We start from the raw sequence: 144179 nt of genomic DNA, 5'->3' as shown, positions 1-144179 counted from the left end.
TCATCTATGTAGATGACCTGTTCATTATGGGGGACCATGATGCAGAGATCTTTGATGTAAAGATCTTGCTTAGACAGAAGTTTGAAATGAAGGATCTGGGGGAGCTCATATATTTCTTGGGCATTGAGGTGATTAGGTCACCACATGGTATTGGATTACTGCAGAGACAGTATGGCTTGGACATGTTGTCCAAGTATGGTATGACAGGCTGTAAGCCTATCGCAGTGCCATTGGATCAGAATGGCAAGTTGAGTACAGAATCAGGAGAGATTTTGGAGGATCCTACTATGTATAGACGCATAGTAGGAAGCTTGATCTACATGATGATCACCAGGCCAGATTTGAGCTATGCTGTTGGGTTGGTGAGTCAATTTATGCAGGTTCCTCAAAAGCCGCATTTGGATGCATTGAGACGCATATACTGAGGTATGTGAGGTCTCAAGAAATTTCTATTATGCATCTTTCCATGCATAGAAATTAAATCCAATGAAAATAACACTTTTATAATAAAAAGATTTCTATTATGCATCTTTCCAATGCATAGAAATTAAATCCAATGAAAATAACACTTTTATAATAAAATAATTTCTATTATGCATCTTTTCATGCAGCATAGAAATTAAATCCAATGAAAATAACACTTTTATAATAAAAAAATTTCTATTATGCATCTTTCCATGCATAGAAATTAAATCTAATGAAAATAACACTTTTATAATAAAAAAATTTCTATTATGCATCTTCCATGCATAGAAATTAAATCTAATGAAAATAACACTTATAATAAAAAAGTTTTCTATTATGCATCTTTCCATGCATAGAAATTAAATCCAATGAAAATAACACTTTTATAATAAAAAAATTTCTTTTAGAATGCACAAACGGTGGGGATTGCTCTTTTAGAATAACATAAAGATAAACTTTATTTCTACAAAATTTAAGAAAATTTTACCATAACCTCCTTTGTATGGCTGACCATTTCTCAATTTTTACATTCTAATATCACTTTAATCTTAACCCCAAGTTGAAGTAAAGCACTCTAATCTACTCATTTTTTACTTTCAAGTGAGTAAACAATAAGAAAAGTTTAAATCAATTTATTTGTTACTCATTTTAGGATAAGAAAGGCTGAATTCTTAATGAAGAGAAGGGGGTGGCCTTTCATCAAGGCATAACATCCATAGTCACGTTAAAAAAGCAAGAAATCAGAAAACCATAGATTAGAATTAAAAAAAAGTAGAATTTTTAACTTACATGGAGTTTTGTGAGCTGAGGAACACTCTAGCCACATCCACTGGAGTGTAGGTTTCTTTTACTGGAATTAGATGGGTAACTTTGGTTAGTCTATCAACTACCATGAAGATGGAGTTGTGACCTGATTGCACTACAGGTAGTCCAGTAATAAAATCCATACTGATACATTTCCACTTTATCTGGGGGTTATCTAATGGATGTAACTTCCCAGGCATTTTTACTCTCTCTGTTGCTTTGACTTTTTGACAAATTAGGCATTGACGTACATGGTTAAGTGCATCCTTTTTTAGTCCAGGCCAAAAGAAGCTTTTCTTTACAGACATCTTGATAAAACCTGGATGTCCTGCAATAAGGCTGTCATGGGCTTCATTCAGAATTTGACCTTTAGGTCCCTCATCATTGGGAATGTATAACCTGCTATTGTAATACATAATTCCATCATCCAGGCTGTACCCTTGAACTCGGTTCAACTCCTGAGGAGTTTTGCTTTCCTGCATAAGTAGGGTAGCAATAGGACCAAAGAATCTATCCTGCATGGTCTTCTCTCGCTTCATTAATCAATGGTCTTCTCTCGCTTCATTAATCAATGGATTTGACACCCCTGTGATTGCAAGCAAGGAGGATTTTCTGCTGAGGGCATCTACTACCACATTTTCTTTGCTTGGGCGGTACTTGATTTAAAAATCAAATTCCTACAGGGTCTGCATCCACCTTGTTTGGCGCATGTTGAGATCCTTTTGAGTGAAGATCCACTTTCAGCTCTGATGATCTGTCATTAAAGTGAATCTTTGACCCAGTAGGTAATGTCTCCACAACTTCAGGGCGTATACTACTGAAAGTAGCTCCAGGTCGTGGACAGCATAATTTCTTTCATGCGTTCTGAGTTTTCGGGATTCATAGGCCACTGAATGACCTCCCTGGCATGAGTGCGCCTCCTAGGGCAAAACCACTGGCATCAGTTACTACCTCAAAGAGTAGAGAGAAATCTAGCAATTTCAGAATGGGATTGGTTACCAAGGCAGTCTTCAGTTTATCAAAAGCGCTCTAACACTTGGCAGGCCATTAGAACGGGATATTCTCCTTGAGAAGATTAGTCAGGGGGGAAGCTATGAGAGCATACTTAGTTATAAAAATTATATACCAGCAGCCAGTTAATCTCAAGAATCCTCTGACTTCTTTCACTGACTTTGGCTCAGGCCAATCTATGACTGCTTGGACTTTTACGAAATTTGGAGAAATCCCATCTTTGGATACTAGAAAGCCCAAGTATTCAACATGGTCGATAGAGAAAGTGCATTTGCTCTTTTTAGCAAAGAGTTGGTGCCTCCTTAGAATCTCAAGAACTTTTCGGACGTGAGCTTCATGTTGGTCAGCTGCATTCTTTGAGTAAATCAGAATATCATCAAAGAGAACAAGAACAAAATCATCCAAGTATTCTCTAAGAATATCTTGTATTAGGCGATTGAATGTAGCTGGGGCATTTGTTAATCCAAACGGCATGACTGTAAATTCATAGTGCCCATATGGAGTATTGATGGCTATCTTGGGGATATCTTGCTCATTAATCCTGATCTGATAATACCGTGATTTTGAGATCTATCTTTGTGAAGATCTAGGCTTCACTTAACCTATCCAAAAGCTCATCAATTCTGGGGATAGGATACTTATTCTTAACTGTCAGCTGAATGAGACCTCTGTAGTCCACACAGAGTCTTAGCGTTCCATCTTTCTTTTTTTGAAAGAGAATTGGTGCTCCCAAGGTGAAACATTGGGTCTTACAAACCCTTGTTCTAACAGCTAGGTAAGCTATTCCTTGAGTTCAATGGATTCAAGGACTGGCATTCTGTACATGCGCTGGGCTACTAGCTGAGCTCTGGGGGTCAATTCCATCACATGATCTACTTCCCGAATCGAAGGCATCCAGGAGCTGTTAGCTTTGCTAGGAGTAAATCATCATATTCACTTAATCATTCTGGTTCTTTAGCTTTTAACTTTGTGTCTAATCGAATTCATTTTGACAATGTAAATGGGTTACTTCTTTCTAAATGCTTTTAGTAACTTAGAAGCTTTTACTAATTGCAGACTTGGGGATCCTGAAATTTCGGTTCCTTGAACTTTGTTTCCATGAAGGTCACGGAAGGAAATGGTTCCATTGTGACAGTGAATGTCGGCTTGATTTTTGTGGAGCCAATCCATTCCAAGGATCCCATCAAAAACTCCCAAAGGTAGGACTCTGAAAACTGACAGTCAGTTATATTCCCATCTAGATTAAACTGAATACGATCTGTCTCATGGTGAGTGAAAAGGATCTTCCCATTGGCCAATTCAACTTGCATAGGTTTCCCTGATTTTTGATCTAAGACTAGCTTACGTAAGCATCCAGGGGAAATAAATGAACGAGTACTGCTTGAATCAATCAAAAGTTTGAATGACTTACCCTTATACTCAGCTGGAGTATGGATGACTGAGAATTGACGATTTGGCCCTTGGTTTTCAATTGCGGCATAAATCTGGCCTCTTTCCTCTTTCACTTCTTCTGCTATTGTAACCGCTCTGGTTGCTGCAAACTGGGGTGGAACTCTTTCCCTTTGGTTACCCCAGTTCTGGGAGGGAGTTTTGAGATTACTCTGTATAGAGGCACATGGCTAAGCTAGATTCCTCCTAGAATTGCCTTGATTTTGACAAGACGGACCCTGATTTGACTGATAGGAAGGGGCTAGTCTCTGCATTCTAGGTCCTTGACTTCCCTGCCCTCTTGACATGGCAGGAGTCGGGCAGTCTTTAAGCTGGTGACCGAAACCCTGACATCCAAAACATTTGTTCTCACTTCTAAGTCCTTGAAAAAGGTGGGGCTCCTGAGAAAGTGTTCTGGAGGGAAGGGTCTTCCTTCACTTCTAAATCTACTAGCATCTTGATTCTAACTTGGGCCTTGCTACCTCTTTGGGGGTGGAAAGTTTGAAGCACTTCCCGGGGTTTGGAACCTTTTAAAGTTTGAGGGTGCAGGCTTTGGCGGGACCTTGACAACAAATACCTTGGCAAAGACCTTTGCCATTCTGACAGCCATTAGGGGAAGGTTGAGGTCTATAGGGGCCCTTTAAGATGCCATGTAATTAAAAGGTTATTAAGGAAAAGGGCCAATCATACATGATGCCATGTATACAAAAATGTTGGGTGATTAAAGGTGGTCAAAAGATGCTCTAGAAGATGCCTTTTTGTACTTTTCATTCCCAAAAAGTGGGGGAGGGGGAAGTTTTTGAAATTTCGGACATCCATAACTTCTACATATGAGCTCAAAATTTGTCGGAGATTAGAGATCCAGAATCTACTCGCTCGCTGAGCTCTTTCGATAGATATGTCACATGATATGGTTTTGCCCACTCAATTTTAAATTCAATTTTGGCGGGAAACTTTGAAATTCAAACTTCTAGCCATTTGAAGAACAAGAAGGTATCTAAAGTCAAAGAAGCTTAACATTTTAACAAAAAGTCATTAAAATCATAATATGGCAGCTTAAAGGGCCCCTATAGACCTCAACCTTCCCCTAATGTTCCGCCATTGAGAGTGGTTTGGCATTTTTCACTAAAGTGTCCAATGGCTCGTTCATTCCTCGAATGAATCTGGCCATCAGCTACTCTTCATCCAAAAGTGGAGAATATTTGAGGAGAAGGGCAAATGCCTGATGGTATTCTTTAATTGTCTAGCTATCTTGCTTCAATTCCAAGGACTCATTCATTTTGGTTTCTAGGAAGCCCGGAGGACAGAACCTCTTTGTGAGGTAAGCTTTAAGATCTGACCAGGTCTGGGTATTTCGATCGAGACGGTTTGTCTCGCAATGGTTCCTCCATGCAACCCTCGCCGTTTCCACAATTTTTAATCTGGCGAGAGCCATCTTGCTCCTCTCATTGTAACCGGTTACATCAAAGTACTCTTTCATTGCCTCAATCCATTTTTCCACTGCTTCACCTAACTGTTCTCCTTCTCCCTTGAATGGACTAGGTTGGGATTGGTGTAGGGCTTTAAGAACATCTGGATCTAACTCTTCATCATCATCGCTAAGAGGATCCAGTTGCCTAGCACGGGTCGCGCGCCTCATGATTCTGACAAAACAAGATTTTTGTCAACTTAACTTTGGCATCAGATTTATGATTATTTAATTTTTGAGATTTATTTCTTAAACAATAATTATTCCATCATAATTCTTGAAAACAAGATTCATTCTGATAATTTTATTAACCAATATTCACAACCACGAAAACAATTTGGAATCTTTTGTAAAACGTCATTTATTATCAAAAGTTTTTGATATATACATAGAGCATCTCGACTCTAAAAGTCACTGCCTCAATTGCGTACACATAAAAAGGCGATACTGCGATGGAGACATGCTATGATATACACGATCCATCAGTGATAAAGGTGCTATAATTCTACTTCTAGGAATAAAGCAACTCAGAAGTCTAAAAATCTGGCAAGAATTTCTAAAATTTCGGGGCGAATGATTAAAGAGTTGGACATAATGAACAACTCCTAGCCTTATCAAGATCATGGCTAAAGAGATATTCTGCCTGAGTCTTTGAAGTTGATTGGTATTGATGTTAATACATCGCCCTCCAGAGAACCACATGTGTTGACATCGCTCTACAGGATCAGGTAAGTATAGATCCTCAAAGTGACGAGCGAGCCTCACTCTGCTTTCTCGGGTTGTAGCAGAGTTGATGAGATGTTCGAAGGCAAAGGCGATCATATCTTGACTCTGGGAAAGTCCAAGAATGCTAGACAGATTTGGGGTATCTATCTAAAAATCTAATTCAGTTTATGAGTTTTCAATTTATGAATTAATTTCAACATAATCTTAGCAAGAGAAAATATTTTTTTCGCAGATTTACTTTAAAATTTTAGGCAATTTCTGTTGCTATTTCATAAGTTTACAACAGCGCTCTGATACCAGCTGTGAGATCCCACTACCCCCTCCATGCACCGGATTCCCGATTGCTAGCACAGCGGAAGTAACTTCCTCTGCGCAGGAAGGGTTTCCCACTCGGGGCCTTGCCCTCCAATGTTTGGACACGAGACTAATCTGGTGGTCATTCCGAAACCGAAACGGGAAAAATTTCCCTTGCTCGAAAAACGAGGACGATTCTACCCTTTTGATTTTCTTAACGAATTTTATAATGGGGTCAAGAGACTAAACTAACCTTCATCTGATTAAACCAGATAGAAGGAAAACTATTACAAACTTAACTTGAAGAAATCAATGCTTTTTTCCTAACTGAATCAGGCACAGCCGTTGATCTATTCATTTGAGAAGTCTTCAGGTTTTTATTTAACTACTCGAGTTCTAAGCGTATTCCTATTATTCAACTTCACTATTAAAACTCTACTGATTCCAGCCTAACCCCATCTGGCCCATGGGTTAGCCATCGCCCAACCACTAGAATTGGTAGAACCACACAATAACTCACCCACCCATAATTGAATGCCTTTCTTAACTTTTGCTTTCGTGAATACAGATATGCACACACTCCTCTTTAAACTTTAACTTAGAAAACAATCCATTAACAAACAATTATTGGTTACAGATGTCATAACTCAAAATTTCCATCCAATCCTTGTTTCTCAACAAAACAGTATCACTCTGGACTCTCCGTTGAGACCAGCTGGTCAACAACGAGATCCAATAACAGATTACAATAATCATTGGTCCATCATACAATATCTTCGACGACATACGCATGGGTGTCCTAGGCACCGCGAGCCCGTGCATTGCCTGGTTAGAACCCTCCAAGATCCTCCTTAGGTGTCCTAGCACTTCACTTAGGGACTTCACTTAGGGACTGCTTCGTCGGCCCTCGTCCATCGTACCGGAAGCATACCATTTTAACTGTACCAAGGTAAGTCAAGACCAGGGCAGGCTGTGCCGCGTGAGCTGTCCTTTGAACACTCCCCGGCCGCCAGCTGTTACAAATCGAACTTTCCTTAGAAAAACACATATACCAAATGCTCCCTCTAGCATTCTGGCGTAAGACAGTCCTTTAAGAAAATAGGTTTTCTATGCAAGTTTTCAGTTTTGATTTTCTTTGGAATACAATGGGTATATCTTAAATCCATATCCCCAAAACTTCATACACGTAATACTGAATTTCAAAACAGAATTCCTTGAATTCTGTAACCTTGATCCTCAGATCAATTCAAAAGGTCTCAACATAGTTTCAGATTTGGTGGGTGATTTGAGTGTATTTTCCTGAACTGGTCACATCATCTTTCCTTGAAACTGATGAAAGAGTTTGGTCTTGGTCATAATCTGATTTAGGACTCGAGTCTAATAAGGTTCTTCCTGAACTATCTTTCTCAAAAAGGGGTGATATTTCAGTTACTATTTTACTGAATTTCATTCATTGAATATTCACTTAACTGATTTCTAAATTAATCACGAATTTTGATGAGGAATAAATTAATCATTTATCTGAATATTTCTACTTCAATAGATTTTTTGAATTTTCTCTTTACAATATGAGTGAATATAAAACGATAGAAATTTCTCTCTTAGAGTATTTACTTATTCATTTATCAAATACTCGTAGAAATTAAACATAGAATTAAAGAGAAATCTAATTTTGATATAAAAATTCTTTATGCATCTATTTATGCATAAAGTCCAACTTTAATGGAAATAACACTTTTATATAAAAGAAAATCCTTTTATGCATCTATTTATGTATAAAATCAATTTTACAGGAATAACACTTTTAAAATAAAAAGAATTTCCATTATGCATCTTTCCATGCATAGAAATTGAATTCAATGAAAATAACACTTTCGTAATAAAAAAAATTCTATTAAAAAACGCTTTCAATGAAAATAACACTTTCATAATAAAAAATTTCTATTATGTATCTTTCCATGTATAGAAATTAAATTCAATGAGAATAACACTTTTATAATAAAAAAATTTCTATTATGCATCTTTCCATACATAGAAATTAAATCTAATGAAAATAAAACTTTATAATTAAAAAATTTCTATTATGCATCTTTCCATGCATAGAAATTAAATCCAATGAAAATAACACTTTTATAATAAAAAAATTTCTATTATACATCTTTCCATGCATAGAAATTAAATCCAATGAAAATAACACTTTTATAATAAAACAATGTCTATTATGCATCTTTCCATGCATAGAAATTAAATCCAATGAAAATAACACTTTTATAATAATAAAAGAATTTCTATTATGCATCTTTCCATGCATAGAAATTAAATCTAATGAAAATAACACTTTTACAATAAAAAATTTCTATAATGCATCTTTTCATGCATAGAAATTAAATCTAATGAAAATAATACTTTTATAATAAAAAAATTTCTATTATGCATCTTTTCATGCATAGAAATTAAATCTAATGAAAATAACACTTTTATAATAAAAACAATTTCTATTATGCATCTTTCCATGCATAGAAATTAAATCCAATGAAAATAACACTTTTATAATTAAAAAAATTTCTTTTAGAATGCACAAACGGTGGGGATTACTCTGTTAGAATAACATAAAGATAAACTTTATTTCCTCAAAAATTAAGAAAATTTTGCCATAACCTCCTTTCTATGGCTGACCATTTCTCAATTTTTACATTCTAATATCACTTTAAAATTAATCCCAAGTTAAAGTAAAGCACTCTAATCTACTCAATTTTCACTTTCAAGTGTGAGTAAACAATAAGAAAAGTTTAAATCAATTTATTTGTTACTCATTTTAGGATAAAGAAAGGCTGAATTCTTAATGAAGAGAAGGGGGATGGCCTTTCATCAAGGCATAACATCCATATTCACATTAAAAAAGCAAGAAATCAGAAAACCATAGATTAGAATTTAAAAAAAAAAGAATTTTTAACTTACATGGAGTTTTGTGAGCTTTCCTTTGGCTTAAGGGATTGAGGGTTGTACTCTTGTTTGGATCAAGAGTGGCCACCAATTCTTTGTAGAGGATTTAGTAAAAAATAATTGAATTATAAAGTGAATTTAATGTTTTTGGCTCTGGGGAGGAGTAGAGTAAGAGTGCATAAACACTATTAAGCCTTTACAAAGGGGGAGGCTTCTATTTATAGGAAAAAGTGAGCCTCAAACCAAGCAAACTAATTCTGGAATTTTCCAGATCAGTTTGGTCAATTTTTGACCATTTTTGGGTCAGTTCAGCTTACTTTTTGGAACTAGACTTGAATTAGGAGAGAGGAGAGATGAAATATCTCATTTTATTGATTTAAAATGGAAAGCAATGATGAGAAAAAAGGCACCTCCTTCATGAGGGGGAAATCCCCACTCTGAGGTGTAAAAAATTAGTTTTTTAACTATTTTCCTTGGTCCTTAGTTCACTCTTCATCTTATGTGAGTATTTACTCATTTTTGGGGGGTTTTTATTTATTCCTTCAATTTATCTCCTCCCTACATTTGGATTAATCTGATTGGCCCCTCGAACCTTAATCCAAAATTTTTAGAAAATCTGGACCCTTAAGCTAAGGTCTTTTGAGCAGATTATAATTTATTTCTAATGCACCTTAGGAAATTCTTTTTAAACTTTTGTTTCGAGGGAATTTATTTTAATAAGAAAGGATATTTTTTTCATCCAAAGATATCTAAAAACTGAGTTATCTCTCTCTAGAATATTTTCTCTCTCTAGGCCAAAACAGGTAGAAACAAGATCTTTTATTACTCTGAAAAGGGGATTGATTACAGGGGAAGATACTGGACATCTTGGGGGGGCTGGGGAGGAATCTTACACAAACTCTAGAGGTGGATCAAGCTCATTTCAAAAACATAATTGAGCTCTAAGCCAAAGAATTATCACATGCAAAGCAAGATAAAGTGCAGATGCAGCAGCAAATCCGGGATCTGCAACAAAAGTATACAAATGCTAAGCTACAAAGATAACATCTTTTAATCCAGCATATGTTTGTGATGCAACAACATGAGGCCCAAACAAAAGTAGATCGGGAAACTCTAAAAAAGCTCTAGAGAAGAGTTGACGCTCTCGACACGCAGATGATGATGCAGAGGTATATGAGCTATCGACAAGTGAAGTAGATACCTATGAAGCTCAAATCCGGGAGCTTATGGACATCATATATGCTGGGTACATTGAAGAATTTAAAAAGATCATTAAGATGACATGTCGCCTGATTGAGCTTTGACATCGACCAGATGATGATCAATCCAATCTAAGCAGTTCCATTGGAGGAGATGGACAAGTTGGACCTACTGGTCCTATTCAGCAGCCGGCCAAAGAGAGCACACAAAAGGATCAGGGACATACCTCTAATGATCCTAAAGGCAAGGTCGAGCAAGTGGGTCCATCTAAAGATCCAAGATTAACTCTACTACGAATGTAGTATATTTTGATTTAGGAGCAAGCTCGAGCATTTCATCACAATGCCGAGTAGTTTAAAAATAAAGTTAAAGCATTAAAATTGGCAAACCAGTAGCTGGAAGATGAGAAAGTACATGATTTGGCCACAATAAATAAGCTGTGGGAAAAGTCTGTTGCCTCTACACAGAACTCAAAGATATAATGAAGAAGTTGGAAGCATATGAAGAAGACCTTTAACGCTTGTGGAATGATCATAAAGAATGTCAATGAAAGTGAAGACAAGACAGGCCAACTCAGAAATTCAGAACAAATTCTAGAGAGGGAGATGGAGCGATATGCAGTTTGTATAATGGAAGTAGTGGAGACATTGTGCTCCCACAATTTGCCCCTCCCCTCCAACAACTGGTGCATAGTGCAGAATATCGTGGCATCCTTTAGCAGGGATGTACCACCACTGAACCAACAACCTTTGAAGGATCGTCAACAAGTTACTCCAAATCAACAATAAAGTACAAAGCACCCAATTAGATACAAAGAACCTACACACAAAGCTTAATCTTTCAGGGGTTCGTCGACTTGAGCACAGAGACGAGGTGCCGTTACCTGACTATACGGTTAGAGTAACCAGCCAAAGACCGTGGAGTAGACTGAAGATCATCTAGAACCGCCAATCCAAAAATTCATTCTCATTACTTTTCATATTTAGTCTTATAGGCAAGATCATCTATCCACCCATATTATAGATGTAGATTTTTGAAACCCATTAGATAGAATTGGATTGGGATTTTAGGAGAATTTCTTTCACGAAGTTACAAAGTCTGATTATTTTTATACTTATCCTTGTCATCAAGTGGGTTCATCTTTTGTCCACCATAGGGTGGTCTACCTACCAAGTGTGCTAGGTGTTAACCCCTAGTTACCCTTAGATATAGTTATCCACCGAATAGTTAAGTGTTTATCCTTAATTATTATTTAACCAGCATACTGGAAGTGTGTGTTGCTTTGTATCACAACTGTTAACATCTTATGGTGCAAGGCACAAGCATATGTATGACTCAGATAAGAAGAAGCAACATATGCTATTAACCCTCATTGGACACCTCTCTAGTGTTGATGCCATCCATTGGCGACCACTACTTCATTTGGCTGTTGATATTAAAAATGCTAACATTGTATATTTTACGTGTACGATCACTGATTAATCGTCTATGAAAGGCATCCCATGGGATTAATTATGGAGATTTCATTCTTAGATTAAGTGTTTGCATAAGCCTAGGTGGCCCTGGATAGCCATGGACCTATATTTTAAGTATGGCTGCCCAAGCTGTGAAGACTGGGGGCCAAGATAAGGGTCAATTTAAATTCTCACCATTCATTCTCTTAGGAAACTAATAGAGTGCTCTTCCTCTCTACTCTCTTGCGCTCTTGTGTGTCTTTCTTGCTTGCCTAATTCCATTAGAGCAACTATATGCTCATTGTGTATGTGTGAGTGTATGTGATAGAGGGAGATTGAGTGAGAGGAGGGTCAAGCTTCCATTGGAGTGCGGCGACGGCATTAGAGTGGAGCTTTGGAGTGTGGCTATGTGTGGCAACATCATCTCCTCCACGAGAATCTAAGCACAAGCATTCACGAGGTGAGTGACACACCTTACCCATGCGAGCTAGGTTATGAAAGATTAGCTTCTGGGTTTGAGCTGCTTTATGCTCTCGAGTGCAGTTGGGCAAAGTCCTATGACCTTGGTTAGTTCTTGCACTTTTTTTATGGTGCAAGGGCTTCCCATAAATGGCATCGGGAATAGCCCTACCGCATAGCCACAATGCATTTTAAATGGTATGTGCATATGATTGAATTCTGTTATAAATCTTTTTTTTTGTATTTTCAAGAAGGGTAGAAATGAATTGCTAAAAATGTGTCCATTTTGTGGCATTGTTATTGAAATCGGCAATTTTTGTAATTTTTGCATATTGTTCAATTTCCTCAATTTCTACATGTTTTTCATTTCCTGTGAGTTATGCAATTTGTGCATTTAGGTTAATTCTTATTTAACTTATCATTTACAAGTTCAATTTGTGATTTTTTGCATTTCTTGTTTTCTACATTTTTAAAATTTTTAAATTAAAAAAAATCAATTGAACATTAAATTTAAAGAATTGGGTTAAATAGACCACAAAATTAGTTTCCTTGCATAGTGTTTATCCCAATTTTGACTCCTTACGTGGGAAAATCAGAATAAAAACATAAATTAGGGGAGGATTTATAACACATAATTTTTTGTGTTTTTTGCACATTCTGCATTTTTGCATTAGTGTAATTGACATGAGTTAATTATACTTAATCCTCTCTATAATCTGGGACATTTTGATTGGCTTGACTGCATTTAATGCGTGCAGGCTTTTAGGCCACTAGTCTAAAAAGTCCAAAAGTCTGTTTTGAGTAGTTGGACGCATTTAATGCGTGTACATCCCAAGTCAAAGATTCTAGGAAAACCCCTTTTCGATAAAACTAAAAATTAAAACCGTAAACAGTAAACCAAAAACGTGAAAATAAAAAAGTAAAAAATGAAGAATAAAAAATAAAACGTGAAAAGAGAAAAGGAAAAGGTAAAGGTCCAATGGCAAAGAAAAATATATATTTTTTTCAAAAAGTGTACGCACAAAGTTGCCTAATATATGTTTTAGGCTATCACGATTGTGTTGACACAACTTATGTGACACTTGAAAAATTTGCATTTTTACATAGTTAAGGAGCTTAACTATGGGAGCCGACGCCTACAACGCTTGATTGACCCAAAAATAGTACACTATTTCTGGTTCTAGATAGGTTAAGAAACACAAAAGATGTGTTTTGTAAAAACTTTGGACAATCCAAAAATTTTTCGAAAAAAAAATAATTTCAAAAATTTCCAAACTTGTTTGGGACATCTATAGGACCTAACACCCCATATTCATATGTACCTACAATCTAACCGTGTATTAGAGGCCAATATAGATGAGAGTGCATCTATCGAGCTAGGTATGTACCACCCTACACTGGGCGTAGGACCTTTAGTCGGAACCCAATTTAGCATTGTATAAGGACTTGTACTAGGGGCCAGTGATAATTTGTTAGATTTTGAGTCAATGGAAGGATCCCCAGTCTCAAGAAGTGAGAACCCTAACTAAGTCTCACCAACCAAGCCAGCTACCAGTCTTTTTGACTGCGTAGCTAGCTATCGCAGAGGTTCGGCCTCAACCGCTACCTCTGAACCAAATCTTATGACTTACAGACCATATGATGAAGGAGTTGAGGTTAACTCTAGAGATACACCTTGTGTACTCTCATCATTGTAAGCAGGGTAGCCAAGGACTTAAATAAGACCGAGGAGACTAAACTTGTAGCTCGTCTCTCAAGGAGTATAGGGATTGCTTTGCATGGACATACCATGATATGAAGGGAGTTCCCACAGAGGTGGTACAACACACTATTGCCATGGTACCCGATGTAAACTAGTCCAACAACAACTCTATCCAGTGAATCCCAAATATGCAAGCATTGTTAAGGAAGAGATCTATAAACTCATTGAGTGTGGATTCATCTATGAGATTGAACAACACTCAGAATGGGTTTGACCCATTGGTCGTTGTGCCAAAGAAGAATGGAGAACTTAGAGTGTGTCTTAATCTCAAGAAAGTGAATGTTGCCATGCACAGGGATGACTACCCTTGCCATATTCAGAACATGTGCTTGAACAAGTTGTGGGCAAGGAGGCTTATAGCTTTTTGGATGGATACTTAGGCTATTATCAAATTTCGATCACACCTAAGGACCAAGCTAAAATGACCTTTATCACTGAGCATGGTGTATATGCCTACATAGTTATGCCATTTGATCTAATCAACGCACCAGCCACGTTCCAAAGACTTATGAATACTACTTTTAAGGACTTCTTAAGAAAGTTTCTAGAAGCTTTCTTGGATGATTTGTGCATTCATTTGTCTATGGAAAGAGAGCGTTCCTAAGAAGGGTGTTTGAAAGGTGTAGATTTTATTACATATCCTTAAATCCTTACAAATGCCAGTTTTAGGTGAAATACAGAGTTATTCTTGGGCATATACTGTCCAAAAATGGGATTTCCATAGATGTATGAGAGAAAAATCAAGGTTATCTTGGAAATACCCCCACCAACAAACTACAAGGGAGTCCAGAGATTCTACCATCGGTTTACCCCCCTTTGTAACAAGCCTATCTGGCTTTCATTTGTAACCTTCTGATAATTAAAATTTTAAGTTTCTCTTACAATGTCTTGGTGTCATCATGTTTGTTTAACATGGAGTGTCTATCATGTGCCAGTTTGTCACCCAAGGCATCAGAAATGCTCCTCGAGGACCGAGGAAGCTGTGCCAAAATAGTACGAATTTGGCCTCTGCAGCAATGGCGATGTAGGCTCAAAATTGGCACTGTTCTGGCACCTCTCCCCTAGCCACTCAGGATCATTTCTGATGCATTTATAATAAAGTTGAGCACACTAATTGTGAGAAATAGTAGTTTATAAGATAAAAACACCTTTAATCATGTGTAAAAATATAGTGTTTATCATCCAATGCATCAGAATTGCTCCTGGAGGACTGGGGAAGCTATGCCAAAATAGTGCGAATTTAGGCTCTGCCAGCGACAGTGTAGGCTCAAAATTTGCACTGTTCTAGCACTGCTCCCCAGCCACTCAGGATCATTTCTGATGCATTTATAAAATGAAGTTGAGTACACTAATTGTGAGAAACAATAGTTTATAAGATAAAAACAACTTTAATTATGTGTAAAATTACATTGTTTGTCATCCAATGCATTAGAATTGCTCCTGGAGGACTGGGGAAGCTATGCAAGAACAGTGTGAATTTAGGCTCTGCAGCGGCGGTGCAGGCTCCAAAATTTGCACTGTTCTGGCACTGCTCCCCCAGCCACTCAGGATCATTTCTGATGCATTTATAATGAAGTTGAGTACATTAATTATAAAAATAGTAATTTATAAAATAAAAATACCTTTAATTATGTGTAAAAATACATTATTTGTCATCCAATGCATCAAAATTGCTCTTGGAGGGCTGGGGAAGCTATGCCAGAACACTGCGAATTCGGGTTCTACAACAGCGGTGCAGGCTCAAAATTTGCACTGTTCTGGCACTGCTCCCCCAGCCACTCAGAATCATTTTTGATGCATTTGTAATCAAGTTGAGTACATTGATTATGAGAAACGGTAATTTACAAGATAAAAATACCTTTAATCATGTGTAAAAATATATTATTTGTCATCCAATGCATCAGAATTGCTCGTGAAGGGCTAGGGAAGCTGTGCCAAAATAGTGCGAATTTGGGCTCTACAGCAGCGGTGCAGGCTCAAAATTTGCACTGTTTTGGCACTGCTCCCCCCAGGCTCCCCGGGTCATTTCGGATGCATTCACAAAAACATTGATGGTACAAACTAGAAAAAACAATGATATACTTGATGAAAATAAGTTTGCAAAAATTGTATTGTAATAAGAAGCGATACATCATCTTTACAAAAGCTTTCTTACAATATTGAGCTTCCTTCTCTTGTTATTGGTGGGCAAAGTGTGCTCAAGGAGTGATTGGTCTATTTCTTGAGGATACTCTATGCCTATGCTTTTGGCTATACCTATACGAGCAAGAAGCTTACCTCTAAATCCACAACCAAAAACATCGAAGGTAAGGGATTTTTTAATCATCAGAACTATACATTTGATGCTCTGTGCCATAGAGGCTACACAGAGCACCTTAGAGAGGGCTTTCAAAATGAAGAGAGTGAAGGCAGATTGAGGGGTGTAGTCCCTATGGATAATGGCGATGCCATCCATAGGAAATCGACCAAGATAGTGTGCCAACGCAGCATCATGTCCATGGACCTTGGCCTGGTCTCTGCTCTGCTGCCACCTCTCCCAGCAAATGCGTCAATTTCAACCACCCTTTGCAATTAAAGGAAAAATCAAAATATTTTCCTATACATAATTACAAATGTTTCTAGGTTGTAAGAGGTCGATTATTACCTCTTGCTCAATGTCTTCTTTTGCCAAAGTGCTGGTGGGGGCGGAGAGGTCAATTGAGGACTTAGCCTCATTCTTTTTTGGTACTTTGGTCTCCTCCATCACTCCAGCAACAAGGGTATCATTTTTAGCGTCTAGCTTGTCTTGTAAGGTTATGAATTCCTCCTCTGAAACTAGGGCTTGCTCCGTGGTCTCAACCACAATTTCCTTGACCAAAGCAACTATCTCTGCGATAGATTCTCCAAGGGGTAATATAGCACTATCTAGGTGAGGATCGAGGTTGGACGTATCAAGGTCCACCTCACATCGCGTGCATATAATGCCCAAGCATTCATCCATTCTCAAGCCAATGTCATGAAGAAATAAGTATTCTTCACCTTCCACCACAACGGTGCTCAAGAGATTGATCTAAAGCTTTGGTAGCACCTTGCTCTCCTCGTGTGGGGAAGATGGCCCTGCATCTTCTACTACAGTGGGCTGTTCAGCTGCTGCAGATTGTGCACCCTCTAGAAAGTGCTCTGATGTAAGCTGCTCTTCTACACCAGCATTCATTCCTACTGCCTTAACTTCCGTGTCATCCCTCAAATACCCTGCCAAACTGCAATGTAAGCATCTTTACCTCCTCATCCAAATCCTCATCTCGCTGATGAGGAACGCAAAAGTGGCGAGCCACGAGAGGATCCTAGTTCCTAAATTGCCCTTTTCCAACCTCTTCACCTCCTGCTTATTGAAGGTACAGTAAGCTCCTACGAGGATGCAGATGTTGATGAAGCGTTCAAGGCGCTGGATGTAGGGGCGGGCATATTGTTGAATGTACTTAAGCAGCTCAATAGGCACCCATCGATCATTGGGGCAATGGGGAAAGGAGATGGAGTGGGGAGCCAAGTATTGCTCCATGTATGCAATCTGCGTCTCATAATGTTGGGACGCAAGGGTGAGCGACTTTTCAAAGTCGACTTCACGAGAGAACATAACAAAGAGCTCGCTCTTGCCCGCCCACGGGGTGGTGGAGAGGAACTCACAGAAGTTGTCAAAGTGGGTAGCCATGTGAATGCAAAGAGATAGTGTGAGCTCGTGCTTGGTTTCTATCGCATGAAAATGAGAAAGAAGGCACCTTTGGCTATTTATAGTTAAAATTTAAAGTTTGGCCTTTTCACACTAGACCATTAGACAAAAAAATTATAGTTTGCAAAAATATTAATATTTTAATTAAATAAAGATTGGTTTAAAAAGAGCCTGCTACAAAATTACAAGCATGTCATCTAATCTAAAATTGTTATAATGTCTTCATTTTTTGCCCCTCTTGTGACATTTACTTCATGTTGATCTCCATCTCCTTGTTGACTTGAAAGCTTGTCATTGCCTTCACCTCGATCTTGAAACTCTTGCCCCTCATGTGCATCAAAACAGAGGCTATTTTCCCATATACTCAGTTCATCTTCAAGCTCTTCCACATGCCTACTATGTGTTGGTAGGCCTATGCACCTTGCTCTGTTGAAAATTCAAGGTCCCCCATTTGCCATGATTCTGAGACCATGGTTGTCCCCTCCTTATGCTTCCCAATCTGTAAAAATATAGAAAGTGGCACAATAACCAGAAAGTGTAAGGGTTAATTCTAGACATGTAGTGGAATCAGATATACCTTTCTTCTCTCATCAACTTGAAACTTGACTCTTCCACATTGTCAAAGCCCATGATGCTAAAGTGTTGACGCAGGTATGCTAGGCTCCAATGCTTGCTTGCTGTCACTTGCTCAATCCATCCATTTTGCATCATCACAACTACCTCAATAGGCATAATATCTTCTTCTGAGGCTTAAAGTGGAATCCATGCCCCGTGCTTTTGCATCCATCTTTGGTAGTGCAGACGCATGTACAAAATATAGCATGCTTTAAAGAACCTGAAAGACACTGTAGAATCTACTACATTACACTTGTACACATCACCTTGATGTGACCCCTCATTAACCTCCCAACCCTCTCCTAGTAGTAATCCTTGAATGAGGTCAGACTGTACCTCCTTACAAATATGCATTGTTTTTGTTTGGTGCATTGGCATGGAATTGAACAGTTTGGTGCATTGGCATGGAATTGAACATGTGCACAAAAACATGTAAAGGACAAAACCAATTTAGCCCTACTGACCTAGATGCCTTTGAAAACATGAGTGATGTCTTGATATCACTTTACCATCTTAAACTTTAAGCATAAGATGGTCCAAGAATTAAGTTTGGGCCATTTGGGATTGTTAAGAGGGGGGTTGGGGATCTCTTCTAGCTTGCCACCTGGTTTTTTATCTACAAAATATGAGTGAGAAAAGAAAAAGATATTGTTCTGTACAAGATCACTTGGGCTTTGAGATACAAACATTGCCTCCCCAATGCATGCATAGCATAGAAAACTCCAGTGGGGCTTGGAGTGGTTGTTCCTCAACATAATTAGAGGGGAAAATATCTGCAGAGAGATATAAGAAAATGGAGAATCATAAGAAAATTTGAAACAAAAAATCCAATATTAGCATGTTGTTAAAGCTGTGTTTATGTTACACTGACAATTTGAAGGAAACCTTGGTCGTTGGCCTTGAATGTACAGGTCTCCAAGGGTATACACATGTTGCACTATGGAAACTAGTCCTTCCTTCTTAGTATGCCTGAAGCCTTGTGGCCGCCCCTTCCAATGATGTAGCATATTCCCTAGTTGACGTACTCGATGTGGTCCCTTAGAGCTTGGCTGCATGTAGACCCAAGCCCCAACCCTGAATCTTGTTGGAGCCCAAACTCCATTCTCATCTCTTGTGTTATGCACAACGCAAGCTCTTCCACCTTCTCCCTAGGTCTTCTCACATTACTGGAAGAGGCCATGGTGGTAAGAAAAGAGAAGAAGGAAAAAAGAAAAGCTTGTTTTACAACAGAGGAGTGGAGAGGAGAGAAAGTTCAGGGTTTTCAGTGCAGCAATAGAAAGCCTAAAAGAGGGTTAGAGTTTGAGAATAGGCTTCCTGAACCTAGAGTAGACTAAAGAGAGATAGAGTTTCTACAGCAATGGAGAGGGAGGGAGCTTGAGAGAGAGAGAGAGAGGGAGGGAGGGAGCTTGAGGAGGGAGAGCTTGAGAGGGATGGAGTTTCTGCAGCAATGGAGAGCTTAGAAAAGGAAGAAAGAGGTTGAGGGAGCTCAATGAGATTAAGGGAGCTTGACAAGGAGGTAGAGCTTGAGAGGTAAGGAGTTTCTGTAGCAATGGAGAGCTTAGAAGAGGAAGAAAGAGGTTCAAAATGAGCTTTCCAAACCTAGAGTATGTTGGGGGGAAGTTTGAGAGGGAAAATACACTTTTGGGAAAAAATTAAAAATTTTCAATTTTTAGGGTTTTTAATCTGCGCGATTCTAGGTGGGGAGACCTCTAAGTTTGGGCCCCAGAGGTAGGGGGACAAGAGTAGTAACTAGGCCCCATTAGCAAACCAAAGCCTAGGCCCCCGGATCAAAGAAGTAAAAAATGTGCACCGAGCCCTCTTCCTATTGGTCCATTCCTAATCAAAAGTTAATCCAAGAGGCCCTCTGTGGGTCCCAAAAATTCCTAATGAATTACCACTTAATTTCTTGTACCTAGACTCTACAAAACCCTTTCGGGAAGAATGCTGAATTTTAGACAACTTTTAAATAGCTTATTCATGATATTTTAAAACTCATCTATACGTAACGAACACTTAAAAAAAATTTTATCAATTAAGAAATTGTGATACTCAAGAGCTTCAAAATGGATTTTAATACTACTCTCATCAAGAGTCAAAATAGGGTTTTATAATTAAGATGATAACTGTATTAAGATAACACTTTTGTAATATATAATAATATAAATAGTTTTTTATAGTTGCACTCTGTAGCACATCCTCAATCATGCTAACATGGCAGATGACCCAAGGAGTCTAAGCTTCAAGTGTACACATAGAAGAAAAAAAATGTATTTGCAGATAGTGAAGAAGAGGATGCTTGGTCTACCTTCTCAGGGAAAGGCACATTAACTAGGGATGGTGTAGCAATGATTATGAGGAACCATAACTATGCCATAAGTTATGTGTTTAGAAAATAGCTTCTTTTTATAGTTGTATCATTTTTTTATGGATTAAAGATGGAAATAATAAATATTGTCTCTATTTTGGCATGTTTTTTGAAAACTTATTGTTAGATTTTCAATTATAATCTTAAAAAGTAAGCAAAACGAAGTCTTTTTTTTCATATCAATTTTTGTAAGAAATGTATAAAGTGCCCAAAATATTATCGTTTTTTGGTAGTGTTGTACACATGCGTAGACCACTTTTTAAAAAGAGGTAAAAAACTGAACTTTTTCGATGGAATCTTTGAAAGATGCCAAATGTTTCTCGTTTTCAAGAAATATTACCTATTTTGTCCACAGTGTTTGCACCAATCCTTCCTTCTTAGTATGCTTGAAGCCTTGTAGCCGCCCCTTCCCAATGATGTAGCATATTCCCTAGTTGACGCACTCGATGTGGTCCCTTAGAGCTTGGTTGCATATAGACCCAAGCCCCAACCCTGAATCTTGTTGGAGCCCAAACTCCATTCTCATCTCTTGTGTTATGCAGCACAAGCTCTTCCACCTTCTCCCTAGGTCCTCTCACATTACTGGAAGAGGCCATGGTGGTAAGAAAAGAGAAGAAGGGAAAAGAAAAGCTTGTTTTACAACAGAGGAGTGGAGAGGAGAGAAAGTTCAAGGTTTTCTCGGTGCAGCAATGGAAAGCTTAAAAGAGGGTTAGAGTTTGAGAATAGGCTTCCTGAACCTAGAGTAGACTAAAGAGGGATAGAGTTTCTACAGCAATGGAGAGGGAGGGAGATTGAGAGAGAGAGAGAGAGGGAGGGAGGGAGCTTGAGAAGGAGGGAGAGCTTGAGAGGGATGGAGTTTCTGCAGCAATGGAGAGCTTAGAAAAGGAAGAAAGAGGTTGAGGGAGCTTGAGATTGAGGGAGCTTGACAAGGAGGTAGAGCTTGAGAGGTAAGGAGTTTCTGCAGCAATGGAGAGCTTAGAAGAGGAAGAAAGAGGTTCAAAATGAGCTTTCCAAACCTAGAGTATGTTGGGGGAAGTTTGAGAGGGAAAACACACTTTTAGGAAAAAATAAATTTTCTTGATTTTTAGGGTTTTTAATCTGCGTGATTCTAGGTGGGGAGACCTCTAAGTTTGGGCCCAAGAGGTAGGGGGACAAGAGTAGTAATTAGGCCCCATTAGCAAACCAAAGCCTAGGTCCCCTAGGATCAAAGAAGTCAAAAATGTGCACCGAGCCCTCTTCCTATTAGTCCATTCCTAATCAAAAGTTAATCCAAGAGGCCCTCTTTGGTTCCCAAAAATTCCTAATGAATTACCACTTAATTTCTTGTACCCAGACTCTACAAAACCCTTTCGGGAAGAATGCTGAATTGCATGCTCTGTAGGTGCTCATTTTGTAGGTTCTTGTGCTTAGCCACTTTGCCCCCACAGAATGGGCTACAGGATCCCCACACGAATGGCACTGGTGCGTGGCTTGATTTTTGGAATGATGGCCTCCAAAAATCAGCTACTTCTCTCAACCTTCTGAGATACTCACATGTTAAATAGGTGTAGGCAGAGTCTATTGGGCTTTTTCTACAAGCCCACAACCCTAAGCTTGATGCCCTATGGTGGGCTACAAAGTCCCCAAAATAATGGATGCAATAGGAAATCACCCAAGAGTAATTAGGCCCTCCAATTTGCGCATGTTTTGCACACTGTTTCTGTCACTCAGAAAAAATAGTAAGTGGTACCTCCATTAATGTTGTTACTACCCATCAAGTTTAGTGTTGAGAAAGGCCTTTGGAATGCCGATGATGACTTGAAGTAGATCTTTGCGTCATCTTCAATGCTTTAATGCAATCAAACTCCCTTCACAATGCTCTCACCCCACCACTATTTTCTCTTCACACACAAAGTGTCTCTCACATAGAAATGCTCATTCACACCCACAATGGTGTAGCCCACTAATAATCCCTCCCTTAATCCCTTATTGTGCCACTTACTAAGAGGATGAGAGGAATAGATGAGATAATGATTTCAAGATAGGATCCACAAAGAGGTTATGCTCACATAAAGACCTACACACACATGCGAAAACTTTTTTAACTCCTTCCTCTTCACTCCAATGTGCCACTTAATGAAGTGATGAATCAGGCCTAAAATGCAACACTTTCTTCTTCATTCCAATGTGCCACACAATGAAGTGATGAATCAGCAAAAACAAATGCAACAAAGAGTCACTGACAAAGAATACCACTCAATGTTAATAGAGAATGCTACCCACAATCACAAAGATGTATCTATCAACTCATGAAAGATTACATTCCCATGGAAAGGAGCTCGGATACCATGTTAAAAGACATGGTGTGAGCTTAGTTATTGAATGAATCAAGCAATGCACAAGATCATCACATAAAAAATCTCACAACATTAAAGCAACACATGCCACCACTTAGATGTTAATGAAGTGTAACCAATGAGCAATGGAGTATACTCAAGGACACCACAAATGCATCACATAGAAAAATACCAATGAAGAGAGCAAAGAGATAGTATCTCCACAAAGGACCACATAATCAAGTACACAAAGTATGGGCACTATACTCTCCACTTAGCTATCTCTAGCTCTGTAATGTGTGAGTAGTAGTCCCTGAATTTATAGACTCATGAGAGGGAGGTGCCTAGGGCCCTTGATTCTCTCCATCTCCCTATGATTTCTCACATGACTCACCTAAAAGGTGATGCCCCAATCAAAGGAGGATAACAACTAGACCTACACCCAGTAATTTGAGCCTTCTAACCTTAGAACAAATCACTCTAAGGTATCACTAAGGAAACACACTAATGAGAGGGAGGTGCCTAGGGCCCTTGATTCTCTCCATCTCCCTATGATTTCTCACATGACTCACCTAAAAGGTGATGCCCCAATCAAAGGAAGATAACAACTAGACCTACACCCAGTAATTTGAGCCTTCTAACCTTAGAATAAATCACTCTAAGGTATCACTAAGGAAACACACTAAGAATGGATGCTAGATCACATATTTCTAACAGATGGACAGACATATCACTATGCAAGCCGTCAACTTGAGCTAAGAGTATAACTACTCCACCATAGATAGGAAAGGTTTTTGTATTATCTACCCTACATAAATTTTGTCATTACTGGGTCAACACCCATTTTATAGTAAATATTGATCAATAAGCCTCAAAGTATCTACTAAACAAGGCTCAAGCTACTAGTTGTATCTAGAGGTGGCTACTGTTGTTTCAGGAGTTTGAATTCGAGATTATGGTGCAACCAGGAAACCTTTCAAGAGCCACTAATGGTGAGCTAGTGAGCAGCATTTATGATAATCTTGCAAATAGCTTTTTATTTAGACCACTCCCACTTGGTATGAAGATATTGTGGTGCTACTGAGCACAACGTGCTTCCTTGAAGCAATGATCCCCAAGGAGAAATGAAAACTTCTCATCAACAAACCGGCCATACCAGATCATTTTGTATAAGATGGTGGTTGGGCAGGAATGAGGTACTTTAATGTTGAAGAATAAACCCTCGTGAGGTGAATTTAATCGTGGAAAATGCCCATGCAAGTCTAGGTGGTAGCCATCTCCCATGGCACATCACAATAAAAAAAGATCATGCAATAGTCTAGGTTGTGGTTGGCCATCCTTTTTACAAATTTCAAGAACCATTTGCACCAAGTGATGTGTGTGCCAAAGGCCAAGTCCCAAGCCTAAAAGTAGACAATTCTCTCCACCACCACCACTCCATGTCTCCACCTCGTGGGTGCACTTTCAGAGATGGGGCATAGACTTTGCGCGGCCTAACACTCCAAAGGCTCACCCTAATGGCTATGTATATATTCTTGTGGCCACCATTTATGCCACCAAAATGGGTTAAGGCAAAGGCCACTAAGGACAACATGGCAACCCACAATGGCAAAGCTCCTCTATGAAAACATCTTTATCAGATTCGGATGCCCTATAGAGATAGTCAGTGATAGAGGTCCCCATTTCATCAATGACATAGCCAGTTGTTGATAGAGGTCCCCATTTCATCAGATTTGGGTTCCCTATAGAGATAGTCAGTGACAGAGGTCCCCATTTAATCAATGACATAGTCAGTTTTTGACAGAGGTCCCCATTTCATCAATGACATAGTCAGTTGATAGAGGTCCCCATTTCATCAAATTTGGGTTCCCTATAGAGATAGTCAGTGACAAAGGTCCCCATTTCATCAATGAGATGATGGATAGCTTGCTTGCTAGGTATCAAGTCTTCCTCAAAAAGTCCTGCGCCTACTACCAATGGTTAGGTGGAGAGCATGAATAAGGTGTTATGCAAATTGATACTCAAGGTAGGAGGAGAGCACTCATAAAGTGGGATCAAGCCCTCTTATATATAAGACATGTATGAAATATGAAAAGGGACAATCCCATCTCATTTGAGCTTTGCCTCTTCACTCTTTTTCTCTTTGATTCGAGCTTGTGGATTTATGCTTGCTTGGATGCTTGATTGTTGGTGTGTGCTTGTATGGATGGTGATGCTCTAACCTCTCTCTTTCTCTCCCCTCTTTTGCTTTCTACCAAGTCCCTCATGCCATATGATTAGATTTAATTTCTATGCATGGAAAGATGCATAATAGAAATTTTTTTATTATAAAAGTGTTATTCTCATTGGATTTAATTTCTATGCATGGAAAGATGCATAATAGAAATTTTTTTATTATGAAAGTGTTATTTTCATTTGAATTTATGCATGGAAAGATGCATAATAGAAATTCTTTTTATTTTAAAAGTGTTATTTCTATTAAATTGATTTTATGCATAAATAGATGCATAAAAGGATTTTCTTTTATATAAAAGTTTTATTTCCATTGAAGTTAGATTTTATGCATAAATAGATGCATAAAAAATTTTTATATCAAAATTAGATTTCTCTTTAATTCTATGTTTAATTTCTACGAGTATTTGATAAATGAATAAGTAAATACTTAAGAGAGAAATTTCTATCGTTTTATATTCACTCGGATTGTAAAGAGAAAATTCAAGAAATCTATCGAAGTCGAAATATTCAGATAAATGATTAATTTATTCATCATCGAAATTTGTGATTAATTTAGAAATTAGTTAAGTGAATATTCAATGAATGAAATTCAGTAAAATAGTAACTGAAATATCACCCCTTTTTGAGAAAGATAGTTCAGGAAGAACCTTATCAGACTCGAACCCTGAATCAGATTATGACCAAGACCAAACTCTTTCATCAGTTTTAAGGAAAGACAATGTGACCAGTTCAAGAAAATACACTTAAATCACCCACCAAATCTGAAACTAAGTTGAGACCCTTTGAATTGATTTGAGGATCAAGGTTATAGAATTCAAGGAATTCTGTTTTGAAATTCAGTATTATGTTTATGAAGTTTTGGGGATACGGATTTAAGATATACTCATTGTATTCAAAAGAAAATCAAAACTGAAAACTTGCATAAAAACCCTATTTTCTTAAAGGAAATGGTATGCTTCTAGTACGATGGACGAGGGCCGACGAAGCGGTCCCTGAGTGAATTGCTAGGACACCTAAGGAGGATCCTTGAGGGTTCTGACCAGGCGATGCATGGGCTCGCGGTGCCTAGGACACCCATGCGTATGTCGTGGAAGATATTGTATAATGGACCAATGATTATTGTAATCTATTATTGGATCTCGTTTTGCTGACCCTCAAAACGGAGAGTCCAGAGTGATACTGTTTTGTTGAGAAACAAGGATTGGATGGAAATTTTGAGTTATGACATCTGTAACCAATAATTGTTTGTCAATGAATTGTTTTATAAGTTAAAGTTTAAAGAGGAGTGTGTGCATATCTGTATTCGAAAGCAAAAGTTAAGAAAGGAATTCAATTATGGGTGGGTGAGTAATTGTTTGGTTCTACCAATTCGAGTAGTTGGGCAGTGGCTAACCCATGGGCCGGATGGGGTTAGGCTGGAATCAGTAGAGTTTTAATAATGAAGTTGAATAATAGGAATACGCTTAGAACTCGAGTAGTTAAATAAAAACTTGAAGACTTCTCAAATGAATAGATCAACGGCTGTGCCTGATTCAGTTAGGAAAAAAGCGTTGATTTCTTCAAGTTAAGTCTGTAATAGTTTTCCTTCTATCTGGTTTAATCAGATGAAGGTTAGTTTAGTCTCTTGACCCCGTTAGAAAATTCGTTAAGAAAATCAAAAAGGTGGAATCGTCCCCATTTTTCGGGCAAGGGAAATTTTCCCGGTTTCGATTTCGGAATGACCACCAGATTAGTCTCGTGTCCGGACATTCGAGGGCAAGGCCCCGAGTGGGAAACCCTGCCCGCGCAAGAGGAAGTTACTTCCGCTGCTTCTAGTAACCAGGAATCCGATGCGCAGAGGGGGCAGTGGGATCTCACAGTTTGTTCCTTCTGTTGGACTACGGAGATGTTTTGCAAGTCTTCCTTGGCTTTTTGTAGCTCCTCTTTTAATGTTTGTATTCCTATCTAAAGGGCTATTGTCTTTTCAGCACATTGAGATATGTACCTGCATGCAGCTTGCAACATCATCGGATTGATTTCTTCCATAGTATCCAGAAAATAAATTGGGGCGGAGCTCCTATCTGAACCACAGCTGGATCTGGAAAGGTAGTTCCTTTGCCATATTCTTTCATGAGGTTCTCCTCTCGGGCTCCTTCTGCACAGCAGCAACAGCTATCGGGTGTCTTCTTGTACTTAATTCTTTTTATTCTTTTTGTCTTTATGCATAAATCCAAAGGCACCTACAATAGTTGTATGAGGACCTTCATGCTTTCCAAAACTTCTTGATGCATGAATTGAATGTATAGACCAATCTTGGTCTTTAAATTCAGCCCAATACTCTTGTGTTCTACCTTCAGTTGTGCTGATATAAAATTCTTACCCAAGCAATTGGTTTTCGTGCAGACTCATACAAATATAGGCCCATGGCCCTTCTTGACATGTATGTGACTTTGTGTGTTAAGATGATTACTTCAATTAAGAACCTTGGAGCTGAAGTAGAACTCCATATCTTCATCACTGGCTAGCAGGACTTCCACTACCTCTTCCAAAGGCAATTTGAATATCTGAGAGATATACTCTATAGTAAATGCTATGTTTCCCTCTATTGTTTTGATGAAATTGTTCTTTTGCATTTCCAACATCTGCTCCAAAACGTCTAGGCGGCCAAGCACCTACGGGTTCCATTGCACAGTGAAGCAAATTGTAGAAGACCCACCTTCTCGAGCTAAGCTCTATTTTTATTCAAATTGACATCAAGAATTACAGAGTTTGTCAAACTCAACCATGGCTACTACTAATGAACTCTGAGGGCGACGAAATCAATGAAAGCGATGAAAGAAATGAAAGCAGAGATACCCAAGAAAGCAAGTTCAATGAAACAAAAAATGGTAGAAGAGTGCAAACGAAAGATGAAAAGCAGGTAATGAGAACGTTAAATATGGTAATGATATTCCAAATGGCCAAAATATCTCCACACGATTTCATTATGATGACAATAATAAAGATGCACAACATTCAAAAGAGCAAGACAGCGACGTGAGTGAAGGGAAGTTAAAGAGAGGCCGCCCCATTTTATGGTAATAATAGCCCAATTTGGAAAATCACGGACCAATGCATAAGTGTAACGTGGACTAGGACACGTGGTTGATATGTGCATGACAAAAACAATGTACACTTGAACAGTCGATTATGGTAACCATCCAAAATCAGTCTTTAATCGGAAACCATTTACGAACCTTGACAGTTTCACACCATCCAATGTCACTAATTCAAATGTGTCGGTGTTGAGATTGGAAAATATCCAATATGGGCCCATCCACTGACAACTTAAGTTTACCCAGATGTGAACTAATCCTGGAGTTAAACAATAAAACCACATCATTAACATCAAAAAATTAAAATTTTGTATTTCGATCAATCCACAGCTTCCTCCAACACTAGATGACATCGGATGTCCAGATGCTCTACAACTGGACATCCGAGAGATTGGAAAATATCCAATATGAGCCCATCCATTGGCACCTTAAGTTTACCTAGATGTGAACTAATCCTGGAGTTAAACAATAAAACCACATCATTAACATCAAAAAATTAAAATTTTGTATTTTGATCAATCCACCGCTTCCTCCAACACTGGATGACATCGGATGTCCAGATGCTCTGCAACTACTTCTCCTCCAGAGCTAGTAACTGTTCCAACCTGTTTGCTTCAGACTCTTTGGAAGATAATTGAGCAGTGCTACCACTCTTAAACTGGCTGCCACAAATTCCATTGGAATGTGTGGAAGTTGTAGCTCATGCTTCTCATTTGTGTTATTGTAATATGTATATTAAATCAAGAGAATAACTTTCTTATTGCTTCCATCAGTACAGCTTGCTACTCATGTGATTGTACACACCAAAGAATTATTTGATCAATGCCCAGTTTATATAATTGGCCCAAAAATACCGAAAAAGTTTTACTACTACGGAGAGCTAAACGCTTCCAATGATCTCTGGTCATGTCTTAACCTGTTGATCGTTTCGGACCGCCCCTTGTGCTTCTTGTTGCAGCACTAACTTGGCAACCTGGTCCCAGACACACTTTTGTTCCACCTAATCCATGGGTTTTTCCTTTACCCTTGGCAAATCACATTTCTCTTTTATCTCATTAGCTCCTATAAACGTGACATTGCCACCATTGTTGAATTGTCTTCCACTAGAAGAAGCTCAATCTGGACCATATTAATTGACGAAGTCTAAGAAGTAGATCCATCCTCTTGATTTTGTTGTAATTCCCCCTGATGGCGCTTCTAGACTAGACATTCACACTTGTAGTGCTCTGGGGTTTTACAATAATAACAATGGAAATTACCTCCTCCGGATCTTCCGCACGCATAAGGACAATATAGTGGTGCGTGAGCATTTACCCGATAACGAGTGCCACTTGTTGTATGGAAACACTAGGTTGCACTGGACCTGCGACTTGTTGCAAACGATGAACACCACGATTGTATCGGCAAGCTTCTGTGCTACGTGTGTTGGTCTTGCAAATCGCACAATATGGGGTCATCTTGCACTTCTCCTTGTGGTATTGCCTTCATTAGAGCACTTGGCACACCAAAATCCAGGACGAAATCTGGATCCAGTCGCTCCTGCACTTCCTCCAGTGAACTTCACCAATACTGCCAAAACAGTCGTTGACATATCGACTTCCTTATCTTGCTTCTGGCTCCGCTTCTTCCGGTTCTAGTGCTTTTGAGTATGAATCCAAATCTAAGTTTGCATCTTAAGTGTCCGATGATTGCTCGTCATCATCCAAGGAATCCAAATTGTGCTTATGCTTTCCCTTCTTAGAAGTGTGACTTATCAATCTGCACTTGGCACGCCAAACGGCTTCCACTAATGCATTAAAGACCCCAACCGTAAGATCTACCAAAGTGACAACTAGCTTCAGCTTCTTGCGCAATCCACGAAAAAACCATTCCCCCGTCAAGGCTTCAATTGGCTGATCCGCAAGATCCACCCGACTCCAAAAGAGTACAGAAATGTGCTGCATCATCCTCCACTAGCAACCGCTTCTGTGCCAACCGATGGAGCTTATCTAGCACTTGGAAAGAGGTCTTGTCTTTCTAAAAACGGTGAAGAAAAGAATCCCTTAGGTCCTCAAAGGTATGAAAATGATTGAGCATGCCAATTGGTTGCCTCACCATCAAAAGTGCCACTGAAGGCATTCCGCCTGGTAACTGTGGGAACAATGGGTGGCATACCAATGGCATGCCAAATATTCTCAAAGTTGGTGACATGTGTATTCGGATCCTCTTTTTTCTTGCCATTGAACTTTGGATACTTTAAGGACACCCAATGAGCCATTCTAACAAGGAGCAACGCTGCAGTACCAAGGCCCAACGGAACCGAAGTTAGAGCAATGGTGCCAAGACCCGCGAAGGAGACCAGAAACTAACCAAGTTGCATGCACGCACAAGCCCATCCGGACTTTTGAAATCACTGCCAGATCCTTCGTTAGTGGAGTTCTCCTCCCATGGATCTCAGGGATCTGAATTATATTGACTAGCGTCGTCCCCAAAGGATTTTTGTCAGCCAACCTGCTGGTAAGTCACAAGCGCTCCTATCGAGTAGCGTAACGTTGCTCATAGTCAGTCATGCAATCCACGGCTTTTAAGAATCATACCCCTACTCATTCCAGAGAGTTTCTAGATCATCCGATTCCTACTTGGTATCTAGATCAAAGAACACAGGCATGCCACTCACAATAATGGAAAATATAGATGAAAATCATCAAACCACATGGAACGGGGAATGGTATGTAAGAATTGATGGCGATAATAACTTGACCCATGGAAAAAATGAATGGTTTTAAATTCAATGCAATCAACTATGCCGCCCCAATGACTGGCTAACTGAATAGCGATGAATTCAACAGGACAATAATCAATGTAAGAGAGTGCATAGGCGTTGACAACAACCATAATCCATACATAAACATGAATGGAACACAGTGACGCCACATTGCGATGGATTATTTCAACATTACGATCGTTAAAAGACCACAAATAATCACATGTTTAGCTGGGAGAGGTAATCCCTCAACTAGTGATAAATCCATTCATGGAAAAGAACATGCTAGCAAACAAACAAACCAAGAGAATCAAAAGGAAATTGAACACAGAAGGATCTCCAAAGTGTTAGTGGAAAGCCAACATGTACTGTTATTCATGTTAGCGTGTTATAAAAAAAGAACATAAAGGAATAACAACACAAATGGAAGTAAACAAAAGACAGGTAGTCGGAAAACCATCAGTATCAGCGTATATTGCTTCTTCTTCTCTAAGTCACCTCATGTTCCTTATTCCTCATCTAAAAACAAAGAAGAACTGGAACAGGTTTTCTTGGTAAAGACACTTCTATAATGGGCTCATATATAGAGTAGTACTTCTACTAGCACTGTGTGTGCTTGTTGTTGGATGTATTATGGAATACTTGTCCTTGGTGGTGGTAGAGAAAAAGAGACATGTCCAATTTGGTATAAACTATGGTTGTTGGGTTGTTTGATTGTCATGGTCTACTTGGGATAAAGAAATTGACACCAAATGTTTGAAACATTATGGAAATTTGACATGGTTTGACCGCTTCCTATGAGAGAGAACCTTAAGGTTCCAAGTCCTACTCCCACTCCTTCTCACTATAGCACCCAAAAATAGGGCAGTTGAAGGCCTTCTTCATAAAATTTAAGGTGATGTTTACAGAGTCAGTTAGTGAATCCAGAGTTCAGACAACCATGGGGTGGGTATTGTTTCCAAGTGTCCCACTATTCCTCCACTAATATCTGTGTTTTGTTGGCTCATTTCTTTCCAAAGTTCCTCGCTTGAGGTGGATCCAAAGGATTCTAGCCTTCTTAATCGGGAAGCACTCTATTGAGTGTTAGTCATTTAGCTAGAAACTGAAGACTTGGTTGGTTTGAGGAGGTGTGGTTTGATGCATTAAAATTCATTGTATTGTCATTTCTAACGACTATTCTAGATTGGGTTTGCTTCAAAGATATGGGGTACTTTTTCATGAGGTCTAATAATGGTTTTAGACCCCCCAAAAAAAGGATTTTTTAGATTTTTTTATGTTAGGCTTACATGTCCAAGTTCACGCCTCTAGACTCACATCACTAGACTCATGTATGCAAGCTCATGTATGCAGGCTCACGTATACAAGTTCACTTATTAAGGTTCACGTGTCCAAGTTCATGCCGCTAACTCACGTGTCCATGTTCATGCCTCTAGATTCATGTTTGTAATCATGTCTACAGGTTCACCTCTGCAAGTTTACGTGTATGGGCTCACATATGCATGTTCACATTTCTATGCCCGCATGTGTGCAGGTTCATGTCCCTAGGCTCACGTGTCCAAGTTCATGCCTCTAGAATCACATCCTTTGTTTGTTCCTGGTATGAAATAGGCCTACTTGGGACATGAAAATCTAGGAACTAGGCTTATGTGAGAGGGTTGATGTGCACCTATTGGATATTAATTATACTTCAATGCCCAAATAAATGAGGACAAGAATTTTCATTGAAATTTGTATCTGGTACACATTGTTTGATAAAAAATATTCCAAGGATATGCGTAGGCATGTCCGTGCATAGGTCTTTAACAATTGGTCCATATGATATTAGGTATAACTACCTCTCCAAGCTCATGTCTGCAAGTTCATGTATCTAAGCTCATCGCTCCCATGTCGAGATCCATGGCTCAGGCATCCAAACTTACGTCTCACGACTCCTAGCTCACGTCCATAGCTCACGTCCATAGGATTACATGTCCAATTTTAGGTCTTTTTGCACGGGACAGTGGGCTCACATCCCCTACCCTGCTGAGATCTAGTTTGGCCTGGATTTTGATGGTTTTTATGATTTTTTGAACTTCATGGGGTGTGATTAAAGATCCTAATCCTAACTAATGGTTTGTGATACAACTAATTAAGTACTTTTTTATTTTTTTTTTATGGTTTAGTATGCTTTTACTCTACCAATTCCACAATGCATGATTAAATTATGAAATGCATGAACAAAAATTAATAATTCAACCTAATGGTGCTCAATGCTCATGATTTGGAGTGGATTCCACTCTCCTAATCACAATTGCTAAGCTAATTCTTAGTTCAAAGTAATCAAATCTAAGCCTTAGGCTCTAATTTCATACAAATCATGATTGTCTTAATTTGTAGCTTCTCAATGTGGGTGAGCTAGCTCGTTACTCGCGTTCTCACTCCGTTATCACACCAAAATTCTCCTTGCCAAAGGGGTGAAGGGAGAGCTCTCATGCCTAGATGGAGGCAAGAAGAGATGGTCCTTCATGATGGTTCTCTCTCACAAAGGCAGGGAAAGAAGAAGAAGCTATTGCAAGAAGAAAACCTATAATCAAACCTTTCTAGCATACATCCATCAAGCAAGAAATATTCAAAAGCATACAAGCAATCAAGAAGAGGGAAGAGGGAGAGCTCACAAGTAAGCTATTAAAAGGGAACGATTGTGTATTGCTTATTATCCAAAAATGACTTATATAAAAATGACTAGTTTTCACACTAGGCTAGCCAAACTTATATACAAGTGACTAGCTTTTTCACAAAAGGCTAGCCAAACTTATATACAATTGTTTTCACACTAGGCTCGCCAAACTTAAAAATAGTACAGCCTCTATTATTAGTCTTAAGCAACCATGTACACTAAGTCTGTATATATATACTAAGTCTGTATATTTCCAAGCAAGGCAATCTTGGAATTCTGTGAGTAGGTTAATGAGGTCTTTTCCTTCTTTTGGAGTTAGGTCTTTTCCAATGTATATAGTTTTGGGATCCTTGTCGGGCCCTATTATATTAACCTCCTTAACTTCGGCCATTCTATTGTAAGATGTTCTTGGCTTCCCATCAAGGGTTCTCTTTGCCTTCTCAAAGTGTACAAATCGATTACCCACATTCTACGTTTTGAAATAATCAGGCATCTATCAAGGCCTTTAGCATAGGATGCGCTAAGCGTTAGTTTTTTATAAAAAGCTATATGTAGTCTTGCTTAGGTGGCACACTGGCAAGCTTAGCAAGCATTTTTTTTAATCTTTTTTAGAAAGCTAAAATTGGTTCGATGATTGAGAAAAAAATCAAGGACATTGACAAGGATAATAAAAAAAGCTTCTCTTTTCTTATCAAGTACGATTGAGAAGCATATCAACTTTTCTTATATGAAGCCACACTGAGGCAACTCTTCCCATCTCAAGAGATTTGAAGCCATCTCCACTCTTGGAGGCAGACCTTGAAATTCGGGACATCATATCTTTGGTAGTGTTTGCATGCAATTTGGTCGTTTGTATGTTTCTACCAAATTTGAGATCAAACAAATCAAGAGCAGAAGCATACCTAATTGTCTTCTTCCATGCGAATTTCTAGCTAGATTTCAAATTTTTCCATGTTCATCAAAATGTGTTTGTTAGGCATGTGAAGGTTTAGAGAACCAAGGTGTGAGGGAAATTCTTGGTTAGAGGCTCCAAGCTTCCATAGCTACACACAGAGGCATGGTGGAAGAGATGAACACGAATACCAAGAAGAGTTAAAACTAAATGTAGCTGCACACAGAGGTACGGTGAGCATAAATGCCAAGAAGAGGGTGTGTATTTTAAGATGAGATGTATATACAAGTGTTGTGTGTTACAAGTGTGAGAGGCTCATATAATATAGAGCTTGTAAGTGGTTACAAAATATTATAACTAAGTGAAGGATGGGAAACCATTAGTGGTGGTGTGCGTATAACTAGTCGAGGTGATACCCTCTTAATGCTTCCATGAACACGAATTAACGCATGTACACGGATCCTCATATGTATTACATTTTTTGTGCGGTGAGCGTGGAGGCCTCTCTTCAACATGTATTGCCGAGACTAGTATCAATTTTTGGTGATTTCTCCGTCTTTTTCCAATATAGATGGTGATGTTTTATCCCAATTCTCCTTTGTCCATGGAGGTGTTTCTTGCAAAAGTATATGTATTTGAGTATCAAAGATAAATGGAGTGTTTAAGAACGCATACAAAACTTTGAATTTTGGCTTGACGATGATGCTCGAGTTGGTTCTTTTCTTGCCCCAAGCCATTCGTCAAGATTGAGATGCGCTGGTACACGCTTTTTATATGAGGTTTGGGCCTGTTTAGAGCCCTATAGAGTTTGGGCCTGTATAGAGCCCTATAGAGTTTTGGGTGGAGATCCAAAATTCGTCAAGCTCCTATGAAATCTATGCACGATATCATAGCAAAGTTTAATAAAAAATATTCACATTTTGAGTGAGTATTAGCTTAAGGATAAGCAATGGTGGCCCAACCCGTTGCTCCTAGCCCTAAAGTTAGGAGAAGGAGACAAAGATGCAGTTGGCTTTGTGACCTCAACCATCTTCAAAACTGGTTTCTATATGCAAACAAGGTGAGTCCCGTCGTGGATCGTTTGGTTAATGAGTTTGCTAACCTTTGAGTTTAACTATGACAGCAACAATGACCTACAAATACCCGACCTAGAGAAGGGGGTAGCCCAGTAGTGTTTTCATTACTACAGATGTGGCCATGTGTGTCGCGATTGTCCAAGGCTCTCGGAGGCTAATCCGTCTTCTATAAATTTTGCACGTATCTATTGAGGAGATAGCTTCAAGAAGAAACACCGAGAACAAGTTGAGGCAACGGTTTCAAGTTAAGGTAGAGGTTCTTAAGGGTAAAAGAACTCGCGCTCGAGTGGAAGAAGAGCTCCAGATCGGAAGGTCAGATTGGAAAATTTTGAGCTTGGCTGTGGCATTAAGGCATATAACTTGATGGAGGTTCTACAAACACTCAAGGTGTACATGACTCTTCTGCAACTTTTGGCTATTAGTCCAAGCATGAGAAAACAATGGTCACAAGATATTAGCACCAAGCCATCCAAGCGATGATCCAACGAGTTCACACAACAAGGAGTTATGATCCATTTTTGCATGATGATTTGACACCGATTAATGTGATTATTCAAGACTTAACCATTCGTAGAGCCTACAATAATGGAGAAGCAATCATAAACATCATGAGTCAAGCTACCATAGAAAAGCTTGGGCTTTTATTGCCATGATGCTTCTTCCTTTCATATCAAGAAGCTTAACATTGAATATATGTAGCATGTAAGTGTCTTCGGATTTTCAAGTTATTCATTCTTACTAAGGCAGATCGAGCGACCTACCATCTTTTCTTGGGACAGCCCTGGATGCAACAAGTGAACATGACCCAAAATTGGAAGACATGATAGTTTCTTATGCAATATAGTGACCATCAATTAAGGTATTCGAAGTGGACAAGCAGAAGAGTTGGAGGATGTGGCAAAGACCTTCTATGATAGTGGAGAGTATGACATCGAGGCTACAAGTTATTCTTATGGTGATAAGAGAGAGTATTCACCACCTAACAAGATGTTTGTGGATATGTTTTGTTAACCACATTGGCTAACATTACTCCGAACACACGACAATAATTTCAAGCCATATTTTTGTACCATACAATAGAGGTCATGTAAAATGATTTTGAAAAATCTCCAAACTTACGACTTGTGTAATGTGAAAAGATAGTCAAATACCAAGCTTACGACCTGTGTAATGTGTCGGTAATGTACAATTAGACTAGAAAATTAGCATAGACTAAATTATAAGGTAATATAAAATTAGATTAGAAAATTATCAGAGTAAATTATCAGAGTAAATTATTGGATAATATACAATTAGACTAAGAAATTGGCCTAGAGTAACTTATTGGATCATTGAACATTATTCAGGCAGTCAGGTATTGTACAAATGAGTCTTGTATATAAGACATTTTAACTAATGAGAAAACACATAATCCCATACAATTGAGGTTAAGTCTTATTGCTCTTATGATTGAAGCTACTTGTATACTTTCTATTCTTCTTTGTTGCATACATGCTTAGGATTGTGTGAATGAATGATGGTGTTAATGTGCGTTCTCTTGTCCCTCTCTCCTTCTCTTATCTACTCTCTCATGCTCTAACTCACCATGGCATCGAAGTAGAGGTTGAGCTTTCCATAGCTCTCTCTCTCTCTCTCTCTCTCTCTCTCTCTCTCTCTCTCTACCCATTTCAAGGTTGAGGACCCTAACTCTCCACAAGAGAGGGTTACTCTACCAAGAGTGGCAAGAGGTGCAAGTTGGTAAGACCCTTGCATTAAGTTGCATGATTACAAGTAAGTGTTCTATTCAATTTTCTTTTATTTTCTTCTTGCATTCATAAATTTTTAAGTTTTTGTTTATTTTAACAATTAATCCCACCATTAATCCTTGTAGAAAAACCATTAGGTTGCATTGTGCCATCATTACATAGGTTAGGAAAAGATGAATCATGCTATCAAATCAAAAATCCAAAAACATACACCATTAAGGAGAAATTAGAGAGCAAAATTTATATTAGAAAGTTTCTCTATAGTTTGCCTGCCTACATACTCGACTGGGCCTGCGTATGCTAATATTCTTATTAAGAAAAGATCAGATAATATTCTTCCCATTAATGATCATAATGATAAAAACGGTTAAAATGGACCATCACATGGTCCCGATTTCCACCACTACATATGTTAGAATTATGTACGCACATGCCAAAATGAGAACATACGTTCTTACTTCTCAACGCATGTTCATAAGTCCATAGATACCTAGCGACGACGTTCACATCTCAAAACGTGCGTTCACAAATCTTACCTAGCCACATACGCACGTTCCTAATGTTGTGAACGTTCACAAATCTAACTGAGAGCTGGCCACACATTTTCAAACGAAATCTAATTTCAATTGCAAGTGCCATACCTGTCAGAATTACGTATGCACGTACCAAAGTGAGAACACATGTTCTCACTTCTGAATGCACATTTGCAAGTTTACAAACACTTAGCTACACACATCCACATCTCGAAATGTGCATGCATCACAAATCTTACCTATCCACGCACATTCCTACCTTACCTGGCCACATAGGTTCTCAGTTCTCGACACATGTTCCTAATGTTGTGAACGTTCACAAATCTAACTAAGACCTAGCAACGCACATTTCCAACTCATTTGGCCACGCACGTTCACAAATCTAACTGGGACCTAGCAACACACATTTCCAACTCATTTGGCCACGCACGTTCCTAACGCTCTGAACACACATTAGTAAATCTAAGACCTAACCATGCCACGCTCCTAACGTTGTGAATGCACGTTCGCAAATCTAATAAGGACCTGGCCACACATGTTTCCAAGTCACTTAGCCACACGTACCTAGAGGGAACGCAAGTTTCCAACTTGTAAATGCATGTTCACAAGTTTAACAGAGACTAAAAAACATAAAGAATCCAAAATATCTAGGACCACCACTTGTGTCAAGGAAGGTGTGCTCTAAGCTGATCACCCTTACATGTACACGAGGTCAACAAGGATTTTTGGACTCAATCCCACACTTGAGGAGAGTGCCTCGAATGAAGTTGAATCAAGAAAACCTTCTCAAGAAGAATCTCTACGTGCTTCACAATCCTTGAGACCTCACAGGAGCCAAGCAACCCCAGGGACTAAATATTACAACGATAACAAGAACACTCCCTTGAGTGAAGCCAATTACTGGAACTTGTATCTTAAGAGACACATATGGACCAAGAAGTTGGAGTGTCCGACTCCCCTACAACCACTTGAAGGAGTTTTGTGGACATCATTAAGGACATTATTATAGGAGGTCCAAGCGACGAGTGGGAATCAAAAACTCATCAAACTGTCCACTAAGCGAGAGACTGCCCACCACTAGAAAGGCCAAGCACGCAGGCTTCCATTCTCGATATGAACACTAACTAGTCAGTTTTGAAGCACCAATCCTGTAGAAGAAGGTATAATCCTTCCTAGAACCACAACTGCAATGGTCGCAGAGACAACAGCAGCTTTTGGCTCAGCTAGCTCTCAGAACATAAACCTTGGGAGTGTTCGAAACAGTGGAGACCCACCGTATCTTCTAGCTTCAGTGTCACACCTCAGTATAAGCGGTGCAGGGGGTTGTTAGGTGCCACGGTAACAACCCACGCTACTAGGGTTGAAGATTCAGTCTAAGTTGTTGGGGGTGCAGGTGCCACGATAACTATGGAAACCTTGTGGCATGGAGCAGGGAGCTCCAAACTAGACCCAACATTGGTAGGAGCATACACACCACAGTACGACCTAGCTTTACATGGCTACTCTCCACAATATCCCCCAATACCCAGCATATACCATGCCACCAACCTACCCAGTACGAGTAGTGCAAAGAGATTCAATATGACCACGGAGGCCACAACAACCACCTAGGATACTAGGGCTAAAGAGTCAATCTAAGCTACTGGGTCCATGACTATGAGAACCTTGTGGCACGAAGCAAGGACCTCCGGACTAGACCCAACACTGGTAGGAGCACACACACAAGAGGACCCAACCTCACACGGCTACCCTCCATAGTATCCCAAGGAACTTGCCTCAAGGGAAATACCCAACATATGCCATGCCACCAACCTACCCATTCCCATATTATCATTTACAGTCACTGCCTCAACCTCCATCTACACAGTACTTGCTACTCTAACCATTGAAGATATCATGAGGATAGTTGCCTAAATAGGAAGGAGAGTAGCAACAGGGCTAGTAGCACCACCAAATTAGTCGTCTAATGGCGAACTCGCGAAGTCAAAGCAGTTCACAATCAACCTTTCCAAAGGTACCAATGAATAAGCTAGGCCCCTACTTCAAGAGAGAGGATATGAATGCTGTCCTCCCTATAAAATACAAGGACAACCAAGGCTTAACCATCCTAGATGGAGCTGGGATCAACACCACCACCAAGCAGTGCTCGGAGAAGTGGGGACAACCATCACTTGACACTACCAACATAGTAGTCAAGCTCGCTTTGAGGAGGCCACGACAAAATCCATGAAACTATTGTGCAATATGAGAATCAAGACTTTTGGTCTAAGTTTCCGCCACTCTTTTATTGTGATGAATTTTTCACAATAGCCCAATTCCTATGACTACATCCTTGACAGACCCTTTATGAGAGCAACCTGAATGGTGCATGATTGAAACACAGACCACATCTACCTTTGGAAAAGGAATGAAACCCTCAAAGCAAGCTGACAAATATGAAAAACTCATCCTATAATAAGTCATGGCATTTGGCTAAAGACTCAATAACCACCAATAACACCATTGAGCTAAACATTTGTCAAACTTGTCATAAAACGTGTCATGAAACATTGAACGAGGAATGCTAAAAGCTCGAAGTTTGACTCACTTCCAAAGCCGAAAGAATCTAAAAGTTGGATACACATTCTTGTTGCGACTATGTACATCCTCCCGACAAGAACATGCATAAGATATGCCATAACAAATGGCAAGGAAATTGCTTCGATATATAAGTGTTGCAAAGCAATGCAACGTGCACCAAAATTTGAAGGCGATGCAATATTCCCGACCAAGAGGTGGTGGTAGCTTGGGGCCCAAAAAGATCAAAAAGGGATGATCTATATCTTTTCCAAGGAAGAAATGAAGACCATCAGCTTCGACACGTCAAGGCCATAGACTCCATGTAAGCTTTTGCCATCAATGGCAAAAAGAGCTCAATATTTCCAAAATTCCAATCAAGTTAATGGCCACGGAGAGACTAGCTAGGATGCAGCTTGAATAGGACAGAGAATAAAAATATGATTATTTAGTTGTGGGTTGCATGTGATGTCAGATTGGCAGCAGATTTTGACTGTTGATGATTGGGGTGTGAATGACTATCCACACGGACGAACCAAGGGCTAACTGCTAAATTCATGCTTGGGGGGGGGGGGGGGGGGGGGGGGGGGGGGGGGTGCTTCAAGAAGTTCCCAAAACCAAGCTTGTATCAACTAGATAGGATAAAGCGTGTCTTTTACTGAGCCAGCAAACTAATGTGACTCAAAAACTGGCCCAAAAACCCATATATGGGGAAGCTTGTGTGACTTTAAATAGGGTGAAGCTTCTTTGTTGAAAGCTCTGAACCCATTGCATGAAATAGGATTGAAACTCCTATCAGGAAAAATTTTGTATTGCCTTGGCTAATTTTTCGACCCTTGAAAACATGTCTGCCTCTGCCTTCAGCCTCAGAAGTGGAGAAATGTGGATAAATACATTCACTCCATTTCTGTGTCTTCCGCATCTTCGTCTTCTTCCAGATCATATAGTAGTGCCCGTCGCTGCCCAGCAAACACACATGCCAGGCCCCTTGATGCTGAAAGGAAAAAACCAGTTACTGTTGATGTTTATTATACATTTCAAACACAGAAAAAGGTAGCACCTTCATCACATTGACTTAAACTAATCAATGCCCTGGTAGCTTCAAAGAAAGCAGATATACCACTAACAGCAAGTGGTGGTACAGCGTCCGAATATGAAAGGGCACGAGCTCTTCCATCTTTCAGAACAATATCAACCACAGCACCCTGGAAGTGAACAAGCTCTTATCACGTGAAGACAGAAAATGCAACAGCCATCAAGTTGGAAAAGATGGGTTTGGGTTTATTTTCATGCAAGGCCATGGTTGAATTCTAGTAACATACATCAGCTTGCTTGTATAGGGATCAGCACCCCTGAAAAGACTCTTGATAATGAACGCATTAGTACAAAGCAACCGACTTACTGTAGACAAGCACAGATTCAAGAGGCCTGGCCTAGGTAAAGGAAGTGTTTCTGTAAGCTTCATGTATGGAAGGTCATCAATTTGCAGGATCATTAACCATGCCTGTCCAGGTGAGATTGTTTTACCCAAAAGAAGGACAAGCTGCTTTTCCTGACCATCATGTCAAAACATATTATTAACATCCCCTCTTTCCAACTAGTGAGCTATTCTTAGTAACTGATGACCTTTTCTTAGTTCCATCAAAGTAATACCTTGTACAAAGCTAAATCAATACAAGAAAGCCCAGCTCCCATGCGCAATGCGATGACTTCCCGACCCCCTGTTTTATTCGATATTAGAGAGGATCCGGAAGGGTCTCTCGAGCTGCCACGGATGATTCCAATAATTCCATAGTCACTTTCAGAAGTCTCATTCAGCATCTGAAAACAAATATAATGGGTTGAATCCCATGCCTTCCCTCCATCTAGAAGCTGCTTCGAAGAGAAGCTTCCTTTGTCCTGTGAGAAGTGTAAAAGAAAGATGTATCATGAGATATTTGTACGTTATTCACATTTCAAATACAATTGACAATTTACCTCATAGTATGCCAATGAGACCGGTATGTAGGAATCCGATAAAATTGGCTGTTGAAGTTCACAGAGGAGGAGCATGTCTTCACAGTACAACTTCTGTGACACAACCTTGGATGGCATGGAGAAAGCTTGTTGACAACTGCACAACATCAATCTCCATGCAAGCATTTATTTTAAATTTCAAGGAAAATTGACGAAAGAATTAGTTGTTTGATGCAAGAGCTTGAGGTCATACAACGGACTTTGGTGTACATATAGCCACCAGCTACTTAATGCCCATCCACATTATAGACTTGTAGCTCACATATCAAGCCATAGAAGATAAATATACCTGATTAGCCCCAAGCTAACTAATTGTCATCCCAACAAATGCATGAGACCATAAAATTGGGTGTCTTTTGCCACAAAAAAACCTCTCCAACCAATCAAAGTTCAGCCCCATGCCCTGTTAGTTCTCTATATACAACTCTGGCCTGCCTATGAGTAGCCACTTTCAACACAGAAGTGAGGCTAATGATTCATTACCTCATGTGCAGAAGAGAGATCTGTTTATTCAAACTATTTTGGAGAAATGTGGAGTCTACAAAGCCACCCATCAAAGCAAGCTCTTCCAACCTCTCAGATTCTTCCCTGAAAAAAAAAAACATGAGTAAATAGTCACATCAAAGAGGCCCATGATGACTCAACACAGCTAGTAAAGACATCACAGCGCCTGATCTAGCAGAAAGACCCTTTTATAATGGTATAAGTCCTGTACATGCCGAGTTACTTACGTGTCCATTTCTAGCTTAACAGCATCTGACACACAAGCCAGGTGAGGACCTAACAAATCCTTCTCAAACTGCGTTTTCAAAAATGCCGCAACAGCTTCACTGTTGACAAAATTTTATATTTAAAAAAAAAGAGGATAAGAGCAGTTAAATCTTTGGTGTCGCACTTACAAAGCTACAAGGTTTTAAAAAACACCAGAGGATCTTGCAACAACACCAAATGGGTGCAAACATGGATTCCTAAGAAGTTTTTAGCTGCACAAAGACCTTGAGATGGGGACAAAAACACTAATGGATCCTTGTTTCAGTCCATTATTAAGACTCCAGGGCTTGAAGCTCCAGCCAGGATCCTCACCTTCCTAGCACAACAGAGTAGCAGCCTCCTGAATGAGGCCACATAGTCGATTACCTGCCCTATTTCTGTTCAAGATTCTCCCATTGCTTCTGTGCCATTAGTCCACGACAGTAAATTCCTTCAAGACTCCTCGATAGCATTCGTCCCAGTTCTCCACCACATAGTGCTTTTGGTAAACTTCCCACCACCAAGAGCACAGTTCTTGTCAACCCTGTACACACATGTAGCTAAAAAGCATCAGAACCCCAACTGCTGCAACAAAAATGGTAACGTCTCCCCTTTATGGCGTGAGAGGTGAGTCATCCCTTTACCTTTGCCCTCACCCTTGCCCCTACCTGAGTCTCTTCCCCAGCCTCAGTCCCACCCTCAGCTTCGCCCCCGCTCTCGCCTACACCCCTGCCTGTCCTAGCCCTTCGCCCTCACACTTGCCCCACCCTCACCTTCTCTCCTGCTCTTGCCTACACCCCTACCTGGCCTAGCCCTTGTCTTTTCCATCCATTTTGCTTGATCCTTATAGGCTTGTGCTCTTTTCTTGGCAATTGATTGGCCAGTCCTGGCTTTTCCCTTTTCAAAAGGACTCCATAGCAGCCACTCATTCCACTCCTACCGAGGCCACCCAAAACTAACCCTTTTTGGAAGCAGACAGTGGACCTCCTGCTCCTCTCCAGCTCAATGGACGACCTTGTTCTCCAAGACCGTCAGCAACAAATCAGTCCCCGGTCAGATTCAATACCTCCTGCAAGCCACCCCCATTGATGAGCGGGGATGCATTGTCAACATTCTTACTCATCCGGATCAAGTTCCAATCAACCTCCCTTGAGGGAAGACCATGTCGTTGAGCCCCTTTGCAGTATGGGGTTCCCATGTGTACTTCACTAGGTGGAGACACGACTTCAAATCAGACTCTGACCCAATAGCTGGTGCAACTGGCTTCCCGGTCACGGTCTGCTTCAAGCGCCTACCCCAAGGAATGTTTCAAGCTTCTCTGTTCACCAGGTTCTTAAACTCCCCTAAATGGCAAAAAGGGCTGTCGACCAGGTGGCAAGACTTCCTACCCTTAAGTGCTCACTTCTTGTCTGGCAAACCTCCCCAACGCCTCAAAATCCCATTGCTGGCTGGTTCCCATTTGTTGCAGTGGATCGAGTTTTCAGAATTACCAGGGCAATGCTTCAATTGCAAGAGATGGGTCAATGGCCACCCCACCAAGCCCCCCTGCCAAAGCTGCACACCCCACTCCCTCACTGGCAGGAGGTGCCTCCCCTCAAAAGGCATGGCAGCAGGAGCACCAGCAAAATGACCCCCACCCAGGGGTGGCACCTCTGGCTGCCGCTTGCGATAGAGACGAGTTGGACAAAAGGGAGTGCAGCTCGCCATGTGTAGAGCCCGAGGCAACAGTTCCCACTCTGGATTGTTACTTGCTTTATCATCAGGATGTTGTGGGCCAAGTGGCCTCTCCCACTACCTCTGAGGAGTCTCATACGAGGGCCCACCACACTTTCTTCACCCCCTATGATGAGGTTCAGTAGACCGAGAAGCTTCCCTTGATTGGCTCATCGGTGAAGTTCCTCCCCAATTCCAGTAGCTTCAGAAAGAAAGAGCATCACAGTTTGTAGGCCCAAAGCACAACCTGCAGAAGGCTGGAAACAGTTGATTTTTGCAGAAAATGAGCACGAGGGAAGCCCGTAGGTGCTTACAAACATAAGAGACTGCTGCTACAGCCAATGACCTCCAGTAGATATGCAAGAATGAGATGAAAAGTGAGGGGAAGGGTGAGAACCCTTATATATCCCTCCAAAGAGTTGGTCGGCCAGCTCTAGCAGGCCGACAGCTGTCCAGTGGCATAAAATGCTATAAATGCCTTAAAAATGGTAGAAAAAACCCAAATAATATCTACTAAATATGCCAATGCAGGGTCTCATAAAATGACCAGTACAAGCATGAAAAAAGGTGATGTAGACCCTTTGGAGATCATATGTTCCAACACCTCCTCTTCAGCACCAGAGGGGCGGTCCAATACCAACACGCTAACATTTGCAAAGGAGCCCTTAGAAGTGGTTTGGTGACGAGATCAGCCACATTGTCCTTGGTTGAACAGTAGGCCAGCCGAAGAAGTCCCAACTCGATCCAGTCACGTACAAAATGATAATGCACCAAAGACCAAGTGTGATTCCTCTCAATAGAGGACATCTCTTCTTCCATGGCTTGCCGCCATTGCGGCTGTGAAAGAGCCACCTCTAGACTCTCAAGCTCATCGATCTCTTGGAGAGAACTCATGAGAGCATAATTCACTGCGTGATGAGATGTGGAAGATCGAGATGAACAACAAGGTCCAAGGGTGGTGGTAGAGATCTGGTTATGGAGCTGTGCATCAGTTAGACCAGAATCTCTAGAGAGTTGCTGAACCCACCAAGGTAGGCCAGCCTTCCTCTCAAATCATGAAGAAGAAGAAGATCTAGTTGCAGTAGAAGACTCATCCGATGCTGCTGGGAGAGGTGATGAAGTAAGCACTGGTGGGGGCAATCTCGGAGTCAAAGCAAGACTCATAGAGGGAGTGGGAACTACAGAAGCTAGTGCAACAGGAACTGGTGGCTGTAAAGTAGCAACTGGCACCAAAGTTGCAACAAGAGGAGGAGGAGAAGCTGGATGTGGAAGATCCTAGAGGTATAAGATCACTAACATCCGTCGGGAATGGATCATCCAAAAAATATGTAGATGCATCAAGTGGAGAGGAGTTGATATTAAACAAGCTCTCATAAAATCGAGCATCACGAGAAACGATGATGTCATCAACCTCCGGATCCCAGAAGAGGTATCCTTTGGATCTCAGACTGTAACCTGTGAAGATCGTCCTCTTTGACTTTGGTGCGAGAGTGGTCCTCTTCTGATATGAGACATGCACATAAGCAACACAACCGAAAACACGTAGATGAGAAACAAAAGGCTTGTGTCCTGTAAAAGCTCCTCCAAGGTCATCCCCTCAACCGCTTTTGTGAGAGAGCGGTTACTGAGATAAAAAACTGAGGTAGCCACCACAGCTTCACCCCAGAAAGCAGGAGGGAGACTTGCATGATACAACAAAGAACAAGCCATCTCTTTTACGGTCCGGTTCTTCCATTCCACAACTCCATTCTGCTGAGGAGTGTAAGGAACTGTGATCTGTCAGTGAATGCCCTTCGATGCAAGAAAGTTATCAAACGGTATAAACTCACCACCATTATCAGTCCGATGAAATGAAACTGTACCCCAGCCTGATTTTCCACCATCGCGATCCAAGTCCTGAAACTGGCAAAAGCATCCAACTTGCGAGCCAGAAAACATAACCAGACTTTGCGAGTGAAATCATCCACAAGAAGAATAAAATATCGAGCCCCTCCAAGAGACAACCTCCATGGGTCTAGCAAGATCTGTATGTATAAGCTCCAGTCTTCGGGTTGCTCGATGAGTGGCCTCCTCTGGAAATGCATCTCGATGATGCTTGCCCATCATGCAGGATGAGCAGATATGTGAAAGAGACTTGAGCTAAGGTAGTCCGCTGACAACATGCTAAGAATGGAACTTCTCTAAAGCAGTAATGGGTACATGACTGAAGCAGGAATGCCACAGAGAAGTATCTGCCTCAGAAACCAAAGCCATCAAGGAGGAGAAAAGCTGATGAATATGTGAGTTAGTGCGAGGGATCTAGGAAGAAAAGTTGGTGACCTTGTAAAGGCCCCCTTCATGGACTCCATTGGCAACAACCAAGAAAGTCATCTTGTCGATCACTTCAATGACCTCACCATCAAAATACACACCAAATCCCTTTTGAGAAGCTTTGTATAAAGAAAACAAATTTTTGGAAATCCGCGAAACATATAAAACATCATGTAAGGTGGCAGAGGAACCCAAGAAACATTACCAGTGCCGGTGACAGGAAGCGAAGAGTTGTCGTCGATGTGAACTGAAGAAGAGAGAGTCTGGTAGTCCTCCAAGATATGGGCCTGATTGGTCATGTGGACAGAAGCACCACTATCGCCAACCCATTCCACTGCTTCAGATGTGTCACTGACCTCTTCTAGACAAGTCATATCTGTAATCACGAGGAGTGAATCCTATGAAGAAGTGGATGAATCTGTGACTGCCATGTATGCAACTTTGATAGCTCCCTCCTTTGAAACTTTGTCCTTGACCTTGTCTTTGGTGTTGTTCTTGTCAGATGCTTTGGAAGCATCTTGGGCTTTATACTTGGCTTTGGCTACTCGAGAGTCATCACGACGAGCAAAGCAGCGAGCCTCAATATGTCCTATCCTACCAAAGTAATCACATTCATTGCTTTTGTCCTTGGACTCCTTTGAATCCTATTTACCCTTGCCTTTGCCTTTGTTTTTGTTGTTGTTGGAGGTCCCTTTTCCGCCTTTGCCTTTGCCCTTGACAGAGGCAACAAAAGCAGACTCCAACTTGCCTTTTCCGCGAAGCATGTACTTATCGTGAAGATAACTCACGACTTCAGGGGGAAGAGGATTACAGAAATAAATATTATCCTTCAAAGAATCAAAGGAAGCAGGCAATTTACCAAGAAGTTTATGTATGGGATTGTTGATGGCACTCCCGTACTCCTCAAGCTTCAGCTTGATACGGGTGAACTCTCCAATCTTCTCAATCAAGATATCTGACTCATTGATTGTAAGCTTCTCTAGATTTGACTCCAATTCGGTAATCATCACTATCGAAACTCTCCCATACCTCCTTTGGGTCTCTATTCACATCTAATGAGCATTACTCCGAGAAGAGACAAACTGTGCCTATATAGATGGAGTCATGCAATGGATGATGATAAGACGAGCCCAAGCATCCAATATGCTTCTCAAAGTAGGGTCCACCAAGTGAGGTGTGGAGATAGCCATCCACACACCAGCTCCTTACCGCAATAACTGAGTCATGTATGATAGTTGGTTGCTAAAAGCTTTATGGAGTCACTAACTTGGAGAGGATTGTAGGATGGGATATGGGTAGGGGTAGGGGTGGGAGCAAGACCTTGATGAGAGAAACTCAAAGAAGAAAGATTGGGAAGAGGAACCACCTGCGGAGCAAGAGCAAGGGATCCAATCAATGAAGGAGCTAGAGAAGCAACGCGAGAAGGAGTAGCAGTAGAGAAATCTCCTGAAGCCATGTCCTCAAACAAGAAACCTTCAAAGAAGAAAGAGGGCTATTAAAAAACAGCAAATAGCCTCCTCTGAAGCTGTGCACAGCAAGACGTAGGTGCTTACAAGCATAAGAGACTGTTGCTACAGCCAATGACCTCCAACAGATATGCAAGAATGAGATGAAAAGTGAGGGGAAGGGTGAGAACCCTTATATATCCCTCCAGAGAGCTGGTCGGCCAGCTATAGCAGGCCAACAACTGTCCAATAGCATAAAATGCTATAAAATGCCTACAAAATGGTAGAAAAAACTCAAATAATATCTGCTAAATATGCCAATGCAGGGTCTCATAAAATGACCAGTACAAGCATGAAGAAAGGTGATGTAGACCCTCTCGAGATGATATATTCCAACAGCTTCCTCGCCAGCAACTAACTCGGTTCTTCATACCATCCACCACCTGCGACTCTCCTAAACTAGCGAACCCTGTTAGACACCAATCAATTCAATCCTCCTCCAACCTCGTGGAGACCATCATTACCTCCTCCGGTATCAGTTCTCTCCCTGCAGACCCCAGGTGCCCCCCCTCAAATTATGGGGCACCCGTGGACTACGCCTTCTTCAAGTTGAGATGAGCTCCTATGTTGAAGTGGTACCCCCTCTTTGAGTCTACATGGTTATCCATCACTCCCACCACACTGAGCTTGATGATGTAGTTGCAATCTTCCCAATCCATTGGCGACCTACACCTCATGGATGCCATTAGAAGAACCTGGAAACACACTGGTAGCTGAAACTATGCATTGGAGCAGAGCATTTGATACGCCATTGGCAATGGCTGAGCCAAGAAAAGCTAATTTTTTAGCACAAAAAGGAATTTGCACAATGGGAGATGTCATATCGACTATAGGTAGACCATTATCGTTTCCACAAGCACGACGACAGTGGCAATTGGGAGCCCATTACCGCCATGTATGGAGACTTGTTGCTTAGCTAGCAGGACATGGGGATATGTGGGATATATCAGTTGGGCAACAACAAGATGATTGGCTCCTAAAGAACAGCCGACCAAGTTATATTACGGAGTTTCGTGTTTGTAGACTAACAACCGCAAGGACATATAGATTACTACTTCCACAGCCATGGATAAAGGGACATGCGGATCGGGTGTGGCATATGAACAAGTCCTTAGGCTGGTGGAAAGGTAATTTGGGAAAGATATGGCAAAGCAATTTGCCTTTAAAACAAAAGGTTTTTCTATGGAGATGCCTCACAGGAACGCTCCCGGTAGAGTCATCTATTTTTGGATATGGAACAAGATTCCCTAGGGTGACATTTGGGAAAATGTTTTGGATGTTTGAGTCGTCTATTTTTGGATATGGAACAAGATTCCCTAGGGTGACATTTGGGAAAATGTTTTGGATGTTTGGAAGATATCCTTCCAGGCTGCAGAAATATGCTCTTTTCTTTGCATGGGCAAGATATTGGGCCATATGGACAATATGGCTAGATCGTAATTATGAGATGTTTGCACAAACTCGGATCGACAAGTAACTTCCGTCCATCACTACGTCAGTCATTGCACGACAGTTTTGAGCTGCAGCAGATTGATCAACAAAACTATGAAGTGTTTTTCCAAGTTGATGGCATATGCTGCTGTCAATCACTGCCTGTTCCCTGCAGATCCTTGCCTTTAGGCCTTGCTCTTGATTGCTCAACTGCTGATGAAGAGGCTGACTGCTTCATGATTATGAGAGGGGCTGGGACCGCTTATTTATAGGCCCCCATGGAGCTGGTCCGCCTGTTTATTGGGGTTGGCCGACCAGGCCTACCCAACCTGCTGGCCATGCACGACCTGCTAGCCACGCATGATCTGCTCGGCCTCCCCATCTCATGCCCAGCCTAGTGATTTGGGCTTCGCTTGCCTGTGCATCCTGATCTGTCTGGCCTGGCCGTCCGTCTGATCCTGCCCGGCACCCATGTGATGCTGGCCAGCATGTGTGGTGCGTCACAGCCTATGATGTGAAAGAGGACTCTTTGGAGATCTACATGCATGATCTGCTCATATATTTACAAATTGTGAAAGGTTGGGGAAATGAGATCAGAGGATTACATTTTAATTTTAGGAAGATACCATTGCCTTTTCTAAGAGGATTTTAGACCTCCACATTACATTCAATATCCAGATCAAAGATGTTTGGGTCTTTTTCTTCTTGAGATGAGACGGCACAAGGATCACTTGATGAGTACTAAAGGGATCAATGGACCAGTCACAGGCTCCTGACCTCTTTCAACCATACCACAGATAACTGCAGGAATAGGTCTTGATAGACGCATCACTTCCAAAATCTCTGATGACACTGTGTGCGCGCACTTTGGAAACCTTCATTGTATATACTTGAGGCTCAAGAACCTCTGTAGGCTAGAATCTTGTCTATTATAATTTACTTAATATCACAAATTGCAATTAGCATGAACCAAATAGCATTGAAGTCTGGCCTTGAACTTACTTTTCACTAACAATGAAGAATAACTGGAGTACCTATTTACTGCCGGAAGTTGGTCTGCTGAAGGAGATTGCTCATTATTCAGCTGACGGAGTGACTTTGTAAGCCATACAAAGAACATCCGAAACTAGAAAAAAATTAAAAAAATTTTAAAAAAAATAAAAACACAAGTTCTCAAACATGAATGATGCCCATAAAATGCTGGAAAGCAATGTGCAATAAACACTTTATATATGCAACAATAATGACACTTATCACCAATTTCTATTGAGGTCTATAACCTTAGACAAATATATTAATGAAAATCTCACTACTTCTCAAACTTGACAAACCTGAAATGGCACTCTAAAATTCAAAAATAAATTACTTGCAAAGCTAAAAATTGCCATAGCTACAGAGTATCCCAACTAATGTCCTGGTTGCCTAAAAGTAGGTGCAAAATTGTGTATGAAAGATGGAGATGGCAACCTCAGTTTGAGTCTTTTCTTCTTTTCTTTTTTTGGGGGAGGAGGGGGAAAAGTGGGGGGAGGGCGCTTCTCTGGGGGGGGGGGGGGACAAAGTTTTCAATGACTTTCAAGTGAGATCGTTTTTGCATTTCAGATACAAAGTCTCATTCAAAGCCTCGTGCGTGCCACGGTGCATATGGTCTCGTCGGTCCATTGTTGTTGAGAACGTCAACCGACAAGCAAAATTTAAGCTGAACCCCCCAATTTCAGTGACTTTCAAGTGAGATTGTTTTTGCATTTCGGATACGACGTCTCATTCAAAGCCTCACGCATGCCGCAGTGCATATGGTCTCGTCAACCCATCGTTGTTGAGAACGTCAACAGACAAGCAAATTTTAAGCTGAACCCCCCAATCGCTCAAGACTTCGATCAACAAACAGATTGTCTTGCCGTAACCTGGACCACAAGGTGTTGAGACACCCACATGAGACGATTTATTTTTTTTTAAATTTTTTTTTTCGGCGGGGGGGGGGGGGGGGGGGGGGGGGGGGGGTAATTTACTAATTCTATACTCACACATGCGTGCACGGGTCCTCCTCTCATACCCTTACATCGTGCGTCTGACAGTGTAGCGGAGGCAGGGATTGAGCCCAAGGAACATATCATAATAGACTCATGTACTTCAAGCTTCCATATATTCGGATGGAAACATGGCTAGTTGGTGGCAACAATTTGAGCAAGAGCACACATCCCTTCTAGAGAATGTCTCTTGCACATATGTGGTAGTGACCGTGTGAACGGGGGCTTACCATAGGCACTTTTTTCCTCTACACATCATAGAGATTTTTTCCCCTTGTGGTGTGTCCGAATGCCTATACTTTTACATTTTAGGTTTGTACTTAGGGTACTTGTGGTTGTACACATCTTATCACTTCATTCTAATATATCCACACTTATGAGCTCTCTATTGCTCCCCACTCCGTATTCTTGCTGTTTTCTATGTATTTTTGCTAAAAAGTAGGGTTTGTCAAAATTCAACACTGGTCTCGAAGCTCTAGGTTGATTCTGCCTCAGGCATTAGCGCCCCATGCATTGGCCCAAAATTGTTTGCCGTATGTCACCATTTGGCCACTCCCTCTCTCTCTATAGGTAGGCGCCTCCTTCATGAGGCCTCGTGGGTTGTATTTTCAGCACTTTCTCCTTCCCAACTCCATATCCAAGCTAGCTAGGGTGTTTCCCAAAGCTTCCAAGAGTGTTTCCGAGTGCTATTCACTCTCCTGCACACTCCCAATGACTGAAATTCAACAAAACAACTTTGGCAATTGATTACTACAAGGCAGTTTGCAATGTGTTGCATTTCCCAGGGGGGAAGTTGACAAAAAGGATTTCAAAAATTGTGTCCATTGTTGCCCGTGCACTTGCAGTTAGAAATGGCACAAAATGCTTAAGATATATTTGGTGTATTGGCACAAGAAGACAAGCTTGACGGGAGCAATTACTCCTTGTGGAGCTTTATGATCAAAAACTTGCTTGTGGCGGCTGGCCAAGGGCCTATGGGGTGTACCTATCATACAAACATTGCGCCTGGCACGCCTCAAAGAGGTGATGGACGAGGTCGTCAGCACGCCCAAACCCAACCTACAACACCTTTTGTGCCCTCACAAGAGCAAAGAAGATGGAATGCGAGAGATACACAGGCCATGTCCTTAATTGCTTTGTCAATGAAGGTCGATTATACCTCATATCCAGTCTTGCAAGACGTCAAAGCATGCTTGGGATACTTTGGAGGCCATGTACCAAGCCAAGAATGAGGTCAGGGTTATGTATTTAAAAAGACAGCTTGATGGTATGCATATGCATGAAAGGGACACATGTCAGATCACTTGACGAAGATCCACGATCTTCACAAGCAATTGTTAAACATTAATGAAGTGATTCCGGACAGCCACCTAGTGTCTACAACACTTAACTCTTTGCATGAGTTATACTTGAGCTTCCACATGTCGGTCAACCTTTCTATTAGGGCAAACCGTAACCCACTTACAATCCATGAATTGGTGGAGTTTTTGTTGCAGGAAGAATATTTCTATGGGTATGTGTGGCCATGATCAAGCATTTGTGGCACATAACAAAGGCAAAGGCAAAACACGTGGCTATCAACCAAGGGCTAATTCCAGACAGCCATCAAACAAGGAGAAAGATGATGCACGCAAGTCCAAGAAAAAGGACTAAGTGTCATTACTACAAGAAGCCAAGGCATTATGTTATGACTCTTCTACTACTCCTGTAGGTAAAGATGCATCAGAAAATTATGTGCAAGATGACTCGGCTTTTCTTGTATGCAGTTTCAATGCTTCTCAACAGCATATGTGTAAGGTCCCTCCCAAGCCATGTATGTGTCTCTTTTAATATAGATTTCAAGAAGGAAAGAGAGTGCACTTAGAGAAGAGTGAGACAATAAGGCTAGAAACAGTAGGAAAGTGAGAGTCAAAATATTAGCTCCAAAAATCATAAAAGAAACAAACGAGTTTTTAAAGAGAGTGCATTTGCGACTATATACAGACGTTTATGCCTATTCCGCCCGCATTGGCTTGTAGACCAGATGCCTTCCGGTTCTTTTGAGTGGTTACATAACCATATTCTGAGTTTTTATCAGAGAGTTATAGCCGAAACAATTCGTTGGTTCTGTCAAGGTCTCTACACAGGGAAACTGTAAGAATGCATCTAGTAGCCACAAGGTAATTCTAGACCTTGAGATGCATATATCCCTTCATTCTTATCTAATCTCTTGGAAAAAAAAGCTAGCTTGCTATGACCTTTATGAGGAAGAGACTACTACTCCATAGCTTTTCTTTTAAAGAAAGAATAGTATATTGTAGTCTTGCAAGAGAAGGCTACTTTGCCATAGACCTTCGAAAGAGAGAAAAGTCAGAGTATGAGTAAGAGGAGATAAAGCTTGGGGATGATCGGATGATTTCAATCGTAAGAGAAGGTATTAGAAGACTCTCTATTCTCATATATCAAGTTCTGAAACTCTTATTAATGAGCAAAGACAACGATAAACGACAAATTTCTAAAAGGTATATATATATATTATTTTTCAATTATATATCATTCTTAGGGGTTGAGGTATGGCCCCAGCTTCTCTATTAATTGTTAATAGTCATCTATTTGATTGATTTACTAGTTAAAATTTTTATTCTTTTAAACAATAGCATATGCCTTAATAAAGAATGTCTTATCGCAATCTAAACTTAAAATGCTAAAATGTTTGTGAAAGGGTTGTTTTCTTAAGAAGGTAACGTGGATTCTAGTCCTATGGTTTAGTTAAGTAAATGGATTGTTATCTTGGTTAAATTAAGATACAAGTATAACTTCTCTCTGCCTTGACGCTGCCTTGTTCTTGTGCTTGTGTAGTTGGATGGCGGAGACATTAGTAAGGCCCGGAATCGACCCATGGTATCCCTCATACCATTGGGAGAATGAGGTTCGCCGATTGAGACGAGTAATTGTGATGCTGCCTAGTTCTGAGAGCCCGGGCTAGTGCGGTAAATAAGCCCACCCTAGCGCATAGACATCCCTCTGAGGCACAGGAGGATCGAGCGACGGAGCCTGAGGGAGCGACAGGCCGGCTTGAGTCCTCGCCAGCTACCAACGACGAGGTGTATGGTCCCGCAGGGTTTGCCTAGACTGTAGAGACTGGAAGGCCGAATTCTGGATCATCGGTAGTATAAAGGAAAAGAATAAGGGACCCGGTTTGTCTTGTATAGAATTGATTCTTGTATAAACTTTATATATATATATATATATATATCTTATCTTTAGTATTATTATACTGTGGAAAGTGGCTGTTTTAACGAACCTTGTGAAAGAGCCCTAATTAAGAAACATGTTTATTTATGTCAAACAGTGTGGTAAGATTAATTAGAAAACAAATTGACGCGTGAGTAGGGTAGAAAGTGGGTGGATGGAATGCCTCGACGGTACCATCCTACGGATGGGTGGACCCGATTAGTCGGGTAGCTTTCCAACAGATTAAGTGAAAGTCCTATGCTAGATAAATAGGTTCTCGAGCAACTCTATCCTAGAAGACTAGGCTAACGGCTATGCCTTGCATAGAAAGGAAAAAAGCGTTGTGAATCAAGATTAGTAGTTGCCCAAATTATGATCAATTACCCTATGGGTGATTTGATTTTTTAAAGACCACGTTCCCCCTGCGGAATAGGACTAGGTCTTACCTGCAAATCGTATCCTTGAATCTTTGCATGGTCAAGGTATCGACGAGTAGAAAATTTTCTCCAAGTTAAGACTTAGTAGACTATCTTAAGTGTTTCTTCTATTTTGGAAGGAGGGAACCTTACAATATGTCTCTCAATGTGGATGAGAAATAAGTTGTATGGTATTTTGCTAGCGGGGCCTCTAGACACATCACCTTTAGGAGTGATTTGTTCACAAAGCTAGGGATTGCCTCAGATGATAAGGTCTCGTGTGCAAAAAATCATTCTTATTCTGTGAAAGGCATTGGTGAGATTATACTCACAACAGTTAATGGTACAGATTTATGCTTGCTAGATGTACTTGAAGTGCTTGAGATTAAGAAGAATTTGTTGTCAGTGTCCACTTTTACTCAAAGAGGACTTGTTGTCAATTTCGAGGATGACATATGCATAGTGAGAGACCAGGAAAAGGACTATGTAATAGTTCTTCTAAAATGTTATGCCATGGACTCTACCATCTTGATAGTTTTGAAAAGAGAGCACACGATGCTTGTGTGGTTACTACATCTGCTTCTGCATTACAAGAAGCCGAGTTGTGGCGTGCCAAGTTTGGGCATGTGAATTATGACGGTGGAAAGAAAGAATAGGTCCTTGATGGAGACGGCCAATGTATGGTCAAGGACAAGGGCTTGCCTCATAAATTTTAGATGAAGGCAATCATGTGCGCTACATATGTTTTGAACAGATGCCCTACAAAAGTATTGAAAACCATCACTTCATATGAGGCTTGGTATGATAAAAAGCCTAAAGAAATTTGATTACTTCAAGGTTTTTGGTTGTCTTGCATATGCCCATGTGCCTCAATAGATGAGAAGCAAGCTTGATGACAAGGCAACAAATTGTATTTTTGTGGGGTACCAGCAGTGGTAGCAAAGGCTACCGTCTCTGTAATCCACTCAACCAAAGGATTTTTGAGAGTAGAGATGTGGTGTTTGCTGAAATGTAAATCAGCCTATGGCTGAATTTGGTAGACAGCTGTACGGGGCTCAACAAGACATGTTTAAAGGGCTACTTCCACTTGCAATTGATGGTACAGTAGTACAATCCGCCATGGAACATGTGTTGCAACAAAATAGGCATCATGTGGATACTGAAATTCAGCAAAAATGAACAACATGTTATGCATAATGATGTAGAAAGGTTGTGAGAGAAGAGCGGACAGCTCTATAGCAAGCCAGATCAATCGCTAGATGGCTGGTCCGAACTCTGCAAGAGAGCAAACTCTCTCCTCCTCTTAGACTTCAGTAGTAGCAGGACCTAAGGCTGGTTCTAGGAATGAACCACATCATGCAGATGTTGCTTGGTTGAGTAGCTTGTGTGATGATGAGCCAGACTCATTTGAAGAAGCTCAAGGAAGCTATGCAGGATGAGATGAATGCCATACATAAAAATGGCACTTGGGATTAGATGGATTTGCCTCTTGGCAAAAAGGCAATTGCCACTAAGTGGGCGTACAAAGTGAAGAGGAAAGCTGATGGTATTGTTGACAGGTACAAGGCAAAGCTTGCGGCCAAAGGACATGCATAGCAAAAGGACATAGACTATGATGAAACTTTTGCACCTACTTCCAGAATGACCACCATTGGTTGCATTGGTTGTCCATCATGGTTGGAAAGTACATCGGTTGGATATTAAGACGGCCTTTCTTAATGGGGATTTGCAAGAAGAAGTGTATGTAGCTTAGCCAATTGGATTTGAGGCAAAAGGTCACGAAAGAAAAGTATGTAGATTGAAAAAGGCATTGAACAAGCTCCCCGAGCTTGGCATGTGAAGATACATGCTTATTTGACCAACCAAGGCTATCAAAATAGTCCAACTGAAAGTGCCCTCTATGTCAAGGTGGAAGAAGAGGATTTGATTGTGGTCATCCTCTCTGTGGATGACATGATACTCCCTAGGACAAATGAGGATTAAAACCCAACATTCACGGTTGATTTGAAGGCCTCATTTGAGATGTCAAATCTCGGCCTATTGCACTTTTATTTGGGCATACAGTTTTTGCACACAGATGAGGGCATTGTGCTACTTGAGTTCAAGTACACAAAGGGGCTGTTGGAAAGGTTTAAATTTTAGGATTGCAAGCCTATTTCTACTCTTGTAGAACCCTAAGGCTGAACGTGTATGATGCAAGGAGAGCCTTTTGATAGCACATATTACAGACAAGCTGTGGGCTACCTCATATATTTGTGTAATACAAGGCCAAACATACAGTATGGGGTGTCTCAGTTGAGTAAGCTTATGCACAGCCCCCAAGGTCAAAGCATTGGCAAGCTATGAAGCAAGTGTTTCCGTACTTACAAGGCACCCAAGATCTTGGATTGTTTTATCCCGAGGGGATGATTGTCATTTACTTGCTTACAATGATTCAGATTGGGTTGGTGATTATGACACCAAAGTGTCCACAAGTGAGCAGATCAATTTCCAAATGAGAGTGAGCCTAAAGCTTTGAAGAAAGCTTCAAACTTTTCTTGAGTCGAAGACTTTGAAAACAAATTTGCAATGTTGTCATGTGTAGGACAATAGATCAAGCTGATCTTCCTTGCATGTACCCTTTCTTTGACATAGTGATAATGAATTTCTATATGCTTGGTGCGAGCATGGAAAACTGGATTCCTTGCCATAGCCATAGCACTCTGATTGTCACTGAGAATGGGAGTGGGTGTATGTTGACACCCATGACGATCAAACATCAATCTCCTCAACCATACACGCTCAATTGTAGCAGTGAAAGTTGCCATGTACTCAGCTTCACAAGATGATGTGGCGATAGTTGGTTGCTTTTTGCTCAACCAAGATATACATGAGCTGCCAAGGAAAAAGCAATTCCACCCTATACATGTTCACACTATCACTACAAGGGGGATTTGTAGGATTATATATATGTGGTAGTGACCGTGTGAATGGGGGCTTACAAGGGGCACTTTTTCCCTCTACGCATTATAGGGTTTTTTTCCCCTGGGCATTTGATGTGTCCGGACATCTATACTTTTACATTTCGGGTTTGTATTATCACTTCATTCTAGTATATCCACACTTCCAAGCTCTCTATTTCTCCCCACTGTGTTCTTTCTGTTTTCTGTGTATTTCTGCTGAACATTAGGATTTGTCAAAACCCAACACTTTGTAGAGCTCCACTAGGCACGTTTTCTATTGCCTTAGTACATAAAGCAGTTGAAGACAGACTTCAAGCGGATCTAGCAGGAGACCAGACCAATAGCGCAATTCCCCAAAAGAGGACAGCAGTTGGCGTACAATGATGTGAGTCAGATGAGAACCAGCTCCATCCTTTTGTTACTAGCACATCCAGTGCTATACAGAGCGGTTGGAGCCCACAACATTTGACAAGGAACTGGCTCTTGCACAGAAGTGAAATCCAATGGTAGCAGAGTATGTTAAAAAGGGAAAGCCAGTGCCCAGGACTTTCCACGAGTCTGGCAGCAATAAGAAGGAAGGGTCAGAGGAAGGTATACCATATTTGGGAGAACAATATGCTAATTCTCTTGAAACAGAACAATATAAGAGAGATTGCTCCAAGTTGCATGTCACCATCCAGATTCCACACCAGACATGCTTTGTACAAACTCCAGTGATTATCATGATGTGAGAGGGTTACTCAAGGGTGGTTCAGCATCCATCATCCAAACAAGTGACTCATCTCTAGATAGCCAAAGATCAAGTGGACCAGCTCAAGACGGATGCTCGGGCAACTTGAAGACTCGTGCTGTTTCAAAGCACTCATATTTTTAAGGCGGTATGATCTTCTTGACTTGCTCCCTGAAAATTGAATTGAATTTGTCTTGGAGTCCTTTTTCGGATGACTATTTAAGCTGTGTTTGTACCTGCTGAACTTAATTGAAGTCTTCTTTATGAAAAAAAAACATATCAAAATGTACAACCTTACAATATCACTTTGAATAGAGGATTTCAAGGGGGGGAGGGAAGGAAAAGAATAGACTGACTGAATAACTCTTAATCTTGATTTGAACTTCACAAATGTAGAGGGATACCTAGACACATACTTTCAATGTGATACAATTTTAGAAAATTTCCTTTTCAAAATATACATTAACTTATCCATGATGTGGAAATCAACTCACAATAGGAAAAATGTAACCCTGCACTGAAAGGCAATTATAGAAAAAATACATATGCAGCAGAACCTGGGCAGCTGTGTCGGAAACAGTACGTAGGAGACGTTCGACTTGTACAAGAACCATACCAGCATCCTCCATGGCTTGATCTACAAGTTTCTCATCAAGCCCAATGCTTTGCAATCTTGCCCGCCATCTAGAGATGCCCCTGAGCTCTCCAACTCTAAATGCCAAAATTTCTGCCACTGGCTGAAGAGAGAAGGGAAGAAGTTAAAGCATGAGGAAACATGGGTGCCAAAACTGTAAAAACTAGAACAGACAAGCATATGCTACATGAACACAACTTTGTAACCAACACTTGCCCTGGTTATAGGGCCTTACCTTTCAAGGCATATCTTGGACATAGGGATTTTTTCATATGCCCTAGTGACAAACCTACGGCTACAAAAAACTAAGATGTTTGTTAACATCAAACAAAAGGCTACACAAAACCTATTATGCATACAAAATGGTGTGCATCAAGCTTGTAATACTACTTATATACTGTGAGGACTTAATTTTTAAATAAGATTGTGTCCTAACTAGCGTGCAGATTGGAGTAGCTAGTGGGAACAAGGGCTTTTTGGTGTCTTCTCTCCTTGTTACAATAATCAATTCTCACAATGCTCCAAATAACACATACGGTAGTCAACCCGTCTGATACATACTTATTAACAACCCATGTGCATGGATGGTGATTTGCAGTTGCACCCAATACCAATGATGAGTCATCGATGTGAAACTGTCACACCAAATCTCCAATTAGCCCCATGCATGAAACAATTTCGACAACCATTAATGTAGAGCCCATATATACATATCTTTCCCATCATTACCAAAAAATAAACTCCTCTACCAGCACATTTAAATGGCTCCCAAAATGAGCAAGAACATCATGCCCTAGGGACATGCCTTATATTCAGGAACGTGCATGTGACATAGCCTCTAAATCCCTTAGGGTCCTAATTTTACTAGACATTAATGTTAACAAACTGAGAGCTTCATTAATGGCCTCCTCTACCAGCACATTTAAATGGCCCCCAAAATGAGCAAGATCATCATGCCCTAGGGACACGCATTATATTCAGGAACATGCATGTGACATAGCCTTTAAATCCCTTGGGATCCTAATTTTACTAGACATTAATGTTAACAAATTGTGAGATTGATTAATGTCCATAGACCATACGACAACAAGTAGTTGACAGCCTCAATAGGTGACTGGCCATGAGTGGCTGATGGTAGTGGGAGAGAAATGATGATAATGGCAATGGTTCACAAAAAGGGTTGCTCGGATTCTACCTCTCTCTGGGAATGAACCATGTGCGGCTTCTCTTCTTCAAGCATGAGGCCCCTTGCAAGGCTGCCTCGTCCTTCCTGCCACACATGGGCATTACAAGATGCTGCCCATTCTACTTCTCTGCCCTATTGTGCCGCCTCTGTGAGAGTTGGGTACGCCCCAGGCTTATACCTCCTGGTGCTCCCTATGTCCTTGCACTTAAAGCTTCTTGCACGGGCTTAGTAGCCCCCAGTTTTATGGGAAAACCATGGGGAGACTGCTGTTGCGCAAAACAGTTCCCTATGCCTTCCTAATATACACAAAGAAGGCTCTTCTTTACACGGTAAGCTTCTCACACTCCCCTGCTTAGCAGGGAAAAAAAAAGGCAGTGATAGAGACTCGTAGAAGATCACCAGCCGGTCATGTGTGTCCCCTGCCTTGGCCTTTAGCCACTGCTGAAATGCCAGCCGATTGCGCATTCCCTGGTGTCCCCTGCGCCACTAGTGACAGCTGCATTAGCCGCTCTAATGTCATCCTCCTTATTGCCCTTGGCTGAGACCTATGGGTTACAGAGCTTAGAAATTGGCCTTCCAAACAAAAGTCTTCCCATGGTACTGTTCAGGCAGCATGATCACGGAAGATAAGTGAGACCCAAATCTCCTTCTCCCTTACAGGGCTAAACGAGCAGCATTAAACTCACCCAAGGCTTGGGGTAGCTTGGAGCTAGGCGGGCTAATTGACGAGCTGGGCTAGGGATGGACTGACGGGCAGGCGCCCATGTGTGGATGCCTGGTGACCGGCGAAGAGCCTATAAAAGGGTGGCCAAGGTCAGTCAGTTGGTCAGAGTCTCGCGTGTCCATGCTAGAGCTCTGCGGTCAGGAGCCTGGATCTAGTGCAAACGTGCACCTGCTTCACGCAGCAGAGGCTGGCAACAGTCTCAAGGCCCGCGAGGGTAGCTCCGTGGCAATATGGGACGTCATGGGATAGAGATTGGTCCGTGTGTCTTGCTAGTTAGCTCAACTTGTGGCTCAGTGGAGAGGGCCAGGTCTTGTCGGTTTTGCCCACGACTGTCATGGTTGGGTGGTGAGTCAAGCCTGCATCCCCTTCGCAGTTTATGGCTTTGTTTTGCAGTGTGTCTTGCTAGTTAGCTCAACTTGTGGCTCGGTGGGGGGGGGGAGGTCTTGTGGGTTTTGCCCACGACTGTCATGGTTGGGTGGTGAGTCAAGCCTACATCCCCTTCACAGTTTATGGCTTTGTTTTACAGGTTTCGAGTCTTATTTCAGAATTGCTCTACGAGGAGACCCCTAGGGATTTGACAGTGGTATCAAAGCATGCCTCGAAGAGCGAGCAATTTAAAATTACTTTCGAGGCTTCTTTCTTCGTAGCAGGATTACCCGACTCATACCGTTTACAAGTCAAGAATAACAAGTGCAAAACTTTGGACAAGGCCATTCACTCTGCGCATATTTACGATGATACGATGATTCCTTCCAAAACCAAGACCGTAACCGAGCAGGGGAACAAGCACAAAAGGAAGTTTTCCACGCCGATGACTAGCACGACAGAAGGAAAGTCTTCCGACCAACCTTCAAAGAATTCTAACTCGACTCCAACGAAAAAAAACCGTCTCCTCAAGGCTTTGAAGATTAAGAAGGAGGGACGTTGCTTCATCTTCGAAGAGAAAGGACACATGCATAACGAGTGACCAAAGAAGAAGGGTGCTAAGACAAACGCAAGACCCAAGACGAAGACAGCCAACCAGTTGTCTTCAACAGGTACTTCAGTGAATGTGCTTTCTCGTCCTAGTTCATGTTCCAATTGTTTGTTTAACTCTAAGGTTTTTTGCTTGCACAATCTTCTTTGAGTTTATGGAGAAGTGAATGGCCATAGAATCCACATTCTTCTAGACCCTAGAAGCTCACACAACTTTGCCAATTACAAACTTGTGCAGAAATTCAGTCAGACATGATGCCTAGCGATCGTACCTACGAGGTACGCCAACCTACAGGTCAGCAAGTGTGGGATCGAAAGGTAAAGAGGCTACAAATCCAGATTCCTACAAAGATATTCTGGAGTACTATGTTACGTACCTAGACCATATAGACTTGCTATCAGGGATTGAGTGGTTTAAGACCCTTAAGATCCAGATAGATTGGTCTAGTCATTCGTTTTCTTTTGAACATAGGAACACCTACTTTTGCATTCAAGATCATTGTATACATTCCTCTCAGGGACCTCTTGTAAATACAGTTGATTTTGGAAATATAATGAATTCTTCTTTGTATACTACTTTCCATTTTATCTTGATTCCACTTTCTTCATTTCTCATACCTGCCATGGATGTTAATGAATTAAGTGTGTTTGAAAGCAAAGTTACTTGACTCATTTCAAGATATATTTCCTAAGGAGCTGCCATCGGGTTTACCACCCGAAAGGACAGTGGATCATCGCATTGATCTAGTCCCTGGTGCTCAACCTGTTAGCATTCCACCTTACAAGATGAGCCAAGCTGAGAAAGATGAGTTGGCCAAACAACTCGCAGATTATTTGAGGATGGGCCAAATCCGTCCAAGTAAATCACCTTGGGGTGCGCTTGTGTTACTTAGGAGAAAGAAGGATAACACCTGGCGAATGTGTGTAGATTACAAGAGACTGAACAAAGTGACAATCAAGAACCGCTATCCTCTCCCTAGATCAGATGGCCTGATTGAACTTAGTGGGGGCGCAATATTTCACATAGATAGGTTTACGTACTGGCTACCACCAGATACGTATTCATGAAAGACACGACGAAAGAACCGCCTTTCCGACTAGGTATGGCCATTACGAGTTTCCCATATTACCTTTTGGATTGACCAATGCTCCAGCCACTTTCCAGCAAATGATGAACGATCTTTTTCGTTTTGGCTTGGCCGATACCGCAGACGGTGAGAGACAACTTCGTTCTTTTCTCGGTTTTGTTGTTTTTCTTCGAAAATATATACAGGAGTACTCTCAGCTCACACTTCCAATGACCGTCTTGTTGAAAGGTCATGGGCGTAAGTCGAATCAACCTAATGATTTGGATACGGCCTTTAGACTTTTGAAAGATTAAGTCAAGGAAGCACCTACCTTAGCACTGTCCGATCCTAGTCGGCCTTACGTCCTTGAGACTGACGTGAGTGACTATGCAATCGAGGCTGCTCTATTCCAAGATGGTAGACCTACTGCTTTCGAGAGTCGAAAGCTAGACGACACTCAATCTCATTGGCCAACCCTTGAGAAGGAGCTTTACGCTGTCATTTACGCTCTCAAGGTTTAGAGGCATTATTTATATGGCTCCAAGTTTGTGATATTAACTGATCATCAGTCAATCAAGTATATATGTGATGCACATGATTTGAGAGAACGAAAAGCTAGATGGACAGAGTTAATGCAAGATTTTGATTTTGAACCACGCTATCGAATGAATAGTGTAGCAGATGCACTTAGTCGGATCAGAGAGTTGAATACTTTGTCGTTCACCGAGATTTCCACTGACTTATTTCAGTCATTGAGAGGGCTTTACAGGACTCATAGTTATTTTGGTCCATATTGGCAGAGGATCTAGGACGGGAGCTCATTGATTGACCAAGCCTCAGTGACTGAGCAGCCTACGATTCAAGCTACAGGAGGGATGATCCGGAATGGTTTACTATTCCATAATGACAAAATTTGTGTACCGCAAGTCCCAGACATTAGGTCTAAGATTCTTAAGGAGTGTCAACACCCCTTCTGCTGGACACTCCGGGATACACAAGACTTAAACTTTAGTAAGACACACTTTCTATTGGCTAAAGATAAAAGGGTATGGAGAAGATTATGTCCTCAAGTATCAAACTTGTCAAGCAAATAAAGCTGAACACTTTAGACAAGCTGGGATGTTGTATCCTTTGCAAATCCCAAGTAATAAGTGAAAAAGTATTTCCATGGATTTTATTACTAGATTGCCAAGAACACATCAAGGCCACGATTCTATTTGGGTTGTGGTAGACCACTTAACAAAGATGACTAGATTTTTACCTAGACGGAAGCCTGTTACAGCAACGCAATTAGCAAGGTAATTTATTGAGCAATTGTTTAGACTATACGATGGACATAGTCGGTGATAGGGATTCTAAGTTTACACGTGACTTTTGGAGACTTGTTTTTGAGAAGTTGGAAACAACTTTAAATCTAAGTTGCTTATATCATCCTCAATCTAATGGCTGGACTTAAAGGGTGAATCAAACTTTGGAGGACATACTTTGTGCATATGTCTCCAAAAGATAGGATTCATGGGAGGATTATCTTCCTATGTTAGAATTTGCATACAACAGTACTAAGCATACGAGTACCGATTTTAGTCCTTTTATGCTTATGTATGGATTTCAACCTAGATCATTTGTTACCATGGGATTTGTCAAGAATGATACCGCGGAAGCAAGGACAACAACATAGGAGAGAGACAAGATAGACGAGAGAGAGAGAGAGAGAGAGAGAGAGAGAGAGAGAGAGATGATGAACAGATCACTTTATCAGCAATCAATGAGTGAAATACAATGGTGGGCAAAGGGTTTAATATATACCCAGTCAAGGAACCTGCCCGACTCACAAAAGAGTGAAAAAGGCTTTAATAAAAAAAGGACTTGGGCTCTGTTCCCACACATGAGATACATAAATTCTAACACCCCCTCTATAGCTCATAGTGGGCATAGACGATCAAGACAAGTCGATGAAGATGCAACCATGGACACCCCAGCAGGACCACTACTGGGTACACCTTGAAAAATGCACCACTCCACTTGTCTCCACAAGAAAATGCCATCTTGAGCTTCAGCTGCCACATAGAACAATGAACTATAGACACCTCTACGACCATGATTCCCCATTCGTTGAACTGTGAACACATCACGTCCAAAAAATCTCCGAACATTGAACTGGGAACACATCCCGTCCAAAATCCTCTAACAATGAACTCGGAACACATCCCGTTCATGGTCTACTATCGATGAACTGCGAACAAATCACGTCCATAATGTTGTCAAGTCGTTCCGTGCCAAATGCATGTGCCTTGAACTCCAACACACAGATCCAATGCACATGTCGGGAGCTTCGGGTAGCCCCCCTCTCCTGCTCACCTGCCCCTCTCTGGCTGAAGCATGTGACGGGACTCCGTATAATTATGTTGCAATTAACACCTCCCGATCCCCCTCTGCTCCGCTAGCATGACGGGAACCGGAAGTGACATCACACCAGTATGACAGGAAACCTGATCCATATGGTCTGTCAAATGTCCACTACACAAAACTCATCCGTACCTCTGGAGACGACCAATTGAAACCCTGGTAAGTTGTCCTCTGTGAACTGCAACCTAGAAGTGTATCATAATCTTGATCCTCAAGAACGATCCTTGGGACCAAAAATCTATGACAACAATGATGAAGCCTCGTCCACTGGATCAACCAATCATACCAACTGATTACCCTTTTCCAAAAACTCCCAATCTTGCCGAAAGCCATCATCTCGAAGTCCCCAAAGGTCTTTGAAAAAATGTTCGAACGAACTTGAATTTCGAAGCGCGCAGGAACACATTCCAATAAACCCATAGAAAACAAAGCTTTTAAAAACTTCAGTTTCAAGAAATTAACGCTGCCAATGACTGAGATCCTCGCCATGCCTAGATACGATCACTTAGGGGGAAAGAGGGCAAGATTGGAGCTGAGAAGATTGGGCATGGGAACGGGAGCTTAACAAGGTTTTAACTAAGGATTTAAACCTGCCCTGTTCCCACACATGAGATACATAAATTCTAACAAGATTTTCACGACTTCAGCATGATGCAACGCGTACTTTTTGGCAAGCCATGCAAGAAATATTACAAGTTGCAAAGGAATCTATTAGAAGCGCTCAAGACAAAGACAAATTTTATTCTAATAGACATCGTTCACCGAGAGAGTTCTCTGAAGGAACGATGGTGTATTTGCAAGTTCCGAAAGATTTTGAGACTTTACGAACGGGCCGTTCTCCAAAATTATCCCCTAGATATTGTGGACCATTTCGGGATAACCGTCGGATTGGTTCAGTTGCATATGAATTGGAGTTGCCTTCTCATGTGTATTTCATGTCAGTAGACTTAAGTACTGGGTGGAACAAACCAGCTAGTTACTCCTCAAGAAATCATAGATGTCGAGGACATGACATTTGTGCCACACGAACCGGAAAAGATTCTTGGATTTCATGAAAGACGATTGCTGCACGTGCTACTCACAAAATACAAGATCAAATGGAAGAATCGTGTTGAGGAGGACGCTATATGGGAGACATTGTCTACCCTTCGGAGAGGGTACCGTAAGTTTTTACTCAGCTCAAGAGTGAGCTCTTAGAGGAAGGGAAGTATGTCATGTGCACAGAGAGTATCTACCATGTGCAGCACGCACACAAGACCTAGCTTCAAGGCTTGGGGTAGCTTGGAGCTAGGTAGGCCGATTGACGAGCTGGGCTAGGGATGGACTGACGGGCGGACGCCCATGTGTGGACGCCCGGTGACTGGCCAAGAGCCTATAAAAGGGTGGCCAAGGTCAGTCAATTGGTCAGAGTCTCACGAGTCCATGCGAAAACTCTGCAGTCAAGAGCCTGGATCTAGTGCGGACGTGCACCTGCTTCATGCACCCGAGGCCGGCAACAATCTTGAGGTCCGCGAGGGTAGCTCCGTGGCGGTATGGGACGTCATGAGGTAGAGATTGGTCAATGCGTCTTGCTAGTTAGCTCAGCTCGTGGCTCGGTGGGGACAGTCAGGTCTTGTGGGTTTTGCCCAGGGCTGTCATGGTTGGGTGGTGAGTCAGGCTTGCACCCCCTTCACAGTTTATGGCTTTGTTTTGCAAGTTTCCAGTCTTATTTCAGGATTGCTCTACGAGGAGACCCTTGGGGATTTGACACGGAATGTTGGATAAATTGATGTTACATACATATGGTTTTAAACTTGTAAAGTTAATCCCTTGCAGTAGAAGTAAAAGGATTAATGCATCCTAGCGTTTATCCTAGTGGTTGGAATCCCTAAATTAGAGCAATCAGAGCTAGAATAAGGTGGAGTCAATCTAGGAAAAGTAGAGTGAATTTAGGTGCAGTTTCTAGCATGAATCAAGGCACTGTAACTCGTGGAATTCAGCCTATATAAAGAGGCTAGATGGTGAATAAAAAAAGCGAGCACTTTGATCATTAATCAAGGTTGAAACTATGCCATTTTTATTAGCCATTTTTGCTTAACTGTATATCATTAATCATGTCTACATCATGTCCTTAATACATTTTGATCCTCCATGATTTACATCAGCAGAGACCTAATAAGCGAGTTGCAGAGACTACACAGCAACCGTTTAAAAACACACTGAGAAGGAAAATCATAGACAACTAAGAAGAGAACAACGGTATGAAGACTCAAATAAAGTAAATCTTCCATCAGATCTTGGCATCCATTTACCCATCAATCTCGACCTGAATGCTACAGGGCTATTAAATAGAGTCAACACCCATCATGTACAAAAGAAGGATCCCTCCTTGAACCTAGGAGCTTTTACTGCAGTGAGACCTCCACCCCACCTTTTATGCATGATTTAGCCATCACTCCTTTGTGCATGGGTTCCTCCCCACAATTCTTGAGTTGCCATGCCCCTAGTCTAAAACTTACCCTTGTGCACCACGTTATTACTATCTCTAGACCTTAAACTTATCAGCCTTAGTGCACATTATTACTAGCTCTAGACCTTATTAACCTTAGTGCACATGGGGTTGTTCCAATGCTATACTTCCACCCTTCATGTTCCTATGTCGACAGACTCCAATTTATCAGCTGTCAAGCCCAGCTAGCTCATGATAGCAGGTTGCACATTCCTTAAACCTAATCATAGCCATTTAGACTGTGTTTACCTAGTGCACATTTATTGCCTTCATTGTCTGGAAGCCTACCGACACTCTCACTCTCGTACCTTGGAATAATGAGCACGGTAAATTACAAAGCTTCTTTGCCCTACTTGTTTCACCCCAAAAAAAAAAAGTGAAACAATACCTTCCAAACATGTCATATAATTTGCACCAACTTCACCTTTTTTGGACCAAATGTACCGTTCATCAATAAGGACAACTCATGAAAGGACCACTACCTAAGACCTTGTATTTGTTCAGCAACCCCTTGTGTACTTGCTACCTCTTTCATGCCTGTAACTTTCCTCCTGAGACAATAGCACGATGATGAACAAAAACTCTTTACCTTTCTCTTCCCCTCCCCCTGAAAAAAGTGTGTCAAGTCCAACTCTCCTTTTGTTTAGCCTTCTTTCTATCATGAATATTAAGATTAAAAGGCTGTCAGATTTCTAGCTTAGAGCTTCCCTTGAGTTCCTACCAGGAGACCCCATTTGGAGAATTATCACATCATTAGAGACATGCATGGGGTTTTGGAACTATGGCAGAGGTCGGAAGGTTACACTTTTCTTTTGGTTGAAAGAACAAGGAGGATTGCATGTTACTCAGTGCAGATCAGTCACAGGTGCACCCCTTAATGCCGAGATGCAATACACTGCCAGAGACCCTTCAGTATAGAACTTGGGTGATGCATAGAGAATGCAGTGGATTGCATTTCTTATGTCAAACTTCAGGAGATGACCTTACTATATGGCCTCAGATTCTGAGGCATTTCTCATTGATTCAGGACCCTAGATGTTACAAATTACAATGAGAGCATCCCTTCATATGGTAATCTCTATGTCACCCATGGGATAGTACATACCACTATTCTGCCACACATTCCCTAGTTTCCATCTAGGAAATGTGCAGTGGACTCAGCGTGTGAGATTATTGGGCGCCATTACCAATACTCACACATTTTACGTGCAATCACTATCAAACACCTGGCTAGATATCAAATACACTCTTTCTGCTATCAAGAGCATGATTCAGAGTCCCTTCAGGTCAATAGAGGCAAGATGATCTGCTTTCATGAACCTTTGGGATGACAATCCTTTTGCTTCACTTCCTCCTACAAGGATTATTATATAGCATTATCTGCTGACTTCACCATCAATGATTTATCCTATCGCTTTGGATGAAATATATTCTTGTATATTCCATTATACTGAATAAAAGACTCCTTTATGCCATGGTCTCTCCTTTGATCTTTGTTCTAAATTTGGCCCTTCTCTGATGAGGAGAATGTGCTATACCTACACCGATCTTGTTCACACATTGAAGTAGATCTCATGCTGGACATATCCCTACAAGGGAGTATGCCGGTTCTTGTTTTCCCTAAGGTCACTCCCTTCATGCAGAATTCCTTGTAACTTCAGAACTGCAATAGCCCAACTCCCTCATTTAGGAAGTGTGCTCACTTAAGTAGAAGTATGCTGGTTCTTGTTGTCCCTGAGGTGTGCTCACTGAAGTAGAAGTATGCTGGTTCTTGTTGTAACTCGCGGCGGGTGCCCGGGGGACTAGGGCCTTTGACACACTTGTTGATACCATCAATGCATATTAAAGCATTTAAACATGGCCACAGCCTTAACACATATCCATCATCACTTTGCATAAAACATAAAGCTGAACAAAAAATCCACAAATGCTGAAAATGGAGCTTGCACGTGTGACACCGCATAGAGGCCGGAATGGGCCGACCCCCCCCCTTGGAGTATTTTATTACCCAAGGAGAATAATATCATGTACAAGCTTTGAGGGCCTTACTCTCCCCACAGGAGATGCCGGATTATCCATATACAAATGCCATAACACAGCCCCACACGAGGCAACCAAGCCGGAACATAGGCTGTAGAAATGCCGAGCCAACAATATAATCCATATAACTCCGTGTGGGTACTGATTCTTCCCCAAAAACCACGGGTCTTCATGCAATAGAAAGGGTACAGCAAGTACAACTCTCCATTCAGCCGGTACAACAGGTACAATGGCTGGTACAACAGGTACAGTGGCTGGTACAGCCGGTACGATGGCTTCAGTATTTCTTCGCGATGGAAACCTCCCAAAACAGTCCCATACAACCGGTATTCTTCATGGGCAGCCTTCAAGTGAGAGAGAAAGAGAGTAGCCATCATTAGAGAAGCCTTCAACGGTGGTAGAGGCTAGTGTGCAGCAAGAGAGCCTCTATTAATGAAGAGAAAGGGCTCCAATTTATAGATTTGGGCCTCCCATGAGCTAAAATGGCAAGAGAAGGCTACGATGACAAGTGGAGAGCCACACAATAGCTGAAGTGACAAGTGTGAGGCCACTTGTCTCACTTTGATCCTTTTTCTAACAAGTGTCAGGCCACTTGTCTCACTTTGGTCCACTTTCTTGCCACATGTCCCAATCTAAGAGATGGGTCCTTCCATAATCTTTACCTCTAAAAATATCCCAACTGGTAGACATTCTGTCATAGGCACTTTGCCAACTCTTGGTATCTGCTCAATTCCACATGTAACGACGCGAACAAAATTTCCATCGGAGCGGGCCAAAAGTAGCAACTCTCCTAAATTTTAGGAGTCTGGTCCTTTGTATTCTAGGATAATCCCCCATTCCCAAAGCTTGTACTTTCCAAATATTTAAACATCCTGGAGTCCACCAGACCCCTTTCAGACTGGGAAATGTCCAGGCTGGTGACACTTGTTGTCCCTGAGGTGTGGTCACTGAAATAGACGTATGCCGGTTCTTGTTGCCCCTGAGATTGCTTCAAATAAACCTTCCACTAGGCTCTTCATATAGAACTCCTTGTGATTTCAAAACTGCAATAGCTCAACTCCCACATTTAGGACGTGTTGCTCACTGCCACCATCATTCAAGCCCATTCTGATTTCAGAAATAGCTTGCTTAAGCACTGTGCCCTTCCAATACAACTCCTCGCATTTTTCAAGCTGTACTAAAACTTCCTCAAATGTGACCCTTGTTCAAGCTGAGCTTTGAAGTCCACCTGATGTACTGGTGAATGCATGCACTTCCCTACATTCCATTGAAGGCCAAAGGTACCTGACCAGTAAGTGAAGTGAAACTTCGGCCAAGACGGATCTTCCCACAGTTGCAGGGTCTTCTAGCCATCACGTGGTGCTGCTGGACGAGCAGGATGTCCAGTTGTCAACCAAAAAGATTTCATTGTAGCTCTACTCATCAAGAACATAGTGTCGTCCATTTTATAGAGCCCTACCTATGCCCTGGCCCCTAAATGTTAGCAGTAATAAGATGCAGGAATTGCAAGTTAAGGATACAGGCTATGCTTCCCCACTGAGGCACAGGTAATTTTTCCATCTGTACCAAGGTAAAGCAGAGGCAATCCTCCTACAGAGGGAACGCCCTGCATAGGCCACTTTCAGCTTGGCCTCCTCTGTTGAACTGACCTCATTTACCACATGCATATACAGGTGTTACTTTGTGTGTAAGCCTATTGGCTAGATGTAAGTGTTTCACACAGAACCAATAACAGCAGAAGACCAAAAACACAAACAAAAGCATACTAGTAGCCAGTCTCTATATTAATCTGTGAGCAACATTGTTTTCAATTATAACTGTAAACCCTAATAAAAGCTGACCAATGCAGAAAACGCTGAAGTTAATAAAAACGCTGATGCTCTCTCCAAATGCTGGTTGACTGCTATTTCCAACCTTGAACATACGCTTATGAGCTCCTGTAGACTGCTTAGCCATGACAAAGGAGAAAGGAAGATTGATAACAAAAAAGAAGGGGTGGGAGGGTGGTGTAGGTAGCAGTTATGGGCCATCAAGCCCCAGCTGGTCAGGCCTGCCCACCACCTGTTCGCCCAGCCACGGCCCAAAATAGAGCCTGACCTGAGATTCCTGTGGCAACCCCTCCCTGACTGAAGCTGTCTGGGCTCTGCTAATCCTGACACTACTATGCACGTGCGTCACACTGAGGGCCGGCCGCCAACTGACTGACCCGCCCACCACCTGTCCACACTCATACAGTGTCCAGGTGCAGCCCAAAACACAACCTCACCTGAGATTCCGGGGGTAGCCCATCCCTGATGGAGGCTGCCCAGGCTCTGACAATACTATGCAGGTAGGTCTGATGGAAGCGGAAGAACATGAGGTGTTACTCATAACACTGAGGGCCGTGGCAGGGGGTTTGACCTGCTAAAGTCACCAGTGTCCTAAATGCCATGAGACCTCCATCCTCTAATTAAATATGAAACCAGACCCAGCCTCAGGGAGTAACGACCTTGGGAAGGTCAAGAACTCTCTTACGAGGCAGAAAGGATATCGGCCCACAGTTTGGAGCACAAGAGTGCCCTGCTGTCTTGTCGATATAGACAAAATTGTCACTGTCCTAAATGCCCTGAGACCTCAATCCTCTAAATAAATACAAAACCACCCATGTGGCACACACCTGCAGGAACAGAACAGGCTGGGCAACCATGTGGGAAGGCCCACATGTAGAAATGCTGGGAAAATAGGCGGGACAGCAGTGCACAGGGCCTGGGCAGGCAGGACTGAGGCTGGACAGACGTGTACGGGAAGCAGTTGTTGGGAAGCCCTATGGGCAGGTCATAGAGCAGTCAGCATGGGCATTTACTTCAGCATCTCATATTCCAGGAGCTCTGCCATCTAAAGCACTAATCTACAATCAGCTGGAAAACGATCTGCAACTAGCGTTTTTTTGCCAAGAGACAGAGGTCTACGGTAGAACATGGGATAAGATATATATGAATCAACTTTTTGGTCAATTTTTGGGAACAGCTTACAGTAGTTGTTCAGACAATCAATGTAAATTCCATCATTGCATGAAACAGAAACCGAAATGGGAACAGCTGATGCCTATGCAACCGAAATGTTCTGAAACCAGGAAATGGAAACGGCTAGGAGACTGCAATTCCTTTACATTATATAGTATACATGAAAGGTGAAATTAAGTAGAAATGAGGGGAAAAAAGTAGAGGACAAGCGTGGGGAAATCAGAATTTGGAGGAAATGGCAAGGAATTTTGGGAAAATTCAAAACTTGGAAGCCAAAATTTACAAGAGGAAACCTTGAGACACGCATGCAGACACCATAGCTGGTTGGGGAAACCTTGTCACACACACACACCATAGCTGGTTGGGGAAATTGCACCATGTTAGATAGAAATAACTAATATAAACCAGCTGGCTAACTTGGACAAAGACCTGAAAAGAAATCTGCATGTGCACTAGTACAGCAGAACAATATACCATTGAATAGTTCAGGCTTTTTCCCAAACTTAAGAAAATCCTAAGTGCGACCTCGACTCCATGAGAGTCTACTCACAAAGTTTCGAAGCATCAGCTGAAAGAAGAACTTTTTATCTTGCCTGCAGGTGCTCTGAGATGACCACATGAAGCTCTCGCAGAGCAGTGTCGATTGTTTTGCTCAACCGTTTCAATCCCTGAATTGAACGATTGTCATATGTTAACCAATGCAAAGCAATGGTTTCATGAAAGACAAAAATAGCACTTTACATACCCCTTCTCCCAAAGAGCCTGCAAGGAATTGATGTACCCCCGTGCTAGCCAAACCACATGAAAGTAAGCTTAGTAACTCTTCCCGTGGGTTCCCATGAGAACCTGTCCCAAGAAAACAACCATAATATAGCTCCAGAGTCATTCAAAAATATCTGTAGCAGTTCCTAATCTTCATGACAATCTTTGTAAGGCATAATGATCATCTGAACAAAGGACCTCTGGCCCACAGATTTGTGAACAGATGACAGAACCTTGAAGGCTTCCTAAGAATGTGAGCTTTACCATGTTCACAAAGGAGTTGTGAGAGACCCTGGATCTTCTCAGAAAATGAGTCAATGGCATCAGACCACTGTTTTTGCATGACATTGATAGACGCCTGAAGAACATCCAAAAGCTCTTCAATGCTAGAGACTTGCAGGGCAACTTGATGAAGCTCCTTGCTCCTAGAGTGCATGAGAAAGAATAATGGTCAAGCTCCATCCACTGACCACTAACAGTCCAAGATCAGACATTATAAAGAGCTCTCATGCAAGTCCAGAAAATCCTACAAATTCTCACAACACATACAAAGTGAGTGCACAAAAGCGACATGCTAACCTGCGTCCAACAAGTGCACTATTTATCTGCATGCAAAATAATCCTGAAGCCTTCTCTTTGTTTACTCTCTCTTCTTGCAAACAGCTTGGAACAAGCTGCCCGCTACATAACACAGACATTTGCCGCAGGTCTTCTGAAAGAGAAACCTGCTCACAGTTTGTAATGATAAGATTTCCACAAACATAAGAGTCACGATATTGAGAGAGAAACAAGCTAAGACCTATGATCACCTTCAAAACAAAAGCATCAAGAAGTCTATAGATGCATTCAGTGGTGTTTTTTCCCTCAATTTTGAATGGTTTGATGTTTAGTTCACCAAGTTCCTGCAAAAAAAATGAATTTAAATCATGAGAAAATAATAGGTTAAAAACAGCATTCAGTAGTTTCTGAAGCCAAGATATTTACCACTCTCCCGATAAGAAAGACACCAAAAACATTTAAACAGATGATGCCATTTCTGTCACCACTGCAAAGTATGTTGATCCGCTGGTGAGAAGATTTCATAGTTGTTTTGGAATCTACTCCAGAGTGCTGATCATCCACTGAGCCAACAGCACCGGAGATGTCAAAAGCAGGTGCTGTTCCCGGCATCACAGGCAGTTTTGGAGGTGGTGGAAAGAACCGAGGAGTGCGATCCTCATAAAAAAACAAATCGTCAACACCACCCTACATCAAAACAAAACAATACTAACTCAATAGGTGCAACAAGGTTCATAAATTTAAAATTTTAGAGTTTTTTAAGCTTATATGTTGACAAAGTGCTCTGACTGAATCATAACAGAAATCAGGCAGTGCGTTACTAGCAAAGGGCTTGATAACAATGAAAGATATGTCATTAAACCAAACACAAACTTAACGTTCCAGAGAAACAAAAAGAGACTAGAGTGTAGACTCTACACTCTAAAATATAGGGTAGAGTGTAGACTGCGCGCAGGTCAGGGCTGGATGTGGAGCCGTTTCAGAACGCAACGTGGGCCCATTGACATGGGGCTGGTCGCTGGTTGTTATTGGGTTGACGTGGCTTTTACTAAGGCTTAGTAGCCTTAGTACGGCTACTAAGTGTTAGAATTGATGGTGCCAGGATGGAGCACATGCAAAAGAGAGATGGAGGTTCAACCCATGATAAGTTGGTGCACAAAGATATAGAGAAAGTAAGAGGGAGAGAGAGAGAGATAGAGATGTGATAGCAAACAAGAGAAAAGATTGCACAGCTCAAATGATGCTCAATGTTATTAAAACCACCCAAGTACATGCTTTTATATGCATCAAACCTTATCTTTTGACCAAAACCTGATAAACTAAGGCTATTAGGTATTTTCTACCAGGATATGAGCCGAGCCCTACCCGAGTTTTAAAAAAAAACATGAAACAGCCAGCACCATCGCCCACACTCACCCTCATTTGGCTGTTTCAAGCCCAGAAAGGTGCCATTTCTTCCGTTTCCTGCTTCTATGACTAGGGTACGAGAAAAACATAAATTAATATTAGAGACCCTACCATTATAGCCAGACTGTAATAATCCTCTCAATGTTCGAACTGAGGAAAATATAGAATGTACTTGCAAGCATTAGTAGCATGTCATGGTCAAGTGTAGAAATAGGTGCCGTATTGAGCTCTTTCCAGGACTAAGCTCAAGGTTGCAATACAAGTAACCGGAGAATTTAAACCCAGCATACCAGTACGCAAGATAGCTGCATGTCCCTTCACTGTGCAGCGTGCCCGAGCATAGACGGAAAGAGACAATGGAAGCTATAAAGAAAGGGGCCGTGTGTGCTGCTTCATTGACAAGGTGTGGGGTAAGACCTTAACAGAGGCCCCCCTACAGTTCCACCAAACCCATCTATGACTCCAGTAGAACTTTGGCTCACTTTGGGTCCACTGGCCACAAAGCTGTCTTCATCAGAATATTTGGCTCTAGGAACTATCATGTTTGGAAGCCTACGTATAACTTAAACTTGTCATATACTTAAGTTTGAACTAAAATAATGCTCCAACTACCACTAAACCAACAAACTACTTTCATCAAACATCTTACTTGCTAAAATTATCTCGAGAAATCGTGTGGTTTTTATTAGAATTTTTCTTAGACACGAAGAGAAGGAAAAATAAATAAATGAAGAAATCCTGTACCCGAGCACAATGCCTTTCCTCAACCCAGGTTAGGCACTCTACCGAGCACTGATGGGTTAATGTCTGCCGAAAAACATTACCATTCTGCAAAAAACCCAATAACATCAATACTTAAGAGCAGGAAGAGCTAAGGGAATGTATTCTGTAAAAGAACAATCACACATCATTCAAGATTGCAAAGAAAGTCAAAAATCTAAAGACAAAAAACTCAGCTAGGGAGATCATGCTTGGATTAGTTGAAAAGAATTTATCCCACCCTACTTGACAGCCTAGGAAACCGGACATCCAGGCACTATTAGGGAAGGGGTTATCAAATTAGGCTGGCAACAGAGATTCAAGAAAAGTAAAATGACCTCCACATCATGAAGAGAGATCGTTCCATCCTCATGTCCAACAGCCACAGCCTTTCCATCTGGGCGCCAACAAATAGATGTCACTCTTTTCTCTGCAGAAAACGGTGTATGAAGACATTAGGATCTTAAGAAGACCGTCCAGTTGATATCAAAAAACAATAAAAAAGAAGAGAAGTCCTAAACACCTAAAAACTTAACTTAAAAAACTGTAGCTCCCCTTTGTCGCCCTGCTTCACCCCCCCCCCGATCTGTGCACTCCAGCTTCAGCCTCTTCTGCCCACCTCCCCTTGCTGCACCTCCTCCCCCCTGCCCGCTTCTTCTTCTTGCTGCCCTACCCTGGCCAGCTGCCCGGCCTTGGTTTTTGGCCTTCCCCTTTCTTTTCCCGTTTAGCCTCCGCGTCAAAAAGTTTTTTATAGTGTTTAAGTCAGCCTTTTTTTAGCTCTGATTAGCATCGTGGCTAAGCTCTCTGTCCCCCTCCCCCGCAAACCATTATTTCTACAAAAGCCAAGCTTGTGACCCTCTTTGTGGAGGTTGAAAAAGACACCAAAACGACCCTCATTGCCAAAATCTTCAGGTCACATCCATCCCATCTCCAGACCCGTGATTGGGTACTTGCACCGTTGCCCTCCGACTTTGCACCTCGACTTCAAAGATGCTGGGGAAGGTTTCTTACAAGTGGACTTCAATGCTGAGGAAGGGCAGCATTCCCATTGGGCCCGAGGAAGATGTTCTTCCTACCATGCCTACTTGAGCTACAAAAGTGCTAACAGACAAAGAAGAAGAACGGAAGAGTTGCATAAGCACCATCATACATGAGTGATCAACCATAACTTATATTAACCCCCAGAACCCAAGCCTAAATATACAACAAATAAAAGTACAAATGGTTGTCTCGAAGTTACAAAAGATGTGCGTTCACATGAAAGCCCAAGTTGATGGAAATCATTGAGTTGTCTTGTTTGGCTCCAACTTCCAATGCACAGGTGAGGACTTGGCCACTCAATTGCTTGAATAGAACCCCACAAACTAATTGTTGTTGAATGAGAAAGCTCAGGGTCTAATTATATATATATATATATATATATACACACACACACCTAGATGAATCCAAGAACATGCCCAAATTCACCTTATAAGAAAGTGCAATTTATAACCTCATGGTAATCATCCACAAGAAAATAAAGCATCAACTCCATCATGCATAGTATAGACTAGATACTACGACATCCCCACTAATGTCATCAATGCCCAATAGTGGGTGTAGAACTTGGTTCTAATTATAGGCTAGACCCTCTATTAATAAGCTTATGCACAATCATGAGATGTTTGTTGGCTCAAATGCACTTAATTAAGCCTTAACATTGATGTTGTGATTTCCCACTTGGGCGCCCTTAGATCCGCTACCCAATTCAACCTTCTTGGCTTGCTTGGCTGGTCCAAGCTTTCCTATTTGGCATGTTCGCCAACGTTGCTACCTGCAATGCCATTGGCTTGGCTCCTGATGCCCAACCTATCCATACAATGCAAGTGGGTCGCAATGTCACTCCATCCATAAGAGACAATGGAGCAACCATACCACTGCCAACATGCCTTCAATCCCATCAACTCACTTTGGTTTCGGTTGACTTGAAAGTGTGCGCCTCAAAGACTCAGAGTTGATGAGATGCAAGCTGATAGCTTCTAATGCTGTTGCGGCTACCAATGCATAAGAGAACTTATGATACGCAACACACAAGCAATGTTGAAGGGAAGATTGCATCACTAGAAGTAATCGGTGCCTCTTACTTTAGCCTCAAAGCACACCATGCTTCAAAGGTCTAAGGTGCTTGGCCCACACAAAGGCTCCTTATCCCTCGTCTTTTTATAGATTTGGGGGAGCCACTTGTTTGAAGACAGAGAAACACGTGGCTCATAAATAGGAAGATGTGATAATGACTCACCCATGTGACAAGAATCTTTGGTAGCAACACCCGAAGGTGCTCCATCCACAGCAATGAAGAGTGAAGCCAAAGGACTACCAACTCGTGCATCTGATGTTGCACCGTCGGATGCATATACACAAGTGCTACTCTACCTTGCAAGGTATCACCACAATACTTGCAAGCGACACACTTGGTACTCAAAGTTACATGCCTATGGATGGAAATGGGTACCATCATTGTTATTTGTGGCAAGACACTGTAAGCTATTGCTTAATTATCTCGCAAAATTGCTTGAAATTTTGGCAATTGCTTAGGCCTAGAAGGCAAAAAGGAGAAGAAGAAGACGAGAAGGGAGAAGAAGAAGAAGAGAGAAAGATCCAAGACGAAGAGGAGGAAGGGGGTATGTTTCGTCCGCAAGTTAATCAAGGTTAGGTTAACCAAGGATCGAGAGATGTCACGTGAATCCCGCACTTCAATGCCACGTGGACATGTCTAAACAGAAGGTGTAGGACCTGGAGTGGAAACTAGTCCCATGTGAGCCTAGTCCGGGACGAGTCAACCAAGGTTCCACTCTAAGCGTCCAAGGTCACGTGTGCATTGTCTTGCACGTGAAGTAGTGCCAGACATAATGTGAGTCTCCCTCTGAAAGGATGTCAGATGTTTTGAGTGTTAGGTTTGCAACCAGACACCAGGCATGTGTAGGAAGCATGTAGTTTGCATGTAGGACGGGCCAGCCCTTCGGGCTACCCCAGAAAAGGGATGATATCGCTTGATTGGGCAAGGGGTAGGATTGTGCCACCCCAAGGGGCCTATGGAAGGCCCTAGGCTTTGCCCACCAGCTCAATGAAGGGCTGGGCAGGCTGTCGGCCAGTCCAAGGGGCTTGGCCAGGCAGCCAATGGGCCCTAGAGGCCAGCCCAGCCAGTCAGCCAGCGCCTAGGTGCTGCCCAGCAGCCACGCACAGCCTGGACACACAGTGCAAGAAGGCGGCCAGCATATCAGCTAGTGTGAAAACGCTGAAAAGAATTTATTTGCAGTACACCAGGTTGTGGGGATTTTCAGAACTGGCCGACCCCTGTAAGAGCCAGCCAACCAGCATATTCAAGACCTATAAATAGGCAAGGCATAGATCCAATCTAGTATCTCATTATTCACAAGGGGTTGCTGCAGTCCAAGGGCCAGGACAGCCAAGGGGAGTGCTACAGCCAAGGTGAAGAGTGCAGGTCAAGAACTAGATGTTATTTGCAGAATTTGAATCATTCTAATAAAGCAAATACACCATTCGTGGTGGGGGCCCTACAGAGGGTATTCCGGACCCAATATTGTGTCCACTTCTCTCTCTCTCTCTCTCTCTCTCTCTCTCTCTCTCTCTCTCTCTCTCTATATATATATATATATATATATATATATATATGAGCAAGTCCTTGGGTGCATACGATGCCCCGGGGGGCTATCTGATGTTATTGCTAGCACCATAGGTGTGAAGCAAGGATGCCCACTCTCTCCTACACTATTTGGGCTATACATCGATGAGGTGGCTGACTTCATTGGTCACGGTGGTGGGGACGGGGTAGACATCTCAGGTACCACAGTCTACATTATGCTATATGCAGATGATATTATTCTGGTCTGTGAGTCGCGGATGGGACTACAGCACCATCTCCATGCACTTGATGACTTCTGCACACAGAGGGGGCTTACAGTGAACCTTGGGAAAACCAAGGCTATGATTTCCCACACCTCAGGGCCGACGGGCCATCTTCACACTAGTAGCAGGAGGACAAGTAGAGGTGGTAGACTCATATGTGTACTTGGGGATTACATTTACGACTCTGCCAGGAAGATTTACTATGGCACAGGCAGCCAAGGATAGACTCACACGAGGGTAGACACCCGACTCCACTCCCGAGAAAGATGGACAGCTTCTATGCACGAAGCTCGGCTACAGGGAAGAGGACCCCCTCCCCTTCACCAAAGCATGGAGAGCCGGGAAAGACTCAACACGCAAGCGAGCACTCATCCTACAGTTTGCAGGAGAGACAGAGAGGGTCACCTTCATGAGGAAGAGGGTGATTCTACGAGGATTACAGGGAGGTCCCATCTATTTGGATGACGACCTTACAAGGATGCAGATAGAACACAGGAAAACATGCATGCCGAGAGTCCTACAAGCCCGGAAAGAGGGCAAGAGAGCATTCTATCGCCATGGCCGTGTCATCATCGATGGCAAGGCCACCGATTAGCGCCAGGCGGCCTATGGGACATCGGCTATGGAGGATCCAGATTCACAGATACACACAGCAATTTGGAACTGCAATGGAGCACTTTGGACACATCCTGGGAGGATGGAGGAGGTCATGGAGGGACGGGACATCATACTACTTACAGAGACGCACCAGAGCCCAGAGAGGGGGCTACCCAAAGTAGAGGGCTATCAGTGGGAGTTTACATATAGGGGGACCACAAGGCAAAGCACATCGAGAGGATCTTAAGGTATAGCGGTACTCTTCAAGCGAGAGCTACAAGAGCGCCTACAGGTGGTAGCACGTGACCAGGAGGCTAGATACATGTGGATTAGACTGCAACTCTCAATAGATAGGGTGTTATACATTGCTCTATGCTACTTCTCTCCTAGAGGATCGAGATATGCCATGACAGCAGAGAATGAGAGTAAAGGCGGGGAGGAGGACACAGGGCCATTGGAAGAGTCACCATATGCAGCCCTTTTAGATGAGATCATACACTACTCCAACCTGGGGGAAGTCCTCCTTATGGGGGACTTCAATGCACGGACACAGAGCCGACAGTGCGACATTTATGATTTCGAGCACCCCGAGGTGATGCACACACTAGAGGTGGAGGACACGGGAGCTTGCACGGTGTCAGAGGACATGGGGCCGGGTAACACCAGATATGGTCATCACTTACTTGAGCTGGGAGCGCGACACCATCTCGTTATTTATAACGGGATGAGCCAGTGGCAGGATTCAGGAGCACTAACATGCTTTCCACGATCTTGGGGGGGGGGGGGGGGTAGCACAATGAACTACATCATGGGGTCCATGGAGACCCCACAGGCAGTGACATCTTTCACCATCCCCCCCGTCCTATTGGTGCGGATCACACGTACCTCTTACTGTCACTGGCGAGCTCCACACCAGCACCCACACAGCCCACACAGCCATCGCATACAACTTTCTACTTCACCAATGACTTGGCAGACATATATGAGCATCATGTATATGACGGGCTATTCCAAATGGATCCCCTGTCACCTCTAGACACACTCACCACCCAGCTGTCTTCTCTACTACATACGGCCGCCACCCGCAGCTTCCCCCATCATACACACATTGCACACACAGATAGATCTGGGAGCATGCCCTAGAATCGGTGGTATGATGATGAGTGCAGAGAGCTATATGGACACCTCCGTGCAGAGAGCTATATGGACACCTCCGTGCCCAGAGAGCACTGGGGACCATTACACAGAGACAGGCGAGCTGACAAATGAGGATCCTCACACGCCGTAAGAGGCGTGCATATGAGGAGGCACAGTACTAGGATATATACCACCTACTCATGAGCAGAGATGCAGCCACTGCATGGCGCAGGATGAGAGCCTCGCCCTCGTACCCCGATTGAGGATCCACACACATGGCACACACATGCAAAGAGCCTCTACCATATCCCTCAACAGCCGCCCATACCACAGCCACAGGAATCCCGCCCTACCACCTCTACTTTCTTTACCGCCTCGATGGTAGAGAGAGCTATCCGCCGGTTACAGCATGGGAGATCAGCTGACCACACAGGTATACAGAGTGAGCATCTTATTTATGCAGCTGACACACTGGGACCCTTTGTTGCTCACCTCTTTAATAGGGCACTAGAGGAGGGCCTACCAGCTGAGTGGACTATGCACACCATCGTGCCTCTCCACAAAGCGGGAGACATGCTAGACCCCAGCAACTACAAGACTATCATGATTGGTCATACATTGGCCAAACTTTATGGCGCAGTGCTTGAGGCAGAGTTGAGCTCATATGCAGAGAAGGAGGGACTGTGAGCACCAGGGCAGGCTGGATTCCGACGAGCTTTCTCCACTATTGACCATATATTCACTCTGAGATGTCTGATTGACCAGGCTAGGGCGCGGGAGAAGAGATTATACTGCTGCTTTGTGGATTTCCGCAAAGCATTTGACACGATGCCACGAGAGAGACTCTTCCAGCGCCTACAGTCATTGGGGATCCCATCAGAGATGGTTTGGGGCATCTATGCTTTATATGAGCAGGTCTTCGGGCGCATACGATGCCCGGGGGGCTATCTGATGTTATTGCTAGCACCATAGGTGTGAAGCAAGGATGCCCACTCTCTCCTACACTATTTGGGCTATACATCAATGAGGTGGCTGACTTCATTGGTCACGATGGTGGGGACGGGGTAGACATCTCAGGTACCACAGTCCACATTATGCTATATGCAGATGATATTATTCTGGTCTCTAAGTCGCGGATGGGACTACAGCACCATCTCCATGCATTCGATGACTTCTGCACACAGAGGGGGCTTACAATGAACCTTGGGAAAACCAAGACCATGATTTTCCACACCTCAAGCCGGTTCGACGACAAGCCATCTTCACACTAGCAGGAGGACACGTAGAGGTGGTAGACTCATATGTGTACCTGGGGATTACATTTACGACTCCGCCAAGAAGATTTACTATGGCACAGGCAGCCAGGGATAGACTCACATGAGGGTATGCAGCTCTGGCCATGCTAGAGAGACAGTGTCACCAGGCACACTTCCAAGAGCCCCGCACGAAGGGGTGGTTGTTTGACACACTAGTCACCCCTGCTTTGATGTATGCTGCAGCAGTATGGGCACCTGGGCTCGCCACCTCCACATGGTCTCAGATAGAGAGGCCTCAGATTCTCATGCTCTCACGGATGATCCGCAGCAAACCCTCCGTCCCACATGACATTGTCCGGACGGAGTTTGCTTCACCTCCTATGCTAGTAGAGGCCCTCTTCCAGACGATCTGCTTCATACAGAGAATCAGAGATATACCATCAGATCGACTCTCACATAGAGCTTTTGAGGCGTCCAGGTAGCTCGCAGAGAGTGGAGATAGGAGATCAGGGTATTCACAGATGATACAGTGGCTCACTCAGCATGGTCTTGACATAGATCACCTGCCACCTTTCCAGTATGATATACATGCACCACACATCCAGCTCTCTCACAGTGAGAGGAACAGAGTCCTTCGGCAGGATTTATGGCAGCGATACACTCAAGAGACTTGGATTACACCCAATCAGCCTCTACCGCCGAAGATGCTATACTACAGAGATCAGTTTATGCGTATCTCAGCGGATGGATTCATACAGAGACTTGGATACATGGATGTGTACATGCCTCACAATGCCCGAGCCAGCCCTGACGGTTCAGTCTACAGCAGTTTCCAGCCCTGAAACAGTTGTTTGCATCAGTGTCCAGCCTTCTGTGCATCATCCACACATTCAGCAGTCATCTGGTGAAGGTAACACAGCATTCATATGTGTTTTCAGCATTCTAACAGTGTGTAGAACAGTCCACCTTCTTCTCCTTTGAGCCTCAGGTGTGAGTCACTCAACCATATGACACAGTCTGGACTTGAAGACAAGTAGACTAAAAGACCATCTTAGATAGTTTGTGTTAGATTTTTCCTTGGAGGAATCGCCCATGTCTTTCCAGCAAGAAATGTTTTTGGGTTTTGTCTTACGGAAGAGTCACCGGATAGTCTCTTGCTCGGATAGATGTAGACGAGGCCCCGAGTAGGATACTCTACCTTGTGTAGCATTCTAATAGATTGTAGTGGGTAGGGGTCTCACAGTTGGTATCAAAGCTTTGTTTAAAGCTAACAAAAAAGAAATTATTTTTATCAAAATTTTGTGAAGTAAAGTTTAGAAAGATGTATTCACATGATGAATTTCATTTATATTAAGGACTGGGTTCACCTGCGCAAAGCAACTGCACGAAATGTCATGGTTCACCTACGCGAAACGTCACCTGGCCCTCGGGAATTTTGTGCTCACTACTCATGTACCCGATTTCACTGTTCAGGTAGGTCTCTCTCTCTCTCTCTCTCTCTCTCTCTCTCTCTCTCTCTCTCTCTCTCTCTCTCTCTCTCTCTCACTATATTCACACCCTATAAGGGTTTCTGTTTACCTTCCAGTTCCAGTTTCATTTTCTAGGTGCCAGTAGTATCATCTTTATTTTTCATTTTCTGGATTTTTATCCAGACATTTTATCAGATCCACCATGATGTAACTTTTTGGTCTCATAGGTCATTATGGCCTTTTGAAGACGTTAATATAACATTTCATTTCTCTCTCTCTCGTGCGATTGAGCTTGGGTGGTCCAGACGCCCACGACCACGGAGGAGGGCATCCCAGCATAGACGGATGTTGCAGCGGCAGATTCGGATTATTCTTGCGAGGCATGCGAGACACCCAGTCAGGGTGCTGACCACACAGGATATTGAGGAGATCCGCCAGTGTCCGATGCGGCACATATTATGAGATGGAGGTACCTCCATAGTGTACCTTCCAGTTCCAGTTTCATTTTTTAGGTGCCAGTAGTATCATCTTTATTTTTTCATTTTCTGGGTTTTTTTATCCAGACATTGTATCAGATCCACCATGATGTAACTTTTGGTCTCATAGGTCATTATGGCCTTTTGAAGACGTTAATATAACATTTCATTTCATTTCATTTCTCTCTCTCTTATGGCACTGGATGGAGTTAGACATAGATTTGCATAGCATGCTTGTACTACCCCTTCAGCATATAGAGATGCATCTTGCCTTAGCACTCCATCCACATCCCCATCCCCCTTTATATTGTTTGTATATGGGCTCCACCAATCCATGATGATTCACAGTTGTATCCAAACACATGCACACTTTTTCTTTTCTTTCTTTTCCTAATGACCGGAAGAACACAGTTGTATTTTTTGTCTCATAGGCCGACTTTGGCCTCTCGTAGACGTTAATCTCTCTCTCTCTCTCTCTCTCTCTCTCTCTCTCTCTCTCTCTCTCTCTCTCTCTCTCTAGGTAGCGCCCTCCTCAGTCGGCTGCGCTTCTTCACCTGTATACCCTGCAGCGCCGCCTTAAGCCCTGCAACGTAGCCTTCAGCCCTACAGTACCACCTTCGGCCCTGCAGCACCACCTACAGTGCCGCCTTCAATCCTGTGCAGCCCTTGCTCTATCCAGCAGCACCGTCCCCCACTTTTTACTGTGTCGCCTCTGCCCAGCAACTGCGCCGTCTTCTTACCTACTGCCTGGCTGCGCCTCTTCACCTGTTGCTGTCCTGTGCAGAATTTCCACTTGCTGCTACAACAACACAGCATTGCCAGTTCTCAGTTCTGCTCTCTTTTCCCACCCACCCTTGCTCAGGTCCCCCAAGGCAGTAACTAGTAGGGGAAAACATGTCTCAACCCGTAGAGGGGGAACAAGATGGTGAGACAACCTTTCACACCCCCACGAAGGCACCAAATGCCTACCGCAGAAGACTAAGGGAAGGAATCATGTCCCCTGGCTCAGAAAGGATTACGAAGATGGCCCGACGAGATGAGGCCCTTTATGAGGAGCTACAGCTTCAAGGACAGAGATGAACACCATGTGACAAGAGCTTGAAAAGGAATGGACCGAGCAGATGCATGCCCAAAGGAAAGTGATATACGAAACGCTGAAGTAGAGATATATGTCCAATTGAAGGGAGAAATGCAAGCCCAAGTACAGGTTGAGATGGAATTAGCCCAAGCCTTGATGCACACGGAAATGAAAAAAGAGATGCAGAAATGGAAGGATGACATGCTCCAAGAGATTGGCACAACAGTTGCATCGTACGAAGGCACTTTGAAGACATGTATGGCTGACCGCGAAAAAGACATCACAAAAATGCAAAACACTTTGGAATCATGTAAGGCAAAAGTGGCTGCAAGTGAGAAGGAAATGCATTCATGGGCTGAAATTGCCAGTGCCACAAAGAAACAAATTGAGGAAGTCAACCCATGGATTGAAGTAGTAAAAAAACAAAAGGATACACCAGTCAATAAAGTAGAGGTGATGAATGCTACATTGGAAGAGGAAGCCAAGAGACGAGCGCGTGCCTTACATGTACGTGTAGTTGGGTGGGAAGATAAGGGAAATCCCCAAGAGGATGCAAAAGCTCTTGCAACAAAAATTGGAGCCACTGATGTATCCATTACCAGAGCATGGCGAGTAGGCAGAGATGAAACCAAGGCGAAGATATTGATCATCAGGTTTGGTGACTTGGAGAAGAAGAAGGCCTTCCTCTCCAAAAGGATGGCCCTTCAGGGGGAAAAGATTTATTTGGATGAGGACCTTAAACCGGCACAGATAGCACACCGGAAGGAACACATGCCGCGTGTGCTTGAGGCAAGGAAAGAGGGAAAATGGGCGGTATACAGAGATGGCCGAGTCATCATTACGGAGAGGAGGCCCGCTTGACAGTGCGCGGCCTATGAGACCTTGCGATTCACGGTGTGGAATTGCAACGGAGCCCTTAGAACAGATGCAAGATACTTTGAGGATACTTTTAGACACAGTGATATTGCTATGTATACGGAGACCCATCAGTGCACAAACAAGAGGCTTCCTGACGTCCGGGGTTATAGATGGGAATCAGTTTTCCGCCCTCAACCACGCACAGTGGGAGGAACCAGAGGATCTGGAGGAGTGGCGATACTTTATAGGGAGGAGCTTCGTGACAAAATACATGTGGTACATAGAGCTGCAGATAAGAGGTACATGTGGGTCCGAATATGCAGAGAGGGGCTCCGCGAGCTATATGTGGCGGTATGCTACTTTCCCCCAGCCCACCACTCCAGGTTTGCACCATCAGGAGAGTCGCCCTATATACCACTATATGATGATATCATGAGGTTTGCCAGCATGGGAGACATATTACTATTGGGAGACTTCAATGCACATACAGGCACAGAGCAGACAGAGTTGTATGATACTCAAGAGGCTATGTACCGGGAGATCACGGCAGAGGATGTAGGGTTGCACAGATCAGCACAGGATGAGGGGGAGATTACACATTATGGCAGGTATTTTCTCACACTCGGGAGTGCACATGGGTTGGTCATATACAATGGCTTATTGAGATGGCAAGGATTAGATGCTCTCACACTGTGGAACTCTAAAGGGGGAGCGAGCACAGTGGACTACTTGATGGGATCTCCTTCATTGATACCTGATGTGCGAGGTTTCACGATTTCCATTATGCCCATTGGCATAGCAGCCGATCATGCATACCTGAGTTTCACACTAATAGTAGATCCCCGAGAGATGGGCCAGCCACTCATCTACCTAGGTACACGAGATATCAGTTTACACATGAGACAGTTGGGGTTTATCGAGATGTAGTATCTGATGGCTTGTTCGCTTTAGACCCGCATAGCCCTCTGGACGAGATCACGAGAGGATTGGCAGGTGTACTACATGCATCAAACTCATATGCGTTTCCCTGCACTATTATCCCTTCCACCCACCCCCACAGAACAGTTGGTATGATGATGAGTGTCGTGAGACACGAGCACAGCTACAGCGTGAGATTGCCATTGGGTCTCACACGCATAGACATGCTAGGATGATCTTTCAACGCCTTGTGCGGAGGAAGAAACGAGCCTATCTGGCTAAAGTAGAGGAGGAGATCTACCAACTCTTCCTGGGGAAGGACAGCAAGAGGGCATGGAAGATGTTTCAGGAGAGAGAGCCTGGTACTCCGATTACTGCACCTGAGGCATGGCATACTTATGCTAGAGAGCTATATGATGCACCTAGACAGCCCCCCACCCCCCCTCCACTGGGAGCTAGACCGGCTAGCAGCACCTTTTTTACTATGCGGATGGTGCTAGATGCGATAGAAAGGTTACAGAATGGAAAGGCACAAGATCATGATGGGCTAGTTGGAGAGCACTTCCCATGTGCACGAGACACTTTGACTCCGCTCATCGTACATGTGTTTAATCGTGCCATTTGTGAGGGTTTCCCGACAAGCTGGACGGAGCATATCATTGTACCACTCTTTAAGAGTGGGGACCCCATGGTACCAGGCAACTACAAGACGATCATGATTGGTCATTACTTGGCCAAATTATATGGCTCTATATTGGAGTCGGAGCTGAGCCGATGGGCAAAGAGGCATGGTCATCGAGCACATGGACAGGGTGGCTTCAAGAGAAGATTTGGATCTCACCCGCTAAGAGCAAAACCGCGTGATCAGGATGGATATCATCAGAGTGGACACAGAGAGGACATGGACTAGCCCCCTTAAGCCCTTGGGCACGAAAATGGCTCATTACAAGAGCCATTTTCTACACCTCACCGGATGATTTTATCACCCGCCCGACGTACATGGATGTACGCCTATCACATGGGATACGTTGTGCCATTGGATAGATCTGGACCTCATCACACCAGCTGCGGATTGAGACAGGGCGATTTTTGCATCAGATCTTGGATGACCGCATTTGTCAGCTATGCTACCAGGAGGTAGAGACAGAGGAACACTACATTTGCCGATGTACAGTCTATTATGAGATCCGAGGGAGATATCACTGCCTCTTCCGAGAGGGGTTTGGGCCATTACGCAGGGTCATGGAGTTTGAGGATCAAAGATGCCTGGGATTGTTTCTACTTGAGCTCAAGAGACACAGAGAGACCCTCTTGGCAGACAGGAGGCCGAGCCATGATGTACCTAGACAAAGGACCCTGACAAATTTCTTCGGCACCAGCACCAACAACCCAGCCCACACACCTCCTAATACCTCCTCCATTGGGCCATTAGGGCGCTGACCACGCTCCCAGGGAGTCACCACTGATAGAGCAGTTATCTTATGTCGTGCTCGTCGGCCACGCCCACCAAGATCCTAACCACGGCATCCTCACCATCGCCAGATCAGAGCCATTATTGCTCGGCATCGGAGGCGCCTACCTTGCTTCTACGACCTCTCCATTCTAGACAGCCCCACGGTGAAGATACTTGATCTAAGGAGAGGGCAACACTTCAACTAATCAACATACATGGATCTACCTGATATACATTTTTCAGTATTTTCCAATATTTTCTACTCGGTATCATCTCGAAGTCTTACACTTCTGTTCCTATAACTATAGGACAATCAGTTTATTGTACTTTTTAGTCTCATTTAGTTGTTCTCTTTGATGAGACACCAACTTTAGATGTACTCTCAGTTTTGATCTCATAGGCCACTATCGCCTCTTAGAGACGTTAATATATCATTTCATTTCTCTCTCTCTCTCTCTCTCTCTCTCTCTCTCTCTCTCTCTCTCTTTGTGCACATCTCTCTCTATGTTGTGCGTTATCTTCGTCGCAAACGATTGCTGATTTTTTAACATTGAAGTTATTGATTCTTCCACCGAGCTTCCGCATGTTAGATTGGTATCAGAGCCTTCTTCAAGTGTGAAGATTAAGCCAGAAAACCAGAAAAAAAGAAATAATTTTTTTCTCACTCGTGTGGTTGGTTTCTAGACTCGGGAGGACCACCCCTGTCATGTGCATAAAATGCCATGGACATTCTCAGATGCTGGTCCACAAGAGGCAGCCAAAAAAAGAGTATAAGAACCAGAAGTTGGAGCACACGGTGTTGTTTTGGCAGTAGTGTGAACTTGGAGAAGGACTTGGATCCCTATCAGATGTACCATAGCAAAGCAAGAGCTGTCGGCTGAGACAAATAGGCTGTCGGCTGAACCAGAACCACGGCGGCTACAGGCGCATCACTTTTGATGGATATATGGTCCAGTCGGCCAGCTCTCCATGAAGTCCAAGAGACTATAAATAGCAAGTTTTGCTCCTCATTGTATTCATTCATTCCTTTATGGGATGGGTCATAGTTAGGGACTGTTTTGGTGATGCTCACCTTTTCAAGAAAACAGCCAAGGGCTGTAGATTTGTAGGTACCTTTTTGTACCATCAGAATATACTGAATTTCCAACATATCTCTCTCTCTACTCTCTCTTCATGTCTGCGTTGCTTCTGTTGGGTAGGAGGGAAGCTAGCCTACACACACACACACACACACACACACACAACCTCAAGCACATTGAAACGTGAGTGCTGGAAAAGATGTACTCAATAATGATATGAAATGAAAGTACAAGTGAGTACTAAAAGACCTAGGGCAAAGTGCCCAACACACGTAAGTGTATTCACACCGGGAAAAAACCTATGTCCAATAAAAGTGCTCGTGAGTAAGCTGGGTTCACACCTGAATTAGCCGGGAGTGGACATGACCAACAAACCCCCCTCAAGTGAATGGTGTGAACGAGTAGCAACAGGGTGATAAAGCTGTGAATGCTGCCCTGCACTATGCTCCACAGTAAGAGTGAACTGCAGTGCCAATGGAAAAAGCAAGCACTATATGATGGGGAAAAGGAGAATCCCTAATGTCATAGTGCTAATGCTAGAGCACAGTAGTACATAAAGGCATCACCAGAAATGCATGGCAAAGATTATGTGGACATCAACTGCATCAAATCAAGAGGCATCGCATAATACCCCCCTGAAGACAAGTACCAAATGCCAAGAACTGCATGTAATCCACATCAATGCTCTGTAAGTGCACCAGTGATAAGCATAAGAAGAGGTAGCAGATATACACGTGTAAAGGCAACAGGATCCAAAAGTCATGCCTGTGAGACATGCAGTGTAAGCTGCAGAAGTGATACTCATCAATGGACGATCCGATGAGGAAAAAATCAGCAATGGTAGGGCTGATAAAAGTAAAAATTCAGCAATGGGAAAAGCTGAAAATGGGGAGAAAAAGTGGGGGCTCGAGGCAGGCATCAACCAATGCTATGAGAGGATAGGTAAACTCTCAGCGATGCCATGATCAGTGGCATGTATGGCAAGTGTAAAGATACATAATCCCACAATGAATAATATACATGTGACATGTCAAAACCATGAGAGCAAGCCAACACTGGCCAAGTGTGTAAAAGGCACTCCCAGTAAACATCACATGTGAGAAAGTGACAATGTCAACACTGTAGAAACAATCCCGCTGCAAGGGAAAACAACATAAAAGGCATCTCGATTCTCCAGTAGACATCACATGAGAGAAAGCGTCTAGCATAGACCAGCATAAGGGTCAACAAGCATAAGTGACCATGAGGCATCACCAACTGCATGTGGGCAAATAGAATCCCCCCCTGAAATGCATCTGCCAAACAATGCATACCATGGAGTACAGACTATAAAGCATAGTCATCAAAAGTAATGGCATCAGAAGACATCTCTACAGGCAATGAAGATGTAAGTGTCAAGGCTGACACATGTGTAGCCAAATTGGCCTGATCTGCACCTATGGAAGAAGATGCCAGCTTCTTCTTTTTTTCACTCTCAATATGCTTCCTGCATTCCTCTATGGTGTGCCTTGTTTTACTGCAATAGTTACAACGCTTTTTCTTTTCAGGCTTGTCCTCTGTCTTGGGAGGATTCGATGGGCTAGGTTTAGGCCCAGATCTATTCCCACGAAAAGGAGCAGCCATTGCTGACTCAGCAGACATCATGTTGTTCCTGTTGGAACGAGATTGCTCTTCTCTGAGCAAGAGTGTCACAAGGTTGTCAAAAGTGACCGCATTAGGTGCATTGCCAGCCAACAACCGCAAAGTGGTGCCAATGTCTGATAAGAGTCAGGCAAGTTGCGCAAAACTGTCTAAACAAGATAGCTATCTGTCAAGACCTCATCAATGTTAATGAGCTGCTCTCGTAGGTCCTTCACATGCGTAAGGTACTGATCGATAGAGTCATCTTCAAGCATGCGGTCAATCTCAAGCTTGCCCCGAAGGTAAGCTACACGAGCCTCATTGCGACCTAAATACGCTGCCAAGGTATCCCAAGCACCCTTTGCAGTGGTGCAAGAACGAATGTGCGGAATGATATGCCTGCGCCACGAGAGAGCAATCAATGCATGGACCTGAGCATCCCTAGCATCCCAAGTACGCTGCTGCTGAGTAGGAGGAAGACGAGGAGGTGGACCTGCAGAAGGATGAGCGGAAATCACTTCACCTTTCGCTGGAGCAGGTGCAAGAGGACGCTCCTCAATGCCATCCACATACAACCATACATTTTTGGCAACCAAAACATGACGCATCATATAAGCCCACATAGGGTAGTTGTCCCCATTGAGCTTGTCCTCTTGAGATAGCATTCCAAAGAGGTCATTATTACTATTGGCCATGATAGGACAGCAAATCTGTCACAAGTCACCACGAGTATGCAATGTCCAGCAAAACCGTAAGAATGCAGGAGATAAATAGCAAGATAACCAATGGACTGAAAGGGAACTCCCTTCACCACGAGAAATACATATGCATGTTCCAAAACTGCAAGTGTTCTGCACGATGATGCAAATCTGTCAAAGTGTCCACAATGGCATACATATACTACAGCAAACCACAAATGTATACATGTGCCGTGAAAAACACAATCAGCTGACACCTGTAAGAGTTGCAAATGCTCAAATCCTAGCAGATCAAATGTAAATTGGTCGAATGCTCCAAAAATGGAGCTCAATGTAGAAAAGCCCTAATTTTTAGGCAACCAATTAGACCACATCTAAACTGGATCTGCACCTATAAATTTGCTAATGCGTTTGTCACCTGTACCAAGTGCTACAATGCCCAAAAATTGAGGGAAATGCCCCAATGCGAACCAAATGTGCCTGTAATACCCAAAAGTTTGGGGGAAATGCCCCAATGCCAACCAAATGTGCCTATAATACCCAAAAATTTGGGGGAAATGCACCAATGCCAACCAAATGTGCCTGTAATATCCAAAAATTTGGGACAAATGCCCCAATGCCAACCAAATGTGCCTGTAATACCCAAAATTACCTACAAATAGTGCCAATTTTTGCAAAATAGTACCAATTTTTGCAAAATCGAGTCAATTTTTGTAAAATCCCCAAATTTCTAGTGCAATTATGCACCAAACCTGCTGAAATCAATGCCAATGTGTGCCAATGTTGCAATTGCAGGCTCAATGGTGAAAAGCCCCAATTTTTAACAGGCAAAATGTGCAATTTCAAGTCAGAAAATCGCAAATCCCTCAAACCTTGCCAATTTTGGGTAGATCTCAAGGTGAATCTGAAGTTGCTTTGGGCAATGCAGAGCAAGTACACAAGTGCAATCGTACGATACAAGTGCAGGTACGATCGTACGACGGTACAGGGAGGCTGTACGGGGCACGGTACAAGGAGGAGACGGCGACGCAAGCAACAGCTGCCCGTGAGAGCGACGGCAAAGGCGACGACGCTCAAGGCGGTAGGCTCAAGCGGCGGGGATGGCGTCGAGGCAGGTACAGGCGTAGACAACGGCGGCGGCACACGACAACATCAAATCTGGACAGGGGGCGCCAGATCTGGGGCGGCACAGGCAGGGGCGACGGCACACAGGTAGACGACGCCAGATTTGGGGCGACGCGGGCAAGGGCAACGGTGCACAGGGGCGACAACAGCGTCAGATCTGGGACAAGGCGACGACGCAAGGTATAGGGCGGTGCTGGGCAGAGGCGGTACAGTCGGGCGATGGCGACGGTGACGCAGGTACAATCGACGACGACGGCGTAGTGCAACTGAGGGCGGCGGCAAGGTGGTACAGTATGGCATACGGACAGAGCGACGACGACGTGCAGAGGCGGCTAAGGGCGGCCGCAGGGTGGCTGCAAGGCGGCTGAAGGCTAAACTCTAACCCTAACCTTCATGCAACAAAACCCTAATGCCCTGATGTGTGCAATAGGCTCAAGCTCTAACGGGTAGCAGGGAGCAAACCCTAACCATGCTCTGATACCAATGTTGGGTAGGAGAGAAGCTAGCCTGCACACACACACACACACACACACACACACACACACACACACAACCTCAAACACAAAAAAACGTGAGTGCTGGAAAAGATGTACTCAATAATGATATGAAATGAAAGTACAAGTGAGTACTAAAAGGCCTAGGGCAAAGTGCCGAACACACATAAGTGTGTTAACACGGGAAAAAACCTGTGTCCAGTCACAGGGAAAAAGTGCCCGTGAGTAAGCTGGGTTCACAACTGAACTAGCCGGGAGTGGACATGACCAACAGCTTCCGCGCGTTACATTGGTATCAAAGCATCAGGCTCAACAAAACTAAACACTGATTCAGTCCCATATGATGGTGTACAAGTCCAAGGTACAGGAAAGTACACGGATACAAAGCCCAAGGCAAGGAACACAAAATCGGAAAGAGCTTCCAAGAGGTTTGTTGGTGGTGTTTCACAAAGCCAGAGGGGATGGCAGTCCTGTGAGCCAGATAGGTTCTTGGGCAACGGTCCCAAGGGAGGATTATCCTCCAAGGGGTGATGTGAGAGTGCCAGACTCATTTCTCAAGAATGCAGACCAAGACAGTGTTCAAAGTCAAGGCAGGAATGGATTGGGGACTGGAGGGAAAAGATGCATAGATATTATTCAAAGTCAAAGTGGTTTTGGAGACCGGGCCGAGTTTTCAGTGAAAAGGGTTGCCAGAGTTGGATGGATGACAGAGGAACTCCGGGAATAGAGTGGGATGATGACAGTCATCCAAGAACAGGTTGGAATCCTGTCATCAAGTTTAGCAGAGGGGGATGTCATGTGCATAAAATGCCATGGACATTCTCAGATGCTGGTCCAAAAGAGGCAGCTAGAAAAAGAGTATAAGAACCAGAAGTTGAAGCACACAGTGCTGTTTTGGTAGTAGTGTGGACTTAGAGAAGGACTTGGATTCCTGTCAACTGTACCAGAGTAGAGCAAGAGCTGTCGACTGAGACAAATAGGCTGTCGACTGAATCAAAACCACGGCAGCTACACGCGCATCACTTTTGATGGATATATGGTCCAGTCGGCCAGCTCTCCATGAAGTCCAAGAGACTATAAAAAGCAAGTTTTGCTCCTCATTGTATTCATTCATTCCTTTATGGGATGGGTCCTTAGGGTCCTTAGAGTAGGACTAGATTTTGGTGTTTATCACCTTTTGTATGAGGCAGCCTAGGGCTGTAGAAAAGTACCTTTTTGTACTATATGAAATATACTAAATTTCCAGCCATATCTCTCTCTACTCTCTCTTTTGTCTGCATTTTTGCATCGGCAAGTTTTCAGTGGTGTTTAGGGCTAAAAGAAGACCCCAGAGCTTCCGCGCGTTACAACCCCTTTCGGTGTGACTCTTATCCCTTGAAGGACGGTTGGTTTTCAGCCTCCGGAGAGCCTCCCACACACATAGTGGATGGTCAGATTGCATTCCTAAAAGGAAGTGTGTTTTCCCACTCTAGTGAGCTTCGACAAAGAGAGAGAACAAAGAACTTTGGAACAAAGCACACCAAACAATCCTTCAAGGGAAGCAAACATGAGTGTGCACGACATGTTCCAGACGATGATGCGAGACCAAATTGGAAGAGTAGAAGGTGCAAATCTTTGCCCTAAAAGAAAGAACCCGTTTTCCAACCCCTTTTTCCCTGTTTCCTCCTCTCTCTCCTTCTGTTTCCCACATCCCAATAGCAAATCCTCTATCGGATAACCTTTCTAAAGGGTTACGACCGCATCCGAGTTCAAGCCTTAAGTTGGAGATGCAAGCAATGGAGATTCGATTGATAGAAGACCGTGCGGCAACATCCCATGTTGCTGCACAAGAAGACGCCAGGCGACGCGTGGGGTATGAAAGATTTCTTGCGGCCTTAGATGCAAGAGCAACACCAACGGCTTCCTCAAGTCATCCTCCCAAGAGGATGAACTTTAGTAAGTATAATGGTAAACTCAACCCCACAACCCTTTATTCTTGGTTGCATTAATTTGAAGCTTATTTTGCTACAATTAGAAAGAATGATACTGATAGAGTGATCTTGCTAGTTGGTATTTGGAAGGTGAGGCCATTCCATGGTAGACCCAATGGGCTCATGCCCACACCAGATTAGGTATGGCAGCTTATGTCTAGGACGAGTTTGTCCTCGATCTTAAGCAGCGGTTTTGATCGCCCCATTATCTTGAGCGACTCAAAGACGAGTTCACGGGGGCGCGTCAAAACGTGCAACCAACCTTGCAGTTTGCTAATAAAATTTTGAACTTCTGTTTGCAATTGGGCATCTCTGACAAGGACAAGAAAGCAATTCCTTTATGGCCTTGACATGCAAATCCAGTGGAAAGTACATATGTTTCGGCCAGCCACCTTGGAGGATGCACTCTCGCTTGCGCAGAGTGCTAAAATGATGTACAATGGCGGAAACCCCAATACTTTCCAACCTTCCACTCCCAAGGCACCCGCCTCACGGAAAAAACGCCAGAACCAAACGGAGTCTTTCCCAAGACAGAGCATGGGAGCCTCTAGCTCCAGAAACTCGACCAATGTGCCCAAGCTTACTCCAAATCAAAAAGCTCAAGCAAGCAAGACAGGTAGGAAACTGAGTGTAGTAGAGACAGCTCAATATAATAAGGAAGATAGGTGTTTCTTTTGTCACACAAAAGGACACACTTCTAAGGATTGTCCAAAGAAGACTACCACTCCGCAGACGACCACCCCAGCCTCTGGCTTCCATGGTGAGCCCAGCGACTGTCCCTAGTTCTTCGGATCCCAGTTCTTCGGTTGGTGCAATCGTTAACCGAGAGCTCGAAGATAAGCAGAAGAGCACCCAAGACCACGAGTATGAACGCAACGAATTCCTCGAGACCTTTGGCTACATAGGTGGCCAATGAGTCGTCATCTTGTTTGACAGCGGCAACACAAAGGATGTAGTCACGGAACTGTCAGAATATGCAACGAAAATGATAACCAAACTTGGGTAGACAAGAGCAAGTAGAATGCAAAAAATAGACAGCACAAGAAACACAGAGAGATAGGTGTGTAAACTCTTCTCTATACACAAGATCCCGAGAAAACTGAATGAGGAAGTGGTGGGGGCAAGGGGCCTATTTATATGCCCCTATGAGAGCAGTCGGCCAGCACTGAAGGCCTCCACGACTGCATGTACAGTCGGCCAGCACAGAAAATGTCCACGACTGTGTGTATCCAGTCGGCCAGCAGTCCAGAAGCCCACGCATCATCTGTGTGCAGTCGGCCAGCCACAGGACTGCAGTTGGGACAGTTGGCCAGTCCTGAAGTGCTCCTGCCAACCTCTGGCATCCCTCCCCACCACTAGAAAAAACGGAAAAAAATAGGAAAAAATACGGGGAGTGAGGAAAAATGATAAAACACCTTATACAGGGCGGGCACACCCACAACAGAGGCCCTGGTGTATAAATATAGACAGGAGATGACTTCTAACACCCCCTCTCAGCTCCTGGCTGTGAAACCAACCCAAGGGAGCTGGAGTGCCGCCTGAGCGTAGCCTGAGGTAGAGACTTCGTGAAGAGGTCCGCCGTATTGTCCTCCATCGAACAATAAAGTAGCAAGATGTCACCAGCCAAGATCTTCTCACGTACAAAGTGATATTGTATCTCTATATGCTTGGTCCGGGCATGGAAAACCGGGTTCTGAGCAATAGCTATACAACTCTGGTTATCGCACTGGATAACTGTGGGCTCCCTCTGTGGAAACCCAATCTCGCCAAGCAGCCTCCGCAGCCATACAACCTCACAAGCAGCACCACAAGTAGCCCGGTACTCTGCCTCTGTCGAAGAAAGGGCAATAGTTGGCTGCCTCTTGCTTCTCCAAGAAACTGCTCCTGAGCCGAGGGTAAAACTGTATCCTGAAGTAGATCTCCTCGTGTCTGGATCTCCTCCCCAATCTGAGTCACTCCAACCTTGGAGCCTGACTCCATTCCCTCCTGTGTAAAAGAGACCTAGATCCTTCGTACTCTGCAGATACCGCAAGATCCGCAATCCTACGTCCCAATGAGACTTCAATGGCATCTGCATAAAAGAGCTCAACAGCCCCACGGAGAAGCTCAAGTCCAATCTGGTGTTCAGCAACCAGATCAATGAACCAACCAACTTCCGATACTGCGAGGCATCAACTGGCTCACAAGGATCAGTAACGGTTAACTTTGTGTTCGGGTCCATCGGCGAGGTAATAGGCTTGCAGTTCTCCATCCCAAAGGCCTCAAGCAACTCATGAACATACCACTGCTGAGAGACGAAAAACCCCCTCCGGGTCTGCCAGATCTCCAATCCCAAAAAGAAGTGGAGTAAGCCTAAATCGGTCATCTCAAACTCCTTTGACAAGGCAGCCTTCGTCACTCCAATGTGCTCCACATGACCGCCGGTGAGAATGAGATCATCCACATAAAGGATGATAAGCGTGACCATGCCGCGTTCCCGAAAGAGATACAGGTTCAGATCTGCAACCGATCTCTGAAATCCAGTCCGAATAAAGAAAGAATCAATCTTCTGATTCCAAGCCCTAGGAGCTTGCTTAAGACCATACAAGGCCTTACGTAACCTGTAAACCATCCCTTCAGATCGTGGAACAATAAAGCCTGGAGGCTGCTCAACGTATACCTCCTCCTGCAGGTCACCATTAAGGAACGCAGATTTTACATCCATTTGATATACGGGCCACCTCTGAGAAGAAGCAAGGGCAAGAACGGTCCGAATCGTGGTCATCCGTGCTGTCGGTGCAAAGGTATCCTCGTAGTCGATGCCTGGCCGCTGAGCATAACCTTTAGCCACAAGTCTGGCTTTGTGTTTGTCCACCGACCCATCAAACGCATATTTGGCCTTAAAGACCCATTTAACACCAATGACTGACTGCTTCAACGGCCTCGGTACCAACTCCCAAGTGTTGCTCTTCTCGATGGCATCAAGTTTCACCTACATGGCTTTCCTCCAAGTATCCTGTGAAAGGGCTTCCTTTACGGAAGTGGGCTCTTTGTCCCGCATGATACGAGACATCAAAGCATAATTCACCTGAAGAAGCTCCGCTGTGTTGCTTTTATCTCGGACTCTTTGTAATCTTCGAGGGCCGTCCTCTGTGGTCCACTCGGAGGGTGCCTCCGTGACACCTGACTCCCGAAGGGTGTCTAACAACCACCTAGGTACTCGAACAGATCGTGGAGCCTCCTATGGTCGCGGTGGCTCTACTCCAGCTGCGGGCTCTACCTCCTGTGATGACTGAGGTGGAGCAACTGGAATGATAGTATGGGAATCATCATCAGACTCCTCTGGATCTCCAAGAAGTGGCGGCTCCTCGATAGTGGATGCTGGAACATGCTCGTCAAAGACCACATCCCGGCTGACAACAATCTCGTTCCTGTCTGGATCATACAGCCTGTATCCCTTGGAAAGAGAGTTATTCCCCACAAATACAAGCTTGCGGGACTTGGAGTCAAGCTTCTCCCTCTGCTTCTTCGGAATATGTACATACGCGTCACTCCCAAAGACACGGAAGTGCGAGACATCAGGTTTCCTGCCAAAGTATGCCTCAAATGGAGTCATATGGGGTACTGAAGTCGTCGGAGATCGGTTGAGGGTATGGACAGCCGTTGCCACAGCCTCTCCCCAAAGTGGACGAGGAAGATCACGATGCTCCAGCATGGTCCTCGCCATCTCCACCACAGTCCTGTTCTTGCGTTCAACAACTCCATTCTCCGAAGGCGATCCAGTATTGGCCAGTTCCCTTTTGATGCCATGATCTGCACAAAATCTGAGAAATACAGTTGAGGAGAATTCACCTCCTTTATCAGCCCTAAGAGTCTTAACCTGAAATCCAGACTCTTTCTCCACCATCACGTGCCAATCCTTGAACCGTGCAAAAGCTTGGTCCTTCTGGGAAAGAAAGTAGACCCACGTGAATCTGGTACAATCATCAACAAGCAGCATAAAGTAGAGAGATCCTCCCAAAGATGGTATCTGCTGAGGTCCACACGAGTCAGTGTGAATCAACTCCAATGGTTTCGAAGCCCGCCTAGAAGCCTGCTTCGGAAAGGATTCCCTGTGCTGCTTACCACGTATGCAAGAACTGCAACGCCCTTGCCTACTACCAACATCTGGCAAGCCAACCACCATCTGGTCCCGGAAAGCTCGCCTCAAAGCATCCACATTTAAGTGGCCAAAACGAAAGTGCCACAAATCTCCGACCTGAGAACCTGTCAATGAGGAGAGTGCAGAGAGCTTGTAGATACCATTCTCCACACCGCCTTCCCAAACAACCTGGCCAGTCTCACAGTCCCTTAGAGCAACTGAATGTTCCTCAAATTCCACCCGAAAGCCAGTCTTGCATACCTCATGCACTGACAGAAGATGAAAACCCAAAGTATGGACATAAAGGACACGGGAAGCATGCTTGCCCCCCTTGCCGTCGGGAATAATCTCCATCCGGCCCTCACTATGTATCGGAATAGTGGAGTTATCGCCAATAAAGATGCGACCTGACTGCCGTTTCAGATCCAGAAAGAAGTCACGCGATGGAGTCATGTGCCTGGAAACACCACTGTCAAGAATCCATTCCCGGGTATCCTTCGCGGTGAAGCCAACTGCCTCCTCACTCGAAGATGATGAAACATCGGAGTCCACCATCTCTAAGTGCACAAATGCCGGAGTCTTTGCAACTGAGGCTGAGGAATCAGCACTCTTCCCTGTCCGCTTAGGGCACTTCCTCCAATAGTGGCCTTTCTCGCCACAATCATTACAAGATCTTTCGGCCTTCAGCTTCTCTCGTTTTGAATCAGGCTTCTTCTCATAAGACTTCTCCGGTGAAGCCTTCCCTTTGCCCTTATTGTTATTCCGGCCTTTCGACCGTTGGCCAGTTAAGGCCTCCGAACCTCCGCTGTGAGGAGGGTTCGTGAAACGTTCCTCTTGGTCCAAGACCATTGGCACAAGCTCCTCCCAGGTTATGGTGCTGAGCCTGCCACTCGTAATCAACGAGGAATAGAAAGCAGAATACTGAGCCGGCAAATGGAAAAGCAAAGTGATGGCCATATCTTCAGATGATATCTCTTTCCCAGCTTGTAGGACTTCCTGTTGAAGGGCCTGCAGCTTGTTGATGTGTCCCACATCGTCGAGGACTTTGCAGGGTTCATAACCCGCATCTGCACTTCCAAGGAGATCCGTTTCATGGGTGATACCCTGTTATACAAAGAAGCCAAGTGCTCCCAAATGCCTCTCGCCAGCGTCATGTGCTTCACATGATTGATCACTTGTGGTGTGCAGTTGAGGAAAATAAATGACCGGACCCTGGCGTTGACACGATCCCACATGTGCGCCTGTGCCTCGCGGTCCTTCCTCGTCGACAATAACTCCCCTTCCTCTGCTTCCGGCCATGGAACTCCAATGATGATAAAATCAGCAAGGTCATATGACTCCAGCACCGACTCCATCATGACCTTCTAGATGCCGTAATTGGACCCGTCCAATTGACGATCCACTGGGAACGTGGGGAGAGTCGGAATCTTCACGTGCTTCTCAGCCATCTCTAGTAAATCTGCCATCGCGGGGAGTAACCTGAAAGGGTGGGTGGGTGGGAAAAAAAAAATTTGAATACCTGCAAGTGGCTGTCCAGCACCTTAGCCCGCCTTCCTCTTGCACCTTCTCTTCCCAAACAGTCCAAAACAGTCCACCAATCAGCAGCCTAACGCTCCCCCTCTTGCTCAGAAAAACTCCCAAGATCTATCACGAGCCTAGGGCTCTGATGCCATGTCAGAATATGCAACAGAAATGATAACCAAACTTGGGTAGACAAGAGCAAGTAGAATGCAGAAAACAGACAGCACAAGAAACACAGAGAGATAGTTGTGTAAACTCTTCTCTATACACAAGATCCCGAGAAAACTGAATGAGGAAGTGGTAGGGGCAAGGGGCCTATTTATATGCCCTTATGAGAGCAGTCGACTAGCACTAAAGGCCTCCACGACTGCATGTACAGTCGGCCAACACAGAAAATGTCCATGACTGTGTGTATCCAGTCGGCCACCAGTCCAAAAGCCCACGCATCATCTGTGCAGTCGGCCAACCACAGGACTGCAGGTGGGACAGTCGGCCAGTCCTGAAGTGCTCCTGCCAACCTCTGGCATCCCTCCCCACCACTAGAAAAAATGGGAAAAATAGGAAAAAATACGCGGAGTGAGGAAAAATGATAAAACACCTTATACAGGGCGGGCACACCCACAACAGAGGCCCTGGTGTATAAATATAGACAGGAGATGACTTCTAACAGGAACAAACCACTTGGCGCGCCCGTTTCCTGCTAACTTCAGTAGACAAGAGGGTTGAGGGTTTTAGCATAGGAATGAAGATGAGCACCAAGTTTGAAGCTCAAGGACATGGAGTTTGTGCGAGTCTTTATGGTTGTCCCTCTTGTAAGAGTAGACATAATTTTGGATATTCAATGGTTTCACAAATTCCAGACAGACATTGATAGGGACAGGCACACTTTTCAGATTTCTCAGAATGTGTCCAAAGCCCCAATGACCATTAAATGTGAGCCAGGAATCCCAAACTTTCCTCTCATAAGCCACTTGTAAGCTAAACGAGAAATCAAAAAAGACGCACGATGTGCAATGATTTATATCCAGACTGCCCAGACGGTGGCCCATGCTTCAAAGAAGTACCAAGCTCTCCATGAAAAGTTCCAAAAGATTTTTCTTCTAGAATCTCCCTCCCCACCTCCCCTCATCTAGACAAGAGGACCACAAGATAGACCTCCTCCCCTAGGCTCGGAGCCCCCAAGCAAGTTTCCATACCACCTGTCCAAGGCAATGGAATCGGAGTTGGACCGCCAACTACAAGAACTGTTGCAATCTAGCTTGATACGCCCTAGTGTGTTGCCATTTGCAGTCTGATTCTATTCGTCAAGAAGAAAGATGGATCTTCCCGATTGTGTGTCGATTATCGTGCACTCAATAAGTTAATTATCAAGGATAGTTCCCGATGCCTCGAATAGATTACATTGTCGAGAGGCTGAATGGGACCAAGGTGTTCTCGAAACTGGATTTGAAGAGTGGATACCACTAGGTTAGGATTGTTGAGGGAGACATCCCCAAGACAGCCTTTCGTGCGGAACCGGCTCACTATGAATTTGTGGTCATGCTTTTTGGCTTGACAAACGCCCAAGCCATATTCAACCACATGATGATGCAGATCTTCAGGGAATTAATTGGAAAGTGTGTTTTCGTATTTTTGAACGACATACTAGTAATTTCAGCTATGGTTGAGCACCATGGCATTGATGTGGAGAAAGTCTTGAAGTTACTCAAAAGCAACGAACTCTATGTCAATGAGAAGTAGTCAGAATTTTATCTGTTCGAAGTTCACTACCTTGGATACATAATCAGTGCTGAGGGCATCCAACTTGATCTGGCTAAGATGGCCGAGATAATCAATTGAAAGATACCACAAACCACATACAACATCAAATCCTTTGTGGGCATATGCCAAGCATACTCCACCCACAGAGACAGATTCTCTGATCTCTCAATAGATCTCATCGATCTGCTTAAGGGTGTCAAGACCAAAAGGCAGCGGATCCGAATGACTCCACGAGCATTGGAGACATTCAAGAACCTCAAAGTGGCTTTGTCAAAAGCTCCTTGTCTAGCACTTGTCTCGTGGGACAAGTCGTTCCAAGTAATCATCGATGCAAGTAACATCGTGATTGGAACTGTGTTACAACAAAATGGTCATCCAATAGCTTACATGTCCCATAGGTTGCTTACATGTTCCATAAGTTACTTCCCACAAAAAAGAATAACTCGATCTACGATCGGAAACTCCTAGAGCCCTGAAACATTGGAAGCATTTTCTTTATGGCCGAGAATTTGAGGTTCGCACTGACCATCATGTATTACACTGGATTCAGACAATGCCAAGTGCACAATGGAGTCAATGTCAGCACCGTTGGAGTCAAATCTTCTAGCAATTTGGTGGTATGATCGAGTACCTTGCACTAGGAAAGGCAACCTAGTGGCCAATGCTTTGAGCAGAAAGAAAACAATGACCTTGATTCAGAACACTAGACTCGACCTTGTTGGTACAGAACTAGATGACATGAAGCACACGTACACAGATTCCGATGAATTCGATACACAGTGGGAGAAGGCATTGGATGCCACAGGACCATGCCACTTTTTGATACGAGATGACTGGCTTTCCTACAAAGGCTGACTTTGTGTCATGAAGTCATTCAGGGCAGCTCTTCTCCACAATCCCATCACTAGTGGTCAACGGGGCATGAATTCGACTCTGGAGAAGTTAGAAAGGCAATATTATTGGCCAAGAATGAGACGAGATGTGTTCACTGTGACATGTGAGGGATTGACTGTAGTAATCACAACCTTAGGCTAACTAAAACTTCACTTAATGATGCTTAAGAGATAAGACAAATAGTGTCAATGCAATGCAATGCAGCTATATTATATGCAATGGTAACAGATGAGATCTATGCTGAATATCCTTCTCAAAATGAGAGAGATATGCTGAATGCTAATGGAGAATGACTGTTCCTTGCTCCAATGCTGAGGTCCGCCCTTCGATGTCGGCTTCCCTCTATGTAGGAGGTAGGAGATGATGAACTAGGTGCTGAATATGCTGGCTTGCTCCAATGCTGAGGTCCACCCTTCGATGTCGGCTTCCCTCTATGTAGGAGGTAGGAGATGATGAACTAGGTGCTGAATATGCTGGCTGTATGCTGAATACTGAATGCGGGATGCTAAACTCCTCACTCTCTTAGGGTCTTGGACTGAAGACCACCAAGCGATGATGAGATGAGGGAGATGTTGCACTGCATCTGATGCGCTACTATTTATATGCTGAGATGATGCTGATCGGCCAGCCTTGCTGCTGTCGGCCAGATCCCTAACTGCTCACAACTACATAAATTGCTTTAAACAATGCCTAAAATGCTATCGGCTGATGAAGACTGCTGTCGGCTGATGAAGACTGCTGTCGGCTGGTCCAAACAGCCCCGACTTGATGAGATGTATGCTCTAGATGCTTGATAACTGCTGTTGGTGCTATACAAGCCCCAAACACTGATGCTCATGCTGTGAATATTTGGATTAATGCTTGAATGTCCTACTTAATGTTTATGGATGCTTAATGATGCCATGCCACCTGTACACCTGATGGGTGTGCACATGACATTCACTCATATGCAACGCTGTGACGTTTGTCAAAAAGCGAAAGCTCCGCGTGGCAAGAAGATAGGGTTGTTACAACCTTTACCCATTCTCGAAGGGCCTTTCCAAGATATATCGATGGACTTTGTCACAAATCTACCACCTAGTCCGAGTAAGTATAATAGTCAGTGCTTAACTATTGTTGATAGATTTAGCAAATTTGTTATGCTTATTCCATGCAGGCCCAATGTGACCACCGAAGATGTTGCCCATTTGTTCATTCAGCATTGGTACCCGATTGGCGAGATTCCTAGGACCATAGTGTCAAATCGAGATGCCAAGTTTACCAATCATTTTTGGAAGGCATTGTTTGATAATTTTGGTACTAAACTAAACTTTTCCAATGCGTTTCATCCACAGACTGATGACCAAACAAAAATCTACAACCAGTTGGCCTTTGATGTGCTGGAGTGTTATGTCCACGATCAGCAAGATACGAGTCATATTTGCCTTTCATTTAAAGATCAACAAGATAAGTGAGAATCATATTTGCCTTTCATTTAAGCCATTTTGAATGATTCATTTTCTTCGACTATTGGCACGAGTCAAAATGAAGCAGCATCTAGAAAACCATTCCAGTCGCTATTGACCAGAACCTCATCTTCAGTACCTGAAGCGAACTGACAGAGTCTTACCAAGAGATTCTGGAATCAGTTAAAGACAGGTTGGCTAAAGCGCAAGAGGCCTACACTCGACAGGCCAATAAAGACCGAAGGCATGTGAAGTTCTCAGAAGGAGATTGGATTTATCTTCGGATTATGAAGCAAAGGCTAAAACACGTGGGCAAGCGATGCCCAAAGATATCGTTCAGGAGCTTCGAACCTTTTCCTGTCCCAACTAGGTGTCAATGAAGTTGAAGCCACCTCTGAGCTGGACTATGCACGATGTGTTCCATGTCAGTTGGTTGAAACCATATCCAGGTCCAATCCCTTCAAAAGTTAAAGACGAAGCGGAACCAAACATAGTTGACGAAGCTGAAGTGATGGTTCTAGAGTAGATCCTTATGCACCGCTTCAAGCATGGCTCAAGCTGAAGACAAAGACAGTTAAGAAAATCTGGATTAAGGGAAAAGGGTTTTGTGGAACCAATCTCAAACTGAGAATTTTACTTGCATAGAACCTTTGTTTTCTTTAAAGGACTATTTTATGCCAAAATGCTGGAGAAAGCATTTGATATGTGTTTAACTAAGGAGAGACTCATTGCAACAGCTAGCAGAGAGTCGTCGAGGGACGTCGCTCGTGACAAAGCCTGCCGAGGTCTTGACCAGCCTTCTCGGTATGGTTAAAATGGTGCCCTTCCGATACGATGGGCAAGGACCGACGAAGCGATTCCTGAGTGAAGTGCTAGGATGCCTAAGTAGGATCCTACAGGGTTCTGACCAGGTGATGCACAGGCTCGCAGTTGCTAGGAAACCCATGCATACATCGAGGAAGATACAGATGACTTTTGTGAATGGAATTTTGATATTGGATCTCGTTGGTTGACTAGCTGGTTTTCAACGGAGAGTTCGGATGATATGTTTTGTAAAACAATGGACTCAATATTTTGGAGGATTATGATCAGTAATACTATGATTTCATTAAAATATTGTTTTAAAGACAGCCGAATCTGTTAAAATGGCAATTTCATATTGGGTGTGTAAGTGGTATGACTAACTTGAATTTTGCTTGAAACGTCGGCTAGGGGGCCTGGAAACTCTTTTCCTCGATACCCGAGCAAAACATAACCTAATTTTTATAAAGGAATCCCACCAATATAGTGGTTGGGCAATTGGCTAACCCCTCATCACAAAGTTTCAAGACCAAGGGACTCACGAAGCAATTTGGCTTGACAAAGACTTCTTCGAAGACTATCCGGCTTTATTGACAAACTGTTTGGAGACTATGCAGCTTCTCTCAAGTTAAGCAGAAGGGGATGTCACGTGCATCCCGCACTTGGATGCCACGTGGACATATCTAAATAGACAGTGCATGACCTGGAGTGGAAATTGATCCCATGTGAGCCTAGTCCGAGATGAGTCAGCTAGGGTTCCACTCTTAAGCATCCAAGGTCAGGTGTGCATTGTCCTGCACATGAAGCACTGCCAGTCCGTACTGGAACGATGTCAGATGTTCAGAGTGTTGGGTAAGCGTCCAAGGTCAGGTGTGCACATGAAGCAATGCCAGTCCGTATGGTGAGTCTCCCTCTGGAATGATGTCAGATGTCCTAAGTGTTGGGTTTGCAACCAGACACCAACAATCTGCAGGAAGCATGTAATTTGCATGTAGGATGGGGCCAGCCTTAGGGCTACCCCAAAAAAGGGATGATATCCCTTGATTGGGCAAGGGGTAGGATTGTGCCACCCCAAGGGACCTATGGAAGGCCCTAGGCTTTGCCCACCAGCCCAAGGAAGGGCTGGGCAAGCTGCCGCGGCCAGCCCACGGGGCTTGGCTAGGCAACCGACAGGCCCTAGAGGCCAGCCCAACCAGGGGGCCAGGGCCTAGGTGCTGCCCAGCAGCCAGGAGCAGCCTCGACAAACAACGCAAGGCAGCCAACATATTAGCTAGTGTCAAAACACTGAAAAGCATTTATTCTGAAAAGCATTTATTTGCAGTATACCAAGTCTTGGGGATTTTCAGAACTGGCCAACCCCTGTAAGAGCCAGCCGACCAACATATTCAAGGCCTATAAATAGGCAAGGCATAGACCCAGTCTAGTATCTCATTATTCACAAGGGGTGCTGCAGTCCACTGTCCAAGGGCCAGCCAAGGGGAGTGCCACAGCCAAGGTGAAGTTACCGATTCTTCCACCGAGCTTCCGCATGTTAGAAGAGATAACCCCACTGAGGTTGGGGCTTATAAGGGGAGGTTACACTTATAGTCAATAATAGGGTTACTAGCTATCACGTGCATCCCGCACTTGGATGCCACGTAGACATTTCTATACAGAAGGTGCAAGACCTAGGATGGTGAACTGGTCCCATGTGAGCCCAGTCCGGGACGAGTCAGCCACGGGACGAGTCAGCCAGGGATCCATCTCAGTCGTCCGATGTCAGGTGTGCATTGTCCTGCACATGAGTCCAAGGTCAGGTGTGCACTGTCCTGCACATGAAACAGTGCCAGTCCGCGCTGTGAGTCTCCCTCTAGAATAATGTCAGTGGTTCTGTGTATCTGGTATGGTACCGGATGCCAGATCACTGAGTAGATTATGTTCAGGACAAGGGGCCAACCCATAGGGCTGCTCCGGAGCTTAGTATGGGCATGGGAATGGTGTGAAACCATCCCCATTAATAGAGCTATCACTTCCAAGGAGGTACCTACCTGAGCTAGCAAATTTGTTACGCTTATTCCTTGCAGGGCCAATGTGACCGTCGAGGATGTTGCCCAATTATTCATTCGGCATTGGTATCCGATTGGCGGGATTCCTAGAACCATAGTGTCAGACCGAGATGCCAAGTTTACCAGTCATTTTTGGAGGGCATTGTTTGATAATTTTGGTACTAAGTTTTATTTTTCCAGTGCATGCCACCCATGGACAGATGGCCAGACAGAGATATACAACCAGTTGGCCTTTGATGTGCTGAAGTGTTATGTCCACAATCAACAAGGTAAGTGGGAATCGTTTTTGCCTTTAGTTCAAGCTATTTTGAATGACTCTTTTTCTTCAGCTATTGGCAGGACTCCATATGAGGCAGCGTTTGGAAGACCTTTCCAGTCGTTGTTAACTAGGACTTCGTCTTCAGTACCAGAGGCGAACAGAGTGACGGAGTCTTACCAGGAGATCCTAGAGTCAGTAAAAGACAGATTGGCTAAAGCGCAAGAGGCCTACACTCGACAGGCCAATAAAGACCGAAGGGATATGAAGTTTTCGGAAGGGGATTGGGTGTATCTTCAGATTATGAAGCAAAGATTGAAGCAGGTGGGCAACCGATGCCCAAAGTTGTCTTTCAAGAGCTTCGGACCATTTCCCATCCAGAAAAAGATTAATGAGGTGTCTATGCAGTTAAAGCTACCTCCGAGTTAGACTATGCACGATGTATTTCATGTCAGTTGGTTAAAGCCATATGCAGGTCCACCCCCTTCAGAGGTCAAAGACGAAGCGGAACCAGACATTATTGATGAAGTAGAAGTAATGGTTCCAGAATAAATCCTTCTGCACCGTTTCAAGCATGGCTCAGGCCGAAGACTACGACAGTTCCTCACGAAATTTCAAGACCGAGGAACCCATGAAGCGGTATGGCTCGACAAAGAGTTCTTCGAAGACTATCCGGCATTATTGACGGATTATTTAGAGGCTATGCAGCTTCCGTCAAGTTAAGCAGAAGGGGATGTCACATGCATCCCGCACTTGGATGCCACGTAGACATTTCTATACAGCAGGTGCAAGACTTAGGATGGTGAACTAGTCCCATGTGAGCCCAGTCCGGGACGAGTCAGCCAGGGATCCATCTCAATTGTCCAAGGTCAAGTGTGCATTGTCCTGCACATGAGTCCAAGGTCAGGTGTGCACTGTCCTGCACATGAAACAGTGCCAGTCCGCGCTGTGAGTCTCCCTCTAGAATGATGTCAGTGGTTCTGTGTATCTGGTATGGTACCGGATGCGAGATCACTGAGTAGATTATGTTTAGGACAAGGGGCCAGCCCATAGGGCTACTCCAGAGCTTAGTATGGGCATGGGAATGGTGTGAAACCATCCCCATGAGGGCCAAGAAGGCCCAGGCTGGACCCACCAGCCATGGAAGGGCTGTGGGACAGCCCTAGGGCAAAGATAATGCTATTTTCAGGAGCATACAGCCTTTAAACGGCTGTAGGGCATGTATGGGGCAGCCCATACAGGATGCCCAGCCTTGGGATTGTGGACAAAAGTTGTGTCCAGCCAATCAGAAGCAGGCGCATCACTTTCAACCTGTTAGGAAAAAAAGACAGTATTTTTTGGGATTTTATTCAGCATTTATTGCTGAATTTTCACCAGTCGTGGGACATAGCCTGTTTTTCAGCTGGCCGACTGCTCCTGAGGAGGAGTATAAATAGTGGAAGCCATAATCCCATCATTCATCTCAGCTTTCACCAAGAGCTCAAGCCAATCAAGGGCCAGACAAGCCAAGGAGATTGCTAAGCAAAGGGGTGGACTTCTAAAGGTCAAGGGCAGGGATTTCCCAACCAAGAAAAGGTCAAGATTTCTGTATTTGTTTTCAGATTTACATCATTCTAATAAAGCAAATACACCATCCGTGGTGGGGGCCCTACAGAGGGTAATTGGGACCCAATACTATGTCCTCTCCATCTCCCCCCTTCTCTCTCTATTTTCTGCACATCTCCTTTCAGTTTGTGCGTTAATTTCCGTCGCGAAAAGAGTGTTGATTTCTGAGTTTTGAAGTTACCGATCTTTCTCCGAAGCTTCCGCATATTACACTAGCTATTATTAGGCCCAGGATAAAGTTTTGGCCCGAGGTCTATATAAGCAAGCCCTAGGCTTAGTTGTGAGATACGATCGTCAAGTCAAACTCGTAGCGCATGGCCCACCGGGACTCCTCTACACAAGGACACCCTCGGGGTGTGGCTAGGTGGTATGGGATACAATCATCAAGTCAGACTCGTAGCAAATGGCCCATCGAGACTGCTCGGTGCGAGGACACCCTTAGGGTGTGGCTAGGTGGTATGGGATGCATAGTCTTACTCTGTCAAGAGCAAGGCCGAGGATGTAGCTATGGCCTCCAGCTCAGGGGTGAGTCTGGATGGACTCGATGACTGGGAGGAGGTGAACCTATGCCTTGATTCTTTGTGAATTCTATATTAGAAGGTCCTAGGGTTTGTGTATGTGAGACCTTACAGTGGTTTCGGAGTAGACCGGACAGGTTTAAGAACCCTATGGATTCTGGCGTTTTGAGGGTATGCGTGCCAAGAAAGTAAGTGGTACAGATAGTACACCAATGTGGTATGATGGAAGGTAAAGCCTTGAGTCTCTTCTGCTTGGATGAGTAGAGAGGCAAGGAAGAGGATTTCTTTGTGTGGATGTGCAAGGACCAAGGGATAGGAGAAAAAGAACAAGGTGTGCAGGCTGGACAGCAGGCCGTGGTGCTCCTGAAATTCTGTCTCTCCTACAAGCTTGAGGGCAAAGGTACAGCCCTTAGGCTGGCCATGTACAGTCCCATGGCAGCCCTGAAGCAACACGCCCACAAGCTCGTCCACACCTCTGCAGAAGTCGGCCGGAAGAGGGGCAGACAGTACGTGCTTCCGGCTCGCCAGAAGAGTAGGTGCACAAAAGGCAGGCACCAGCAGCTGGAAAAGCGGCCAGTTATAAGGTGAAAAAAGCATGCCAGGAGAGGCTGTGGGCGCAATGAAAAGCACTCCAGAAAAAGTGTGGAGCAGCTTGCATGTTCAGACCAGCAGGGGGGGCGCATGGATGTGTGACCCCACCTATAATAGAGGACCCGTGTTGATATCAGAGGGTTTTTTTTTGTTTGAAAAAGCGTGTTCGGGAGGGGGCTCAACCTTTTGGCAAGAAAGCTAAAAAAGAAGGGCGCCTTATGTAAAGTAAAGTATGGGGGCAGCTTTTTCGTAGTTATAAAAAGTGGATGCTTTTTTTTTAACTAAAACTCGGCCCTTTACTTTTTCTCCCCAGTGCCCTATTTAAAAAGGGGCTTAGCCTTCTCTACAAGACGAGTACTCAGGGCTGGTCAGCAATTCCTCCTCCACTGGCAATTTCAGCACACAAGATTTGCCTCGCCATACACTTCTCATTCACCCTACAAGCTTTTCTCTCAATGTCTTTACCCATGGAGCTGGAAAACAATATCCTACCAACACTCAACCTCAAAACCAAGCCTCCGCATCACCGCAAACTAATCCGAATCAAGCACTAGATCACAGAAGGTATGAACCATTTGAATACTGGTCTTGTTAACCTTGAGACATTGGTTCAGCAGGCCTTGGGTAGACAAGCTCATCCCCAAGTGCAACAGCAAGCAGTGGCTCCTCTAGCTTCCACTACCAAGGAATACCTTTTTTCGGGGAGAAAAAGGAATGCAAAGAGACATTTTTGGACAGCTGGTTGAACTGGTGGACCACATACTTTGATTGATCAACGAGCCAGATGGCCGCAGAATCTCCCACGTTCTGTTGTTTTTAAAGCAAAAAGCTTTTATCTGGTGGCAAGATCTACAACCAAAGCCAGTCATCTGGCAAGAATTTTTGGATGCTTTTCATTGACAACTTGTAGTGGTTGTAACATGCGGAAGCTCTGGGGGTCTTCTTTCAGCCCTAAACACTCCTGGAAACCATCTGATGCAAAACGCAGATATAGAGAGAGAGTAGAGAGAGAGAGAGAGAGAGAGAGATGTGCTAGAAATTCAGTATATTACTATAGTACAAAAAGGTACTTGTCTACAGCCATAGGCTGCCTTGAAGAAAAGGTGATAACACCCAAAATTATGTCCCCCTATGGGACTCCTAATGACCCAATCCCTAGAGGGTTGAATGAATCTTTCAAGGAGCCTCTTGTGCTATTTATAGTTCTTTTGACTTTATGGAGAACTGGCCGACTGCTGGTCGGCCAGTTGATTGGACAAATAAATCATGTTTTGATGCGCTTGTAGTCCCTTTGCCATATCCTGATGCGTTTCAGCCGCCATGCTCTCTGGTACAGCCGACAGAGCCTGTGTCCAGCCAACAGTACCCCCTTTCCAGGAAGCCGACAGCATCCTCTTCTTGTTTTCCCCAAGCCTTGCTCCACACTACCCAAAGCACCTGTGCTCCAATCTCTGATCCTATCTGGTTCATAGTCTTTATCTGGCTGCCTCTTCTAGATCAGCGTCTGAAGATTGTCCATGGCATTGATCATGCACATGATATCCCCCTCTGCTAAACTTGATGACGGGCTTCCAACCTGTCTTGGATGACTCTCATCATCCCATACTTTTTCCCGAAGTCCCTCTATCATCCATCCATCCCGGGCAACCCTTTTCTCTGAAAGCCCGGCCCGGTCTCCAAACTACTCTGTCACAGACTAAGATCTATGCATCTGGTTCCATCAAGTCCACAATCCATTCCTGCCCTGACTCTGAACACCGTCTTGGTCTTCATTCCTGAGAAATGAGTCTGGCACTCTCATATCACCCTTGGAGGATAAACCTCCCTTGGGACCGTTGCCCGAGAACCTATCTGGCTCACAGGACTGCCATCCCCTTTGGCTTTGTGGAACAAAACCAACAAACCTCCTGGGAGCTCTTCCCGATTCTGTGTTCCTTGCCTTGGGCTTCGTATCCGTGTACTTTCCTGTACCTTGGACTTGTACACCATCTTATGGGACTTATTCAATGTTTAGCTTTGCTGAGCCTGATGCTCTGATACCAATGTAACATGCGGAAGCTCTGGGGGTCTTCTTTCAGCCCTAAACACTCCTAGAAACCATATGATGCAAAACGCAGATATAGAGAGAGAGTAGAGAGAGAGAGAGAGAGAGATGTGCTGGAAATTCAATATATTACTATAGTACAAAAGGGTACTTGTCTACAGCCATAGGCTGCCTTGAAGAAAAGGTGATCAACACCCAAAATTCTGTCCCCCTATGGGACTCCTAATGACCCAATCCCTAGAGGGTTGAATGAATCTTTCAAGGAGCCTCCTGTGCTATTTATAGTTCTTTTCACTTTATGGAGAACTGGCTGACTGCTGGTCGGCCAGTTGATTGGACAAATAAATCATGTTTTGATGCGCTTGTAGTCCCTTTGCCATATCCTGATGCATTTCAGCTGCCATGCTCTCCGGTACAGCTGACACACAAGGGCAGGTATCAAGTGTTCTCCTCCTCTTTGTCATCAGAGCATGATACAGGCTTGAATTGGTTTTTCAATAGTCACTTAGAGCCACTTAAGATGAGAATTAAAAAAGACAGCCCACTATGTAAAAAGGCACGGTTAATGATGAGATGAGGCGAGGCGACACTTAGGGGCTAGTGGGTATATGCATTGGTCAAGATAGAATAGAGAACCAGCCTCTTCTAATGGGGCATGTAAAGCCTTCAAAGGCCTCCTAGGTTGCACCCTTGTTTTGGGTGAAAGGTCACAGTGGACACTGCCCATGAATGGCAATCCTGGTGCAGTCCCCCAATTGTCCCATATGCACAGAACTGACATAAACCAATCAGAGGCCCCTCCATACCTCAGGTATTGCCACTCTTTTGTGTACACCAATGGTTACAACTTCTTCCAATGCTCCGAAAATTGCTTGTCTCATATCAAGAGAGGACCTTGCGGAATCCAGACCCCTCCGCCAGACTGTGCCTTGTATGATGCTGCTTGTAGATCGGTCCCATTGACTCCACAGTTGGGAGGTCGCTTGAAGCTTGATAGCTTTAGCAGATTCGAAGCCACCCTGTGTTTCTCCACTTGCCACTACCTACAAGCCCACCTCAAATTGGCTTGAGAATGTTTGCCCAGCCGAATTAGTCAGACGACTGTATTTCCAACTTCACTCTCTTTAAAAATGTTAAGCGACAGCCCTTCGGATCAAATAAAGTAGCTGCCCTCTTGCATAGAAGCTTCACATCACTAATGATGAGAAAGTAGGAACAAGGAGCTTGAACTTGGTAAGATTTCTTATTAGCACTCAGCATTGAAAGTTCATATGTTTTAGAAAATGAGAGAAGCCTTGGGGCTAAATTATTTTTCCTTCAAAGAAACTTTTCCACAAATCCTTTTCTTTTATTTACCTACAAACGTTCTACTAAAATGGTTTCAAATTCTTAACAATTAATGGGCACCTGGAGAGACAGCCCAGAGTCGCTGCCAATTGAAGCGGTGCATGATGAGCTGCTGATCTTTGGTGACCATGGCCAGCAAATCTTTCTCGGGATTCCATACAGCCTTGTCAATCTGCCATGAGAGCAGGGAAGGGTTTTAATCTCTCTCTCACTGTGTGTGTGTGTGTGTGTGGAGGGGGGGGCGCTGCGTGTAAGCGTGCAAAGCCATTGATACTTACGGGACTTGATAGAGCTTTGTCCAGGTGGAGAGTGAAGTGCCTGCGGGCGATCTCTTCATCGTCGTCCTGCTCGAAGTGCCTGCGGGCGATCTCTGCATCGTCATCCTGCTCCATCTGCCAGTTAGAAGAGAGGGGGGGCAAAGCAAAGGTCTTTTGGAGGGAAATACATGCATTATGTGATACACCCAATTTTTTATTTTGGGGGGCGAGGACATTGATATATTATTACGAAAAGGAGATATTTCCAGTCACATCAGCAGAAAAGGGTACATAGCGGTAACAGCTCAGCATCCTTAGACTTAAAGGGGCATGTGAAGAGACTTGAAGCGGGCTAAGCGTCTTTAGACTTTAAGGGGCATGTGAAGAGACTTGAAGCGGGCTTGAGCAATGGGGGCCTGGGGCTCCCAATTTGTCTGCTTGCGCAGGGGTGATCCTTCGGAACACCAAACCATTATGAAGTTCCCAAACGATAGAGATAATTAAAGCTCTAATCCAATGCCACCTTGAGGTCATAGCAAGATTGATTCTCTTTGTGTCCCCCCACGAGGGAAAGGCATCTTGAGTGCCAAGTGGCCACTTCCCTCCATAACCTTCGAGGGCCAAGGGGCAGTGCCAGAAGAGGTGCAAGGTGGTTTCTTTTTCCATTGAACATATCGGGCATAAGGGGGGGACATTTTTCCATTTACATAGCCTATCCTGAGTAAGGAGCGTTTGGAACAGTGTCTCACAGTAACAGGTAACGTTGGTTGTATTCCAGACTTCCTTGGCTCTCCAAGTCTAGGCTTTGTGCGATACTATCAAGAACCTGGTCTCAGTCTCCAAGGGAATCCATATGTGGGAAGACCTCTGGGATAGCAGGAGATGGAATATCGGCCCAATAAATGTTCACCTATGTGCCTTATTCACTCTAACGTTCATATTAATTAAAGCGTGCAACTAAGATATGGCTTCTGCTTTTTTTTCTAGCATGAGATGGAATATTGACCCAATCAATGTTCACGTATGTGCCTTATTCACTCTAGAGTTCATATTAATTAAAACGTGCAACTAAGATATGGCTTCTACTTTTTTTAACGTTATGAATGGTCGATGTCTCTCTTTCTTAGCGTTTTTTTTACATTACGAATGGTCCTCTCTCTCTCTCTCTCTCTCTCTCTCTCTCTCTCTCTCTCTCTCTCTCTCTCTCTCTCTCTCTCTCTCTCTCTCTCTCACGACATCGAGACAGGGCAGGAGTCAGCTCTGACATTCACTCTCGCAGGATGCCAGGTGGAGGTGGTGACATCATACGTGTACCTAGGGGTTACCTTCTCTGCAGCAGCCACACGCTTCACCATGGGTTCAGCAGCCAGAGCTAGATTGACACGGGGATATGCGGCATTGGCTATGCTAGAGAGACAGTGCCACCAGGCGCATTTTCAGGAGCCCCGGACGAAGGGGTGGCTATTTGACACATTAGTCACACCGGCATTGATGTATGGAGCAGCAGTATGGGCGCCAGGCCTTGCTACCCATTGGTGGACACAGATAGAGAGACCACATGCCCTCATGATGGCATGCATGATACGCAGCAAACTGTCAGTACCTCATGACATTATCCGAGCAGAGTTTGCTGCGCCTCCTATGATGGTAGAGGCCATATTTCAGACTATATGCCTGCTAGACAGATTCAGAGAGATGCCACAGGACAGATTATCATACAGAGCTTTTGAGGCATCTAGACAGTTGGCTGAGGCAGGAGACAGAGGATCATGGTATGCACAGGTCACACATTGGTTCTCACAGCATGGCCTAGACATGGATCATCTACCACCATTCCAGTATGACGAGGATGCACCACATATCCGTCTCTCTCGTAGTGAGAGGAACAGAGTATTGAGACAGGATCTATGGCAGCTCTATACACGAGAGACATGGATATCGCCTACACAGCCTCTTCCACCAAAGATGCTATACTACAGAGATCACTTCATGAGTATCACTGATGATGGATTTATAGAGAGGCCTAGATACATGGAGGGCTTTTTACCACACGGCTCCCGAGTGGCTATTGGTCAGCTCAGAGTTTCATCACACCGATTGGAGATTGAGACTGGCAGAGCAGCACGGATCCCCCGAGAGGAGAGGGTATGCAAATTGTGCAGAGAGGAGGTGGAGAGTGAGGAGCATTATGTATGCAGATGTAGAGCATATACAGCCATCAGAGAGAGATATCCCATTTTATTCAGAGAGCCACATTCCCTACGCCAGATCTTTGAGGCAGCAGACCAACGCATACTACGGAGATACATTCTAGACATACAGCGCCACAGAGAGACATTATTACAGGCTCAGACAGCTCCAGAGGGGGGGGGGGGGGCGACAGACACAGATTACTACATTTTTTCAGAGATCCATCCCCCTCCCAGCCCCTACCGGCAGGGAATTACTCTCCAGAGAGCAGAGACACTTAGAGCCCGCAGGAGACAGAGGACACCTGGCTTTCGAACACCACGCCTATACCAGAGAGAGATGACAGAGATCAGAGCTCAGTTTCACAGAGAGGGTGCAGAGCGACTGGCTCGCTTCAGAGCACACCCAGGCATGTTCTTCAGGGAGCTGTGGACACCCCCTTCACTGATGTATACCATTTTATACCCCCAGTATGGTACAGGATGGAGCTAGCTAGGTTGCATATCATGATTGTATACTCCATGCATATAGCTTTGCATTCTCCTAGTAGTAGAGCTCCATCCCCTGCACACCCAGATTCAGCTTTTTTATTCAGTACTTTTTCATTTTGTTGGGATGACAGAGGATACCCCATACAGGTACTCTGATTTGTCTCATAGGTCGAGTTCGGTCTTTTGGAAGACGTTAATAAAATCTCTCTCTCTCTCTCTCTCTCTCTCTCTCTCTCTCTCTCTCTCTCTCTCTCTCTCTCTCTCTCTCTCTCTCTCTCTCTCTCTTCGTGTAACTATTGGCCAGGCTTGAAAATGTAGGGGGAGTAAGGCTTTTAAAGCTCTCCTCCAAAGCTTCTAGAACTACAAAACCTACATGAACCCAAAAAAAAAAAATAGTTTTGTGTCGTTCAAGAGGCTAGCAGAAGGGTGCATGAAGGTAAGAGTTCAGCATCTTTAGACTTGAGGGACATGTGAAGAGACTGAATTGGGGCCTCCCAATTTGTCCACTTGCACATAGTTGATCCTTCCGAACACTAAACGATTGCGAGTTTCTAGATGATAGAGATAACTAAAGCTCTAATCCAAGGCCACATTAGGATTGATTCTCTAAAAAGGGCATTCTTCCATTGAAATGTGTCTTAAGTGTTTGCTTGTCAAAGCCAGCAGCCACTTTCCTCCATAGTCTTCCAGGGCCAGGGGGCAATGTAAGAAGAGGTGCAAGGTGATTTCTTTTTCCATTGAACATATGGGGTAGAAGGGGGAGGCATGTTTCCATTTACAGAGTCTACTCTCCGAGTAGGGAGCTTTTGGATCAGTGTGTCTACCCCATAGTAACAAGTGGAGTGCAGGAACTTTGGTTGCCTTCCATACTTCCTTCGCTCTGTGGGTCCAGGCTTTGTACAATACTATCAAGAACATGGCCTTAGTCTCCAAGGGGACCCAACACACATGGGAAGACTTGTGGACCTCTAGGATAGCAAGAGATGGAATCTTGGCCCAATGTTGATGTATGCACCTTAAAACGTGCAACTAAGATATTAATCTAGAATATATCATTTTTCTAATGTTATGAACGGTCATCTCTCTCTCTCTCTCTCTCTCTCTCTCTCTCTCTCTCTCTCTCTCTCTCTCTCTCTCTCTCTCTCTCTCTCTCTCTCTCTCTCTCTCTCTCTCTCTCTCTCTCTCTCTGCGCCCGCATTTTTCCCACCCTCCCTCTCTCTCTTCGCTTTTCTCTCTGCACCCATTTCTCTCTATGTGTCGTCTCTCTCTTCGCTTCGCTTCTCTCTATGCCCGCCTACCCCTCCGCTCACACTGTGCGCCCGCTGTTCGCTACTGCCGTTTGCTACTGCCGCCCGTTGTTTGCTATTGCCGCCCGCTAGCCCCTCCGCTCGCACTGTGAGCCCGCTGCCCATCACCCCTTGTTTTGCCTCGCGTGTTGTGCCCAGCACACCCCGCCATCTCTCTCTTTTCGTCTCTCTGTTCGCGCCTGCTGTTCGCTACTACCGCTAGCCCCTCCGCCTTGCTGCCCTGCTGGCGCTATGCTGGCCCGTCTACTGACAGAGACACTCATACTTCTGACAGAGACACTCAGAGCCCAGAGAGAGGGCTACCTGGAGTAGAGGGATTCCAGTGGGAGCCAGCATATAGGAGGACCACACGTCAGGGTACCTCGAGAGGGTCAAGGGGAGTAGTAGTTCTATTCAGACGGGAGCTACAGGGGAGACTGAGAGTGGTAGCACAGGATCCAGAGGCCAGATACATGTGGATCAGCTTACAGCTCTCACAAGACAGGGTTATATACATAGCCTTATGTTACTTTCCCCATCATGATCCTCCCATGTCATTACAGAGGACATGCCACAGGAGGAGGAGACAGGAGCCTCGTCATACACTTGTCTGTCTCAGAGGAGATTATGCATTATTCCTACACTAGGGGAAGTATTTCTTACGGGTGACTTCAATGCCTACACACAGAACAGACAGTGTGAGGTGTATGACTATGATGACATGGAGATCCTCCACCCTGTGGATCCAGAGGAGATAGGGGCTAGTTGGGCATCAGAGGACACTAGACCAGACAGAGGACATTATGGGGACCACTTACTAGAGTTGGGAGCCAGGCATCGTCTCGTTATTTTTTATAACGGGATGCTACAGTGGCCGGGGTCAGGAGGGCTGACATGCTTCCCACATGGGGGTCATACACGGACCACCGGAGGCACGGTGGTAGACTACATTATGGGGTCTTTGGAGGCATCACAGCTTGTCACCTCATTCTCCATCCCACCTCGTCCTATTGGGGCAGATCATACATACTTGGCATTTTCACTAGCTGGATCACTAGTATCACCATCCCCCCACATACCCACGCCCCTCACTACCATCTACTTCACACATGACATGGCATACATATACACTGGCAGAGTAGAGGATGGGCTCCTACTCATGGATCCCCTAGCACCTATGGATACCATCACAGCCCAGCTGGCATCACTTCTACACACAGCTGCATTACAAAGCTTCCCACATCGTGTCCACTCAGGAGAGCCTGCAAGATCTGGGACTATGCCCCAGAACAGATGGTATGATGTGACGAGTGCAAAGCCCTACTCTCACGGCTCCGCATACAGAGAGCCTTGGGAGCCATCACAGAGCAGGAGTCGAGGAGAGAGATGAGGAGACTTACTCGCCGCAAAAGGCAGGCCTTTGCAGAGATACAGGAGTTAGAGATGAGGAGATACAGGAGCCGCAAAAGGCGGGCCTTCGCAGAGATACAGGAGCTAGAGATCTTCCATTTCTTCATGAGTAGAGATAGCCCTATCTCATGGTGGCACTTCAAAGAGCCCCGGACACCAACACCCATTGCGGACCCACAGACATGGCACACATATATAGAGGGCCTATACCACGCCCCACAGCAGCCACCTATACCTCACCCACAGGAGCCTCGACCTACCATATAGCTAGCTTCTTTACCCACTCGATGGTAAAGGACGCTATCCGCCGCCGCCTACAGCATGGATGGGCCGCCGACCATATGGGCCTATAGGGTGAGCATCTCATATATGTAGTAGATTCTTTGACTCCTTTTCTTCCACACCTGTTTAACAGGGCACTAGCAGAGGGTTTGCCTGCAAAGTGGGCGATGCACACCATTGTGCCGATCCACAAAACAGGGGATATGCTTGATCCGAGCAACTACAAGACGGTTATGGTTGGCCACGTGTTGGCCAAACTCTATGGTGCAGTCTTGGAGCAAGAGCTTAGCTTATATGCTGAGTGAGCAGGTTTACGCTCATCAGGGCAGGCAGGCTTTAGGAGAGCTTTCTCTACCACTGACCATGTATTCACTTTGAGATGTATGATTGATCAGGCCAGAGTGAGGAAGAGAAAGCTCTATTGCTGCTTTGTAGATTTCTGCAAGGCATTTGACACAGTACCACAAGAGAGGCTCTTTCAGTGCCTACAGTCTCTTGGCATACCAGCAGATATGACATGGGGCATCTATGCATTATATGAGCAGGTTTTTGGGCGAGTCAGATCTACTCAGTTGCATCCCATTTGTCTGGCCCTTTCTACATTACATTAATGCAAGAGCCTAGTATTTAGGTATATGTAGGTAACCCCTCTCCCTACAATAGTTTCACATCGCCTCTTGTAGCTAGAATGATAACACCGGTATGTGTAGATGGCCTTAGTGGTACTATGATAGAAGTGGCAGTGATGCTAAAGATAATGATATCATTAGCATTATCAAGTTAATGATAATGCTATCATGTGGACTTTCCAACTATGCCTTGTATAAGAGATTATATGTATACTTAGCTAAAGCTTATTGGTTGCTTAAAAAGGTAGGTTCAATCCTATGGCATCGTCGTACCTCGAGTGTGGAACTTGGTATTTGTGGGTAGTAGTGACATGGAAAGTTCTTAGAAAATTACACATGATAAAGCCAATATACGTGGATATGTGCCCTAAGGGATGTATTTTTTGCCAAAAGAGGAGATCGATATGGTCTCATGCCATGTAAGGATTATGTCTCTCATTAGTTGATGAAGGGTTTCAAGGTAATTAGAAAACCACCACCTTATGTTGTTTCCCCTCTACATTACCTATTGACTTCATAAAAGGTTGCCATTATCTAGATGTGGTCACTCCATCACATGGCATCTATAGTGCCATGCAAGGATTATGTCTCTCATTAGTTGATGAAGGGTTTCAAGGCAATTAGAAAACCACCACCTTAGGTTGTTTCCCCTCTACATTACCTATTGACTTCATAAAAGGTTGCCATTATCTAGATGTGGTCACTCCATCACATGGCATCTATAGTGCATCAACCTCCTTCTTATAACCACATGACATCTATTGTGCATCAACCTTGCAACATATATTCATGGAAAGACTTCACCCCTTTATTAAGTGTATCAATATGAACTACATCCCCAGGGGATTCACAAGCCATATCTTATGGTATCATGTGAGTGTAAGGGAGGGGGTTTTTTTGGAAGGGGGGGCTTAAGCTTTAGGGGGTGAGGGGGATTTATGGTACCCAGAGGGGGGGGGGGGGGATAAGGGAGCAGGGGAGAATGAAAGTAAGGGTATCGTTTCTTCTTGTTGTTTACAATATGTGATCTAGTGTTGTAGTTTCAAAACTTGATTAGTTTCCTACTCTTTTAAGCTAACCACACATGGAACAATTTTTGCAGAGTAGATGTAGATATCCATGCTACTTACATGGGTTGCAACCTGTAACATGTAAACATCAATATCTGCTATTTGTTTGTTAAACCTTAAATAGGGTGTACTTGAATTTCATAATTGGGACTCATATGCTTAGAAAGGGGTATAGCTTATTTTTTACAGAAACTTAAATAGGGGGTTTTCATGAGTTTCATGCACGCAGGTGATGTCCCCTTTCTATGGAAAGTGAATTCCCCGGGGCTGCATCGAACGATTACAAATAGCCCCCTTGTGCACTACAATTGAGAATATAAACTTGTTAGCTTAATATATTCATATATGATTGAATGAGGAAGAGGGGATGCTTACACATTGTGCATATTTATAAGCTCCTACATAGAAACTAGTGATCATATGTAATGAAGTGGCACTTCTTAAAATAGCAAAGATTGTTCACACCGATTTGAGAACACTTGAGCCTTGTAAGAAATGGAGGAGAGAAAGAATGCAAGGGTCTTATCGGTTTGCATATCTAGCCACTCTTACTAGAGTAACTCTCTCTTGTGGTGGAGAGCTAGGGTCTTCAACCTTGCCTCCTTTGTTGTCACTACAAACGAGCCTTGGAATTGGGTAGGGAGCAAATAGAGAGAGAGAGAGAGAGAGAGAGCTATGGAAAGCTTAACCTCTACTTCAATGCCATGGTGAGTGAAAGCATAAGCGAGAAGGGGAGATGGGGAAGAGAACATGCATCAACATCATTACTCACCCACGTAATCCCTAAGCATGTATGCAATAAAGAAGAAGAGAAAGTATACAAGCAACTTCAATCACAAGAGCAAGAGACTCAAACTTAATTGTGAGAATGGGATTATGTTTTTTTCTCATTAGTCAAATTGTCTTATGTACAAGATTCAAACGTATAATACTTGGCCATCTAAATAATGTTTGGGGTCCCAACAATAAGCTAGTCTAGGCTAATTCCCTAGTCTAAGTATATATTACCTACATTACACAAGCCGTAAGCTTGGTTTGGACTATCTTTTTGCATTACACATGTTGTAAAAAGCTTGGAGATTTTCCATAATCATTTTACTTGAAGTGCATTGCATGCGTAATACAAAAAATATAGCTCAAAGGTGTTGTCGTACGTTCAGAGTAATGTTATCTAATCTAGTTAACATACCCCCTCCCTAATCACAGTTCCATCCTTGGAATAAGTAGGGGAGGATAGTGGTAGAAACCTTTGAAGTTCCAATAAAAGTCGAAACAGGACTTCTTGTATTGGGTGGTTCAGTGGAAGTCTTTCTAGGATATTTTTTATTGTTGTGAGCATTTGCCAACTTTACATCCACTATACTCGCTTGTAGTAGCCGAGTATCTGGCAAAGAGTTGGGCCCTTGCTCTGATATCAAAGGACATGCCTTTGAGACCTTCATCAAATGCATTTCATTTTGGAAACTCCACCAAAATGAAAACGATGAGCCAATAAATATGTTTTTGGCAATCATCGACAAGGTTACATTTGATTTTTGTTAGTAGTAGGGACATTAAGAGGTGTTAATAATAGGCGAGAAGAGAGGGAAGAATCCGGAGGAACGTAGGCTTAATCATCTGAACGAGATGGTGATTCTCAGTTCATTGAAGCGACATTCATCATTTAAAGAATCATCTGAACGAGATGGTGATTCTCAGTTCCTCATTTGATTCATTAAAGCGACATTCATCATTTGAAGAATTTGGCCTTTGATGATGTCCCTTTGTGTGGAAGGATTCTTGTCAAATGTTGTTGAGAAGGACCTATTCCTGTCTTCTTCTGCCCATGTGCTTTTTATGTTTTTATGTATATTTAAGTTGCCTTATGAAGCAGATTTACATGAAGTATAAGAATTGAGTCATATAGACTTTTATTGAACTACTATGTGTTGAAGTAGCCACTTGTTGGTGAGGATTGAAAGAATTACGTCGACTTGCGAGGCTAATATAAATATATTCACTAAGGATTGAAGATCATTGATTTGTGAAGATGGTGGCGTCGTTTGGAGAGGTTTGTAATTTGAAGGAAATTTCTAGGCGATGGGTTGTACAATTGACTAGGCTTTCGCCCACCATGGCTCCCCCATCCAGGGATGTACCTGGAAGTTGTTGATGGTGAGGCTTTGGTGCAAATGTTCTCCAGTGCATGAGTATGGATATATACTAATGGAGCAGCTGCTACGTTAATTTAGCCAAAAGAATAGTAAGTAATAAGCTAACAGATATATAATGGCTATTGAAGATTATTGGAAAAGGTTAATGCGTGAGATGGCTTAATCCGTGATGAGGATTAAATTGTGAAAGTGTAGGTTCTTAAGTCGTGAGATGGAACTCTGTGAATTGTAATTTCGTGAGATGGAATTCTGTGAATTTGCATGTTTCGACCTCGTGAAGTTGTAAGTTTTGATCTCGATAGTTTTTTTTTGTCATCTAGGTCATGACTTGCAAGCAACCGCTTCTTATGCACTTATTTCTCACATCTAGAGGGGTGACAAGAGCATTGTTATTTTATCCTTGATGTGCTCATAAGTTTCCGTTTGTAGATGTGGGTATTGATTCTGGAATTTGTTGCTCAAATGTTATCGAGGCAGTAGGGAAGACTGCTGATTATTTGGTTGAACACACAAGCTCTTGTGTTGGTGTTGAATGCATGAGAGTTGTTGAGTGATTTGCTGGTCATTGCTTGGGCCTCCATTCTTATCAAACTTTAGGTGAAGTTGTTGGGGTTGAATTCGGTGGTGAGGTTTTCTTCACATTGTTCGATTTTGGCACCCATATGATGGAATTACCATCATAGTATCCTTGTTGTTGTACATGCACAGGCACCCATCTTTGATGAACACTGTAAATTGGTGGGGGCCGATGTGCTTGGTGTTGAGGCTTTCTTCTTTGTAAAAGCTAAGGGGAGTTTGTGATACGCTTGGGGACCCAAGCTTTGGTATTTATTTGGTAGTACCCTTGTGCATGCAGCAGTGTTTTTGGTACCCACACTTGTTGCATTGGTGGAGTTCTTTGAGGAACTCGCATAGGCTTTTATGGACTGTGTTGTGGAGTACTTTTCTTTTTCCTTGGCCTCAGAGTGCTGCGTTGGGAAAGAGGCTTTGACTGTCGAGGCACCCAAATTTGATTGGCACCTTCATAGTAGCCTTGAGCTACAAGTAGCTGCTTTTCTACCCACATTTTGATATTATTAAGATACCTTGATTGTGGTTGTCGTGGTGGAGTTTTCTTTTGGGTTGATGTGGAAGGTGTTGGGCCCTCCTTGACTTTGGTTGGCGCTGAGGCTGCAGGTTTGAGACTCATGGGCATTGTTGATGATGATGAGGCTAGAGTCTCTTGTGGAGTGGTTGTCGATGACGAGGCCTTTGAGTATGTGGTTGTCTCCTTTGGTGAGGTTTGTCGATGAAGATGCATAGGCTCCGGGGTCTTTCCTTTCAGTTCCTTGTTAGAGATAGATGATTTGGCTGTGGGAACTTCTTCAGGAATAGATGTTGATTGCAAGGTCTTGGCATCGGACATCATAGATGAGGGTGGGGTTGAAGGAGTAGATGCTTTATTGAAGTCAGTCGTTTGACGCAGATGGTAGGTTATTGTGTAGAGGGACTTTTGTGGAAGAGGCTTGTATCCTTTTGCGTTCAGCATCATAGATATCCATTAAAGTTGGATCCTCTTCCTTGCAGTATGGTATTGTCAACTTTTTGTTGGTTGACCATCATGATGACTCTATCGCTAGCAAAGCATAGTGGTGCTTGGGCAGCAACAGTCCATTTATGCCCCAAGATTAAATCTACTTCCAACACATACTCAACCACAAAAAACTTGCAAGTAAGGGGGTTTGTTTCAATATACATTGTATGTTCAAAGTACCCCAAACATGGCATGTTCAAGTCTTATGTAAAGGTAATCCTTGCAGGATGTGTCGTGAGTGTTGGTTGACCTAACAAATCCCATAGCTCGAGGGTCGTGTTCTCGTGTTGGACAAAGCTTTACTTGAGCTGTGGTGATTTTTTTGGTAATTTTCAATCCAACAAGAATCGTAGGGATCTTTTCAGTAAGATATGTTAGAAGTTCCCGCTCTTGCAAGGTCTTTCCTCCCATAAATAGCAATTTTGCATTAATTTGCAGGAGTGTTCAAGGTGACTGTTTGCATGGATTCATCTAGTAAATACAACGATTCACTTATCAAAGTTCCACCAAAGATGACATCATACTCAAGAGAGTCTAGGGTAACATGAAAATCTAAATTCCATATCACCATCGAGTAGTGTATCTAAAGTAACCTAGAACTTCAATGTTTTGTCCATTGGTTCCTTTTTGCAAGACTATTGCTTGTAGGGATGAGTTTAGGTTGTCCCAATGACACCCAAGTGTCTATTGTCACGATGTTATGACTAGCTTGAGGATTAATCAATGCGCGTTTGTGCTTAACGTCATTGCATGTAGGGAAATCCAACCATACCATGATAGAATCTTCCAAAGGAACAATGGGTGTTTTGGTTATTGTTACAGCTTCAGATCCTGTTTCTATTTCATATTCCCATTCACTTTCATTCTATGTTTGGGTCTCAACTTTTTCAAGAGTACCCAATCCGTATATTGGCACATGACCCTTTGACAATTCTTAATGAGGGCTGTTTGGAAACTTGCGAATCTTCATAGTCATGTTTTATGGAGTTCGTTATGTCCTTGTATAACTCAGGTTGAGCCCTTAAAGGTGCAATTACTGATGTGATGCTGGCTTTATAATTGAGAGAGATCATTCCTCCAAATGAGGTTTTGAGAGATTGTTTTAATCTTATAAGGGAATTATCGAATTTCTCACGTGCTTTCTCAAGCGTATAGTTCGTACAATGTGTTCCAAATGACTCTTATATGTAGAGAGTATGTCCTCCTCTTGAAAGGGGAAGCAGTACTCCTCTAGGCTTTGTATTTTGGTTGCTGTTTTAGGATTGGCATTATGAGGCTCACAACCGGTGACCCTGTAAGACATTCAACCAAGCTAAGCATGCTCTTCTAAGCTTGCTTTTTGCGTTCCACATATGTCATGTGATCATTATTATCCATTTGGGGTGGTTGGGTGGGTTCTAGTTTCTTGATTGGTCTATGTGGTGCACTAAGCGAAGAGTAAGAACTTGTTTCATCCTCACTTAGTGATGTACTAGAACTTGTTTCATTCTTTGACTTTCTTTGGTTTGTCAATTTTTCATTATGTTTACCCATGCGACGAGATCAAATTTTCTTTTGGGTTTTTGTATTCTGTGTTGCACATATGGGTGTCAAGGTTTGTGTGGTGGGCTTTGAGGTGGATGCTTCTACATCATGTATAGCTTTTGGCTCTTTCATGTTTATGTTACTTTTTGGGTTTATGTCCTCTACAGACTTCTTTTCCTTGTCTTTTAATTCGACCTTGGTTTCGATAGTTTGTTGTCCTTTGTTTTTCTTGGTTTTAGAAGTTTTTTCTCCTTCTTTTGGGTTCTGTTTTGAAGCATGTTCTTCTACCCATGTTGAGGTATTGTCTTTTGCATTCCTTTTGTCTGTTTCTCGTGCCTTGGCTTGTAAGCGTGTAAGCACATTCAAGGACACCATGGATAATTTTCCATTCAAGGTTTTTCTCCTTCTTTTGGGTTGTGTTTTGAAGCATGTTCTTCTACCCATGTTGAGGTATTGTCTTTTGTGTTCCTTTTGTCTGTTTCTCGTGCCTTGGCTTGTAAGCACATTCAAGGGCACCGTGGACAATTTCCCATTCAAGGTTTTTCTCCTTCTTTTGGGTTCTGTTTTGAAGCATGTTCTTCTACCCATGTTGAGGTATTGTCTTTTGCGTTCCTTTTGTCTGTTTGTCGTGCCTTGGCTTGTAAGCACATTCAAGGGCACCGTGGACAATTTCCCATTTTGTACACTTAAGATGTTAAGAGTTGTATTTTGTGAGCCAAGTTGCATTGAAGCAACTTATCTTGGGTAATCTTGGAACATGTGATCAATGCCACATCATTCATACATTGATCGTAAGGTTTTAGTGACTATGGGCATGGAAGTATTCCAAACTGTGTAGTCTGCCACCTTGTGAGGTCCACGACAATAGAAATACTGAAGTGTCCGATTAATTCCTTCCTGAGTAGTTTCTACCCTTTGGATTGTTTCTCTTTGGTGCATAGGAGATGGAGGTTTTGAGTACATTGTGGATGAAGCGGGACATTTTTTAGTATTATGGTCAAAGGTTTTACAATATATGCACTATAGAAGAATAGGTGCCTTGTATGTATAATGAGAATTGGGATGGTCGTAGTGATTGCATTCAACACAAGGCATTTCGTTCCTCACTTTTAAAGGCATTAAGGATGTTTGGTTTTAAGGGTTTTCATCCTTTCTTAGAGATGTCTGGTTTTAAGGATTTTCATCCTTTCTTTAAGATGTTAGCTGGAAGGTTTTAACGGTTTTCATCCTTTCTTAGAGATGTTGGCTGTCTGTAAGGTTTTAAGCAAGGCTGCATAAAATTCTGGGAATGTCAATTCTGAGATCGATCTTTCTTTTGCCATTGCTTCACTTGGTTTAGATGAGGAACGCCTCGTAGCATGATCATCTTCTAGCATGTTATCATCTAAACGTATTACTTCTTTGCAACATTGCTCGAATGTTTCTGGATTGGATACAATGATTAAGTTGTGTAAGCGGTTATTCTTCAAGCCCATCATGAAACATCTCTTCAATTGAACAGTGTTTAATTTTTCCCATGACTCACAATGTCAGTCCAAGAGTTTTATCCTAAGGATAAAATCTCTAATGGATTCATTTGGTTGATGCTCAATTGAATAGAGTTCTGTTACTGCACTCCACCGATCACCTTGTCTGGAAAAGCCATGTATAAAGGCTGATTTCAAGGTTTTAAAGTTAGTCTTGATTGCCGGCATGAATGCGATGAACCATTGGCTAACTTTTCTCTCTAAGCATAAGTTCAATGCATGTACCTTAGTGGGGCAGTTGGGATTTCCAAAGGCTTCACATCTCTGCTCAAACATTTGAATGAATTGAATAGGGTCTGTTGTTTCGTCCATATTTGCCCATAATTTTAGAAATTTGTATGGCGTATTTTTGTATGAATCACTGAGACTGTATATGAGTGCTCTTGTTGGAAGAGACTCACTGAGTACTTGGGCCACCCCCCTTCCTAGACTAGTTAGTATGTCCAAGGTGGAGGCATCCAGGAAAGGGTTGGTACTTATAGGATTTGCGAGTATGTTAGGCAAGGGACTAAAGCCCGGTGGGATTGAAGTGATAGGGGGTGTAAAATGTGATGACATGCTTGTTATAGGCATGGCCAATGGTATTGGGAGGTGAATTTGTGGCATAGATCTCAATGGCTCGAAGATGTCAGCCATTGGGTTTAGTCCTTGTGTGATCCTTGGCAATCCCTCTATCGTGGACATGTCAGAGTGCCTAAATGCTCCTTAATGAGCAATCACAGTTATTTTTTGGGGCTTTTTATACTTTCCCATAGCCTGTTACAGCCTCAAGAGGCTTGGCATACTCTTCGTTGGATCAAACGGTTGTCCGTTTGCCCTAATTAGCTGAGGCGCTATACGCACGTGAACGACCTCTTAGAGATATTTTTCTAGAAAAAGCATATGTTAGGAACTTCCCAGATGGAAAAGGAGGTCCTAAAACCTATTTTCCATCATTGTCTCAAGATGAAATTTTTTTTGAGAAATTTTTCTCTATTTTGCAGTACGTTTTTGAGGGTGTTCCAAAAGGAATTTTGAAAAACTCTATATGAGAGTTGTAGTATTTTTGGAGTACTATAACTTTGTTTCCTTGAGTCGTCTGTGATTTTTGTCGTTTAGACCCTCAAAAATTAGCATGAATATGTGGCTCGTCATCGTTTTCGTGCTGTTTTTTACAATTTTTGGTGGTTTTGGGCTGTTTTTTTGCCTCAATTTTTGGGTCAAATTTTGAGGCTGCTAATTGGAGGCTAAAATGGTCGATTTGACTTCGGATGACCAAGTCCAAAGTCGAAGAGCTCGATGTCAGCTTTTTGATGAGCCCTTTTCACATTAATTGACTTTACGAGTTTTATAATTTTTGATTTTTTTATTTTTTGATTTTTTTATGTATGACTTTTCACGGTCGGAATTTCGTTCACGACCATAATTTTCATGGTAATTTTTTTTTTCATGCCTAGAATTTCGTTCATGGCTAAACTTTTTCACGGCCAAAATTTTCACGTCGAAATTTTTTTACAACCGGAATTTTCACGCCAGAATTTTGTTATGCCGGAATTTTGTTTCATGGTCAGAATTTTGTTCACAGTCGAAATTCTCACGCATGAATTTTTTCCACGACCGAAATTTTGTTCACGGTCGGAATATTCATGCTGGATTTTTTTTTCATGGCCGGAATTTTCACGTTGAATTTTTTTCACGGTCGAAATTTTTATGTCGGAATTTTTTTTACGGCTAGATTTTTTTACTTTTTTATTTTTGAGTGTCTAGTGGGAAATACGAATTTTCCTTTTTGGGAGGGGAATATTTTTTAAATTTTAAAAGGAAAGGCATTTTCCCAAAAAGGTAAGTGGGAATCAAAAAGGTAAGTGGGAATCAAAAAAGTTAACCTTTTAATGACACTCCTTACACCCCTCATAAATGACTCCCAAAATGGATAATTTTGATAACTCATGAGCATCTACTCATTGAATGCTCATTAGCCTTAATGAGTTATGTAAAAAAGTGATTAAGGATTAATTCAAGATTAATTCTTTCACTAATCTTTTTCTCTTTTACACTAATCAAAGACTCTAATTAACGACTAATCCCTAATTAATTCACACAATTGAGCACATCATTGGATATAGTAAGGGAATGCTAATCTTTGTGCATCAACAATTGTGTAAATTAATCTAAAATAGGAAATTAATTAGATTCTTAATTACGGTCTCCTCTTTTAAGGCAAAATTAAGCAAAGAGAGCCAAATTTCTCCAATTGATGTGATTAGGTGTTTTGATGCATCTATATGTCCTCTCAAAACACTCAAAAACACTAATTTCGACTACTCATATGATCCATTTAGACTCCAATTAAGACATTTTCTAAAATTTTGGCCTCTTGAACAAGATTAATCACCCTTAGTGACAAAAATCAGTCCATTAAGAGAAATTAATCAAATTCAAAGATTTTTTTAATGGTTTTAAGAAATTTTTTAAAAGATTAACTACTCCTAATGCTTGCTAACACTGTATTCTAAACAATTTCAACAACAAATACACAATTAAACTAAAATTAATGATCTTAGTTTTATGTTTAACACTAAAGAGGGCTAACATTCACTAAAATTTGCATTCTCTTGGTTTGTTTGATGCAATGGATTCAAACTAAGCCTAATACAAAATATGTGCAAGCCCTAACAACATGAAAAACCACAAAAGAAACAACAAAAACAATAAATTAATCTAAAAATTAAGCAATAAGCATTCTTTTCAAAAATAAAAAAGAGAGCTATCCTACACCAAATCTCATACAAATCCACATATTTTTCATGGGAAACCATTAATAAAGATAATGGGCAATGGGTTATGCGTAGGTTAGATGCAAAACGATGAAAAAAGCCAAGGGATGGCTCCCTAGCAATGGTGCCAAAAATGTTATGGCTTACCCTAACCCTCCTTGAAACACATCCAAAAGAGATTACCTGGTGAACCGCAACTGTCATCATGAGGATCTTTCTAATGGCCGAGCTCATAACCCTTGAGGTCTCCAAGCTCTACAAATCTTTGAGAAGCAATTCCACCGTGTCCCCCGCGAGCGTTGTCACACTACCGTGTTGCACTACTACGGGTCCTCGTCCCTCCTCTCACCTCACTTCACTCACACTCACTCATCACTAGCATGTATTAGGGAGATAGATTAGTAAAAGGATTAGTAAGAGCAATACTTAATTACATAATGGGAGAGTATGTTGTATTATGAGAGAAATTCACTTATATACATGGCCATAAGTGTTCACACTCACTTAAACTATGGCCGGCTGGACACTTTAGGCTCATAAGACGTCTAATGAAGTACATCACTTAGGACTCTCATAATACATCCATGAGGTACATCACTTAGGACTTCATCCTCCTAACTTGCTACCACACGCTCTTGAAGAATCGCCACAAATACTCTGTCACACTATTACAGACGCCCATCCAAGTTGTAGCTTTGGACACTATTACTTCATATCTTGAATGTATGACCCTTTGGTGTGTCTACCGTGACTCCTTGATGTAAGATAATGGCGGCTCTTGTTAATCCTAGAATTGGATTAACACATATGGAGTCAGCTGATGAGGGGCTTGATGGGGAAGGGCCTTAAGGAGCCTCACTTGGGCCACCAGCCCCTGATCCTATTGGGTGGTCCTCCTTTGACATGTCCTTGCTGTCGGACATATCATCATCATCCTTGTCCTTGGTAGTGTCAGTTGTGTCTTCTTCCTTTTCCTTTATAGTTAGTGTTAGCTTCATGGATCTATAAAATTTGTGGGCCTCCCTATATTCATCATTCAAGATGTCTTGGGGATAGGCCACATGCACGAACAAGTGGTGTTTTGCTGGTAGTTGCTTCTAAATCTTATGATACAAAACTAGGATGTCGACGGGCTTATAAACAGTGGCAGTCTCGATGGTGAGATGGTTGTATGCTTTATCCACTACATGCTAGCCATGTGTGTGTATCCACTAGATGGCCCTGCTAATCAGGTCTATGGAGGCTTGGTAGGGGTAGAGCTCTTCAGGAACAAGAATATCAATATAGTCCCCCTCATCTAGGTGGTTAGAGAAGTTAAGGATTGAGCACTAGGATTGAAGGTTGAGCCAAAGGACATGTTGAGGGAAACGGAAGATGGTGGAGGGCTTTGTGAAGGAGATTGTGTTTTGGAAAAAGAGCATGGCGAGTGTGGTGTGGGAATTGTACGATGGCACCTTGGAGAGGATTGTGTCAAAGGTGGAGGTGGTGATCTCATTGTTGAAGTTGTGTTGGAGGAGGTTGAGCTAGAGGCTTTGGTGCTGTATCTAGAGGAGGCCAGAGGAGGGGGGGTGGTGAGGTTTGGAAGGTTGGTGGTGGGCCGCATCCATTAGGATGTCGACCTTCTTCTCTGTTTTTTTGGGGCGACGTACTCTTGTTATGGCTTGGTTGTTATTTCTATAATCTATTGTCCTAGCTAAGCAATGCTTGGATCTTTTACTTTGATGGCCCCCCTGAAGTTTTGCATTGCTCTTAGACATCTTGTTGTTGACTGAATCCATGAGCAGTTGCCTGTTTTGTGCCATTGTCTCGACCCTTTATAGTGCAATGGTAGCGTGGGTGAGTTCCTCTTGTGTTTGTGCCCTCATTGCTATGGCTCCCTCTACTTCCATTTGCATAACCTCTGCAGCTTGTCATTTAGTGCGATTTGCAACATTCTTCCGAGTTTTCAACTCGGCAATGTTGGCATGTACCGGGAGGAGTGCTTGCTAGGTTGCATCCACTTGCTCCTTTTCTCTAGCCATGAATTATGTCATGTGCCCAATAAGGTTACAGATCATGGAGGTAAAGGCTACAAGGAAGTCTGAGAGGTGGCCCTGAGAGTTGAAGATTTCCCTAGAGAAGCTTTTGGGCTGAAATGAGATGGCCTTCCTAGATCCACCTGTGTTTCAGTAATATGGAGCGTCTTGTTGTGAATTGGAGAATTCATTGTTCTAAAAATGAAATGCGTGCTTTGCACTTCTTGGAACTTCCTTAGCCATAGGGAATGATCTATAGGAGGGACCACTAGATTAAATGTGCTCTTCAGGTCCCTGGTGCCACTTGCCCTAGGCTGCCACCTACGACTGAGTTTAGGTTTGTATCCAAAAATTTGGCAAATGCATCGATGGAAGCTATTTTCTGATGTATCCTTTGTGTCTTGGGTTGAGGGGAGTCTACAAGGGAGGGAGCCAATGGGGCACTCTGGAGAAGATGCTTGCACTGGGTTGGCCAAACCCTGGTGACTATATGGTTTAGGGAGCTCTTCCCACCCCTAGTAGTGTAGTGGACCATGGCCACTCCGAACTTGCCAGCAATTGGGTTTATGCAAATGTGTGGAGCTTGTGATGGAAGTGGTTGGCCAAGCTCACTGGTTGGCAAACCCTGCTCGAGATAGGTGAGGAGGGAGAGGTTGCACCAGTTGTACCTGTCTATCCACTCGAGGTTACTTAGCATGGTGTGAGGACCTTGGCTGGGGTAATCATGTAAGGCCCAGTGGAGAGAAGTCGATGGCCTACCACCTTATACTCCAAGAGTTTGGGGAGCTTTTTGGCCTTCCTCTTTTGGTGGATGTGAGTAGCACTGTGTCCAAGGAGGTCTTAGATGCCCTGTTCATAGTAGCTACCATGATAACAGTGGGGGAAGACGACAGAGGGCTGAGAGGTTGGGAGGATTTTGGGTAAAATTTACAAGAATAAGAGGGAAGGCCTTGTTTATGTAGCGTTTTTCCTGGGAACGTACATACAAAGTTGGGTACATACATTTGTAGACCATTCTTGGTAATGTGCATGCATAAAGCGGCATACATACATTCATAGGTCTAAATGTATGTGTGATGCATGGAACATGCGTATGTAGGAGTAAACGTGCATGTGCAGATGAAACGTGTGTGCATAGGAGCAAATGTGCATGTGTGTAGATGAAATGTGAAAATGTGCATGCACAAGAGGGAACACACATGCATAGAAGAAATATGGAAACTTGCGTGTGTAGATGAAATGTGCATGCGTAGAAGTGGACGGGTATCCGCATTATGTACATGCAACTTTTTAAGAGATTTTGTATGTAGTTAGGCCCTTAGTGAATATGCAGGAGTAGTGTTTGGCTATGATGGAGTGCCTTTATTAGTGGTGATCTAATCACACGAATAATCAAGGTGATGGGTTGTACCATGGACCAAGTTTTTACCCACCATGGCTCCTCCATCCTGAGATGTATCTAAAAGGCTAGTGTTTAGAGAACCTTTTTATGTAATTAGTATTACCCTCCTTCCCAAGTCTCCATCCCTTTAGTATTACCCTCCTTCCCAAGTCTCCATCCCTTTATCTCCTTCTATCTCTGCATTTTCCAAATATGGCCTTCTTAGAAATCCATGTTAGAGGTTGCTTTTGACACACTTATTCACAAAACTAGGGCCTTGCTAGCTCTATCTCAATTGCTTCCTTGCTAGTTGATTCTTAGGCTTTTATCGGCTTTAGTTGTAGCCAGCTCTTCTTGTGCTCATTTCTTTTCTTGGGGGAGGTTTTCATGCATTCTCTTGCCCTCTCTCTTTCTCTATGTGTGTGTCTCTCTTTTTAGATTCTTTTCTTGTTCTCTCTCTCTCTCTCTCTCTCTCTCTCTCTCTCTATGTGTGTGTCTCTCTTTTTAGATTCTTTTCTTGTTCTCTCTCTCTCTCTCTCTCTCTCACACACACACACACACACACACACACACACACACACACACACACACACACACAGTTCTTCTTCTTCTTCTTCTTCTTCTTCTTCTTCTTCTTCTCTCTCTCTCTCTCTCTCTCTCTCTCTCTCTCTCTCTCTCTCTTTTCTCTTTTTGAGGGGATTGGATGGGGTTTAGGCTATGCCTATGGATCTCGTTGAAGTAGAAATTAGATTTGCCACCACTCGAAAGTAGGTGGCAAGGTGGACCCTAATAAATGGGTGCTTTTTCCAATTGAAACCAAAAATTTGTTTGAAAACTTAGAAAATGGGGTGAACCAAGAATTACTCTAGAAATGATGGAGTCAGTCCAAAGGTATAGAGGTTGGTTGCTTCATGATCAAGGAGTAAGAGGTTAGTGTGTGGTATATGTGTTATACGTATCTACCACCAATCACCTCTTACTTGTGAGAATCATGAAGGGACACGCATAGGAGGAATTATATGCCTTTCTTGGTGTAATGATTTTTTGGCAAATGTAAGATGAAAACACTAGAGGCCATTGCATATAATGTCCCTAGGTGGGACTTTCTACCCAATATGTGTAGACATCATTACCATTCGTGGTGGGAAGACATATTTTATTATGTATAAGTGGTGGGGTCCTCACGTTGCCAATACTTGAGGTCTCCATTCCCATCTTCTTCTTCTTCTCTCAGCCTCTTTTTTCTTCCATCTTTATAGTCCAGTAAACTTTGTTAAGCTATGTTTCCATCTTAATAGTATTTGGTAAACTTCGTTGAGCTATGTTTGCTAATCATGATATCTTTGTAATTTTTTTTGTTTGTTAACCTTCTTGGCCACCATGATGTCATTTGTGAAAACTTACAGGGTTATTTGTCAACTCAACTACAAGGAAAACGGAGTGCAAGGTGTACAATATTTCTTTAAAGTTTTATTTTTGTTATTTAGATTGTTGAGTCCATTGAAATGGTAATAATTTTTTATTTTCCCTTTGTATATGAGCTCTAGGAAAAAACACATCTGCAGCATTGAAAGTGTGGAGCTTTTCAACATGAAGGATGATGATGGTAGCTGGATCTCTTAGTGGTTCAAGAAGTCAAACTGGATCACGATGAGACCTAGCACTCAAGGAGCATTCAAGGTAAAAGGAGCTTTAGTTCCAAGAACTCATTCATCTTAGTTTCAAGAAAGCCTGGGGGACAAAACTCTTTCTGAGAGGTAAGCCTTGAGATCGGTCCAGGTTTGGGTATTTCGGTCGAGACGGTTTGTCTCGCAGTGATTCCTCCACGCAACCCTGGCTGTTTCCACAATCTTTAACCTAGCGAGAGGCATCTTGCTTCTCTCATTGTAGCCTGTTACATCAAAGTATTCCTCCATGGCCTCAATCCACTTTTCTATAACTTCACCTACATGTTCCCCTTCACCCTTGAAGGGACCAGGCTGTGATCTGTGCAGGGCTTTGCGAACATCCGGATCTAACTCCTTGTCTCATCAATTAGAGGATCCGGTTGCCTTGCACGGGCTGCGCGTCTCATGACTCTGACAAAACGAGATTTTTATCAGCTTAACTTTGACAATAGCTTTATGATTATTTAATTTTTGAGCTTTATATTTAAACATATAATTATTTCATCATACAACTTACAGCAAGATTTACCCTGATAATTTCATCAACCATTTTCAAAATCATGAAAAAAATTTAGAATTTTTTTGTAAAACATCATTTATTATCAAAAGTTTTCGATATATACATAGAGCATCATGGCTCCCAAAATCACTGCCTCAATCGTATTTGCATAAAGAAGCAAAACTGTAAAGGAGACATGCCATGGTACACGCGATTCATTATTACAAAAAGAGGTGCTATAATTCTATCTCTAGGGATAAAGCGGCTAAGAAGCCTAAAAAATCGGCATGAAGTTCTGAAGTTCGTGGGTGAATGATCAAAGAGTTGAACATGCTGAACAAAAAGGCTTTGGCAAAATCCTTTGCCATTCTTACTGCTTTGGCCATTGAAATAGGTTTGGCATTCTTGACTTAAGTATCCAATGGCTCGTTCATTCCTCGAATGAATCTAGCAGCTGCTCTTCATCCAATTGAGGGGAATATTTAAGGAGAAGGGCAAAAGCCTGATGGTACTCTTCAATTGTCCGGCTTTACTTCCAGTATTGACATTGCTGTTGTTGAGAGACTACAACTTCTCTACACACCCTCCAACATGGAAGGGGGCTGCCATGAAACTTCCTTACGAGAGGTGCAGTGGAATTACTTCTCAAGGAGTTGTAGAGCTTGGAGACCTCAAGGGTTACGAGCTCGGCCATTAGAAAGATCCTCACGATAGTTGCAGTTTACCAGGTAATCTCTTGTTGGATATGTTTCAAGGGGGGTTAGGGTGAGCCATAACATTTTTGGCACCGTTGCCGAGGAGCCATCCTTTGGCTTTTTCCATCGTTTTTCCTCTAATCTACGTATTACCCATTGCTCATTATCTTGATTAATGGTTTTCCATGAAAAATACGTGGATTTGATGGAGATTTGTGTGTGATTCTGTGAGAAATAGCTCTTTTTTTTGTTTTGTAAAGAATGTTTTTTTGCTTAATTTTTAGCTTAATTTGTTGTTTTTGTTGTTTGTTAATGTGGTTTTTAATGTTCTTAGGGCTTGCACAGAGTTTTTATTAGTCTTAGTTTGCATTCATTGCATTAAACAATGCAATAGAATGCAATTTTTAGTGAATGTTAGGTCTCTAGAGGAGTTAAACATAGAACTAAAATCATTAATTTTAACTTAATTTGTGTATTTTTTTGTTTGCAATTGTTTGCATTAGAGTATTGGCAAGCATTAGGAGTAGCATAATCCTTTAAAAAAATTCTAAAAACCATAAAAAACCCTTGAATTCGACTAATTTCTCTTAATGGATTGGTTTTTATCATTAAGGGTGATTAATCTTGTTCAAGAGGTAAAAAATTTAGAAAATGTGTTAATTGGAGTCTAAATTGATCAGTAGTTAAAATTAGTGTTTATGAGTGTTTTGAGAGCATGTACATGCTTCAAAACACCTTATTACATCACTTTCTTCATCAATTGGAGGAATTTGACTCTCTTTTGCTTAATTTTACCTTAAAAGAAGAGACCAAAATTAAGATTCTAATTAATCTTCTATTTTAGATTAATTTACACATTTGTTGATGCACATAGCTTAGCATTCCCTTGCTCTATCCAATGATGTGCTTAATTGTGTGAATTAATTAGAGATTAGTGGAGTTAATTAGAGTCCTCGATTAATGTAAAAGAGGAAAAGATTAGTGAAAGGATTAATCTTTGATTAATTCTTAATTATTATTTTTACATAACTCATTAAGGCTAATGAGCATTTAATGAGTAGATGCCCATGAGTTGTCAAATTATCCATTTTGGGGGTCATTTATGAAGGGTGTAAGGGAGTGTCATGAAGGGTGTAAGGGAGTGTCATAAAAAAGGTTGACTTTTTTGATTCCCACTTACCTTTTTAGAAAAATGCCCATATCTCCTTAATTTAAAATTCAAAAAATATCCCCCCCCCAAACACTTACCTTTTTGGAAAAATGCCCAGAAAAAATTAAACGATTCTCAATTGAAGAGATGTTTCATGATGGGCTTCAAGAATAACACCTTACACAACTTGATCATTGTATCCAATCCAGAAACATTTGATCAATGTTGTAAAGAAGCAATACATTTAGATGATAACATGATGGAAGATGATCATGTTATGAAGATGTTCCTCATCTAAACCAAGTGAAGCAATGGCTAAAGAATGATCGATCTCGGAATTGTCATTCCTCGAATTCTATGCAAGCTTGCTTGAAAGCTTTCAATCGACATCTCTAAGAGAGGATAAAATCCTTTAAGGCCAAACATCCTTAATGCCTCTACAAGTGAGGAACGAAATGCCTTGTGTTCAGTGCAATCACCACCACGACCATCCCAATCCCCATTGTGCATACAAGGCACGTGTTTTTCTGTACTACATATATTGTGAATCCTTTGGTCATGACAATATCCAACGACCCAATTGATATATAAATAACTCAAAACCTCCATCTTCCATCAAGCAGAAACAATCGAAAGGGTAGAAACTGCTTAGGAAGCAGTTAATCGAACACTTCAATGTTTCTATTGTCGTGGACCGCACAAGGTGGCCGATTGCATAGTTTGGAATACTTCCATGCCTACAATCATTGACACCTTGCAACCCCTATGTGAACGCTGTGGCATCGAGCACATGTTCCAAGATTACCCAAGGCGAGTTGCTTCACTATAACCTATCTCACAGAATACAACTCTAAACATCTTAAGTGTACAAAATGGGCAATTGTCCACGGTACCCTTGAATGTGCTTACATGATTGCAAGGCAAGGCACAAGAAATAGTAAAAAAGAATGTAAAAGATAAAACAAGGGACAATAAACTATCCAAACCAAAGCTAAAATAAAGGACAGGGATAAAGAGCCTGTGGAGGACATAACCCCAAAAGAGGCAAAAGCTACACATGATGCAGAAGCATCCACCTCAAGGGCTACCACACAAACCACAAAACCCATATGTGCAACACATGATACAAAAGCCCAAAAGAAGATTCGATCTCGTCGCATGGGCAAACATAATGAAAACCTGATGATCCAAAGAAAGTTAGAAGATGAAACAAGTTCTAGTACGTCACTTAGTGAGGATGAAACAAGTTCTGATTTGACACTCACTACTACAACGCATAGACCAATCAAGAAACTAGGACCCACCAAACCACCCTAAATTTAAAATCATGATCATATGACATGTGTAACACAAAAGCCAAGCTCAAGAGAGCATGCTTAGCATGGTGGTTGGTAAAGAAATCAAAGTGCAAATAGCATAGATAACTATTATTATGGAAAACCAAAGCACATGGCAAAGAATTGCTATAAAAATCAGAATGATATCAAAAGTGAAAAGTTGTAGAGCAGCAAGGCAACTATGCATGATCAAGGAAATAGGGTGGTGATGACAGAAGTGAGCAAGTGTTTGTGATGTAGCATACGCTTAGTTCCATAATAGATGATGTGATAAGATTTGGAGATGTTTGGCATGTGAATTATGGTGCCTCAAACCACATGACCATTCATGGTGAGTGGTTTAGAGATATGTAGAAAATGGAAAACCAAGATATGTAGAAATAGTTGTTGAGGATACTGTACATGCGATTGCGTATGTTGATAAAGTGTCATTATCTATGCAAGATGGCAAAATGAAGTACTTGGTAGAGATGTACTTTATAATTTCAATTAGTTAACTGCACATAATATGTACTTCACATTGATGGTATACATAAAGTATGTGAAGCATGCTAGCTTGGTAAGCATACCAAATATGTGTTTCCACATGAAAAGCACGTTAGTGTAAGGCCATTGGATGTTATACACTCATATGAATGGGGACGGATCAAGACTGTAATGATTGCAAGTTACAAGTATTATAGTACATTCATAGATGATCACACTAGGAAAAAGTGGGTTTATTCTTGAAGGAGAAAAGTGTTGAGTATTGTGCAATCTATACATGCATGTGAATGAGCTCTAGTTTAGTTGTAGTGTGGGGCTCAAGTTAGGGTTTCCTAATTTTAGGAAAAGCAAGGCTTTCATGCCTATATATATGTAATTATTTCATTAATAGAAAGAGACTCTCACGTTCTTTCATCTCATCATGTCTATTAGAGAGAGGGTCTCCATCTCCATCGTCTAATAGTGGTATCAGAGCAGAATTGATCAATCAGCTGCAAGAGAGCAGCCCGCAGAGATCCTTCACGTTTTGAGTTTAGTTGTAGTGTGGGGCTCAAGTTAGGGTTTCCTTATTTTAGGAAAAGCAAGGCTTTTATGCCTATATATATGTAATTATTTCATTAATAGAAAGAGACTCTCATGTTCTTTCATCTCATCATGTCTATTAGAGAGAGGGTCTCCATCTCCATCGTCTAACAAAAAGTGAGGTATTTGCTCCCTTTCATAGATTTAAAGCCTTGGTCAAGAAGGAAAAAGGTATGTAGATCAAATGCCTAAGATTAGATGGTGGGAGAGAGTATTTCTCCAATGAGTTCAATAATTTCTTAAGAAAGCAAGGAATCAAGAGAAAGTTCACATGTAGATACACTCCAGTAGAATACTATTGTGGTAGAAAGGAAAATTAGGCACATTACAAAAGTGGCATGTGCATTGATGTCTAAAAAGAATATGCTAGATTATTTTTAGGTAGAAGCAGCAACAATAACTATTGTTTACATTATGAACAAGACCCCCACTATAGGTTTTTCATGGTATGATGCATGAGTAGAAGTTTATAGGCATAAAACCAGATGTATCTCACTTGAAAGTGTTTGGATGTATTACATATGTGGATGTTCCCGGGTGAAGTGAGAATAAAGT

The 144179-nt window shown here is 43.0% G+C and overlaps 1 protein-coding gene across 1 annotated transcript; it reads right to left on the bottom strand.

Moving 5' to 3' along the window:
- Positions 1–41118: 41118 nt before the first annotated feature.
- On the bottom strand, positions 41119–117138 carry APC4 (Transducin/WD40 repeat-like superfamily protein). The gene is made up of 19 exons (XM_086822824.1): positions 116944–117138; positions 116726–116837; positions 77922–78013; positions 77569–77652; positions 75844–76104; positions 75669–75761; positions 75439–75584; positions 75124–75284; positions 74843–74943; positions 74691–74765; positions 60133–60312; positions 51285–51376; positions 43273–43371; positions 43025–43129; positions 42503–42638; positions 42179–42424; positions 41928–42077; positions 41646–41730; positions 41119–41519 (listed from the first exon to the last, which is right to left on the bottom strand). The coding sequence occupies exons 1-19, from the start codon at positions 117055–117057 to the stop codon at positions 41422–41424; spliced, it is 2430 nt and encodes an 809-aa protein (XP_086678950.1). The 5' UTR covers positions 117058–117138; the 3' UTR covers positions 41119–41421.
- Positions 117139–144179: the final 27041 nt, after the last annotated feature.

The sequence above is a fragment of the Cibotium barometz genome, chromosome 29 (assembly GCF_041138505.1).
Source record: "Cibotium barometz isolate CiBa-2024 chromosome 29, ASM4113850v1, whole genome shotgun sequence".
Classification (NCBI taxonomy): domain Eukaryota; kingdom Viridiplantae; phylum Streptophyta; class Polypodiopsida; order Cyatheales; family Cibotiaceae; genus Cibotium; species Cibotium barometz.
This window is presented reverse-complemented; position numbering and strand designations above follow the sequence as displayed.

Coding starts and splice junctions, on each gene's coding strand:
- APC4 (XM_086822824.1), bottom strand. CDS start 117,057: ATGGAGCAGGATGACGATGCAGAGATCGCCCGCAGGCACTTCGAGCAG. Junction 75,762..75,843: donor TCTTTCTTATCGGGAGAGTG/GTAAATATCTTG, acceptor TTTTTTTTGCAG/GAACTTGGTGAACTAAACAT. Junction 42,639..43,024: donor ATCTCTCTTCTGCACATGAG/GTAATGAATCAT, acceptor GATGTTGTGCAG/TTGTCAACAAGCTTTCTCCA.